The 144,179-nt window shown below is 44.7% G+C and overlaps 4 protein-coding genes across 4 annotated transcripts in view; all 4 read left to right on the top strand.

Annotated features, from left to right (window-relative positions):
- The window catches only part of LOC139405616 (very long chain fatty acid elongase 4-like), a 13,511-nt gene extending 6,979 nt beyond the window's left edge, over nucleotides 1–6,532 (top strand). The window contains exons 5-6 of the mRNA XM_071148025.1: nucleotides 2,905–3,032; nucleotides 6,069–6,532. Coding sequence (XP_071004126.1) covers nucleotides 2,905–3,032; nucleotides 6,069–6,407 — 467 coding nt within the window. The 3' untranslated portion in view covers nucleotides 6,408–6,532. The remainder of the gene's footprint in view (nucleotides 1–2,904; nucleotides 3,033–6,068) is intronic.
- A 19,702-nt stretch (nucleotides 6,533–26,234) lies between these two features.
- On the top strand, nucleotides 26,235–43,366 carry LOC139386432 (microtubule cross-linking factor 3-like). The gene is made up of 10 exons (XM_071132024.1): nucleotides 26,235–27,041; nucleotides 28,636–28,860; nucleotides 35,896–36,054; nucleotides 36,515–36,583; nucleotides 36,668–36,984; nucleotides 38,320–38,470; nucleotides 40,979–41,140; nucleotides 41,810–42,010; nucleotides 42,101–42,457; nucleotides 43,048–43,366. Exons 1-10 carry the CDS (start codon nucleotides 26,235–26,237, stop codon nucleotides 43,156–43,158), a joined length of 2,559 nt encoding a protein of 852 aa, XP_070988125.1. The 3' UTR covers nucleotides 43,159–43,366.
- A 4,916-nt stretch (nucleotides 43,367–48,282) lies between these two features.
- On the top strand, nucleotides 48,283–97,231 carry LOC139405572 (uncharacterized). Its single transcript, XM_071147983.1, has 7 exons — nucleotides 48,283–49,039; nucleotides 49,217–49,384; nucleotides 62,974–63,240; nucleotides 71,614–72,105; nucleotides 72,906–72,988; nucleotides 74,234–76,671; nucleotides 97,032–97,231. The coding sequence occupies exons 1-7, from the start codon at nucleotides 48,650–48,652 to the stop codon at nucleotides 97,229–97,231; spliced, it is 4,038 nt and encodes a 1,345-aa protein (XP_071004084.1). The 5' UTR covers nucleotides 48,283–48,649.
- Nucleotides 97,232–143,685: 46,454 nt separating this feature from the next.
- Nucleotides 143,686–144,179, top strand: part of LOC139405571 (ethylmalonyl-CoA decarboxylase-like) — an 8,044-nt gene continuing 7,550 nt past the window's right edge. Inside the window, exons 1-2 of the mRNA XM_071147982.1 lie at nucleotides 143,686–143,708; nucleotides 144,167–144,179. The exon at nucleotides 144,167–144,179 is cut by the window's right edge and continues 360 nt beyond it. The gene's annotated coding sequence lies outside the window, so the exon portion shown is untranslated. The remainder of the gene's footprint in view (nucleotides 143,709–144,166) is intronic.

Genomic DNA, 144,179 nt, shown 5'->3' with positions numbered 1-144,179 from the left:
TTCCTTTGGGTCGCTGGCGGACAGTGTGAGTATCCCCTCTACTTGTCTGTTTTTATATACTTAACCCAGCAACTTCCTTTGGGTCGCTGGCGGACAGTGTGAGTATCCCCTCTACTTGTCTGTTTTTATATACTTAACCAGCAACTTCCTTTGGGTCGCTGGCGGACAGTGTGAGTATCCCCTCTACTTGTCTGTTTTTATATACTTAACCCAGCAACTTCCTTTGGGTCGCTGGCGGACAGTGTGAGTATCCCCTCTACTTGTCTGTTTTTATATACTTAACCAGCAACTTCCTTTGGGTCGCTGGAGGACAGTGTGAGTATCCCCTCTACTTGTCTGTTTTTATATACTTAACCAGCAACTTCCTTTGGGTCGCTGGCGGACAGTGTGAGTATCCCCTCTACTTGTCTGTTTTTATATACTTAACCAGCAACTTCCTTTGGGTCGCTGGCGGACAGTGTGAGTATCCCCTCTACTTGTCTGTTTTTATATACTTAACCCAGCAACTTCCTTTGGGTCGCTGGCGGACAGTGTGAGTATCCCCTCTACTTGTCTGTTTTTATATACTTAACCCAGCAACTTCCTTTGGGTCGCTGGCGGACAGTGTGAGTATCCCCTCTACTTGTCTGTTTTTATATACTTAACCCAGCAACTTCCTCTGGGTCGCTGGCGGACAGTGTGAGTATCCCCTCTACTTGTCTGTTTTTATATACTTAACCCAGCAACTTCCTTTGGGTCGCTGGCGAACAGTGTGAGTATCCCCTCTACTTGTCTGTTTTACTTAACCCAGCAACTTCCTTTGGGTCGCTGGCGGACAGTGTGAGTATCCCCTCTACTTGTCTGTTTTTATATACTTAACCCAGCAACTTCCTTTGGGTCGCTGGCGGACAGTGTGAGTATCCCCTCTACTTGTCTGTTTTTATATACTTAACCCAGCAACTTCCTTTGGGTCGCTGGCGGACAGTGTGAGTATCCCCTCTACTTGTCTGTTTTTATATACTTAACCAGCAACTTCCTTTGGGTCGCTGGCGGACAGTGTGAGTATCCCCTCTACTTGTCTGTTTTTATATACTTAACCCAGCAACTTCCTTTGGGTCGCTGGCGGACAGTGTGAGTATCCCCTCTACTTGTCTGTTTTTATATACTTAACCAGCAACTTCCTTTGGGTCGCTGGCGGACAGTGTGAGTATCCCCTCTACTTGTCTGTTTTTATATACTTAACCAGCAACTTCCTTTGGGTCGCTGGAGGACAGTGTGAGTATCCCCTCTACTTGTCTGTTTTTATATACTTAACCCAGCAACTTCCTTCGGGTCGCTGGCGGACAGTGTGAGTATCCCCTCTACTTGTCTGTTTTTATATACTTAACCCAGCAACTTCCTTTGGGTCGCTGGCGGACAGTGTGAGTATCCCCTCTACTTGTCTGTTTTTATATACTTAACCCAGCAACTTCCTTCGGGTCGCTGGCGGACAGTGTGAGTATCCCCTCTACTTGTCTGTTTTTATATACTTAACCCAGCAACTTCCTTTGGGTCGCTGGCGGACAGTGTGAGTATCCCCTCTACTTGTCTGTTTTTATATACTTAACCCAGCAACTTCCTTTGGGTCGCTGGAGGACAGTGTGAGTATCCCCTCTACTTGTCTGTTTTTATATACTTAACCAGCAACTTCCTTTGGGTCGCTGGAGGACAGTGTGAGTATCCCCTCTACTTGTCTGTTTTTATATACTTAACCAGCAACTTCCTTTGGGTCGCTGGAGGACAGTGTGAGTATCCCCTCTACTTGTCTGTTTTTATATACTTAACCAGCAACTTCCTTTGGGTCGCTGGCGGACAGTGTGAGTATCCCCTCTACTTGTCTGTTTTTATATACTTAACCAGCAACTTCCTTTGGGTCGCTGGAGGACAGTGTGAGTATCCCCTCTACTTGTCTGTTTTTATATACTTAACCAGCAACTTCCTTTGGGTCGCTGGCGGACAGTGTGAGTATCCCCTCTACTTGTCTGTTTTTATATACTTAACCCAGCAACTTCCTTTGGGTCGCTGGCGGACAGTGTGAGTATCCCCTCTACTTGTCTGTTTTTATATACTTAACCCAGCAACTTCCTCTGGGTCGCTGGAGGACAGTGTGAGTATCCCCTCTACTTATCTGTTTTTATATACTTAACCCAGCAACTTCCTCTGGGTCGCTGGAGGACAGTGTGAGTATCCCCTCTACCTGTCTGTTTTTATATACTTAACCCAGCAACTTCCTTTGGGTCGCTGGAGGACAGTGTGAGTATCCCCTCTACCTGTCTGTTTTTATATACTTAACCAGCAACTTCCTTTGGGTCGCTGGAGGACAGTGTGAGTATCCCCTCTACTTATCTGTTTTTATATACTTAACCAGCAACTTCCTTTGGGTCGCTGGAGGACAGTGTGAGTATCCCCTCTACTTGTCTGTTTTTATATACTTAACCAGCAACTTCCTCTGGGTCGCTGGCGGACAGTGTGAGTATCCCCTCTACTTATCTGTTTTTATATACTTAACCAGCAACTTCCTTTGGGTCGCTGGAGGACAGTGTGAGTATCCCCTCTACTTGTCTGTTTTTATATACTTAACCAGCAACTTCCTTTGGGTCGCTGGAGGACAGTGTGAGTATCCCCTCTACTTATCTGTTTTTATATACTTAACCAGCAACTTCCTTTGGGTCGCTGGCGGACAGTGTGAGTATCCCCTCTACTTGTCTGTTTTTATATACTTAACCAGCAACTTCCTTTTTTAGAAAAAAGGAATCTCTTCTTCTGCGTTGAACTGTAGCCGATGCAGGAACGTTCCCTTATTAGAAATTCATGCGTTATTGGTAATTTGGTAATGGACCTCATCACATTATCTGATGGGTTCCCCCCCCCCTCCCTCCTTTGCAGCATTCTTTGGTGCACACATGAACGCAGCCATCCATGTCCTGATGTATCTGTACTATGGGCTGGCCTCCTTTGGACCCAAGATCCAGAAGTACCTGTGGTGGAAGAAGTACCTGACTGTCATCCAGATGGTAAGAGATCCGTTTACAGTAACTTGATTCAGATGGATTTACAGTAAAGTCAGCCTAACTTGATTCAGATGGATTTACAGTAAAGTCAGTCTAACTTGATTCAGATGGATTTACAGTAAGTCAGTCTTACTTGATTCAGATGGATTTACAGTAAGTCAGTCTAACTTGATTCAGATGGATTTACAGTAAGTCAGTCTAACTTGATTCTGATGGATTTACAGTAAGTCAGTCTAACTTGATTCAGATTGATTTACAGTTAAGTCTGTCTAACTTGATTCTGATGGATTTACAGTAAGTCTGTCTAACTTGATTCTGATGGATTTACAGTAAGTCAGTCTAACTTGATTCAGATGGATTTACAGTAAGTCAGTCATGGCATTATGTCATATCATAACTACTGGGTTGCTGGACTATTCAGTTAATGAACCTCGAAGGCAGAAGCTGTTCTTCTTCTCTACCTGGAGAGATCATGAAAACCAGCTGGTCATCTTCTCTACCTGGAGAGATCATGAAAACCAGCTGGTCATCTTCTCTACCCTGGAGAGATCATGAAAACCAGCTGGTCATCTTCTCTACCTGGAGAGATCATGAAAACCAGCTGGTCATCTTCTCTACCTGGAGAGATCATGAAAACCAGCTGGTCATCTTCTCTACCTGGAGAGATCATGAAAACCAGCTGGTCATCTTCTCTACCTGGAGAGATCATGAAAACCAGCTGGTCTTCTTCTCTACCTGGAGAGATCATGAAAACCAGCTGGTCTTCTTCTCTACCTGGAGAGATCATGAAAACCAGCTGGTCTTCTTCTCTACCTGGAGAGATCATGAAAACCAGCTGGTCATCTTCTCTACCCTGGAGAGATCATGAAAACCATCTGGTCTTCTTCTCTACCTGGAGAGATCATGAAAACCAGCTGGTCTTCTTCTCTACCCTGGAGAGATCATGAAAACCAGCTGGTCTTCTTCTCTACCCTGGAGAGATCATGAAAGCCAGAAAGGTTGTGTTTCATCTTCTTCCCTCAGATTGCCTTCTACATGTCCACAGTTGAATAGCCCTGTTGTACAGTACAGAGCCCCCCTTGACTTATTCAGCATTTTGTTACAATGTTTTTTTCCCCGACTCATCAATCTACTCACAATATCTCATGATGACAAAGCAAAAAGAGGTTTTTAGACATTTTTGAAAATGTATATATATATTTTAACGGAAATATGGCACACCTGTATTTGGGGAGTTTCTCCCATTCTTCTCTGCAGATCCTCTCCAGCTCTTGTCAGGTTGGATGGGGAGCGTCGCTGCACAGCTATTTTCAGGTCTCTCCATAGATGTTCGGTCGGGTTCAAGTCCGGGCTCTGGCTGGGCCACTCAAGGACATTCAGAGACTTGTCCCGAAGCCACTCCTGCATTGTCTTATCTGTGTGCTTAGGGACGTTGTCCTGTTGGAAGGTGAACCTTCTCCCCAGTCTGTGGTCTTGAGTGCTCTGGAGCAGGTTTTCATCAAGGATCTCTTTGTACTTTGCTCCGTTCATCTCGATCCTGACTAGTCTCCCAGTCCCTGCAGCTGAAAAACATCCCCACAGCATGATGCTGCCACCACCATGCTTCACCGTAGGGATGGTGCCAGGTTTCCTCCAGACGTGACGCTTGGCATTCAGGCCAAAGAGTTCAATCTTGGTTTCATCAGACCAGGGAATCTTGTTTCTCATGGTCTGAGAGTCCTTTAGGTGCCTTTTAGGAAACTCCAAGCGGGCTGTCATGTGCCTTTTTACTGAGGAGTGGCTTCCGTCTAGCCACTCTACCATAAAGGCCTGATTGGTGGAGTGCTGCAGAGATGGTTGTCCTTCTGGAAGGTTCTCCCATCTCCACAGAGGAACTCTGGAGCTCTGTCAGAGTGATCATCAGTTTCTTGGTCACTTCCCTGACCAAGGCCCTTCTCCCCCGATTGCTCAGTTTGGCCGGGTGGCCAGTTCTAAGAAGAGTCTTGGTGGTTCCAAACATCTTCCATTTAAGAATGATGGAGGCCACTGTGTTCTTGCAGACCTTCCAGACATTTTTTGTTACCCTTCCCCAGATCTGTTCCTCGACACAACCCTGTCTCTGAGCTCTACGGAAAATGCCAGCAGTTTAGACATTAATGTCTGTGTGTTGAGTTATTTTGAGAGGACAGCAAATTTACACTGTTATACAAGCTGTACACTCACTACTTTACATTGTAGCAAAGTGTCCTTTCTTCAGTGTTGTCACATGAAAAGATATACTCAAATATTTTTAAAAAAATGTGAGGGGTGTACTCACTTTTGTGATATACTGTATGTCACTATGGGGTATTGTGATGTCACTATGGGGTATTGTGATGTCATTATGGGGTATTGTGATGTCACTGTGGGGCATTGTGTATAGATTGATAAGGAACATGTTTTTTTTATTTAATCCATTTTAGAATAAGGCTGTAACGTAACAAAATGTGTTAAAAGTCAAGGGGTCTGAAGATAATAGGTTTCAACTGAACCCTCCCTCCATCTCTACCTCAGGTCCAGTTCCATGTTACTGTAATATAATAAGGTTTGAACTGATCCCTCCCTCCATCTCTACCTCAGGTCCAGTTCCATGTTTCTTTCCCAGAAGGCCCTGTAATATAATTTCAACTGATCCCTCCCTCCGTCTCTACCTCAGGTCCAGTTCCATGTTACTGTAATATAATAAGGTTTGAACTGATCCCTCCCTCCATCTCTACCTCAGGTCCAGTTCCATGTTTCTTTCCCAGAAGGCCCTGTAATATAATTTCAACTGATCCCTCCCTCCGTCTCTACCTCAGGTCCAGTTCCATGTTACTGTAATATAATAAGGTTTGAACTGATCCCTCCCTCCATCTCTACCTCAGGTCCAGTTCCATGTTTCTTTCCCAGAAGGCCCTGTAATATAATTTCAACTGATCCCTCCCTCCATCTCTACCTCAGGTCCAGTTCCATGTTACTTTCCCAGAAGGCCCTGTAATATAATAAGGTTTCAACTGATCCCTCCCTCCGTCTCTACCTCAGGTCCAGTTCCATGTTACCATTGGTCACACTGCTCTGTCCCTCTACATGGACTGTGAGTTTCCCCACTGGATGCACTATGCCCTTATCTGCTACGCCCTCACCTTCATCGCCCTGTTCGGTAACTTCTACTACCAGACGTACCGCCGCACGCCGCGCCAACCCAGGGAGCCCAAGGCCGCCAAGGCTCTGTCTAACAACGGGGTCTCCAACGGGCTGTCCAAGGGACTGGGGAACGGAGCGGTGGGGGTGGGGGGCAAGGTGGAGGCAAAGGAGAGGTCGTCGGGGGTGGACAACGGGAATGGAAGGAGAAAGAGGAAGGGGAGGGCCAAGAGGGATTAGACGGAGGGGAGGGGTGTAGGGCTGAAGGAGGCTGGCACTAACAAGCCTTGCTGTTTGATCTTATTATACCTCCCACATAGCACCCTATTCCCTATACAGCACATGACTTGTAGGTGAAGGTGTGGTAAGAGGCTGGAGTCAATTCCATTTCAATTCAGTCAATCTAATGACGTTCAAAATTTCAAATTTTCCTCATTGGCTTTGATTGGAATTAGAATTTCTGTTAACTTTCTGCGTTTGGCTGAATTGAAAGGGAAATAACCCCAACCCTGGCAAGAGGTCGCGACGTGTCCAAGGTGACCGTCGTTACAACTAATCCAACGTTCAGTAGTTTCTGGTCTGGAAAACAATAACCTCAACATGTTCTCTCTCTGTACTGCAGTGTTGAGGTTTGTAGCTAGCTAACCGACTGGTTTGTAGCTAGCTGACCGACTGGTTTGTAGCTAGCTGACCGACTGGTTTGTAGCTAGCTAACCGACTGGTTTGTAGCTAGCTAACAGACTGGTTTGTAGCTAGCTGACCGACTGGTTTGTAGCTAGCTGACCGACTGGCTTGTAGCTAGCTGACCGACTGGTTTGTAGCTAGCTGACCGACTGGTTTGTAGCTAGCTGACCGACTGGTTTGTAGCTAGCTGACCGACTGGTTTGTAGCTAGCTGACCGACTGGTTTGTAGCTAGCTAACAGACTGGTTTGTAGCTAGCTGACCGACTGGTTTGTAGCTAGCTGACCGACTGGCTTGTAGCTAGCTGACCGACTGGTTTGTAGCTAGCTGACCGACTGGGTTGTAGCTAGCTGACCGACTGGTTTGTAGCTAGCTGACCGACTGGCTTGTAGCTAGCTGACCGACTGGTTTGTAGCTAGCTGACCGACTGGTTTGTAGCTAGCTGACCGACTGGTTTGTAGCTAGCTGACCGACTGGTTTGTAGCTAGCTGACCGACTGGTTTGTAGCTAGCTGACCGACTGGTTTGTAGCTAGCTAACAGACTGGTTTGTAGCTAGCTGACCGACTGGTTTGTAGCTAGCTGACCGACTGGCTTGTAGCTAGCTGACCGACTGGTTTGTAGCTAGCTGACCGACTGGGTTGTAGCTAGCTGACCGACTGGTTTGTAGCTAGCTGACCGACTGGTTTGTAGCTAGCTAACCCACTGGTGTGTAGCTAGCTAACAGACTGGTTTGTAGCTAGCTAACCGACTGGTTTGTAGCTAGCTAACCCACTGGTGTGTAGCTAGCTAACCGACTGGTTTGTAGCTAGTTAACTCACTGGTTTGTAGCTAGCTAACCCCCTGGTTTGTAGCTAGCTGATTTACTGGTGTTTAGCTAGCTGATTCATTGGTTTGTAGCTAACTAACCCACTGGTTTGTAGCTAGCTAACTCGTTGATTCACTAGTTTGTAGCTAGCTGATTCATTGGTGTGTAGCTAGCCGATTCCCTGGTTTGTAGCTAGCTAACCCATTGGTTTGTATCTAGCTAACCCACTGGTTTGTAGCTAGCTAACCCACTGGTTTGTAGCTAGCTAACCCACTGGTTTGTAGCTAGCTGATTCACTGGGGTGTAGCTAGCTAACCCACTGGTTTGTAGCTAGCTAACCCACTGGTTTGTAGCTAGCTGATTCACTGGGGTGTAGCTAGCTAACCCACTGGTTTGTAGTTAGCTAACCCACTGGTTTGTAGCTAGCTGATTCACTGGTGTGTAGCTAGCTAACCCACTGGTAACAGTTACACTGCTATCTAGAGACAGGAACACACCACACACACACATAGTTCAAACATTGATTGTGTACGTATGCCTTTTAAAGAATATGACTTACTCATACTGTCATTTTTGTCCTTTGTCCAGATTTGTTGATTCATATTATGTGAGGTAGGCCATTGAATTCTTCAGCCCACCCACACTGTTGCCATAAGCAGAGAGAAAGAGATAGAGATCGGTCAGTTTACATGCCCCATACATGATGTAATGGTTCATTTTTCTCAATAAGACAGACTCAGCTGTTGGCAATCCTAGCCACATGTTGAGATTGCATTAAAAAAAAATGGAGCTCTTGAAATGCAAGCTAAGCTTTATCCAATTACAACTTGGCCAGTTAGACTTGTTTACTTACTGTACATGCTAATAAAAAGCATCACTCATTATTATTAGAAGTGACATTCAGTTAGAGACAGCGGAATCTAGAAGTGACATTCAGTTAGAGACCGTGGAATCTAGAAGTGACATTCGGTTAGAGACAGCGGAATCTAGAAGCGACATTCGGTTAGAGACAGTGGAATCTAGAAGTGACATTCGGTTAGAGACAGTGGAATCTAGAAGTGACATTCGGTTAGAGACAGCGGAATCTAGAAGCGACATTCGGTTAGAGACAGTGGAATCTAGAAGTGACATTCAGTTAGAGACAATGGAATCTAGAAGTGACATTCAGTTAGAGACAGTGGAATCTAGAAGTGACATTCGGTTAGAGACAGTGGAATCTAGAAGTGACATTCGGTTAGAGACAGTGGAATCTAGAAGTGACATTCGGTTAGAGACAGTGGAATCTAGAAGTGACATTCAGTTAGAGACAGTGGAATCTAGAAGAGACATTCGGTTAGAGACAGTGGAATCTAGAAGTGACATTCGGTTAGAGACAGTGGAATCTAGAAGTGACATTCGGTTAGAGAGTGGAATCTAGAAGTGACATTCAGTTAGAGACAGTGGAATCTAGAAGTGACATTCAGTTAGAGACAGTGGAATCTAGAAGTGACATTCGGTTAGAGACCGTGGAATCTAGAAGTGACATTCGGTTTGAGACAGTGGAATCTAGAAGTGACATTTGGTTTGAGACAGTGGAATCTAGAAGAGACATTCAGTTAGAGACAGTGGAATCTAGAAGACACATTCGGTTAGAGACCGTGGAATCTAGAAGTGACATTCGGTTAGAGACAGTGGAATCTAGAAGTGACATTCGGTTAGAGACCGTGGAATCTAGAAGTGACATTCGGTTAGAGAGTGGAATCTAGAAGTGACATTCAGTTAGAGACAGTGGAATCTAGAAGTGACATTCAGTTAGAGACAGTGGAATCTAGAAGTGACATTCAGTTAGAGACAGTGGAATCTAGAAGTGACATTCGGTTAGAGACCGTGGAATCTAGAAGTGACATTCAGTTAGAGACAGTGGAATCTAGAAGTGACATTCAGTTAGAGACAGTGGAATCTAGAAGTGACATTCGGTTAGAGACCGTGGAATCTAGAAATGACATTCGGTTTGAGACAGTGGAATCTAGAAGTGACATTCGGTTTGAGACAGTGGAATCTAGAAGAGACATTCAGTTAGAGACAGTGGAATCTAGAAGAGACATTCGGTTAGAGACCGTGGAATCTAGAAGTGACATTCGGTTAGAGACAGTGGAATCTAGAAGTGACATTTGGTTAGAGACCGTGGAATCTAGAAGTGACATTCGGTTAGAGTCCGTGGAATCTAGAAGCGACATTCAGTTAGAGACAGTGGAATCTAGAAGCGACATTCAGTTAGAGACTGGAATCTAGAAGCGACATTCAGTTAGAGACAGTGGAATCTAGAAGCGACATTCGGTTAGAGACTGTGGAATCTAGAAGTGACATTCAGAGACAGTGGAATCTAGAAGAGACAGTGGAATCTAGAAGTGACATTCGGTTAGAGACAGTGGAATTTTGTCCGAAATGTTTTCTTGTTTTTTTTATTTCACTGTTCTGTCCTGGTTGCCTCCACATACAATATCACTAGTTGTCTTACTCAGTGAACGTGGAGCTGTTGAGCAGAGCCAAGCAGACATACAGTAACTGTGAAGACGCTGCTATGGAATTTCAGGGCAAATCAAACAACTAGTCAACTGGGAGACGCTGTTTTATCAACCAATCACATCGAATGATCGATTGCTGGATTGATTTGATACGCTGTTTAGGCAATATCAGCTGGTCAATGTGTTTAGTTAGCGTACTGTATATACTGCTACTGAAGGACCGCGTGCTCTACCTAACCGTGACACGTGTAGAGTACAACGCGACGCAGTCTACTCTAAGAGCAGCAAATTCAACCATGGTATCACACGTCATGTAATAATAACGTTATTTCTTGTTTTTTTATTGATTTTTATTGTTCCTGTCTTAAATATAAATAGTTGTTTTCTTCGTCTGAATGGCAAAGTGCTTGTCTGTGTTCTTGAAGACTTTTTTTAATTTGTATATTATTGCGTGTTGTATATATTAAACGCTGTGTGATTTTGTACATTTTGTGCTTTTTGGGGGGGGGGGGGGGGGGCGGAAAAGTTCCCAACTGAATGATGAGCAGACATTTCTCTTGCACGTTCTTTCTTTTCAAAATGATCATGACTTATTTCAAAACTCACAGATACAAAATAAACAGAATGCCTGTACATACAGTATGTGTTGTCTCTCCTTCAGCCATTTAAAAATATATTGTAATGTATGTCTGCGAATTTATTACTGCTCGGGGGACAGGAATGGAGGGTGTAAATCGTCACTGCTCTCTGGACCAAGGTCATGTTGAGGCTTGGTCATTCTGAGGAGAATGCCTTGTCATTCTACCAAGTGAACACCAGAGGGCGTAGTGGTCATTCTGAGGAGAATGCCTTGTCATTCTTCCAAGTGAACACCAGAGGGCGTAGTGGTCATTCTGAGTAGAATGCCTTGACATTCTACCAAGTGAACACCAGAGGGCGCAGTGGTCATTAGAACAGAACAATGTTTTAAAGTCTCCAGCTCGAGAGAAGAATGGGGTTTACACTCCAGAGACTTGTCAATATCTAACCTGTATGTCCACCATGTTTCTGTCTCCAGTCCAGTCCAGTATCTAACCTGTATGTCCACCATGTTTCTGTCTCCTATCTAGTCCAGTCCAGTCCAGTATCTAACCTGTATGTCCACCATGTTTCTGTCTCCTATCTAGTCCAGTCCAGTATCTAACCTGTATGTCCACCATGTTTCTATCTCCTATCCAGTCCAGTCCAGTATCTAACCTGTATGTCCACCATGTTTCTATCTCCTATCTAGTCCAGTCCAGTATCTAACCTGTATGTCCACCATGTTTCTGTCTCCTATCTAGTCCAGTCCAGTATCTAACCTGTATGTCCACCATGTTTCTGTCTCCTATCTAGTCCAGTCCAGTCCAGTATCTAACCTGTATGTCCACCATGTTTCTATCTCCTATCTAGTCCAGTCCAGTCCAGTATCTAACCTGTATGTCCACCATGGTTCTTTCTCCTATCTAGTCCAGTCTAGTCCAGTATCTAACCTGTATGTCCACCATGTTTCTATCTCCTATCCAGTCCAGTCCAGTCCAGTCCAGTATCTAACCTGTATGTCCACCATGTTTCTATCTCCTATCTAGTCCAGTCCAGTATCTAACCTGTATGTCCACCATGTTTCTATCTCCTATCTAGTCCAGTCCAGTATCTAACCTGTATGTCCACCATGGTTCTTTCTCCTATCTAGTCCAGTCCAGTCCAGTATCTAACCTGTATGTCCACCATGTTTCTATCTCCTATCTAGTCCAGTCCAGTCCAGTATCTAACCTGTATGTCCACCATGTTTCTATCTCCTATCTAGTCCAGTCCAGTATCTAACCTGTATGTCCACCATGTTTCTATCTCCTATCTAGTCCAGTCCAGTCCAGTATCTAACCTGTATGTCCACCATGTTTCTGTCTCCTATCTAGTCCAGTCCAGTATCTAACCTGTATGTCCACCATGTTTCTATCTCCTATCTAGTCCAGTCCAGTCCAGTATCTAACCTGTATGTCCACCATGTTTCTATCTCCTATCTAGTCCAGTCCAGTATCTAACCTGTATGTCCACCATGTTTCTATCTCCTATCTAGTCCAGTCCAGTTCAGTATCTAACCTGTATGTCCACCATGTTTCTTTCTCCTATCTAGTCCAGTCCAGTCCAGTATCTAACCTGTATGTCCACCATGTTTCTATCTCCTATCTAGTCCAGTCCAGTATCTAACCTGTATGTCCACCATGTTTCTATCTCCTATCTAGTCCAGTCCAGTCCAGTATCTAACCTGTATGTCCACCATGTTTCTGTCTCCTATCTAGTCCAGTCCAGTATCTAACCTGTATGTCCACCATGTTTCTATCTCCTATCTAGTCCAGTCCAGTCCAGTATCTAACCTGTATGTCCACCATGTTTCTATCTCCTATCTAGTCCAGTCCAGTATCTAACCTGTATGTCCACCATGTTTCTATCTCCTATCTAGTCCAGTCCAGTTCAGTATCTAACCTGTATGTCCACCATGTTTCTATCTCCTATCTAGTCCAGTCCAGTATCTAACCTGTATGTCCACCATGTTTCTATCTCCTATCCAGTCCAGTCCAGTCCAGTCCAGTATCTAACCTGTATGTCCACCATGTTTCTATCTCCTATCTAGTCCAGTCCAGTATCTAACCTGTGTAGAGCAGTGACCAGTCAGGGGTTAGTCCTCACTGTCTAACAGTAGGGTAAATTGGTCACATACACATCTTTAGCAGATGTTATTGTGGGTTTAGTGAAAAATGCTTGTGCTTTCAGAGGAGATGTTGACACTGCAGTCAGTGAGGAAATAGAAGAGTGTTTTAAATGGCAGCCTATTCCCTACATAGTGCCCTACTTTTGACCAGAGCCCAATGGGTGCATCTAGTACCCTATAAAGGGAATAGGGTCCCATTTGGGGATGCAGCCTAGCTGTTTAATAGATGTGTGGTCCAGGAGGTCACCTACTCCTTCGTGTCACTGATCAGGAGCCCCAAGGACCAATCAGCATCCTTCTTCCTCAGCCCCACGCTTCCTTCACGGAGACAAAGGTTTCCATGGTAACCGTACACCGGCCCGTGGTTCTAAATTAAACTGAGCGTGCCTCTCACACCTTCCTACCACACACACACACACACACACACACGTACGCATACACACACAACCCTCTTCTGTAATCTGTGAGGGCCCCCCACACAGTTGGATGTGTGTGTGTGTGTGTGTGTGTGTGTGTGTGTGTGTGTGTGTGTGTGTGTGTGTGTGTGTGTGTGTGTGTGTGTGTGTGTGTGTGTATATATATATATATATATATGTATGTGTGTGTGTGTGTGTGTGTGGTCATGCACTACTAGACAAGAGAGGTGGGTGTTTGTATTGCCAGAGAAGGAGATGAAGGTTCTTTGTCATTCTGTTACCCAGTACAATAATACTTTATAACTCAATACATGACAGCTGTAATTTTAACAAGCTTCTCCCCTTCAGGCTCCTACATTTCCTCACTGACTGCAGTCTCAACATCTCCTCGGATACAGAGAGAAGATTCCCTGGCCTCACATTCATCTGTGCTTCTTCCTCAGACTATTTAGGCACGTAGAAACGTCTCTTTATAAAAAAAAAAGTCTCAAATATCTGTCCTAGTTCCTGTTATTGGATGGTCCAGAGGACTAATTAAGGAGAATTTCTATGCCTCCATTGTTCCCTCCGCCCCCTTTGTCTCCTCCCTCACACAAGGAGGAGGGGCCTCCTTCAGGGCCAGGCTAGAGCAGACAGGTGTTCATCTATATGCCTGCCTGAAATTATCAGGGAGAGGAGAACAGAGCAGTAGAGACCCAGTAATAAGTCAGATACATACAGTTGATTTATCTCTCAGAAAATCGGATTAAATTGGATCGATGTAAACGTAAGTATTCTTGTGGCGTTTTTCCTTAGCCTACAGGATGTCCTATTACGAAGCAGTAGCTCTAGAATCTGTAGCTCCTCCTACCCCACAGCTTCATTAATTGCTTCATTAATCGCGTAGCATTTTTTCATGATCCTCACCTATTGGTGTCTGGGCCCCAGACACGCTACACAAACCATGAATAAACATGAAGGATGCAGTCTCAGATGACTCTTCAGATTTACAACAATGCAAGCAGTCTGGATGAGTCTGGGCATGAGGTCATTGTGCTGGTGTTGGGGAAGGAGGAGGGGGAGGTTGACAGAGGGGGGAGGAGGGGGAGGTTGACAGAGGGGGGAGGAGGGGGAGGTTGACAGAGAGGGGAGGAGGGGGAGGTTGACAGAGGGGGGAGGAGGGGGAGGTTGACAGAGAGGGGAGGAGGAGGAGGTTGACACAGGGGGGAGGAGGGGGAGGTTGACAGAGGGGGGAGGAGGGGGAGGTTGACAGAGGGGGGAGGAGGAGGAGGTTGACAGAGGGGGGAGGAGGAGGAGGTTGACAGAGAGGGGAGGAGGGGGAGGTTGACAGAGAGGGGGAGGAGGAGGAGGTTGACACAGGGCAGGGTGAAACAAGGTGATAGTATTATTTTTGGGGATGTGAGTTAATCAAGGCCTCTCTGTCTCTCCCTCTCTCCCGTGGCGGACCTACGATCAGGCTGTCAAGGGCTGCTCAGCTCATCGCTGATAAGTGTGTGAATTGGACCATGTCCTGTCCTGCTAAGCATTCAAAACGTAACAAGTACTTTTGGGTGTCAGGGGAAAATGTACGGAGTAAAAAAGTATATTATTTTCTTTACGAATGTAGTAAAGTAAAAGATGTCAAAAAAATAAATAGTAAAGTACAGATACGCCAAAACACTACTTAAGTAGTACTTTATAGTACTTTATAGTATTTTTACTGAAGTACTTCACACTACTGGGAGGTTTTGCCTGGCCACTGTGCCCAGGTTAATGAGGCCACAGTATTTGGGGATGAACGTGCGAAGGTAACCTTCTTTTTGAAGTGATTTGTTTGACAATCAGATGAAAACATCACGTCTGGTTGTGTTTATGGCACATTTAAAGGTAATACATTTTTACAGTTCAATTACCGTAAAAGTTCAATTACCGTAAAACTTCAATTACCGTAAAACTTCAATTAAACACCGAATCTCAAAAGGCCGCCTGTCCCTTTTAACAGCCGGGCGGCCGTCACACATTTCAGCACATAACAGCCTGTTTCAAATATCCGCTGAGTCTAAATGAATTGTTTACGAGGTTACCATGTGTAACAGTTCAACTTCCGTCCCACTCGCCCCATACCCGGGCTCGAACCAGGGACCCTCTGCACACCTCTCAACAACAGTCACCCACGAAGCATCGTTACCCATCGCGCCACAAAAGCCATGGCCCTTGCAGAGCAAAGGGGGAACTACTACCTCAAGGTCTCAGAGCGGGTGATGTCACCGATTGAAACACTATTAGCGCGCACCACCGCTAACTAGTTAGCCGTTTCACAATGGTTACACATGCATTACCATGAATTGTTTACGAGGTTGCCATGCTTTACCTTGAATTGTTTATTAGGTTTAATGTTTGATTTGTTAGATTTAATAATTCAGTAACGACTCTAAAAATTATGGCAATCATCCATTTTATCAACAGTAAGAAACTGCTATCCATTGGCTGCTAAAAGCAGATAACTGCTAGCCATTGGCTGCTGACAGCAGATAACTACTAGCTATTGGCTGCTAACAGCAGATAACTGCTAGCCATTGGCTGCCAACGGCAGATAACTGCTAGCCATTGGCTGCTAATAGCTGAGAACTGCTAGCCATTGGATGCTAACAGCAGATAACTGCTAGCCATTGGATGCTAACAGCTGAGAACTGCTAGCTAACTGGCAAGCACAAAAACAGGGAGTACAGACCCCTAGAAATCGGCTGATCGCCCTCTAGTGGCGAAAGTAAGAACTGACGAAAATGCACAGTCAAAGAGGAGAATAGTTGTCATGTCAAGGAAAAGTTGAAAATAAATCTAAATAGAGGCATAACTAAGTCCAAAGATATGTGACACAGTGTGTAACCGATAACACTTTAGTGCAGGAAATGAAGAAATGTATTAATACTGGAAGTGAATGCTGGAATTTAAACAATTAACTACTTAAATTAGCAAACTTAATAGACGCCTGGCTCAGACAGAAGCCTGTCTCTAATAAGTGCCTGTTGTGTTCGGGGATTTAAAAATTCCTGCGCAATTAATTGAAGTTTTAATGTAAAACCCATTATAGGGGGGCCCTTAGACTGCCCTCTGTCTGGGGCCTCCAAATCAATCAAGTCTGCCCCTGTCTCTCTCTGTCTCTCTGTGTGTGTGTGTGTGTGTGTGTGTGTGTGTGTGTGTGTGTGTGTGTGTGTGTGTGTGTGTGTGTGTGTGTTTCTCCCTCTCTGTCTGTGATGTCCTCCCATGCTGATACAGCTGTCCTTCAGACTGCAGTTACACAATACCTCAGAATCAGACTAGAGATACACAATACCTCAGGATCAGACAAGTTACACAATACCTCAGGATCAGACTAGAGATACACAATACCTCAGGATCAGACTAGAGATACACAATACCTCAGGATCAGACTAGAGATACAGGATCAGACTAGAGTTACACAATACCTCAGGATCAGACTAGAGTTACACAATACCTCAGGATCAGACTAGAGATACACAATACCTCAGGATCAGACTAGAGTTATAGAATCAGACTAGAGTTACACAATACCTCAGGATCAGACTAGAGATACACAATACCTCAGGATCAGACTAGAGTTACACAATACCTCAGGATCAGACTAGAGTTACACAATACCTCAGGATCAGACTAGAGATACAGGATCAGACTAGAGATATACAATACCTCAGGATCAGACTAGAGTTACACAATACCTCAGGATCAGACTAGAGTTACACAATACCTCAGGATCAGACTAGAGATACACAATACCTCAGGATCAGACTAGAGATACACAATACCTCAGGATCAGACTAGAGATACACAATACCTCAGGATCAGACTAGAGTTATAGAATCAGACTAGAGATACACAATACCTCAGGATCAGACTAGAGTTACACAATACCTCAGGATCAGACTAGAGATACACAATACCTCAGGATCAGACTAGAGTTATAGAATCAGACTAGAGTTACACAATACCTCAGGATCAGACTAGAGATACACAATACCTCAGGATCAGACTAGAGTTACACAATACCTCAGGATCAGACTAGAGTTACACAATACCTCAGGATCAGACTAGAGATACAGGATCAGACTAGAGATATACAATACCTCAGGATCAGACTAGAGTTACACAATACCTCAGGATCAGACTAGAGTTACACAATACCTCAGGATCAGACTAGAGATACACAATACCTCAGGATCAGACTAGAGATACACAATACCTCAGGATCAGACTAGAGATACACAATACCTCAGGATCAGACTAGAGTTATAGAATCAGACTAGAGATACACAATACCTTAGGATCAGACTAGAGATACACAATACCTCAGGATCAGACTAGAGTTACACAATACCTCAGGATCAGACTAGAGTTACACAATACCTCAGGATCAGACTAGAGATACACAATACCTTAGGATCAGACTAGAGATACACAATACCTCAGGATCAGACTAGAGATACACAATACCTCAGGATCAGACTAGAGATACACAATACCTCAGGATCAGACTAGAGATACAGGATCAGACTAGAGATACACAATACCTCAGGATCAGACTAGAGATACACAATACCTCAGGATCAGACTAGAGATACACAATACCTCAGGATCAGACTAGAGGTACACAATACCTCAGGATCAGACTAGAGATACACAATACCTCAGGATCAGACTAGAGATACAGGATCAGACTAGAGTTACACAATACCTCAGGATCAGACTAGAGTTACACAATACCTCAGGATCAGACTAGAGTTACACAATACCTCAGGATCAGACTAGAGATACACAATACCTCAGGATCAGACTAGAGATACACAATACCTCAGGATCAGACTAGAGTTACACAATACCTCAGGATCAGACTAGAGTTACACAATACCTCAGGATCAGACTAGAGATACACAATACCTCAGGATCAGACTAGAGATACACAATACCTCAGGATCAGACTAGAGATACACAATACCTCAGGATCAGACTAGAGATACACAATACCTCAGGATCAGACTAGAGTTACACAATACCTCAGGATCAGACTAGAGTTACACAATACCTCAGGATCAGACTAGAGTTACACAATACCTCAGGATCAGACTAGAGTTACACAATACCTCAGGATCAGACTAGAGTTACACAATACCTCAGGATCAGACTAGAGTTATAGAATCAGACTAGAGATACACAATACCTCAGGATCAGACTAGAGTTACACAATAGTCTGATTCTATAACTCTAGTCTGATCCTGAGGTATTGTGTATCTCTAGTCTGATCCTGAGGTATTGTGTATCTCTAGTCTGATTCTATAACTCTAGTCTGATCCTGAGGTATTGTGTAACTCTAGTCCAGTCCAGTATCTAACCTGTGTAGAGCAGTGACCAGTCAGGGGTTAGTCCTCACTGTCTAACAGTAGGGTAAATTGGTAACATACACATATTTAGCAGATGTTATTGTGGGTTTAGTGAAAAATGCTTGTGATTTCAGAGGAGATGTTGACACTGCAGTCAGTGAGGAAATAGAAGAGTGTTTAAATGGCATCCTATTCCCTACATAGTGCCCTACTTTTGACCAGAGCCCAATGGGTGCTTCTAGTGCCCTATGAAGAGAATAGTGTCCCATTGGGGATGCAGCCTAGCTGTTTAATAGATGTGTGGTCCAGGAGGTCACCTACTCCTTCGTGTCACTGATCAGGGGCCCCAAGGACCAATCAGCATCCTTCTTCCTCAGCCCCACGCTTCCTTCACGGAGACAAAGGTTTCCATGGTAACCGTACACCGGCCCGTGGTTACACAATACCTCAGGATCAGACTAGAGTTATAGAATCAGACTAGAGTTACACAATACCTCAGGACCAGACTAGAGATACACAATACCTCAGGATCAGACTAGAGTTACACAATACCTCAGGATCAGACTAGAGTTACACAATACCTCAGGATCAGACTAGAGTTACACAATACCTCAGGATCAGACTAGAGATACACAATACCTCAGGATCAGACTAGAGTTACACAATACCTCAGGATCAGACTAGAGATACACAATACCTCAGGATCAGACTAGAGATACACAATACCTCAGGATCAGACTAGAGATACACAATACCTCAGGATCAGACTAGAGTTACACAATACCTCAGGATCAGACTAGAGTTATAGAATCAGACTAGAGTTACACAATACCTCAGGATCAGACTAGAGATACACAATACTTCAGGATCAGACTAGAGATACAGGATCAGACTAGAGATACACAATACCTCAGGATCAGACTAGAGTTACACAATACCTCAGGATCAGACTAGAGATACACAATACCTCAGGATCAGACTAGAGTTACACAATACCTCAGGATCAGACTAGAGTTACACAATACCTCAGGATCAGACTAGAGTTACACAATACCTCAGGATCAGACTAGAGATACACAATACTTCAGGATCAGACTAGAGATACAGGATCAGACTAGAGATACACAATACCTCAGGATCAGACTAGAGATACACAATACCTCAGGATCAGACTAGAGTTACACAATACCTCAGGATCAGACTAGAGATACACAATACCTCAGGATCAGACTAGAGATACACAATACCTCAGGATCAGACTAGAGTTACACAATACCTCAGGATCAGACTAGAGTTATAGAATCAGACTAGAGATACAGGATCAGACTAGAGATACACAATACCTCAGGATCAGACTAGAGATACACAATACCTCAGGATCAGACTAGAGTTACACAATACCTCAGGATCAGACTAGAGATACACAATACCTCAGGATCAGACTAGAGTTACACAATACCTCAGGATCAGACTAGAGTTACACAATACCTCAGGATCAGACTAGAGTTATAGAATCAGACTAGAGATACAGGATCAGACTAGAGATACACAATACCTCAGGATCAGACTAGAGATACACAATACCTCAGGATCAGACTAGAGTTACACAATACCTCAGAATCAGACTAGAGATACACAATACCTCACGATCAGACTATGTTTACAGGATCAGACTATATTTACAGGATCAGACTGGAGTTACAGGATCAGACTGGAGTTACAGGATCAGACTGGAGTTACAGGTTCAGACTATATTTACGGGATCAGACTATATTTACAGGATCAGACTGGAGTTACAGGATCAGACTATATTTACGGGATCAGACTATATTTACAGGATACCTCAGGATCAGACTGGAGTTACAGGATCAGACTATATTTACAGGATCAGACTGGAGTTAAAGGATCTACTACAGGAGTTTCTATTTCATCCGGCTAAATCTCATCTAATTTTTAGGCCTATACATTTTTCTACGTATTGCTTATAAGACATCAAAGTTGGAATAATAACTGGACAATGGATAACATGTAATCAACTTTTCACTATTTGAGGATGCAGAATATAGAGGCTGAACAGGGTTGATTGGATAACAGGAAGATACAGGAGACATGTTCAAGGGTTCATTTAATGTTGAGTGGATTTCATTTGAGGGGAGGATGGGCCCTGCAGGGATGTAGACATCTGTCATAGTTGACAGGGAGGGTATGGGAGCGGAGAGGTGGGGGAGGAGGTGGAGGAGGTTGGGGGGAGAGGAGAGGAAGAGGGGAAGATGGGTGGAGAGGAGGAGGGGGAGGATGGGGGGAGAGGAGAGGAAGAGGGGAAGATGGGAGGAGAGGAAAAGGGGGAGGAGGTTGGGGGGAGAGGAGAGGAAGAGGGGAGGATGGGCCCTGCAGGGATGTAGACATCTGTCATAGTAAGGTCCTCACAGTTGACAGGGAGGGTATGGGAGTGGAGAGGAGGGGGAGGAGGTTGGGGGGAGAGGAGAGGAAGAGTGGAAGATGGGTGGAGAGGAGGAGGGGGAGGTTGGGGGGAGAGGAGAGGAAGAGGGGAGGATGGGAGGAGAGGAAAAGGGGGAGGAGGTTGGGGGGAGAGGAGAGGAAGTGGGGAGGATGGGAGGAGAGGAAGAGGGGGAGGAGGTTGGGGGAGAGGAGAAGAAGAGGGGAAGATGGGTGGAGAGGAGGGGGGGAGGTTGGGGGAGAGGAGAGGAAGAGGGGGAGGATGGGAGGAGAGGAAGAGGGGGAGGAGGTTGGGGGAGAGGAGAGGAAGGGGGGAAGATGGGTGGAGAGGTGGGAGAGGTGGGGGAGGAAAAGTTGGGGGAGGAGGTTGGGGTGGAGAGGAGAGGAAGAGGGGAAGATGGGTGGAGAGGAGAGGAAGAGGGGAAGATGGGTGGAGAGGGGGGAGAGGTGGGGGAGGAGAGGAGAGGAGGAGGGGGAGGAGGTTGGGGGAGAGGAGAGGAAGATATAGAGACCTACTCTCTGGAGACTACACACCCTAGTTAGTGTGAGGGGGGTGAGAGATAACCCCAGTTAGTGTGAGGAGGGTGAGAGATAACCCCAGTGAGAGATAACCCCAGTTAGTGTGAGGGGGGTGAGAGATAACCCCAGTTAGTGTGAGGAGGGTGAGAGATAACCCCAGTTAGTGTGAGGAGGGTGAGAGATAACCCCAGTGAGAGAGAACCCCAGTTAGTGTGAGGAGGGTGAGAGATAACCCCAGTGAGAGATAACCCCAGTTAGTGTGAGGGGGGTGAGAGATAACCCCAGTTAGTGTGAGGAGGGTGAGAGATAACCCCAGTGAGAGAGAACCCCAGTTAGTGTGAGGAGGGTGAGAGATAACCCAGTGAGAGATAACCCGTTAGTGTGAGGAGGGTGAGAGATAACCCCAGTTAGTGTGAGGAGGGTGAGAGATAACCCCAGTTAGTGTGAGGAGGGTGAGAGATAACCCCAGTCAGTGTGAGGAGGGTGAGAGATAACCCCAGTCAGTGTGAGGAGGGTGAGAGATAACCCCAGTCAGTGTGAGGAGGGTGGGAGATAACTCCAGTCAGTGTGAGGAGGGTGGGAGATAACCCCAGTCAGTGTGAGGAGGGTGAGAGATAACCCCAGTTAGTGTGAGGAGGGTGAGAGCGTTTGACAGTCTCTGTCCCGTAGCTCTGTTCAAAAAGTACCCCCCCTCGTTCTCTTAACTCTGACGGTCTCCAGGCTCCTGTGAAACAGTTTCACAACACAGCTTGAGGCAGAGAGAGAGAGAGAGAGACAGAGAGACAGAGAAAGAGAGAGAGAGAGAGACAGAGAGAGAGAGAGAGAGCGAGAGACAGAGAGAGAGAGAGAGAGACAGAGAGACAGAGAAAGAGAGAGAGAGAGAGAGAGAGAGACAGAGACAGAGACAGAGAGAGACAGAGACAGAGACAGAGACAGAGACAGAGAGAGACAGAGACAGAGACAGAGACAGAGAGAGAGAGAGAGAGAGAGACAGAGACAGAGAGAGAGAGAGAGAGAGAGAGAGAGAGAGAGAGAGAGAGAGAGAGAGAGAGAGAGTCTCAGTGACAAGTCGGGAATAAATGGAAAGTGACAATGTTGGCTGGATGTCTTTGGTACTCAGCTTGTTTTGAAACACAGAGGTAGAGTGATAGACTATGCCTCCTTCCAACTGCATGGCAACAGAATGATGTTTAAATGTACACCAAACCAAAACCAATAGATTTCACATTTTAACAAACCATACAACTGGTTGTAGACAGGAACCACATGTTCAAGGAAGGATACCCCCTTGTTTATCCACCATCAAAAGCCTCTGATATGACTGCCTCTCTCTCTATCTCTCTATCTCTCTCTCTCTCTGACAATCTTTAAATCAACAAGGTAGTTTTGGTGGCATTATCACCAATTATGGTGCCATAAATCTTTCATTCAGTGAATGCATTATTTGTGTATATCATCATGAGTCCTGCCAGGTGCCAACTAAGCACTTCCAACTTCATCTTCCGGTTAGTCTCTTTGTGCGCCCCTCCCCGAGGTGACGTAATGTACTGTACATTGAAACAGTTTCATTGGTGGTTGGGACCGTGCGCTCAGAGATTCAGAGGAGGGGAAGTCTCCTCCTCCCCATCACTGTCGCCGGGATACTGCTGGTAAGATGCCCTTTAAATGATATTCATTGTTTTCATTGGTTAACAAGAACTCTACTTGTACGAATAACATCAATATATTTTTGTGCTTAGAGAGGACAAAGGGTTTTAATTGTGTCAATCAATTTGAATCTTGATGCTCGTTAGACCCAGTGTGTGTGGTTTCTGTCGGAAACTCACCTCTATTTAGACTACACACTAGGCTGACCATCGACTTCTACACGGTATTCAACTATTGAGTGTACAACAGCGCTCGCATCGTGTAGATTGACTCTTTTTTTCTGTCGCTCGCTCCTTTATATGCGGGTTTATCCATTCCATCCGGTTGAGTAATGTCTCATCGGACGTGTCGGACGGCAGGAGTGGAATGACTGCCACGAGCCGGACAGATATTCAAAACACTTTCCCTCGAGCCTCTCGACGATGTTTACTTCTAGAGGTCAGGGCTCCGAAGAATCCTGTCTTTAAAAGAGAGAGAGCGAGAGAGAGAGGGGGGGGGGGGGGGGAAGGGGAGAGGGAGGGAGAGAGAGAGAGAGAGAGAGAGAGAGAGAGAGAGAGAGAGAGAGCGAGAGAGAGAGAGAGAGAGCGAGAGAGAGAGAGAGAGAGAGAGAGAGCGAGAGAGAGAGAGAGAGAGCGAGAGAGAGAGAGAGAGAGAGAGAGAGAGAGAGAGAGAGAGAGAGAGAGAGAGAGAGAGAGAGAGAGAGAGAGAGAGAGAGAGATCTACAGTAGAATGGCTGGACACATGCTTCAGTCTAGTGCAATTTAATTGGCTGATGAGATTTCCAATTACTGCAGCCATTCCCTGCGCGCGTGCCGGCTAGTAGCCTAGTCTGATGGTGTTGGGAGATGCCGTGCCGGCTAGTAGCCTAGTCTGATGGTGTTGGGAGATGCCGTGCCGGCTAGTAGCCTAGTCTGATGGTGTTGGGAGATGCCGTGCCGGCTAGTAGCCTAGTCTGATGGTGTTGGGAGATGCCGTGCCGGCTAGTAGCCTAGTCTGATGGTGTTGGGAGATGCCGTGCCGGCTAGTAGCCTAGTCTGATGGTGTTGGGAGATGCCGTGCCGGCTAGTAGCCTAGTCTGATGGTGTTGGGAGATGCCGTGCCGGCTAGTAGCCTAGTCTGATGGTGTTGGGAGATGCCGTGCTGGCTAGTAGCCTAGTCTGATGGTGTTGGGAGATGCCGTGCCGGCTAGTAGCCTAGTCTGATGGTGTTGGGAGATGCCGTGCCGGCTAGTAGCCTAGTCTGATGGTGTTGGGAGATGCCGTGCCGGCTAGTAGCCTAGTCTGATGGTGTTGGGAGATGCCGTGCCGGCTAGTAGCCTAGTCTGATGGTGTTGGGAGATGCCGTGCCGGCTAGTAGCCTAGTCTGATGGTGTTGGGAGATGCCGTGCTGGCTAGTAGCCTAGTCTGATGGTGTTGGGAGATGCCGTGCCGGCTAGTAGCCTAGTCTGATGGTGTTGGGAGATGCCGTGCCGGCTAGTAGCCTAGTCTGATGGTGTTGGGAGATGCCGTGCCGGCTAGTAGCCTAGTCTGATGGTGTTGGGAGATGCCGTGCTGGCTAGTAGCCTAGTCTGATGGTGTTGGGAGATGCCGTGCCGGCTAGTAGCCTAGTCTGATGGTGTTGGGAGATGCCGTGCCGGCTAGTAGCCTAGTCTGATGGTGTTGGGAGATGCCGTGCCGGCTAGTAGCCTAGTCTGATGGTGTTGGGAGATGCCGTGCCGGCTAGTAGCCTAGTCTGATGGTGTTGGGAGATGCCGTGCCGGCTAGTAGCCTAGTCTGATGGTGTTGGGAGATGCCGTGCCGGCTAGTAGCCTAGTCTGATGGTGTTGGGAGATGCCGTGCCGGCTAGTAGCCTAGTCTGATGGTGTTGGGAGATGCCGTGCCGGCTAGTAGCCTAGTCTGATGGTGTTGGGAGATGCCGTGCCGGCTAGTAGCCTAGTCTGATGGTGTTGGGAGATGCCGTGCCGGCTAGTAGCCTAGTCTGATGGTGTTGGGAGATGCCGTGCTGGCTAGTAGCCTAGTCTGATGGTGTTGGGAGATGCCGTGCCGGCTAGTAGCCTAGTCTGATGGTGTTGGGAGATGCCGTGCCGGCTAGTAGCCTAGTCTGATGGTGTTGGGAGATGCCGTGCCGGCTAGTAGCCTAGTCTGATGGTGTTGGGAGATGCCGTGCCGGCTAGTAGCCTAGTCTGATGGTGTTGGGAGATGCCGTGCCGGCTAGTAGCCTAGTCTGATGGTGTTGGGAGATGCCGTGCCGGCTAGTAGCCTAGTCTGATGGTGTTGGGAGATGCCGTGCCGGCTAGTAGCCTAGTCTGATGGTGTTGGGAGATGCCGTGCCGGCTAGTAGCCTAGTCTGATGGTGTTGGGAGATGCCGTGCCGGCTAGTAGCCTAGTCTGATGGTGTTGGGAGATGCCGTGCCGGCTAGTAGCCTAGTCTGATGGTGTTGGGAGATGCCGTGCCGGCTAGTAGCCTAGTCTGATGGTGTTGGGAGATGCCGTGCCGGCTAGTAGCCTAGTCTGATGGTGTTGGGAGATGCCGTGCCGGCTAGTAGCCTAGTCTGATGGTGTTGGGAGATGCAAATGCTGGATTTAGATGGTTTACTTCTACTGCAACCTTATTGTGGGTGGATTGGGCCAGTGTTGTTATGAAGGTGCGCTTTACATAGAATATTAATTTCAAATATGCTCTATATTTAAACACCTCTCAAAATAGAGTGGCCTCTCGTTTAGCCTACTTGAGTCTACTTTCAAGAAACGCGTGAAAGCAAATCACCACCGGCTTCTCGGCTTCTTGTTCTTTGCATTCGTACTTAAAATAACGATGTGTTCACTGGATTATTTTTCAGACAGAAGAACACAGCGCAGGAAGGGACTGTCTGGGTGATGTGATGTGGATGTAGACTAGGCTATTGAACTGAACGTCCATCCTCTCTGTATGACACCATGAACCCTGCCTCGGGCGGCGCTGCCGACTCCCGCAGCCAGCTAGACAATAGCAACAGAAAGCAGCAGCAGCAACAGCGCGCTTCCTCCCCGGCTGGCGGCAAAGACATTGGATGTAAAGAGACACCGAAAAGCAGCACTCCGTCAAAGATCATCACGTCAAAGCAGTGCGGAGGAGGGAGAGGCAACCGTGGCAGCTCCCCGGTCTCCACGGCAACCAGCAAAGACAGACTGTCTTCTTCTTCCAAAGGCGCGGCAAGCGCGGCAGGCGCGGCCCCTGTCCAGTCCGATGGTGCTGAAATCCATACGTTGACCAGGGCGGCGGCGGCGGCTGGGAGCGGCAGAGGAGCGGCAGAGGAGTGCAGTAGTCCGTCTGAAGACTCGCGTTGTACTGATATATCGTGTTTGAAGGGGGATACGACACGGGTTGTTTCTGATCAGCCTTGTTCATCCAAATCTCCTAAATTGAAGAACAATAACCCGAGAGGAAGGGGAGGAGAAGGCGAGGCTAGCAGCACAGCGACCGGTAACAAAAAGAGCTCCGGCAAGAGCAGTGTGGGCTGCGGCCCTGGCTTCTGGAGAGAGGGATGTTTGCAGTCGGAGCTGATCCAGTTTCACCTGAATAAAAGCTTAAAGAAAGGAGGAGGAAAGATGAAGGCGAAGACACCGTCTCCCCCGGAGCCGGTCATGGAAACGGCGGATCTCTCTCCTGAGGCCATCGTTAACGAGCCCGAACCGGTACCTGAGCCCGACCAGCTATTTCAGGAGGAGATAGAGAAACTAGAGGATGAAAACGATGAACTAAAGGTATGTCTATATGTCTGCCACTGTCACATCTGTATGGGTTTAAATAGCAGCATGTTTTAGCAGCTTTAACCTGTTACCCAGGGGCGTCATGCACCCCCAAAATCTGAGGGGCAGAAAGTACATGAGGATGGCTGGGGGGGTTCCGGAGAGGGGCTATGCCCCTGTCCATAAATTGGAGAATTTTGCATTTTTCAAACATCTGAAACAGCTTTTTCCAGCAATCTAGAGCCATAATCATTATGCTTAATTCTATGTCCAAAATGTGTCTTTGTTCTGCATATCTATGTGTACCTCTTGTGTCTGTATCCTCCTGACTGGTGGTTCTTTTTTCAAAGAAACTAAATATGCTTTTCTGCATCTCTGCTCAAATCTTGGTAGAAGATTGAAAGGAATGTGAGTCTTATTCAGTACATTTAGTTATTGCTTGATTTTCTAAAGTCTACCAACCTTTACCAGCAGGCATGCCAGCTAAGATAGTTAGACAAGCTAGCTACTCTAACTTTATAGCCTGAAAATGGCTACATGGTAGTTATGAGGTTGGGAGATCTGGGCTAGCTAAATAAAATAGATAAATAATAATAATAAATAAATAAAATAGATAAATAAATAATAATAATAATAATAAATAAAATAGATAAATAAATAATAATAAATAAAATAGATAAATAAATAATAATAATAATAATAAATAAAATAGATAAATAAATAATAATAATAATAATAATAATAATAATAAATAAAATAGATAAATAAATAATAATAATAATAAATAAATAAAATAGATAAATAAATAATAATAATAATAATAATAATAATAATAAATAAAATAGATAAATAAATAATAATAATAATAATAATAATAAATAAAATAGATAAATAAATAATAATAATAATAATAATAATAAATAAAATAGATAAATAAATAATAATAATAATAAATAAATAAAATAGATAAATAAATAATAATAATAATAATAATAATAATAAATAAAATAGATAAATAAATAATAATAATAATAATAATAATAATAATAAATAAAATAGATAAATAAATAATAATAATAATAATAATAATAATAAATAAAATAGATAAATAAATAATAATAATAATAAATAAATAAAATAGATAAATAAATAATAATAATAATAATAAATAAAATAGATAAATAAATAATAATAATAATAATAAATAAAATAGATAAATAAATAATAATAATAATAATAAATAAATAAAATAGATAAATAAATAATAATAATAATAATCAATAAAATAGATAAATAAATAATAATAATAATAATAAATAAAATAGATAAATAAAATAGATAAATAAATAATAATAATAATAATAATAATAATAAATAAAATAGATAAATAAAATAGATAAATAAATAATAATAATAATAAATCATGTGTACACATTTTTATTAATTCTTTAAAAAATCCAATTTAAACAGCACAAATCTGAGGGGCACGTGCCCCTGTGCCCCTATAGGGCCTAACACTTTTGCTGTTGCCTATATAATGTTGAATTGATTCCTCTAATTGCTGTGTCCCTCTCCATCTTTCTCTCTCTCTCTCATTCGTTCCCATTAGACTGAGATAGAGGAGATGAGAGCGGAGATGGACGAGATGAGAGACACGTTCTACGAAGAGGACGCGTGCCAGCTGCAGGACATGCGTCGCGAGCTGGAGCGAGCCAATAAGAACTGCCGGATTCTCCAGTACCGTCTGAGGAAGGCGGAGAGGAAGAGGATGCGGTTCGCTCAGACCGGAGAGGTAGACGGAGAGCTACTGAGGGCCCTGGAGCAAGACTTGAAGGTAAGACGCTGTCTAGACTCTAGGATAACTAACTTCCTGTAGCTCAGGACCTAAAGCAAGGATATGGATATTATTGATACCATTTGAAAGGAAACACTTTGAAGTTTGTGGAAATGTGAAATGAATGTAGGAAAATATAACACATTAGATCTGGTAAAAGAAAAAAACAACAGTTTTTTGGTATTTTTTTGTACCATCATCTCTGAAATATAAGAGAAAGGCCCATAATGTATTATTCCAGCACAGGCGCAATTTAGATTTTGCCCACTAGATGGCAGCAGTGTATGTGCAAAGTTTTACACTGATCCAATGAACCATTGCATTTCAGTGAGGGGCCAAGCCTCGAGACACCCACAACCTGTTTATTCATCAAAACCAAGCCCTTTCGCGCCAAAGCCAGCAAGTGCGCCAATAATTGAGATCGTGAAAATAGCAAAAATATCTCTAACACACCAATGAACGTACTGCCTGCGCTTAGATTTACCAATGTGTTAGGCTTGTTAAAATACCTGAAGTTGTCTAGACTCTATATGTCACAAGGTAATGTTGTCTAGACTCTCTCTATATGTCACAAGGTAATGTTGTCTAGTCTCTATATGTCACAAGGTAATGTTGTCTAGACTCTATATGTCATAGGGTGTGACCTGAAGGTAATGTTGTCTAGACTCTATTTGTCATAAGGTAATGTTGTCTAGACTCTATATGTCATAGGGTTTGACCTGAAGGTAATGTTGTCTAGACTCTATATGTCATAGGGTTTGACCTGAAGGTAATGTTGTCTAGACTCGATATGTCATAGGGTGTGTCCTGAAGGTAATGTTGTCTAGACTCTATATGTCATAGGGTTTGACCTGAAGGTAATGTTGTCTAGACTCTATATGTTATAGGTTGTGTCCTGAAGGTAATGTTGTCTAGACTCTATTTGTCATAAGGTAATGTTGTCTAGACTCTATATGTCATAAGGTAATGTTGTCTAGACTCTATATGTCATAGGGTGTGTTATGAAGGTAATGTTGTCTAGACTCTATATGTCATAGGGTGTGTCCTGAAGGTAATGTTGTCTAGACTCTATATGTCATAGGGTTTGACCTGAAGGTAATGTTGTCTAGACTCTATATGTCATAGGGTGTGTCCTGAAGGTAATGTTGTCTAGACTCTATATGTCATAGGGTTTGACCTGAAGGTAATGTTGTCTAGACTCTATATGTCATAGGGTGTGACCTGAAGGTAATGTTGTCTAGACTCTATATGTCATAGGGTTTGACCTGAAGGTAATGTTGTCTAGACTCTATATGTTATAGTTTGTGTCCTGAAGGTAATGTTGTCTAGACTCTATATGTCATAAGGTGTGACCTGAAGGTAATGTTGTCTAGACTCTATATGTCATAAGGTAATGTTGTCTAGACTCTATATCTCATAGGTTGTCTAGACTGTGTCTGCTGTAAACTGTGGACTTTATGAATGCAATTTGATTTGATCCAAATGCCATTCTATTCCCAAAAGGCTTGTGTCTATACAGTTACATATGCATTGCATTCAGAAAGTATTCAGACCCCTTGACCTTTTCCACATTCTGTTACGTTACAACCTTATTCTAAAATTGATTAAATAAAAACAAATCCTCATCAATCTACACACAATACCCCATAATGACATCACAATACCCCATAATGACATCACAATACCCCGTAATGACATCACAATACCCCATAATGACATCACAATACCCCATAATGACATCACAATATCCCATAATGACAAAGCGAAAACAGGTTTTAAGAAATCCTGTCAAATTTATAAAAAATAAAAACAGAAATACCTTATTTACACAAGTATTCAGACCCTTTCCTGTAAGACTCGAAATTGAGCTCAGGTGCATCCTGTTTCCATTGATCATCCTTGAGATGTTTCTACAACTTGATTGGAGTCCACCTGTGGTAAATTCAATTGATTGGACATCATTTGGATAGGCACACACCTGTCTATATACTCTTCCTAGAGCTGGCCGCCCAGCCAAACTGAGCAATAGGGGGAGAAGGGCCTTGGTCAGGGAAGTGAACAAGAAACTGATGGTCAGTCTGACAGAGCTCCAGAGTTCCTCTGTGGAGATGGGAGGACCATCAAGAAGGACAATCATCTCTTCAGCACTCCACCAATCAGGCCTTTATGGTAGAGAGGCCAGACGGAAGCCACTCCTCAGTAAAAGGCACACGACAGCCACAAGTATTCAGATCTTGGGGAAGGGTACCTAAACATTTCTGCACCATTGAAGGTCTCCAAGAACACAGTGGCCTCCATCATTCTTAAATGGAAGAAATTTAGAGCCACAAAGACTCTTCCTAGAGCTGGCCGCCCAGCCAAACTGAGCAATAGGGGGAGAAGGGCCTTGGTCAGGGAAGTGAACAAGAAACTGATGGTCAGTCTGACAGAGCTCCAGAGTTCCTCTGTGGAGATGGGAGGACCATCAAGAAGGACAATCATCTCTTCAGCACTCCACCAATCAGGCCTTTATGGTAGAGAGGCCAGACGGAAGCCACTCCTCAGTAAAAGGCACACGACAGGCACAAGTATTCAGACCCTTTCCTGTAAGACTCGAAATTGAGCTCAGGTGCATCCTGTTTCCATTGATCATCCTTGAGATGTTTCTACAACTTGATTGGAGTCCACCTGTGGTAAATTCAATTGATTGGACATCATTTGGATAGGCACACACCTGTCTATATAAGGTCCCACAGTTGACAGTGCATGTCAGAGCAAAAACCAAGCTATGAGGTCGAAGGAATTGTCTATATAGCTCCGAGACAAGATTGGGTTGAGACACAGATCTTGGGGAAGGGTACCTAAACATTTCTGCACCATTGAAGGTCTCCAAGAACACAGTGGCCTCCATCATTCTTAAATGGAAGAAATTTAGAGCCACAAAGACTCTTCCTAGAGCTGGCCGCCCAGCCAAACTGAGCAATAGGGGGAGAAGGGCCTTGGTCAGGGAAGTGAACAAGAAACTGATGGTCAGTCTGACAGAGCTCCAGAGTTCCTCTGTGGAGATGGGAGGACCATCAAGAAGGACAATCATCTCTTCAGCACTCCACCAATCAGGCCTTTATGGTAGAGAGGCCAGACGGAAGCCACTCCTCAGTAAAAGGCACACGACAGCCCGCTTAGAGAAATTGCCAAAAGGTACCTAAAGGACTCTCAGACCATGAGAAAAAAGATTCTCTGGTCTGACGAAACTAAGATTGAACTCCTTGGCCTGAATGCCAAGTGTCACGTCTGGAGGAAACCTGGCACCATCCCTACGGAGAAGCATGGTGGTGGCAGCATCATGCTGTGGGGATGTTTTTCAGTCGCAGGAACTCGGAGACTAGTCAGGATCGAGGGAAAGAAGAACGGAGCAAAGTACAGAGAGATCCTTGATGAAAACCTGCTCCAGAGCACTCAGGACCTCAGACTGGGGTGAAGGTTCACCTTCCAACAGGACAACGACCCTAAGCATACAGCCAAGACAATGCAGGAGTGGCTTCGGGACAAGTCTCTGAATGTCCTTGAGTGGCCCAGCCAGAGCCCAGACTTGAACCCGATTGAATATCTCTGGAGAGACCTGAAAATAGCTGTGCAGCGACGCTCCCCATCCAACCCTATCGGCAGAGAAGAATGGGAGAAACTCCCCAAATACAGGTGTGCCAAGCTTGTAGCGTCATACCCAAGGTCTTCTTGGCACACCTGTATTTGGGGAGCAAGGCTGTAATCGTTGCCAAAGGTGCTTCAACAAAGAACTGAGTAAATGGTCTGAATACTTATGTAAATGTGATAATTCTGGGTTATTAAAAACTTGTTTTTGCTTTGTCATAATGGGGTATTGTGATGTCACTATGGGGTATTATGATGTCATTATGGGGTATTGTGTGTAGATTGGTGAGGGTAAAAAAAATGTTTTAATCAGTTTTAGAACAAGGCTGTAACGTAACAAAATGTGGAAAAAGTCAAGTGGTCAGAATACTTTCAGAATGGACTGTACACTAATAGTATACTAATAGACCATGTATACTAATAGACCATGTATACTAATAGACCATGTATACCAGGGGTGTCAAAGTCAAATGGACGGAGGGCCAAATAAAAAAATCAGCTACAAGACGAGGGCCGGACTGTTCGAATGTTCATTGAAAAATTTTTAAATGACGCATATAGTCTAGTGAACCTAATTGAACCTACTGAAAACCTAACAAATATATTACAATATGATCAGATAAATAAAGCAATATTTTCTTATGGCTCTGTCAGTAATCTTTAATTTTCAACAGACACAAAAGACAAATTTCCTTTATATAAATATCCCCATAACATGAACATTAAATGAAAGAAACCGGTATTCAAGGCACCATCAGTAGACTATATTTTCTATTTTAGCAAAAGTGGGCTAAATTTACTTCAAAGAAAAAACAATAATAGCAATTTTCTATCATCCACTCAACTGAAATATTTTTAAAATATAATTGGATTGAAATACAAAAAAATAAAGTGCAAAAATCTATTAATCAAAAACAACACTTTGTTTAAGGAGAAGTAACATGCAGTGAAAACAAATATTAAATTTTAACTTTTAAACTTGAACTGAGTAAAAACTCTAAATATGTGATTGCACAGTAATGTTCACTTGTTTGAGGTTGAGGGTGATACTTGGTGGTGTCCCATCTTTTCCACAAGTTCATCAATGTTCGGGGTAAGGCTCTGAGCTGAAGAAATCCTCAGAATTGAGTGGAGGTGTTCAGCAGTAAGTCGACTTCTGTGTGATGTTTTGTTCAGGTTCATCAAAGAAAACAGTTGTTCACACAGGTATGTGCTGCCAAACATAGACAACGTTTGAGCAGCCTGGATGCGCAGCTGGGGCATTGTGCCGGGGAGGAAACGGGCGAACTCCGCAGCACCCACTGCCGCATATTTTGCCCTCAGTGCATCATTGCATTGGAGGTCAATCAACTCCATTTGGAGGTTTGGTGGTGAGCTTTCCACGTCAACAGCAAATGGGTTACCGAGCAGTTCCAACCTGCTTTTTTGTGCTTCAAAGTCAGCAAATCGGCGTCGAAAGTCAGCGGCAAGCATACCTATTTTATCAGCCAACTGTGTGCTCGGGAACGCACTGGTAGAGAGCTTCTCTTTCATGGTCTGGCAGCTGGGAAAGTGGCTCAAATTTTCTTTCCGCATCTGCGTCTCCCACAGAGTCAGTTTGGTTTTAAATGCCTTCACTGTACTGTACATATCAGAGATGACACGATCCCGACCCTGCAGCTGCAAGTTTATTGCATTCAGATGACTCGTAATGTCACACAGAAAAGCCATTTCACACAGAAACATTTCGTCTCGGAGTTGTGTTGTGTCTTTCCCTTTGCTGTCCAAGAACAGACAAATCTCCTCACGAAGCTCGAAACATCTTTGAAGCACCTTTCCCTGGCTTAGCCATCGCACCTCTGTGTGATAAGGCAAATCACCATGCTCCGTTTCTAACTCCGTCAGAAATGCCTTGAACTGGCGGTGATTCAAACCTTTGGCTCTGATAAAGTTAACTGTGCGCGTGATGATGCTCATTACATGCTCCATTTTCAAGGCTTTACCGCACAACGCTTCCTGGTGTATGATACAATGATAAGCTGTCAGCTCACCTGTCGCGTTTTCCTCTTGCATCTTTTCCCGTATCTTCGCCACCAGTCCGCTCCTGTGTCCACACATCGCAGGTGCTCCGTCGGTTGTCAAACCCACGAGTTTTTCCCAAGGCAGCTCCATCTCATTTACACATCTTGACACCTCTTCATACAAATCATGCCCCGTAGTTGTGCCATGCATAGGACGTAAAGCCAAAAACTCCTCTGTCACGCTTAGGTTGGAGTCCACTCCGCGGATGAAAATTGACAACTGGGCAATGTCAGAAATGTCGGTGCTCTCATCCACAGCCAAGGAATATGCAATAAAATCTTTTCCCTTTTTCACAAGCTGCTCTTTTAGATTGATGGACAACTGGTCTACTCTCTCGGCAATGGTGTTTCTGCTCAGACTCACATTTAAAAAGAGTTGCCTTTTTTCTGGGCAAACTTCGTCACAAACTTTAATCATGCAGTTTTTGATGAAATCCCCCTCCGTAAATGGCCGGGCTGATTTAGCGATCTCTTCTGCCAAAATAAAACTGGCCTTGACAGCAGCCTGGCCTTGTGATTTGGCTTTTTTGAACAGAGCCTGTCGAGATTTGAGGCCTCGTTTTAATTCCTCTGCCTTTTGTAGCCTTTGTTCCATGTCCATATTCTTGTTTTTGTCCGCGTGTTTCGTTTCATAATGTCGTCTCAGATTATACTCTTTCAGTACCGCCACACTTTCTCCACACAGAAGACACACAGGTTTTCCAGCTACCTTCGTGAACATATACTCCGACTCCCACCTTGTTTGAAACCCCCGGTTCTCAGTATCCACCTTCCGTTTTGCCATTTTTGATGGGTATCTGAAAGTTAATTTTACTGTGATGCTGACGACTGCTGTGCCAATAAATATTGAAATGAAGCAGCCTACTGCTCGGTGCGTCACCTTTGCATTGTGGGAAATGTAGTATTGGTGCGTGTAAAAGATCTGCGGGCTGCCGGCTTGCTGCGGGCCGGTTCTAATAATAAATCAAGATCATCCCAGGGGCCGTAAAAAACCTTCTTGCGGGCCGGATGTGGCCCGCGGGCCTTGACTCTGACATATGTGATGTATACTAATAGACCATGTATACTAATAGACCATGGCCCATCTCTCTCCCTGTCTCTCTCCCTCTCCCTCTCCCTCCCTGTCTTTCTCCCTCTCCCCTTCCCTCTCCCTCCCTGTCTCTCTGCCCCTCCCTCCCTGTATCTCTGCCCCTCCCTCCCTGTCTCTCTCCCCCTCCCTCCCTGTGTCGCTTCCCCTCCCTCCCTGTCTCTCTCCCTCTCCCTCCCTGTCTCTCTGCCTCTACCTCCCTGTCTCTCTCCCTCTCCCTCCCTGTCTCTCTGCCCCTCCCTATCACCCCCCCCCCCCTAGGTAGCGAAGGATGTGTCAGTGCGTCTGCATCATGAGTTGGAGAATGTGGAGGAGAAAAGGACGAAGACGGAGGAGGAGAACGAGAAACTAAGGCAAAAGCTGATAGAGGTGGAGGTGACCAAACAGGCCCTGCAAAACCAACTGGAGAAGGCCAAGGAGGTGATGAGGGGGAGGGAAAGGGTGAGGTGGACGTGGGGGGGGGGGGGGGGGGGGGTTAGGGGTAGACAGGGGAGGGTTTGGGTGGTGGGTTAGGGTTAGGGTTAGGTGGAAGTGACCGAACAGGCCCTGCACAACCAGCTGGAGAAGGGGGTGATGCTGTCAAGAAGGGTAAGGTTCTGCAGTGTCATGTGACCGTCTGTGTTCAAACCCAGGTCTCCTGTGTGCCACAACACTGTGTTAGCCTGCCGAGCTAAAGCCGAAGACGTTATAGCTCAGGGAGTTAACACAGGGTCCTGGTTACTCATCACAAGCTTGTTAGTTAAGAGGTTCTGAGAGTTGTGTTTTAATGATCGACAGTAGGTCTGTAAAGCACATTGAACTGTCCACAACAGATTCCACCAGTCACGTACAACAGGTAACAGGTGGGCTGTTGGTGTGATGTAATCTTTATCCTCTGCAGCTGTCACTGAAGAGGAGAGGAGGCAGGGATGTTCAGAAGGAGAAAAGGATTCCACAGACTCCAATAGAGGTACGGCATCATCGTTATTCGTCAAACTATAATGATGAGAGACAAGACCAAAACATATCTTCTTCATTCTTCTTCTCTCCTCAGGAGGACAACGAAGATCTGAAATGCCAGCTAGCCTTCATCAAGGAGGAAGCCGTTTTAATGAGGAAAAAAATGGCTAAAATTGACAAGGAGAAGGACCGGCTGGAACACGAGCTGCAGAAGTACCGCTCTTTCTACGGGGATGTGGACAGCCCTGGGCCCAAGGGAGAGGCTGGAGGACCAGCCACCACCCGGGAGTCAGAGCTGAAACTGAGACTGAGACTGGTGGAGGAGGAAGCCAACATCCTGGGGAGGAAGATCGTAGAGCTGGAGGTGGAGAATAGAGGACTGAAGGCTGAACTGGAGGACATGAGAGACAGGTAGGCCCAATGGACCCCTAAACCCTAAACCCTATAGACTTGATGCACTGAGAGGATTTGACAGGTGTCAGCAATATGGTAGTAGCTCCACCCTGCTCTCTGATAGGCTAGATAGAAGTTTCACCATCTTGCTTATACCAATCAAATCCTCTCAGATCTCCATGTCTTTGTAAATAAACAAGATACATTTGATTGATTGATGCATAGATTTATGTATTGATTGATCAATGTATTTATTGATGTATTGAGTGATTGATGAATTGATTGATTTATTGGTTGATTGATGTATTGATTAATGTATTGATTGATGTGTTGATTGATTGATGTATTGATTGATGTATTGATTGATGTATTGATTGATGTGTTGATTGATGTATTGATTGATGTATTGATTGATATATTTATTGATTGATGTGTTGATTGATTGATGTATTGATTGATGTATTGATTGATGTGTTGATTGATCGATGTATTGATTGATGTGTTGATTGATTGATGTATTGATTGATGTGTTGATTGATTGATGTATTGATTGATGTGTTGATTGATTGATGTATTGATTGATGTATTGATTGATGTATTGATTGATGTGTTGATTGATTGATGTATTGATTGATGTGTTGATTGATGTATTGATTGATGTGTTGATTGATTGATGTGTTGATTGATTGATGTATTGATTGATGTGTTGATTGATGTGTTGATTGATTGATGTATTGATTGATGTGTTGATTGATGTGTTGATTGATTGATGTATTGATATATTTATTGATTGATGTGTTGATTGATGTATTGATTGATTGCTGTATTGATTTCTGTATTGATTGATGTATGTATTGATTTATGTATTGATTGATTGATGTATTGATTGATGTGTTGATTGATGTATTGATTGATGTATTGATTGATGTGTTGATTGATTGATGTGTTGATTGATGTATTGATTGATTGATGTGTTGATTGACGTGTTTATTGATGCATTGATTGATGTATTGATTTATGTATTGATTGATGTATTGATTGATGTGTTGATTGATGTGTTGATTGATGTATGTATTGATTGATGTGTTGATTGATTGATGTATTGATTGATGTGTTGATTGATGTGTTGATTGATTGATGTATTGATTGATGTGTTGATTGATTGATGTATTGATATATTTATTGATTGATGTGTTGATTGATGTATTGATTGATTGCTGTATTGATTTCTGTATTGATTGATGTATGTATTGATTTATGTATTGATTGATTGATGTATTGATTGATGTGTTGATTGATGTATTGATTGATTGATGTATTGATTGATTTACGTGTTGATTGATGCATTGCCAGGGATGAGGTGGCAGGAGGCTCGGCTGAGCATGGCTGCAGCAGGGAGCAGGGAGAGGAACTCAGGGAGCTGAGACAGCAGCTACAGCTGGTGGAGGACGAGGCAGAGCTACTTAGGAGGAACCTACAGGACGCAGAGGAGGACAACAACAAGGTGGCTCCCAAATGGCACCCTATTCCCTATATAGTGCACTACTTACTACTGCAGGATGTAGAGGAGAACAACAGTGTTAGTCCCAAATTGCACCCTATTCCCTATATAGTGCACTACTTTAGATCCGGGACCAAAGGGCTTTGGTTGAAACTAGTGTGCTATATAGGGAATTAGGGTGCCATTTGGAAAGCAGGTGTTTACATTCTACGTGTGAGTCATATAGTAGAGTATTTGTCGTTACTGATCACATTTAGCTCTCTCTCTCAACACCCCCTCGTAGCAACGTATCGTCAGGTCAAATGGCCACTCATAAGGTTTACCATGTATCTCCTGGGGGAAGGACACCTGGTCTCATAAGGTTTACCATGTATCTCCTGGGGGAAGGACACCTGGTCTCATAATGTTTACCATGTATCTCCTGGGGGAAGGACACCTGGTCTCATAATGTTTACCATGTATCTCCTGGGGGAAGGACACCTGGTCTCATAAGGTTTACCATGTACCTCCTGGGGGAAGGACACCTGGTCTCATAAGGTTTACCATGTACCTCCTGGGGGAAGGACACCTGGTCTCATAAGGTTTACCATGTACCTCCTGGGGGAAGGACACCTGGTCTCATAAGGTTTACCATGTATCTCCTGGGGGAAGGACACCTGGTCTCATAAGGTTTACCATGTACCTCCTGGGGGAAGGACACCTGGTCTCATAAGGTTTACCATGTACCTCCTAGAGGAAGGACACCTGGTCTCATAAGGTTTACCATGTACCTCTTGGGGGAAGGACACCTGGTCTCATAAGGTTTACCATGTACCTCTTGGGGGAAGGACACCTGGTCTCGTAAGGTTTACCATGTACCTCTTGGGGGAAGGACACCTGGTCTCATAAGGTTTACCATGTACCTCTTGGGGGAAGGACACCTGGTCTCATAAGGTTTACCATGTACCTCTTGGGGGAAGGACACCTGGTCTCATAAGGTTTACCATGTACCTCTTGGGGGAAGGACACCTGGTCTCATAAGGTTTACCATGTACCTCCTGGGGGAAGGACACCTGGTCTCATAAGGTTTACCATGTATCTCCTAGAGGAAGGACACCTGGTCTCATAAGGTTTACCATGTATCTCCTAGGGGAAGGACACCTGGTCTCATAAGGTTTACCATGTACCTCCTAGAGGAAGGACACCTGGTCTCATAATGTTTATCATGTATCTCCTGGGGGAAGGACCCCTGGTCTCATAAGGTTTACCATGTACCTCCTAGGGGAAGGACACCTGGTCTCATAAGGTTTACCATGTATCTCCTAGGGGAAGGACACCTGGTCTCGTAATGTTTATCATGTATCTCCTGGGGGAAGGACACCTGGTCTCATAAGGTTTACCATGTACCTCCTAGAGGAAGGACACCTGGTCTCATAAGGTTTACCATGCATCTCCTAGGGGAAGGACACCTGGTCTCATAAGGTTTACCATGTACCTCTTGGGGGAAGGACACCTGGTCTCATAAGGTTTACCATGTACCTCTTGGGGGAAGGACACCTGGTCTCATAAGGTTTACCATGTACCTCTTGGGGGAAGGACACCTGGTATCATAAGGTTTACCATGTACCTCTTGGGGGAAGGACACCTGGTCTCATAAGGTTTACCATGTATCTCCTGGGGGAAGGACACCTGGTCTCATAAGGTTTACCATGTATCTCCTAGAGGAAGGACACCTGGTCTCATAAGGTTTACCATGTATCTCCTAGGGGAAGGACACCTGGTCTCATAAGGTTTACCATGTACCTCCTAGAGGAAGGACACCTGGTCTCATAATGTTTATCATGTATCTCCTGGGGGAAGGACCCCTGGTCTCATAAGGTTTACCATGTACCTCCTAGGGGAAGGACACCTGGTCTCATAAGGTTTACCATGTATCTCCTAGGGGAAGGACACCTGGTCTCATAATGTTTATCATGTATCTCCTGGGGGAAGGACCCCTGGTCTCATAAGGTTTACCATGTACCTCCTAGGGGAAGGACACCTGGTCTCATAAGGTTTACCATGTATCTCCTAGGGGAAGGACACCTGGTCTCATAATGTTTACCATGTATCTCCTAGAGGAAGGACACCTGGTCTCATAAGGTTTACCATGTACCTCCTATGGGAAGGACACCTGGTCTCATAAGGTTTACCATGTATATCCTAGAGGAAGGACACCTGGTCTCATAATGTTTACCATGTATCTCCTGGGGGAAGGACACCTGGTCTCATAAGGTTTACCATGTACCTCCTAGAGGAAGGACACCTGGTCTCATAAGGTTTACCATGTATCTCCTAGGGGAAGGACACCTGGTCTCATAAGGTTTACCATGTATCTCCTATGGGAAGGACACCTGGTCTCATAAGGTTTACCATGTATCTCCTAGGAGAAGGCCTGATTTAAGCTAAGGTAGTTTTACTCAGCGTAGTTGAGGGCAGAACTCCCCCCCCCCCCCCCCCCCCCCCCCCCCCACTACTAAATCTGTCTTTTAGGTGACGGGGGAGCTGAACAAGCTGAAGTACAAGGAGGGCTCCAGGCACGGCGCCGGGGGTGGAGGAGGTGGCGCCGGGGCGGCTGCAGACCGGGCCAAGGTGGAGGTCCTGCAGGAGGAGCTAAAGGCTGCCAGGCTGCAGATCAACGAGCTGAGTGGCAAGGTGAGGCAGCGTGATGGACTACACTACCCACGATGCTCTGTGGGGGTTTCTAGCGGTCACTTCCATTTTAATTTCTTCCATTCATGTCATTACCTGGAATTCCAATTTCCCTCCATGCTTCTCTGTGAGAACACATTGGAAGTGGAATTTCAGTTGACTTTCCTGAATTGATTGACATGAAATGAAGCTGACAGTTGATGCTAACATAATGCTATCCATCTCTGACGCTAACATAATGCTATCCATCTCTGATGCTAACATAATGCTAATAATCTCTGACACTAACATAATGGTTTCCATCTCTGAAGCTAACATAATGCTATCCTGTCTCTGACGCTTACATAATGCTATCCATCTCTGACGCTAACATAATGCTATCCATCTCTGACGCTAACATAAAGCTATCCATCTCTGACGCTAACATAATGCTATCCATCTCTGACGCTAACATAATGCTATCCATCTCTGAAGCTAACATAAAGCTATCCATCTCTGAAGCTAACATAATGCTATCCATCTCTGACGCTAACATAATGCTAATCATCTCTGATGCTAACATAATGCTAATCATCTCTGATGCTAACATAATGCTAATCCTCTCTGTTGCTAACATAATTCTAATCATCTCTGACGCTAACATAATGCTATTCTGTCTCCTTACCTCTACAGGTGATGCAGATGCAGTACGAGAACCGGGTCCTGCTGTCCAACATGCAGCGCTACGACCTGGCGTCACACCTGGGCATCAGGGCCAGCCCCCGGGAAAGTGACGCAGAGAGTGACGGAGGAGATGACGCCTCCACCTCATCGCGCTTCCCACCCCACCGTAAACGAGAAGGCCCCATCGGAGGGGAGAGCGACTCGGACGAGGTGATACAGCGTCGTGTACCGCCACAGTGACCCATAATGCTTTGTGTATTAAATACACGCTAAGGTTATCCCGTCTCCCTACCAATCCAGGTGCGTAACATCCGGTGCCTGACCCCAACCCGCACCCTCTACTCCCCCGAGGGCCGTTTCCTCCCCCGCAGCCTGAAGGACCGGCAGCAGATGGTAGACATCCGTATAGAAGCAGAGCGGCTGGGCCGGACCGTCGACAGGCTGATAGCAGACACCGGCACCATCATGGCCGAGGCCCGGGTCTATATGGTCTCCAACGGGGAGCTTTACGAGGAGGAAGGGAGCACCGTCCGGGAGCACGAGTTGTTGTACAGGATCACCGCTCAGATGAAGGCCTTCAGGAAGGAGCTGCAGGGTTTTATAGACAGACTGGATGTTCCCAAGCCAGAGGACAAAGAGGAGGAGGAACCACTGTCTGTAAGTTGAACAGAGTTAGAAGCACACCAGGGTTTCCGTTGGCCGGTAATAGTTCCATTGTTTAGTATGCATTGTGGACATGTCAGTATCTACTGTAGGACAGGCCTCTATTTGGTCTGAATGTCAGTATTACATCTACTGTAGGACAGGCCTCTATTTGGTCTGAATGTCAGTATTACATCTACTGTAGGACAGGCCTCTATTTGGTGTGAATGTCAGTATTACATCTACTGTGGGACAGGCCTCTATTTGGTCGGAATGTCAGTATTACATCTACTGTAAGACAGGCCTCTATTTGGTCTGAATGTCAGTATTACATATACTGTAGGACAGGCCTCTATTTGGTCTGAATGTCAGTATTACATCTACTGTGGGACAGGCCTCTATTTGGTGTGAATGTCAGTATCTACTGTAGGACAGGCCTCTATTTGGTCTGAATGTCAGTATTACATCTACTGTAGGACAGGCCTCTATTTGGTGTGAATGTCAGTATTGTTTAACCTGCTTTTAATCTGTTCTCTCTTCCTGTCTTTCTACCATTCTGTTTTCCTGACTCGTCCTCCTTTGCCGTCCTTATTAATCCCACCTAGATGTTTCAACCCATCATTCTGCTCATCCTCATCCTCGTCCTGTTCTCTTCACTCTCCTACACCACCATCTTCAAACTCGTCTTCCTCTTCACTCTCTTCTTCGTCCTGTAACGTCCGTCTCACTTTGACATAGACACATATATTTGTTTAGTCATATTTTTATTTATTTATTTTATTTTTATTTTGGAATATTCCCATCTAAGGTCACAAGTGATACGGGACACTATTCCACGTTTCAGCAGTTACTATTTACAAGCTTTCAACACACACTGGAGGAGACCACACACCTCTGGGGCTGAGACACTGGAGAAGACCACACACCTCTGGGACTGAGACACTGTAGAAGACCACACACCTCTGGGGCTGAGACACTGGAGAAGACAACACACCTCTGGGGCTGAGACACTGGAGAAGACCACACACCTCTGGGGCTGAGACACTGGAGGAGACCACACACCTCTGGGGCTGAGACACTGGAGGAGACCACACACCTCTGGGGCTGAGACACTGGAGGAGACCACACACCTCTGGGGCTGAGACACTGGAGGAGACCACACACCTCTGGGGCTGAGACACTGGAGGAGACCACACACCTCTGGGGCTGAGACACTGGAGAAGACCACACACATCTGGGGCTGAGACACTGGAGGAGACCACACACTTCTGGGGCTGAGACACTGGAGAAGACAACACACCTCTGGGGCTGAGAGCCTGAAGAAGACAACACACCTCTGGGGCTGAGACACTGGAGAAGACAACACACCTCTGGGACTGACACACTGTAGAAGACAACACACCTCTGGGGCTGAGAGTCTGGAGGAGACCACACACCTCTGGGGCTGAGACACTGGAGAAGACCACACACCTCTGGGGCTGAGACACTGGAGGAGACCACACACCTCTGGGGCTGAGACACTGTAGAAGACAACACACCTCTGGGGCTGAGACACTGTAGAAGACCACACACCTCTGGGGCTGAGACACTGGAGGAGACCACACACCTCTGGGGCTGAGACACTGGAGGAGACCACACACCTCTGGGGCTGAGACACTGGAGGAGACCACACACCTCTGGGGCTGAGACACTGGAGGAGACCACACACCTCTGGGGCTGAGACACTGGAGAAGACCACACACCTCTGGGGCTGAGACACTGGAGGAGACCACACACCTCTGGGGCTGAGACACTGGAGGAGACCACACACCTCTGGGGCTGAGACACTGGAGGAGACCACACACCTCTGGGGCTGAGACACTGGAGGAGACCACACACCTCTGGGGCTGAGACACTGGAGGAGACCACACACCTCTGGGGCTGAGACACTGGAGAAGACCACACACATCTGGGGCTGAGACACTGGAGGAAACCACACACTTCTGGGGCTGAGACACTGGAGAAGACAACACACCTCTGGGGCTGAGAGCCTGAAGAAGACAACACACCTCTGGGGCTGAGACACTGGAGAAGACAACACACCTCTGGGACTGACACACTGTAGAAGACAACACACCTCTGGGGCTGAGAGTCTGGAGGAGACCACACACCTCTGGGGCTGAGACACTGGAGAAGACCACACACCTCTGGGGCTGAGACACTGGAGGAGACCACACACCTCTGGGGCTGAGACACTGTAGAAGACAACACACCTCTGGGGCTGAGACACTGTAGAAGACCACACACCTCTGGGGCTGAGACACTGGAGGAGACCACACACCTCTGGGGCTGAGACACTGGAGAAGACCACACACCTCTGGGGCTGAGACACTGGAGAAGACCACACACCTCTGGGGCTGAGACACTGGAGGAGACCACACACCTCTGGGGTTGAGAGCCTGAAGAAGACAACACGCCTCTGGGGCTGAGACACTGGAGAAGACCACACACCTCTGGGGCTGAGACACTGGAGAAGACACCACACCTCTGGGGCTGAGACACTGAAGACCACACACCTCTGGGGCTGAGACACTGGAGAAGACCACACACCTCTGGGGCTGAGACACTGGAGGAGACCACACACCTCTGGGGCTGAGACACTGGAGAAGACCACACACCTCTGGGGCTGAGACACTGGAAGAGACCACACACCTCTGGGGCTGAGACACTGGAGGAGACACCACACCTCTGGGGCTGAGACACTGGAGAAGACCACACACCTCTGGAGCTGAGAGTCTGGAGAAGACCACACACCTCTGGGGCTGAGACACTGGAGAAGACCACACACCTCTGGGGCTGAGACACTGTAGGAGACACCACACCTCTGGGGCTGAGACACTGGAGAAGACACCACACACCTCTGGGGCTGAGACACTGGAGAAGACCACACACCTCTGGGGCTGAGACACTGGAGAAGACCACACGCCTCTGGGGCTGAGACACTGGAGAAGATAACACACCTCTGGGGCTGAGACACTGGAGGAGACCACACACCTCTGGGGCTGAGACACTGGAGAAGACAACACGCCTCTGGGGCTGAGACACTGGAGAAGACCACACACCTCTGGGGCTGAGACACTGGAGAAGACCACACACCTCTGGGGCTGAGACACTGGAGGAGACCACACACCTCTGGGGCTGAGACACCGTATATTATTAGGTGAGTAGACAAGGTTAACAGTGAATGGTCTCTCATCTAACCTTATTTCAGAGGTCCCCCAGAACTCTGATGCAAAAGGCAGGAAGGAACAACCGTGTGCTGTGGGTGAATAGGAGTCCCAGTCTGTAAACCCACACAGTACCTACCTATGTATAGTGTCCATGCATGTACAGTATAGCAGTGTTAGGGACACCTAATCCATCAACAGAGCATTAACCTGGAGTAGAGCAGTGTTAGGGACACCTAATCCATCAACAGAGCCTGGAGTATAACAGTGTTAGGGACACCTAATCCATCAACAGAGCCTGGAGTAGAGCAGTGTTAGGGACACCTAATCCATCAACAGAGCATTAACCTGGAGTAGAGCAGTGTTAGGGACACCTAATCCATCAACAGAGCCTGGAGTATAACAGTGTTAGGGACACCTAATCCATCAACAGAGCCTGGAGTAGAGCAGTGTTAGGGACACCTAATCCATCAACAGAGCATTAACCTGGAGTATAACAGTGTTAGGGACACCTAATCCATCAACAGAGCCTGGAGTATAACAGTGTTAGGGACACCTAATCCATCAACAGAGCCTGGAGTATAACAGTGTTAGGGACACCTAATCCATCAACAGAGCCTGGAGTATAACAGTGTTAGGGACACCTAATCCATCAACAGAGCCTGGAGTAGAGCAGTGTTAGGGACACCTAATCCATCAACAGAGCATTAACCTGGAGTAGAGCAGTGTTAGGGACACCTAATCCATCGACAGAGCCTGGATTATATCAGTGTTAGGGACACCTAATCCATCAACAGAGCATTAACCTGGAGTAGAGCAGTGTTAGGGACACCTAATCCATCGACAGAGCCTGGAGTATAACAGTGTTAGGGACACCTAATCCATCAACAGAGCATTAACCTGGAGTAGAGCAGTGTTAGGGACACCTAATCCATCAACAGAGCCTGGAGTACTGTGAAATACTTACTTATGAGTCCTTAACCAACAATGCAGAGTTTTAAATAAGTAAGTAATAAACTTTTGCTAAATAAACTACATGAAAACCAGTAAATGCTGCTCAATGTACATAGTCATTGAACATTGGTCACTTTAATAATGTTTATATACTGTTTTACCCACTTCATACATATATATATATATATATACATGTATATATTATATACATGTATATAACGGATGTGAAACGGCTAGCTTAGTTAGCGGTGGTGCGCGCTAAATAGCGTTTCAATCGGTGACGTCACTTTTGTGGAGCGATGGGTACCATGCTTCGTGGGTGATTGTTGTTGATGTGTGCAGAGGGTCCCTGGTTTGCGCCAGGGTATGGGCGAGGGGACGGTCTAAAGTTATACTGCTACATATATATATATATATATTGTATTCTAGTCAAGGCTCCTCCTATATAACTACTGCTGAACACTCCTTTTCTATTCCTATACTGTCATAATGTGTATATACACACCATCATATACGGAACATACATGCCACTGCTCGTTCTGATATGTTTGGGGTGTATTGCTGTGTTTTTGTTAGGTGTTACCGCACTGTTGGACCTAGAAAACATACGCATTTCGCTACAACTGCGATAACATCTGATAAAATATGTGCGCATGACCAATAACATTTGATTTGTGCTGGATATGGAATTGTTTATCCCGTAAATTATACTGGCCACTGAGAGGGGGGGGGGGGGGGGGGGGGGGGGGGCGGGGCGGGAACACACGGCGATTCTCATCCGGCGGTGGGGATATGACGTCATAAACGGTATTAAGACCAGCTGTGAGGGAGAAGTACGCGGGGCTTTCGTGGCTCGTCTGGTCGAGTTGGCCAATGCAAAAAAGGCATCAGGAAAAGATATAGAGAGCTCTGACCAAGACGGTTATTTCCGTTGGATTTAGGGACCACTCTGATTTTCATTAACAATTGACCAGAAAGACCAGTTTTTCTGGATAGCTTATTTTGGTGTTTTTGGAGATCTTTAATAAGATATTACACAGCTGGACATTGCATAACAGGTAAGATGTTTTCAGATGTCCCGAATCTATTCAGAGATCTGAAGGCAATGAAGGGTCTTGTGAAATAACGGAGCACAGCCTTCTATTAAAATAGGATGCAAACTAACTGCGAATGCAGAAACGTGGTTCCAGTGTTTGGCTTGGCTACTGTGTGTGTGTGTGTGTGTGTGTGTCTGTGTGTGTGCGCGCGCGCATTGACAGGCTGTGCAACATTTGGCTTCTGATTCTGCGTGTGAAGCCAATAAACAACCGTTAGGTTATTAGGCTATAACCAGCGAGCTGAACACATTTATCGCTATGGTCCCGGTCACAACCCGTTTGGATAGCCTTAGTCTACCACTTGAGTCACATTCCGCAGTCACAACTTATTTAGAGCACGCGACACAGTGGTCCCGGTAGTAAACAGACGTGATTAATACCTCTTCAACCGGGTGGCTTCCCGCGCGACCTACTCCCGGTTCCGTTACTTAGTAGTCTACGGCACACAGTGGGGTTATTGAGTAAAAGGATATGCGTGGTTACAGGGTGTAAAAATAGTCCTCAGCTCTTACATCAGTGGGCTATGTGTATTATTGGGTACTCGTCCTGTCCACGTAACAACAACCTACTGGGTGTTCTTCACCCACACGGTGCACTGTACAGGGCGGTAGCCTAGGCGAAAGCCGTAGCCTTTTACTATACTTTTCAATGTAGGAATAATGAACAACCTACATAAGTTTGGATAATAAATCCAGATAGCATCAGTAGAGTTCCACAGCATAATGACCGATTGTTGACCTTGGCGCAGCGCGGTGACATGGAAGGGACAAATACGCACATCGCTGCATCGGCTGGAACTGCTGCTGGTTCAGCGTTGAGAGACACGGACACCGCCGGGGAAATCGCCGGCTTCGGATAATTATGCTGCTGCTGCTGCAACTACAACCGAAGGCACCGGTCAACCGAAGGCTGTCATCAGTTTGTGTTTGTTTGTCTCTGCACGTTGAGAAATGTGGAATGCTGCGTTCGGAAATGGGTCAGATTTGCGTAGTGGAGGAGGCGGCGGCTGCGGCGGCGGGTACGTGCCAGCGCAGGACTGGGAATTCGTTCCCTGCTCGCTTCTGGAAAGAGAAAGAGAGAGGGACAGAGGGAAGAGTCGCAGCCCGTTCAGGACGTTCTCGTCCCCGCCAACAGTCACTCAGTTCTACGAACAGTCTCATCCTGGAACGGTCGGAACATCACCGGAGCTTCCTCGGGGACAAGTTCGGGCGCAAGATCCAGGGACTCATCACTCCCGCCTGAAAAATAAGTTTGAACACTTTAAGAAACGCCACGGACAGGACAAGGAAGAATGGATACGAGAGAAGGAGATACTTTTAAGACAAGTTGCTGAGATACAAGTAGGCCTAATTGAAATAATTTCACACTTCAGCACAGGGAGATATTTTATTCTAAGTTTTAGATGATACATCTGGTTCACTACTTGTTGCACTACGATTTTGTTTTTTTTGTTTCTGAATGTATGTATTGTGGGTCACCAACTACAGCTAACTCTGTTTTGCTGTGTTGATTCTCAGGGCGGGGAGAACAGAAGGATTTTGTTGGATCTGAAGACTGTAGTGGAGGAGGTGCAGCTAGAGGTGAAGAGAGAGGAGTCGAAGAGGTGCGAGCTACAGCTGCAGTACACTAAGGACAGATGTGCCTGGGAACTGGAGAGAGCTGAGCTGAAATGCAGAATCGCACAGGTAAGACTACACTATACAACACTATACTATATGATACTATACTATACTATATGATACTATACTATATGATACTACACTATACTATACTATATGATGCTATACTATGTGATACAACACCATACTATGTGATGCAACACTATACTATATGATACTATACTATAAAATACTATACAATATGATACAACACTATATTATACTATATGGTACTATACTATACTATATGATACTATACTATATGATACTACACTATACTATATTATACTATACAATATGATACAACACTATACTATACTATATGATACTATACTATGTTATATGATACTACACTATACTATATAATACTACACTATACTATATTATACTATACAATATGATACTTTACTATACAATATGATACAACACTATACTATACTATACAATACAACATGATACTTTACTGTACAATATGATATGATGCTATACTATACTATATGATACTATACTATAAAATACTATACAATATGATACAACACTATATATACTATATACTATACTATAAAATACTATCCAATATGATATAACACTATACTATATGGTACTATACTATGTGATACAACACTATACTATACTATATGATACTATACTATACTATGTGATACTATACTATACTATATGATACAACACTTGACTCTACTATATGATACAACACTATACTATACTACACAATGTGACACAGTTCTATACTATACAATATGATACTATACTACACGATATGACACAGTTCTATACTATACAATATGATACAACACTATACTATACTATATGATACAACACTATGCTATACTATACAATATGATACTATACTACACAATATGACACAGTACTATACTATACAATATGATACAACACTATACTATACTATATGATACAACACTATGCTGTACAATATGATACAACACTATACTATACTATGTGATACAACACTATACAATACTACACGATACACCACTATACTATACTATATGATACTACACTATACTATATGATACCACACTATACTATACTATGTGATACAACACTATGCTATACTATACTATACAATATGATACTTTACTATACAATATGATACAACGCTATACTATACAATACAACATGATACTTTACTGTACAATATGATATGATGCTATGCTATACTATACTATGTGATACTATACTATAAAATACTATACAATATGATACACCACTATACTATACTATATGATACTACAATGTACTATACTATATGATACTACACTATACTATATGATACAACACTATACTATACTACATGATACACCACTGTACTATACTATACTATACTATATGATACAACACTATACTATACTACATGATACTACACTACACTATACTATATGATACAACACTATACTATACTACATGATACACCACTGTACTATACTATACTATACTATATGATACAACACTATACTATACTACATGATACTACACTACACTATATGATACAACACTATACTATACTACATGATACACCACTGTACTATACTATACTATACTATATGATACAACACTATAGAATGCAATAGAATGGAATGGAATGCCTACTTCATCAATTCAATCATATTGCGTAGCAACAGGCATGGATGGCATCAGTCTTTTCTCATCATGCATAGTCCTTATATATTATCACTATCCACTAGACAGTATTCCATTAGTCTCTGTAGGACACAGTCAGCCATCTCCCTCTATATCTCTCTCTGTGTCACTACTGTAGGACACAGTCAGCCATCTCCCTCTATATCTCTCTCTGTGTCACTACTGTAGGACACAGTCAGCCATCTCCCTCTATATCTCTCTCTGTGTCACTACTGTAGGACACAGTCAGCCATCTCCCTCTGTGTCACTACTGTAGGACACAGTCAGCCATCTCTCTCTATGATATCTCTCTGTGTCAGTACTGTAGGACACAGTCAGCCATCTCCCTCTATATCTCTCTCTGTGTCAGTACTGTAGGACACAGTCAGCCATCTCCCTCTATATCTCTCTCTGTGTCACTACTGTAGGACACAGTCAGCCATCTCTCTCTATATCAGTACTGTAGGACACAGCCAGCCATCTCCCTCTATAATATCTCTCTCTGTGTCACTACTGTAGGACACAGTCAGCCATCTCCCTCTATAATATCTCTGTGTCACTACTGTAGGACACAGTCAGCCATCTCCCTCTATATCTCTCTCTGTGTTACTACTGTAGGACACAGTCAGCCATCTCTCTCTATGTCACTACTGTAGGACACAGTCAGCCATCTTTCAGAGGCCTGTGATGTGGTTAGAAGAGTCATGCTGGCATCACATGATGCCAGAAAGAATCAGTGGCTACACAGACTGGGATCTGTGAATGTGTGACCAATCAATTGGATGAGGGGATTCAGGGTCTGAAGAAAGACAGACAGAGTCCTACAGACAGACAGACAGACAGAAACTGATACTAAACATGATATAGACTCATTTTATTTTACCTTTATTTAACCAGGCAAGTCAGTTAAGAACAAATTCTTATTTTCAATGACGGCCTAGGAACAGTGGGTTAACTGCCTGTTCAGGGGCAGAACGACAGATTTGTACCTTGTCAGATCGGGGATTCGAACTTGCAACCTTTCGGTTACTAGTCCAACGCTCTAATCACTAGGCTACCCTAGACTCATACTAAACATGATAACGACTCATACTAAACATGATAACGACTCATACTAAACATGATATGGACTCATACTAAACATGATAACGACTCATACTAAACATGATATGGACTCATACTAAACATGATAACGACTCATACTAAACATGATATGGACTCATACTAAACATGATATGGACTCATACTAAACATGATATGGACTCATACTAAACATGATAACGACTCATACTAAACATGATATGGACTCATACTAAACATGATAACGACTCGTACTAAACATGATATAGACTCATACTAAACATGATATAGACTCATACTAAACATGATAACGACTCATACTAAACATGATAACGACTCATACTAAACATGATATGGACTCATACTAAACATGATATGGACTCATACTAAACATGATAACGACTCATACTAAACATGATATGGACTTATACTAAACATGATATGGACTCATACTAAACATGATAACGACTCATACTAAACATGATAACGACTCATACTAAACATGATATGGACTCATACTAAACATGATAACGACTCATACTAAACATGATATGGACTCATACTAAACATGATAACGACTCATACTAAACATGATAACGACTCATACTAAACATGATAACGACTCATACTAAACATGATATAGACTCATACTAAACATGATACAGACTCATACTAAACATGATAACGACTCATACTAAACATGATATAGACTCATACTAAACATGATATAGACTCATACTAAACATGATATAGACTCATACTAAACATGATATAGACTCATACTAAACATGATACAGACTCATACTAAACATGATAACGACTCATACTAAACATGATATAGACTCATACTAAACATGATATAGACTCATACTAAACATGATATAGACTCATACTAAACATGATACAGACTCATACTAAACATGATAACGACTCATACTAAACATGATATAGACTCATACTAAACATGATATAGACTCATACTAAACATGATATAGACTCATACTAAACATGATACAGACTCATACTAAACATGATATAGACTCATACTAAACATGATATAGACTCATACTAAACATGATACAGACTCATACTAAACATGATAACGACTCATACTAAACATGATAACGACTCATACTAAACATGATATGGACTCATACTAAACATGATATGGACTCATACTAAACATGATAACGACTCATACTAAACATGATAACGACTCATACTAAACATGATAACGACTCATACTAAACATGATATAGACTCATACTAAACATGATATAGACTCATACTAAACATGATACAGACTCATACTAAACATGATATAGACTCATACTAAACATGATACAGACTCATACTAAACATGATATAGACTCATATTAAACATGATATAGACTCATACTAAACATGATATAGACTCATACTAAACATGATACAGACTCATACTAAACATGATACAGACTCATACTAAACATGATATAGACTCCTACTAAACATGTAAACAGGGGATAGATACAGACTCATACTAAACATGATATAGACTCATACTAAACATGTAAACAGGGGATAGATACAGACTCATACTAAACATGATACAGACTCATACTAAACATGTAAACAGGGGATAGATACAGACTCATACTAAACATGATACAGACTCATACTAAACATGTAAACAGGGGATAGATACAGACTCATACTAAACATGATATAGACTCATACTAAACAGACCTTTCACTTAACAGAGTAACACAACATCTCCTCACATAGGTCTGGAATTATACCATGACTGAAGCATAGAAACTGAATGTGTGTGTGTACATGCAGAGGGTGTGTGTGTGTGTGTGTGTGTGTGAGACAGTGATTGTGGGTGAAGCATGTACTGTAGGCCCCTGTACTGTAGGCCCCTGTACCTACCACCAAGCATCCTGGGTCTTCGAGCTACCAGGGCCTACCACTAAGCATCCTGTGTCTTCGAGCTACCAGGGTTTGCCACCAAGCATCCTGTGTCTTCGGGCTACCAGGGCCTACCACCAAGCATCCTGTGTCTTCGAGCTACCAGGGTCTACCACCAAGCATCCTGTGTCTTCGAGCTACCAGGGCCTACCACCAAGCATCCTGTGTCTTCGAGCTACCAGGGCCTACCACCAAGCATCCTGTGTCTTCAGGCTACCAGGGCCTACCACCAAGCATCCTGTGTCTTCAGGCTACCAGGGTTTACCACCAAGCATCCTGTGTCTTCAGGCTACCAGGGTTTACCACCAAGCATCATGTGTCTTCGAGCTACCAGGGCCTACCACCAAGCATCCTGTGTCTTTGAGCTACCAGGGTTTGCCACCAAGCATCCTGTGTCTTCGGCTAAAGCATGACTGAAGCATAGAAACTGAATGTGTGTGTGTACATGCAGAGGGTGTGTGTGTGTGTGTGTGTGTGTGTACATGCAGAGGGTGTGTGTGTGTGTGTGTGTGTGTGTGTGTGTACATGCAGAGGGTGTGTGTGTGTGTGTGTACATGCAGAGGGTGTGTGTGTGTGTGTGTACATGCAGAGTGTGTGTGTGTGTGTGTGTGTGTGTGTGTGTGTGTGTGTGTGTGTGTGTGTGTGTGTGTGTGTGTGTGTGTGTGTGTGTGTGTGTGTGTGTGTGTGTGTGTGTGTGTGTGTGAGACAGTGATTGTGGGTGAAGCATGTAGGCCCCTGTACTGTATGACCTAGTCATCTGTCAGGATTCCATGTTGGACCAGTACTATGAATATAAACAGTACAGTCTGTTCACTAACTATTTATGAAGAAGAACTATGTTCAATGTTAAAACTATTCCATGTTCAAAACCCTCCCAGCTTCTAGAATTCACTTGTTGTTCCCCAGGGTTCTGATGGTTCTGTGTGAGTCCACAGTGTTCTATATTAATGATAGTCAGACAACATCAGCTTCTAGAATTCACTTGTTGTTCCCCAGGGTTCTGATGGTTCTGTGTGAGTCCACATTGTTCTATATTAATGATAGTCAGACAACATCAGCTTCTAGAATTCACTTGTTGTTGTTCCCCAGGGTTCTGATGGTTATGTGTGAGTCCACAGTGTTCTATATGAATGATAGTCAGACCACATCAGCTTCTAGAATTCACTTGTTGTTCCCCAGGGTTCTGATGGTTCTGTGTGAGTCCACAGTGTTCTATATGAATGAATGATAGTCAGACCACATCAGCTTCTAGAATTCATTTGTTGTTCCACCAGTGTTCTGATGGTTCTGTGTGAGTCCACAGTGTTCTATATTAATGATAGTCAGACAACATCAGCTTCTAGAATTCACTTGTTGTTCCCCAGAGTTCTGATGGTTCTGTGTGAGTCCACAGTGTTCTATATTAATGATTGTCAGACCACATCAGCTTCTAGAATTCACTTGTTGTTCCCCAGGGTTCTGATGGTTCTGTGTGAGTCCACAGTGTTCTATATGAATGAATGATAGTCAGACCACATCAGCTTCTAGAATTCACTTGTTGTTCCCCAGGGTTCTGATGGTTCTGTGTGAGTCCACAGTGTTCGATATTAATGATAGTCAGACCACATCAGCTTCTAGAATTCACTTGTTGTTCCACCAGGGTTCTGATGGTTCTGTGTGAGTCCACAGTGTTCTATATTAATGAATGATAGTCAGACAACATCAGCTTCTAGAATTCACTTGTTGTTCCCCAGGGTTCTGATGGTTCTGTGTGAGTCCACAGTGTTCTATATGAATGAATGATAGTCAGACCACATCAGCTTCTAGAATTCACTTGTTGTTCCCCAGGGTTCTGATGGTTCTGTGTGAGTCCACAGTGTTCGATATTAATGATAGTCAGACCACATCAGCTTCTAGAATTCACTTGTTGTTCCCCAGAGTTCTGATGGTTCTGTGTGAGTCCACAGTGTTCTATATTAATGATTGTCAGACCACATCAGCTTCTAGAATTCACTTGTTGTTCCCCAGGGTTCTGATGGTTCTGTGTGAGTCCACAGTGTTCTATATGAATGAATGATAGTCAGACCACATCAGCTTCTAGAATTCACTTGTTGTTCCCCAGGGTTCTGATGGTTCTGTGTGAGTCCACAGTGTTCGATATTAATGATAGTCAGACCACATCAGCTTCTAGAATTCACTTGTTGTTCCACCAGGGTTCTGATGGTTCTGTGTGAGTCCACAGTGTTCTATATTAATGAATGATAGTCAGACAACATCAGCTTCTAGAATTCACTTGTTGTTCCCCAGGGTTCTGATGGTTCTGTGTGAGTCCACAGTGTTCTATATGAATGAATGATAGTCAGACCACATCAGCTTCTAGAATTCACTTGTTGTTCCCCAGGGTTCTGATGGTTCTGTGTGAGTCCACAGTGTTCTATATGAATGATAGTCAGACCACATCAGCTTCTAGAATTCACTTGTTGTTCCACCAGGGTTCTGATGGTTCTGTGTGAGTTCACAGTGTTCTATATGAATGACTGGAATGTTGGTCTGGCATAGCCTGGCGATGTGCAGGGAGGGGTTAGCTCCATTGTAAAAGCTGTTTTCTCCTCTCAGCCACATCCTGCTGCCACAGTTTAGTTTATAGACAGTTATACAAAGCCTGTGGTTGTCTCAAAGAGCTCCCTATTTCCTATGGGCCCTGGTCAAAAGTAGTGCACTAGTCAAAAGTAGTGCACTGCTGTATGTAGGGAATAGGGTGCCATGCATCCTGTGTCTTCAGGCTACCAGGAGTTACCACCAAGCATCCTGTGTCTTCGGGCTACCAGGAGTTACCACCAAGCATCCTGTGTCTTCAGTCTACCAGGAGTTACCACTAAGCATCCTGTGTCTTCGGGCTACCAGGAGTTGCCACCAAGCATCCTGTGTCTTCGGGCTACCAGGGGTTACCACTAAGCATCCTGTGTCTTCGGGCTACCAGGAGTTACCACTAAGCATCCTGTGTCTTCGGGCTACCAGGAGTTACCACCAAGCATCATGTGTCTTCAGGCTACCAGGAGTTACCACCAAGCATCCTGTGTCTTCGGGCTACCAGGAGTTACCACTAAGCATCCTGTGTCTTCGGGCTGCCAAGAGTTACCACTAAGCATCCTGTGTCTTCGGGCTACCAGGAGTTACCACCAAGCATCCTGTGTCTTCAGGCTACCAGGAGTTACCACCAAGCATCCTGTGTCTTCAGGCTACCAGGGTTTGCCACCAAGCATCTTGTGTCTTCAAGCTACCAGGGCCTACCACCAAGCATCTTGTGTCTTCGAGCTACCAGGAGTTACCACCAAGCATCCTGTGTCTTCGGGCTACCAGGAGTTACCACCAAGCATCCTGTGTCTTCGGGCTACCAGGAGTTACCACCAAGCATCCTGTGTCTTCGGGCTACCAGGGTTTGCCACCAAGCATCCTGTGTCTTCGAGCTACCAGGGCCTACCACCAAGCATCTTGTGTCTTCGGGCTACCAGGAGTTACCACCAAGCATCTTGTGTCTTCGAGCTACCAGGGCCTACCACCAAGCATCTTGTGTCTTCGAGCTACCAGGGCCTACCACCAAGCATCCTGTGTCTTCGGGGCTACCAGGGCCTACCACCAAGCATCCTGTGTCTTCGGGGCTACCAGGGCCTACCACCAAGCATCCTGTGTCTTCGAGCTACCAGGGTTTGCCACTAAGCATCCTGTGTCTTCAGGCTACCAGGGTTTGCCACTAAGCATCCTGTGTCTTCGGGCTACCAGGGCCTACCACTAAGCATCCTGTGTCTTCGGACTACCAGGGTTTGCCACTAAGCATCCTGGGTCTTCGGACTACCAGGGCCTACCACTAAGCATCCTGGGTCTTCGGACTACCAGGGCCTACCACTAAGCATCCTGGGTCTTCGGACTACCAGGGTTTGCCACTAAGCATCCTGGGTCTTCGGACTACCAGGGTTTGCCACTAAGCATCCTGGGTCTTCGGACTACCAGGGTTTGCCACTAAGCATCCTGGGTCTTCGGACTACCAGGGTTTGCCACTAAGCATCCTGGGTCTTCGGACTACCAGGGTTTGCCACTAAGCATCCTGGGTCTTCGGACTACCAGGGTTTGCCACTAAGCATCCTGGGTCTTCGGACTACCAGGGTTTGCCACTAAGCATCCTGGGTCTTCGGACTACCAGGGTTTGCCACTAAGCATCCTGGGTCTTCGGACTACCAGGGTTTGCCACTAAGCATCCTGGGTCTTCGGACTACCAGGGTTTGCCACTAAGCATCCTGGGTCTTCGGACTACCAGGGTTTGCCACTAAGCATCCTGGGTCTTCGGACTACCAGGGTTTGCCACTAAGCATCCTGGGTCTTCGGACTACCAGGGTTTGCCACTAAGCATCCTGGGTCTTCGGACTACCAGGGTTTGCCACTAAGCATCCTGGGTCTTCGGACTACCAGGGTTTGCCACTAAGCATCCTGGGTCTTCGGACTACCAGGGTTTGCCACTAAGCATCCTGGGTCTTCGGACTACCAGGGTTTGCCACTAAGCATCCTGGGTCTTCGGACTACCAGGGTTTGCCACTAAGCATCCTGGGTCTTCGGACTACCAGGGTTTGCCACTAAGCATCCTGGGTCTTCGGACTACCAGGGTTTGCCACTAAGCATCCTGGGTCTTCGGACTACCAGGGTTTGCCACTAAGCATCCTGGGTCTTCGGACTACCAGGGTTTGCCACTAAGCATCCTGGGTCTTCGGACTACCAGGGTTTGCCACTAAGCATCCTGGGTCTTCGGACTACCAGGGTTTGCCACTAAGCATCCTGGGTCTTCGGACTACCAGGGTTTGCCACTAAGCATCCTGGGTCTTCGGACTACCAGGGTTTGCCACTAAGCATCCTGGGTCTTCGGACTACCAGGGTTTGCCACTAAGCATCCTGGGTCTTCGGACTACCAGGGTTTGCCACTAAGCATCCTGGGTCTTCGGACTACCAGGGTTTGCCACTAAGCATCCTGGGTCTTCGGACTACCAGGGTTTGCCACTAAGCATCCTGGGGCTCAGCCGGATATTTGCAGGCATATTTGTCCACATACTTTAGATGTTTGTCGAGCAGAAACATCTCCGTCGTCCTTCCAGCCCCACCCTGAGGAATGTACGTGACGTTGTAACTCTGTACAGCGTACACATACACACACACACACACACACACACACACACACACACAGAAACATCTCCGTCGTCCTTCCAGCCCCACCCTGAGGAATGTACGTGACGTTGTAACTCTGTACAGCGTACACACACACACACACACACACACACACACACACAGAAACATCTCCGTCGTCCTTCCAGCCCCACCCTGAGGAATGTACGTGACGTTGTAACTCTGTACAGCGTTGGCTGGTTGGTTGAGTCTCCTATTAATAGAGAGAGACCACCATGACACGGTCACTTTTACACACACTCACACTAACAGAGAGAGAGAGACACACACACACACACACACACACAGAGACACACACACACACTGTCCAGTCCTACAGTAGCAGGAGATGGCTGCTCCTGTGTATTTATTATATGTCTACCAGCCTGCCTCTGTCTTTTACTGTCTGTCTGTCTACCAGCCTGTCTCCTCTGTGTTTTACTGTCTGTCTGTCTACCAGCCTGTCTCCTCTGTGTTTTCCTGTCTGTCTACCAGCCTGTCTCCTCTGTGTCTTACTGTCTGTCTACCAGCCTGTCTCCTCTGTGTCTTACTGTCTGTCTACCAGCCTGTCTCCTCTGTGTCTTACTGTCTGTCTGCCAGCCTGTCTCCTCTGTGTCTTACTGTCTGTCTACCAGCCTGTCTCCTCTGTGTCTTACTGTCTGTCTACCAGCCTGTCTCCTCTGTGTCTTACTGTCTGTCTGCCAGCCTGTCTGGAGAACTGTAAGCCTTAAGTCTCTTGTTGATACAGGTCCTTCTGGAATATTCATCCCTCACTGCCAAGAAGAGCATCAGCCTCCGTCTCAGTTTAACCTCTGAGTTACAGGGGTAGCAGCTCTCTCTCTCTCTCTCTCTCTCTCTCTCTCTCTCTCTGTCTCTCTCTCTCTCTCTGTCTCTCTCTCTGTCTCTCTCTCTGTCTCTCTCTCTGTCTCTCTGTGTGTTCCTGTTCATGTTTGGGTCAGGAATAAACTGGACAGCGCCAGTCCCATCCTGCCACTGCAATTACACAGAGCGTTCAAAGACCACAGACAGACAGAGGACGCTTCCCAAATGGGACACTAGTCCCTATATGGTGCACTATCGGCCCTGGTCAAAAGTAGTTCACTATATATTGAATAGGATGCCATTTTGGATGGTAGTCTATGTCTACTTACTACAGAGAGAGGCATTGTCCTGGTCTCATTCCAGCTCCACAGACAGAGTAGTTTCTCTAAGGGGTATATTGACCAGACAGAGTAGTTTCTCTAAGGGATATATTGACCAGACAGAGTAGTTTCTCTAAGGGATATATTGACCAGAGTAGTTTCTCTAAGGGATATATTGACCAGACAGAGTCGTTTCTCTAAGGGGTATATTGACCAGACAGAGTAGTTTCTCTAAGGGATATATTGACCAGAGTAGTTTCTCTAAGGGATATATTGACCAGAGTAGTTTCTCTAAGGGATATATTGACCAGAGTAGTTTCTCTAAGGGGTATATTGACCAGACAGAGTAGTTTCTATAAGGGATATATTGACCAGAGTAGTTTCTCTAAGGGATATATTGACCAGAGTAGTTTCTCTAAGGGATATATTGACCAGACAGTGGTTAGAGGGGGGTGACAGGTAGCCTAGTGATTAGAGCGTTGGACTAGTAACCAAAAGGTTTCTAGTTCAAATCCCAGAGCTGACAAGGTACAAATCTGTCGTTCTGCCCCTGAACAGGCAGTTAACCCACTGTTCCCCTGAACAAGACAGTTAACCCACTGTTCCCCTGAACAGGCAGTTAACCCACTGTTCCCCTGAACAAGGCAGTTAACCCACTGTTCCCCTGAACAAGGCAGTTAACCCACTGTTCCCCTGAACAAGACAGTTAACCCACTGTTCCCCTGAACAGGCAGTTAACCCACTGTTCCCCTGAACAAGGCAGTTAACCCACTGTTCCCCTGAACAAGGCAGTTAGCCCACTGTTCCCCTGAACAAGGCAGTTAACCCACTGTTCCCCTGAACAGGCAGTTAACCCACTGTTCCCCTGAACAAGACAGTTAACCCACTGTTCCTCTGAACAGGCAGTTAACCCACTGTTCCCCTGAACAAGGCAGTTAACCCACTGTTCCCCTGAACAAGGCAGTTAACCCACTGTTCCCCTGAACAAGGCAGTTAGCCCACTGTTCCCCTGAACAAGGCAGTTAACCCACTGTTCCCCTGAACAGGCAGTTAACCCACTGTTCCCCTGAACAAGACAGTTAACCCACTGTTCCCCTGAACAGGCAGTTAACCCACTGTTCCCCTGAACAAGGCAGTTAACCCACTGTTCCCCTGAACAAGGCAGTTAGCCCACTGTTCCCCTGAACAAGGCAGTTAACCCACTGTTCCCCTGAACAAGGCAGTTAACCCACTGTTCCCCTGAACAAGGCAGTTAGCCCACTGTTCCCCTGAACAAGGCAGTTAGCCCACTGTTCCCCTGAACAAGGCAGTTAACCCACTGTTCCCCTGAACAAGGCAGTTAACCCACTGTTCCCCTGAACAAGGCAGTTAACCCACTGTTCCCCTGAACAAGGCAGTTAACCCTCTGTTCCCCTGAACAAGGCAGTTAACCCACTGTTCCCCTGAACAAGGCAGTTAACCCACTGTTCCCCTGAACAAGGCAGTTAACCCACTGTTCCCCTGAACAAGGCAGTTAACCCACTGTTCCCCGGTAGGCTGTCATTGTAAATAAGAATTTGTTCTTAACTGACTTGCCTAGTTTTTAAAAAATGTACTCCCCTTTTCAACAACTACTCTGTAGATGGGTCCAGAGACAGGGAGATAGCTGTATCTGTCCAGAGACAGACAGGGAGACAGCTGTAGATGGGTCCAGAGACAGACAGGGAGATAGCTGTAGATGGGTCCAGAGACAGACAGGGATAGAGCTGTAGATGGGTCCAGAGACAGACAGGGAGAGAGCTGTAGATGGGTCCAGAGACAGACAGGGATAGAGCTGTAGATGGGTCCAGAGACAGACAGGGAGAGAGCTGTAGATGGGTCCAGAGACAGACAGGGAGAGAGCTGTAGATGGGTCCAGAGACAGACAGGGAGAGAGCTGTAGATGGGTCCAGAGACAGACAGGGAAAGAGCTGTAGATGGGTCCAGAGACAGACAGGGAGACAGGACCACAGACAGGAAAGGAACTGTGTAGAGGCAGCTGTGATATCCTGTCAGATGATGAGAGAGGGAGACAGAGGGAGGAGAGGTTGACCATGAACTCCTCTGAGTTATGATCTTTTAATCCCTTCCATCCGTTCTCTGAATTCTCCCTTTTCCTCTCCTCCCTCTGGTCCTTCTCTCCCTCCGCCCCTCTTCCTGACACTCCCTGACATTCTCTCCCACCTAATTCTCTTGCCTGCCATCTCTCCCTGCCTGCCTCTCTCTCTACTCCCCCTTCTCCATCTCCCTCCCTCTCTCTCTCTACTCTTCCTTCTCCATCTCCCTCTCTCTCTCCCTGCCTGCCTCTCTCTCTACTCCCCCTTCTCCATCTCCCTGTCTCTCTCCCTACCTGCCTCTTTCTCTCTACTCCCCTTTCTCCATCTCCCTCTCTCCTTGCTTCTCTCCATCTCCTTCTCTACCTGCCTCTCTCTCTACTCCCCTTTCTCCATCTCCCTCTCTCCTTGCTTCTCTCCATCTCCTTCTCTACCTGCCTCTCTCTCTACTCCCCTTTCTCCATCTCCCTCTCTCCCTGCCTGCCTGCCTCTCTCTCTACTCCTCCATCTCTCTCTTCCTGTCCAGTTGGAGGCTAGAGGAGGTCCTGTCGTTGAGCTGGGGCTGAGAACTCAGAGTCCAGAGCCCAGGGAGAGTCCTCTACAGCGGGGGGACAGAGAGCAGCAGAGGAGGCTGCTGGTCGACACCCACACGGCCGCCATGGACCTGCGCTGTCGGCTGGAGCTCAGCGAGAAGGGCTGGGTCCGAGAGAAGTCTGAACTGATGGAGAGATTCAACTCTGAGAGGAAGGAGTGGGAGAGCCATCTGGGAGACATGCAGAGGAAAATAGAGGAGGTGAGAGGAGGGGGGAGAGGAGGGGAGAGGAGGGAGGAGGGGAGGGGAGGAGAGGAGGGGAGGAGGGGAGAGGAGGGAGGGGTGAGGAGGAGAGGTGAGAGGAGGGGAGGGGAGGGGAGAGGAAGGAGTGGGAGAGCCAGCTGGGAGACATGCAGAGGAAAATAGAGGAGGTGAGAGGAGAGGAGAGGAGAGGAGGGGAGGGGGAGAGGGGAGGAGGGGAGGAGAGGAGGGGAGGGAGGAGGGGAGGGGAGGGGAGGAGGGGAGAGGAGGGAGGGGTGAGGAGGAGAGGTGAGAGGAGGGGAGGGGAGAGGAGAGGAAGGAATGGGAGAGCCAGCTGGGAGACATGCAGAGGAAAATAGAGGAGGTGAGAGGAGGGGAGGTGAGGGGAGGTGAGAGGAGGGGAGGGCAGAGGAGGGGAGGAGCGAAGAGGAGGGGAGGAGTGGGAGAGCCAGCTGGGAGACATGCAGAGGAAAATAGAGGAGGTGAGGGGAGGTGAGAGGAGGGGAGGAGAGGGGAGGGGAGGAGGGGAGAGGAGGGAGGGGAGGAGAGGTGAGAGGAGAGGAGAGGAAGGAATGGGAGAGCCAGCTGGGAGACATGCAGAGGAAAATTGAGGAGGTGAGAGGAGGGGAGGGGAGAGGAGGGGAGGGGAGGGGAGAGGAAGGAGTGGGAGAGCCAGCTGGGAGACATGCAGAGGAGGTGAGAGGAGGGAGGAGGTGAGAAGAGGTGAGAGGAGGGGAGGAGGAGGTGAGAGGTGGGGAGGAGGGGAGGAGGAAGGAGTGGGAGGAGAGTGAGAGGTGGGAGGAGAGTGAGAGGGGGGAGGAGAGTGAGAGGTGGGAGGAGAGTGAGAGGGGGGAGGAGAAAGGTGGGAGGAGAGTGAGAGGGGGGAGGAGAGAGGTGGGAGGAGAGAGGTGGGAGGAGAGTGAGAGGTGGGAGGTGAGAGGGGGAGGAGAGGTGGAGGGGAGGAGAGTGAGAGGGAGGAGAGTGAGAGGGGGAGGAGAGTGAGAGGGGGGAGGAGAGAGGTGGGAGGAGAGTGGTGGGAGGAGAGTGGGGGGAGGAGAGTGAGAGGGGGGAGGAGAGGTGGAGGGGAGGAGAGAGGTGACAAAAGGCTTTAAATCTGACACACTCAGGCTAGGAGAGGCTAGGGGAGGCTAGGAGAGGCTAGGAGAGGCTAGGGGAGGCTAGGGGAGTCTAGGAGAGGCTAGGAGAGGCTAGGGGAGGCTAAGGGAGGCTAGGAGAGGCTAGGGGGGCCTAGGGGAGGCTAAGGGAGGCTAGGAGAGGCTAGGAGAGGCTAGGGGAGGCTAGGGGAGGCTAGGGGAGGCTGGGAGAGGCTAGGGGAGGCTGGGAGAGGCTAGGGGAGGCTAGGAGAGGCTAGGGGAGGCTAAGGGAGGCTAGGAGAGGCTAGGAGAGGCTAGGGGAGGCTAGGGGAGTCTAGGAGAGGCTGGGAGAGGCTAGGGGAGGCTAAGGGAGTCTAGGAGAGGCTGGGGGAGGCTGGGAGAGGCTAGGGGAGGCTAGGAGAGGCTAGGGGAAGCTAGGAGAGGCTAGGGGAGGCTGGGAGAGGCTAGGGGAGGCTAGGGGAGGCTAAGGGAGTCTAGGAGAGGCTGGGAGAGGCTAGGGGAGGCTAGGGGAGGCTAAGGGAGGCTAGGAGAGGCTAGGGGAGTCTAGGAGAGGCTGGGAGAGGCTAGGGGAGGCTAAGGGAGTCTGGGAGAGGCTAGGGGAGGCTGGGAGAGGCTAGGGGAGGCTAGGAGAGGCTAGGGGAGGCTAGGAGAGGCTAGGAGAGGCTAGGGGAGGCTAGGAGAGGCTATGGGGAGGCTAGGAGAGGCTAGGGGAGGCTAGGGGAGGCTAAGGGAGTCTAGGAGAGGCTGGGAGAGGCTAGGGGAGGCTGGGAAGCTAGGAGAGGCTAGGAGAGGCTAGGAGAGGCTAGGAGAGGCTAGGGGAGACTAGGAGAGGCTAGGAGAGGCTAGGTGAGGCTAGGAGAGGCTAGGGGAGGCTATGAGAGGCTATGGGGAGGCTAGAAGAGGCTAGGGGAGGCTAGGAGACAGGAGGGGAGGCTAGGAGAGGCTAGGGGAGGCTAGGAGAGGGGAAGGGGGACTAGGCTAGGGGAGGCTAGGAGATTAGCTTCCTAATGAGAAGAGAAATACAAAAGGAACAATCTGCTTTGAACCAACATGTGGCTCTCATTTGGCCTCCCGAGAAAAGCACAGAGGAAAAATAGAGAGACAGAGAGACATGTTTACCACAGCATAGTCCTCACCTCACTACAGAGAGACATGTTTACCACAGCATAGTCCTCACCTCACTACAGAGAGACATGTTTACCACAGCATAGTCCTCACCTCACTACAGAGAGACATGTTTACCACAGCATAGTCCTCACCTCACTACAGAGAGACATGTTTACCACAGCATAGTCCTCACCTCACTACAGAGAGACATGTTTACCACAGCATAGTCCTCACCTCACTACAGAGAGACATGTTTACCACAGCATAGTCCTCACCTCACTACAGAGAGACATGTTTACCACAGCATAGTCCTCACCTCACTACAGAGAGACATGTTTACCACAGCATAGTCTTCACCTCACTACAGAGAGACATGTTTACCACAGCATAGTCCTCACCTCACTACAGAGAGACATGTTTACCACAGCATAGTCCTCACCTCACTACAGAGAGACATGTTTACCACAGCATAGTCCTCACCTCACTACAGAGAGGCATGTTTACCACAGCATAGTCCTCACCTCACTACAGAGAGACATGTTTACCACAGCATAGTCCTGACCTCACTACAGAGAGACAGAGAGACATGTTTACCACAGCATAGTCCTGACCTCACTACAGAGAGACATGGAGACATGTTTACCACAGCATAGTCCTCACCTCACTACAGAGAGACATGTTTACCACAGCAGAGTCCTCACCTCACTACAGAGAGACAGAGAGACATGTTTACCACAGCATAGTCCTCACCTCACTACAGAGAAACATGTTTACCACAGCATAGTCCTCACCTCACTACAGAGAGACAGAGAGGCATGTTTACCACAGCATAGTCCTCACCTCACTACAGAGAGACAGAGAGACATGTTTACCACAGCATAGTCCTGACCTCACTACAGAGAGACATGGAGACATGTTTACCACAGCATAGTCCTCACCTCACTACAGAGAGACATGTTTACCACAGCATAGTCCTCACCTCACTACAGAGAGACATGTTTACCACAGCATAGTCCTCACCTCACTACAGAGAGATAGAGAGACATGTTTACCACAGCATAGTCCTGACCTCACTACAGAGAGACATGTTTACCACAGCATAGTCCTCACCTCACCACAGAGAGACATGTTTACCACAGCATAGTCCTCACCTCACTACAGAGAGACAGAGAGGCATGTTTACCACAGCATAGTCCTCACCTCACTACAGAGAGACATGTTTACCACAGCATAGTCCTCACCTCACTACAGAGAGGCAGAGAGGCATGTTTACCATAGCATAGTCCTCACCTCACTACAGAGAGACAGAGAGGCATGTTTACCACAGCATAGTCCTCACCTCACTACAGAGAGGCAGAGAGGCATGTTTACCACAGCATAGTCCTCACCACACTACAGAGAGACAGAGAGGCATGTTTACCACAGCATAGTCCTCACCTCACTACAGAGAGGCAGAGAGGCATGTTTACCACAGCATAGTCCTCACCTCACTACAGAGAGACATGTTTACCACAGCATAGTCCTCACCTCACTACAGAGAGATAGAGAGACATGTTTACCACAGCATAGTCCTGACCTCACTACAGAGAGACATGTTTACCACAGCATAGTCCTCACCTCACCACAGAGAGACATGTTTACCACAGCATAGTCCTCACCTCACTACAGAGAGACAGAGAGGCATGTTTACCACAGCATAGTCCTCACCTCACTACAGAGAGACAGAGAGGCATGTTTACCACAGCATAGTCCTCACCACACTACAGAGAGGCAGAGAGGCATGTTTACCACAGCATAGTCCTCACCTCACTACAGAGAGGCAGAGAGGCATGTTTACCACAGCATAGTCCTCACCTCACTACAGAGAGACATGTTTACCACAGCATAGTCCTCACCTCACTACAGAGAGATAGAGAGACATGTTTACCACAGCATAGTCCTGACCTCACTACAGAGAGACATGTTTACCACAGCATAGTCCTCACCTCACCACAGAGAGACATGTTTACCACAGCATAGTCCTCACCTCACTACAGAGAGACAGAGAGGCATGTTTACCACAGCATAGTCCTCACCTCACTACAGAGAGACATGTTTACCACAGCATAGTCCTCACCTCACTACAGAGAGACATGTTTACCACAGCATAGTCCTGACCTCACTACAGAGAGACATGGAGACATGTTTACCACAGCATAGTCCTCACCTCACTACAGAGAGACATGTTTACCACAGCATAGTCCTCACCTCACTACAGAGAGACATGTTTACCACAGCATAGTCCTCACCTCACTACAGAGAGATAGAGAGACATGTTTACCACAGCATAGTCCTGACCTCACTACAGAGAGACATGTTTACCACAGCATAGTCCTCACCTCACCACAGAGAGACATGTTTACCACAGCATAGTCCTCACCTCACTACAGAGAGACAGAGAGGCATGTTTACCACAGCATAGTCCTCACCTCACTACAGAGAGACATGTTTACCACAGCAAAGTCCTCACCTCACTACAGAGAGGCAGAGAGGCATGTTTACCATAGCATAGTCCTCACCTCACTACAGAGAGACAGAGAGGCATGTTTACCACAGCATAGTCCTCACCTCACTACAGAGAGGCAGAGAGGCATGTTTACCACAGCATAGTCCTCACCTCACTACAGAGAGACAGAGAGGCATGTTTACCACAGCATAGTCCTCACCACACTACAGAGAGACAGAGAGGCATGTTTACCACAGCATAGTCCTCACCTCACTACAGAGAGGCAGAGAGGCATGTTTACCACAGCATAGTCCTCACCTCACTACAGAGAGACATGTTTACCACAGCATAGTCCTCACCTCACTACAGAGAGATAGAGAGACATGTTTACCACAGCATAGTCCTGACCTCACTACAGAGAGACATGTTTACCACAGCATAGTCCTCACCTCACCACAGAGAGACATGTTTACCACAGCATAGTCCTCACCTCACTACAGAGAGACAGAGAGGCATGTTTACCACAGCATAGTCCTCACCTCACTACAGAGAGACATGTTTACCACAGCATAGTCCTCACCTCACTACAGAGAGACATGTTTACCACAGCATAGTCTTTACCTCACTACAGAGAGACATGTTTACCACAGCATAGTCCTCACCTCACTACAGAGAGGCAGAGAGGCATGTTTACCATAGCATAGTCCTCACCTCACTACAGAGAGACAGAGAGGCATGTTTACCACAGCATAGTCCTCACCTCACTACAGAGAGGCAGAGAGGCATGTTTACCACAGCATAGTCCTCACCTCACTACAGAGAGACAGAGAGGCATGTTTACCACAGCATAGTCCTCACCACACTACAGAGAGACAGAGAGGCATGTTTACCACAGCATAGTCCTCACCTCACTACAGAGAGGCATGTTTACCACAGCATAGTCCTCACCTCACTACAGAGAGACAGAGAGGCATGTTTACCACAGCATAGTCCTCACCTCACTACAGAGAGACATGTTTACCACAGCATAGTCCTCACCTCACTACAGAGAGACATGTTTACCACAGCATAGTCCTCACCTCACTACAGAGAGACATGTTTACCACAGCATAGTCCTCACCTCACTACAGAGAGACATGTTTACCACAGCATAGTCCTCACCTCACTACAGAGAGACATGTTTACCACAGCATAGTCCTCACCTCACTACAGAGAGACATGTTTACCACAGCATAGTCCTCACCTCACTACAGAGAGACATGTTTACCACAGCATAGTCCTCACCTCACTACAGAGAGACATGTTTACCACAGCATAGTCCTCACCTCACTACAGAGAGGCAGAAAGACACAGAGAGGCAGAGACACAGAGAGACAGAGAGACCTATATAGGGAACAGAGTGCCATTTGGGAGGCATCCATTATGAAATAGTTCTCCAGATTGGGGGGTGGTAGGAGGGGAAAGGTCATTTGTTCAGTTTAGCACTCTGAGTCTGTGGTCAGTTGTATTTTTCTGTGGGTGCGTGGCCTAAGGAGTGAGTTGTGTGTTTCTCTGGGTGTGTATCCTAAGGAGTGAGATGTGTTTCTCTCTGGGTGCGTGGCCTAAGGAGTGAGTTGTGTGTTTCTCTCTGGGTGCGTGGCCTAAGGAGTGAGTTGTGTGTTTCTCTCTGGGTGCGTATCCTAAGGAGTGAGTTGTGTGTTTCTCTGGGTGTGTGGCCTAAGGAGTGAGTTGTGTGTTTCTCTGGGTGTGTATCCTAAGGAGTGAGATGTGTTTCTCTCTGGGTGCGTATCCTAAGGAGTGAGTTGTGTGTTTCTCTGGGTGCGTGGCCTAAGGAGTGAGTTGTGTGTTTCTCTGGGTGTGTATCCTAAGGAGTGAGTTGTGTGTTTCTCTGGGTGTGTATCCTAAGGAGTGAGTTGTGTGTTTCTCTGGGTGTGTATCCTAAGGAGTGAGATGTGTTTCTCTCTGGGTGCGTATCCTAAGGAGTGAGTTGTGTGTTTCTCTGGGTGCGTGGCCTAAGGAGTGAGTTGTGTGTTTCTCTGGGTGTGTATCCTAAGGAGTGAGTTGTGTGTTTCTCTGGGTGTGTATCCTAAGGAGTGAGTTGTGTGTTTCTCTGGGTGTGTATCCTAAGGAGTGAGTTGTATTGGAGTGGTTTCTGTCGTGGTTTCCATATGTGTTTTTATGTATGGGATCAATGCCTTTATTTCTATGGCTGTGTACTCCATACTTTTTTAACTTAAATGTCATCCAAAATGTAATCTACGTCAGCACCAAAAGTCGTTATATCACGAGAGGGCCATAAACAATGGCTAGTAATGCCACGTACTCCATGGAAGGTAAAAGTCGATATATCACGAGAGGGCCATAAACAATGGCTAGTAATGCTGCGTACTCCATGAAAGGTAAAAGTCGATATATCACGAGAGGGCCATAAACAATGGCTAGTAATGCCACGTACTCCATGGAAGGTAAAAGTCGATATATCACGAGAGGGCCATAAACAATGGCTAGTAATGCCACGTACTCCATGAAAGGTAAAAGTCGATATGCATCGTCATTTTTCAGGACACAAACTCAAGTACACAGTACAAATATGATCCAATATTTTCAGTATTTTATACAGCGTATTTCCTATTCAACAAATCTGTATATGAATAAGGCTTGAAATGACTTATATTGTTTTCAAAATATACTAGAATGGATTTTATAAAATGACTTTAACCTGTAGAGTATGCCTTGTTAGTGGCTCAACCAGTAAGGTTTCAGCCAGGACTTGATGGACAGTCGGAAGACCGAATGAAATGGTAGGAGGGAGGGACATGCAGGCGGTTAGAGACGTACTCCTGTGTCCGTGGTAACCAGGGCTAGTCTTTTCCATCTACGGTGTCCACAGACCGATTTATAACGTGAAAATGTCTGTCGGAAAAAACCCGGTACCAGAACTACGCAGGACTTTTACATCGAAGAGTTTAAAGCTTAAACATAATAATAACACCCACAGACCTGGAATGAGATTCTGTTTCTGTGGTAACACCTTACTTCACGCCTTACAGATGTGAAACGTTGTGATTCTGCCCTAATGCATCGTGGGCAAGACCTGTGAAAGCATTTCCCAATGGCCACACACTGGTTGAATCCACGTTGTTTCTAGTCGTCATTTCCCACTGTCCACACACTGGTTGAATCCACGTTGTTTCTAGTCGTCATTTCCCACTGGGCACACACTGGTTGAATCCACGTTGTTTCTAGTCGTCATTTCCCACTGTCCACACACTGGTTGAATCCACGTTGTTTCTAGTCGTCATTTCCCACTGTCCACACACTGGTTGAATCCACGTTGTTTCTACATCATTTCCCACTGTCCACACACTGGTTGAATCCACGTTGTTTCTAGTCGTCATTTCCCACTGTCCACACACTGGTTGAATCCATGTTGTTTCTAGTCGTCATTTCCCACTGTCCACACACTGGTTGAATCCACGTTGTTTCTAGTCGTCATTTCCCACTGTCCACACACTGGTTGAATCCATGTTGTTTCTAGTCGTCATTTCCCACTGTCCACATACTGGTTGAATCCACGTTGTTTCTACATAATTTCCCACTGTCCACACACTGGTTGAATCCACGTTGTTTCCACATCATTTAAATGATATGACTCTCTCTTCCTAGATGTACAACGAGGTGAAGGTGAGGCGCGAGGTATCTGGGGAGATGAGAGAACCTGTCGGAGAGATTACAGAGGAAGTCACCCTGAATGTCAGCGTACATACCACCAGCACAGGATCCAGCATGCTTAGCGACAACTCGACTTCCGACCCCCAGAGCAGCAGCAGCAGCCAATCAGAGCCCACCAACCAACGCGGCTCCTACCCCCGTCGTCACCGCAACGATGACTTTGCCGCCCACAGAAACCGGGCGGATCACCGTGGCGACAGAGGAAACCCCCGTAACTATGACGACTGTGTCGGTAACCAGGAAGTGGACATGGCGGAACTGGAGGCCATCCTGCGAGGGGTTGACAGACACTCTCCCTCTAAAGGGGGTATGGTTAATGTCCGTCGCTCCTCCCACGGTGGATCTAGTGTAGGAGTGACCCACAACACAGAGATGATCTCCGGGACATGGAGTGACAAGATGGAGAATACTACAGCCCTCAATGCCGTGAGTCACCACAACGTTCTGTCGTCTATGGCTCCACCCTCTGAAGTCTATTTTGGTCTTTAGTAATGTACATCTCTCCCTCTCTCCTTCTCTACTCTCTCTCTCCTTCTCTCTCCCTCTCTCATTCTCTACTCTCTCTCCTTCTCTCTCCCTCTCTCATTCTCTACTCTCTCCTTCTCTCTCCCTTTCTCCTTCTCTACTCTCTCTCCTTCTCTCTCCCTCCCTCCCTCCTCTACTCTCTCTCCTTCTCTCTCCCTCCCTCCCTCCTCTACTCTCTCCCTCCCTCCTCTCTCCCTCCCTCCTCTACTCTCTCCCTCTCCCTACCTCTCTCTCCGTCTCTCTCTCTCCCTCCTTCTGTCTCTCTCTCTCCTCTCTCTCTCCCTCCTCTCTCTCCTTCTATCTCCCTCTCTCCTCTCTCTCTCTCTCCTTCTCTCTCTCTCTCTCCTTCTCTATCTCTCTCTCCTTCTCTCTCTCTCCCTCCTCTCTCTCCTTCTGTCTCCCTCTCTCCTCTCTCTCTCTCTCTCCTTCTCTCTCTCTCTCCTGTCTCCCTCTCTCCTCTCTCTCTCTCCTTCTCTCTCTCTCCCTCCTTCTCTCTCTCTCTCTCCTTCTCTCTCTCTCTCTCCCTCCTCTCTCTCCTTCTGTCTCCCTCTCTCCTCTCCCTCTCTCTCCTTCTCTCTCTCTCTCTCCTTCTGTCTCCCTCTCTCCTCTCTCTCTCTCTCCTTCTCTCTCTCTCTCTCCTCTCTCTCTCTCTCCTTCTCTCTCCTTCTCTCTCCTTCTGTCTCCCTCTCTCCTCTCTCTAGGCCCTGAAGGAGATAGCCCGTGTGAGTGAAGAGCTGTGTAGCTACCAGGATGAGATCAGCAGGAAGTCCGGAGGGGACAAGAGGTAAAACTATATCAACAAACTGTTCCCTGTATAGTGCACTACTTTTGACCATGGCCCATAGAGCCGAGTACTGGTTAGATCCAGCCAAGTGCCATAGGGCTCTGTATAGGGAATAGGGTTCCGTTTGGGATACAGTGACTGTCTACCGATGGCTGGATCTAACCAGTACTCGGTTGGGAACACCTTGGCACTTGGCTGGATCTAACCAGTACTCGGCTGGGAGCATCCTGGCACATGGCTGGATCTAACCAGTCTTCGGCTGGGAGCATCCTGGCACATGGCTGGATCTAACCAGTCCTCGGCTGGGAGCATCCTGGCACATGGCTTGATCTAACCAGTCCTCAGCTGGGAACACCCTGGCACATGGCTGGATCTAACCAGTCCTCGGCTGGGAACACCTTGGCACTTGGCTGGATCTAACCAGTCCTCGGCTGGGAACACCTTGGCACTTGGCTGGATCTAACCAGTCCTCGGCTGGGAACACCTTGGCACTTGGCTGGATCTAACCAGTACTCGGCTGGGAGCATCCTGGCACATGGCTGGATCTAACCAGTCCTCGGCTGGGAGCACGCTGGCACTTGGCTGGATCTAACCAGTACTCGGCTGGGAACACCTTGGCACTTGGCTGGATCTAACCAGTACTCGGCTGGGAGCATCCTGGCACACGGCTGGATCTAACCAGTCCTCGGCTGGGAGCATCCTGGCACACGGCTGGATCTAACCAGTCCTCGGCTGGGAACACCATGACACTTGGCTGGATCTAACCAGTACTCGGCTGGGAGCATCCTGGCACACGGCTGGATCTAACCAGTCCTCGGCTGGGAACACCATGGCACTTGACTGGATCTAACCCCTTCTCTGTGTTAAATACCTGGGATACACGCTGTGCTTTTTAAACTCTGCATCCAGAACTAAATGTTGCATTACGAACCACTGGTTCAAATACCAGGCATGCTTGGTCTGCTCCATTTGCCTTAGCAGCCACCAGTCATTATATGAAATACCTGAGAATCCTGGGATGCTGGCTGTGCTTTGTAACAGTATGGACTTCCTCTCTCTCTGTTCCGTCCTCTGCTCTAGGAGTCACTGTTTCAAATACCTGGGCTGTTTGCTGGGCTTTGTGAGCCCATTCTGCTTGATCTCTCCTAGAGTTGAATTGTTTGAAATAGCTTAGATGCTCGCTGTATTTTAGTAATGTAATGACCTTTTGCTTTCTCTCTGTGTTTTGATTCCCTCTGCCTTAAGGGGTCGAACCGAGTCCTCGTATTTCCCCGAGGTGGATCATGTTACGACCAGAGAGAGAATGGAGGACCCTGCCTTCAACCTGACGCAGCTGGTAGCTGACCTCAGGGCCCTGGAAGAGGAGAACTGGCTGTCCATCAGGAAGGACCCCACCAGGGGCCCCAGTCACCGCAAGGACCCCGACAGGGGCCCCAGTTACCTCAAGGAGCCCGACAGGGGCCCCAGTCACCTCAAGGAGCCCGCCAGGGGCCCCAGTCACCTCAAGGAGCCCACCAGGGGCCCCAGTCACCTCAAGGAGCCCACCAGGGGCCCCAGTCACCTCAAGGACCCCGCCAGGGGCCCCAGTCACCTCAAGGAGCCCGACAGGGGCCCCAGTCACCTCAAGGACCCCGCCAGGGGCCCCAGTCACCTCAAGGACCCCGACAGGGTCCCCAGTCACCTCAAGGACCCCACATCCAAGCCCTCTGAGAGGGAGAGAGAAGCACCTCCGCTCCCCCATCTGCTGGTTCCTCCTCCTATCCCTCCTCGGACAACATCATGGTACCTCGCCAGCCCCTCCCCTGAACTACAACTACACGTCCCAGAATCCCTCAGTGGCTCAGGCAGGAAGTGCCACAGCCCCTGTCTCCCGTTAGACAGGAAGTGCAGCAGCAGCCCATCGATAGTGAGGAAGTTCGAGGCGATGCTGCAGGAGAACGAGGGGAAAGTTCTGACAGAGGCGGGGTTTACCACCTGTGCTGTTCCCGTTAACTCCCGTTGCAACGTGGGCTGTTGCCACAACCGCTGGTCCTGCGACGGGAGCCCCTTCGGCAGCAGCAAGTCGTCCACCTACGTGCCTGTCCAGAAGAGCCTGTCTGAAGTCAACATAGTGAGTGCTGCTGGGAAGGACTTGATCCACGACTACAGGCCCGTTGAGAAACCTAGAAGTCCTAGAAGCCCTGAGAGAGAGAGTCATATACAACCTGGAAACAAAGACCTAGCAGTTTCACACATCTGTCTTGACCTTACCTTAGAGTTACCCCCTCCAGGCTCCAACCCTCCAGACTCCAAACCTCCAGACTCCAACCCTCCAGGCTCCAACCCTCCAGGCTCCAACCCTCCAGGCTCCAACCCTCCAGACTCCAACCCTCCAGACTCCAACCCTCCAGGCTCCAACCCTCCTGGCTCCAACCCTCCAGGCTCCAACCCTCCACACTCCAACCCTCCAGGCTCCAATCCTCCAGGCCACAGTAGGAATATGATGCTGGAACAGGCCACTGCTGAGTTTAACAGGACTCTCTTCCAGGCTGAGATGGGTCGAGGGATGGAGGACGATGAGGTAGAGGACAGTTTTACATCAGCGGGTGTCTCTAAAAGGGGCATACCAGACGGTACGACGGTATGTGGCGAGGTCACACACGGGGTCAACAGGGAGACGAACTTTGACCTCCCGCCACAGCACGCCACAGAGGTCAGACAGAAGGAGGTGATCTGTGACATCACAGCTCAGAAGCTGAGTTCAGGGATCAAACTGAGCCAGGCCCTGCCCCCATCTGACACTCATCCAGGGGTCACTGTCAGGACCTTTGACCCCCCTGCCACCTCTGACCTTTCACCCCAACGCCCAGAAGTTACGTTTAGGAACATGCCTTCTAACCCGGCAACACGCTGCCCTGAGGTCAAACACAAAGCTGGACCCCCCAACAGCCTGTCTAAGCCCACACTGCACAGGTCCATCTCTAGTGAATACAAGCAGCCTGCCCAGACTACACACACGGCTCCAGGACCAGAGGTGAGTGCCAGTCCTAAGAGGGACATCAAGGCCCAAGGAACAAGGCCTCATTCCGTTAAGTCATGCCCAGCGCCCCAGCCTCCTACAAACCTCAGGCCGAGGCAGGTTGGGCAACCTGGGTGTCGCTCAACCACAACGCAGGACATCCTTAAAGCTGGATCTGTGGGGTCAGGACTCCGTGTGCCTGGGGGGTCAGGACTCCGTGTGTCTGGGGGGTCAGGACTCAGTGTGCCTGGGGGGTCAGGACTCCGTGTGCCTGGGGGGTCAGGACTCCGTGTGCCTGGGGGGTCAGGATTCTGTGTGCCTGGGGGGTCAGGACTCCGTGTGCCTGTGGGGTCAGGACTCAGTGTGCCTGGGGGGTCAGGACTCCGTGGTGTAATGAGCGACCAGCCCTGGAAGCCCCTGACTCTGGCTGCGTTACGTCCATCTGACTCCAGGTCTAATTACGGAGCTGTGGAGAGGATCCTGAAGAGCTATGAGAACACTGCCTGGAGCCAGCGGTACCAGAACCATACCCAACCCACTGAGTCCAGCCCTAACCCTGGACCCAGCCTCAGCTCTAACCCTGGACCCAGCCTCAGCCCTAACCCTGGTCTCAGCCCCAGTCCTAACCCTGGTCTCAGTCCTAACCCTGGTCTCAACCCCAGTCCTAACCCTGGACCCAGCCTCAGCCCTAACCCTGGTCTCAGCCCCAGTCCTAACCCTGGACCCAGCCTCAGCCCTAACCCTGGTCTCAGCTCCAGTCCTAACCCTGGTCTCAGTCCTAACCCTGGTCTCAACCACAGTCCTAACCCTGGTCTCAGCCCCAGCCCTAACCCTGGTCTCAGCCCCAGCCCTAACCCTGGCTTCAACCCCAGTCCCAACCCTGGACCCAGCCCCAGCCCTAACCCTGGTCTCAACCCCAGTCCTAACCCTGGACCCAGCCCCAGTCCTAACCCTGGTCTCAGCCCCAGTCCTAACCCTGGTCTCAGCCCTAACCCTGGACCCAGCCCCAGCCCTAACCCTGGCTTCAACCCCAGCCCTAACCCTGGACCCAGCCTCAGTCCTAACCCTGGTTTCAGCCCCAGCCCTAACCCTGGTCTCAGCCCCAGCCCTAACCCTGGCTTCAACCCCAGCCCTAACCCTGGACCCAGCCTCAGTCCTAACCCTGGTCTCAGCCCCAGTCCTAACCCTGGTCTCAGACCCAGTCCTAACCCTGGTCTCAGTCCTAACCCTGGTCTCAACCACAGCCCTAACCCTGGTCTCAGCCTCAGTCCTAACCCTGGTCTCAGCCCCAGCCCTAACCCTGGTCTCAGCCCCCGTCTCAGCCCCAGCCCTAACCCTGGTCCCAGCCCCAGACAGGAAGAGGAACTCATGGATCTTCTGGAGGAGATGATGGATAAGGATTACTGGGATCAGTCAGGCCCTGCCTCTGGACACTCCTCCCACACACACTCTCACCACAGCCAGCTGACCAGCTCCCACAGAGAGACGAGGCTAACCATGCAGGTGGGTACAGCGTTAAAACGCAAACGCATGAATACACACACACACACACACACACACACACACACACACACACACACACACACACACCATTGTGTTTATTCTGTGGAATAGTTTGACTTGTTGATCAAAACTCTTCAGGCTCTCTAACACATTTAAGTGGCAAAATCTGCATCCCAGAATGGTCCCTATGTGTCCTGGTTAATGGTCCCTATGTGTCCTGGTTAATGGTCCCTATGGGTCCTGGTTAATGGTCCCTATGTGTCCTGGTTAATGGTCCCTATGGGTCCTGGTTAATGGTCCCTATGTGTCCTGGTTAATGGTCCCTATGGGTCCTGGTTAATGGTCCCTATGTGTCCTGGTTAATGGTCCCTATGTGTCCTGGTTAATGGTCCCTATGTGTCCTGGTTAATGGTCCCTATGGGTCCTGGTTAATGGTCCCTATGTGTCCTGGTTAATGGTCCCTATGTGTCCTGGTTAATGGTCCCTATGTGTCCTGGTTAATGGTCCCTATGTGTCCTGGTTAATGGTCCCTATGGGTCCTGGTTAATGGTCCCTATGGGTCCTGGTTAATGGTCCCTATGTGTCCTGGTTAATGGTCCCTATGGGTCCTGGTTAATGGTCCCTATGGGTCCTGGTTAATGGTCCCTATGTGTCCTGGTTAATGGTCCCTATGTGTCCTGGTTAATGGTCCCTATGGGTCCTGGTTAATGGTCCCTATGGGTCCTGGTTAATGGTCCCTATGTGTCCTGGTTAATGGTCCCTATGGGTCCTGGTTAATGGTCCCTATGGGTCCTGGTTAATGGTCCCTATGGGTCCTGGTTAATGGTCCCTATGGGTCCTGGTTAATGGTCCCTATGTGTCCTGGTTAATGGTCCCTATGGGTCCTGGTTAATGGTCCCTATGTGTCCTGGTTAATGGTCCCTATGGGTCCTGGTTAATGGTCCCTATGTGTCCTGGTTAATGGTCCCTATGGGTCCTGGTTAATGGTCCCTATGTGTCCTGGTTAATGGTCCCTATGGGTCCTGGTTAATGGTCCCTATGTGTCCTGGTTAATGGTCCCTATGGGTCCTGGTTAATGGTCCCTATGTGTCCTGGTTAATGGTCCCTATGGGTCCTGGTTAATGGTCCCTATGTGTCCTGGTTAATGGTCCCTATGTGTCCTGGTTAATGGTCCCTATGGGTCCTGGTTAATGGTCCCTATGGGTCCTGGTTAATGGTCCCTATGTGTCCTGGTTAATGGTCCGTATGGGTCCTGGTTAATGGTCCCTATGGGTCCTGGTTAATGGTCCCTATGGGTCCTGGTTAATGGTCCCTATGGGTCCTGGTTAATGGTCCCTATGTGTCCTGGTTAATGGTCCCTATGGGTCCTGGTTAATGGTCCCTATGGGTCCTGGTTAATGGTCCCTATGTGTCCTGGTTAATGGTCCCTATGGGTCCTGGTTAATGGTCCCTATGGGTCCTGGTTAATGGTCCCTATGTGTCCTGGTTGACAGTAATACCATCCAGGGTTCCATTAATGGTCCCTATGTGTCCTGGTTAATGGTCCCTATGTGTCCTGGTTAATGGTCCCTATGGGTCCTGGTTAATGGTCCCTATGGGTCCTGGTTAATGGTCCCTATGTGTCCTGGTTAATGGTCCCTATGGGTCCTGGTTAATGGTCCCTATGGGTCCTGGTTAATGGTCCCTATGTGTCCTGGTTGACAGTAATACCATCCAGGGTTCCATTAATGGTCCCTATGTGTCCTGGTTAATGGTCCCTATGTGTCCTGGTTGACAGTAATACCATCCCGGGTTCCATTAATGGTCCCCTAGTTCCTATATGTCCTGGTTGACAGTAATACCATCCAGGGTTCCGTTAATGGTCCCTATGGGTCCTGGTTAATGGTCCCTATATGTCCTGGTTGACAGTAATACCATCCCGGGTTCCATTAATGGTCCCCTAGTTCCTATATGTCCTGGTTGACAGTAATACCATCCCGGGTTCCGTTAATGGTCCCTATGGGTCCTGGTTAATGGTCCCCTAGTCCCTATGTGTCCTGGTTGACAGTAATACCATCCAGGGTTCTATTAATGGTCCCCTAGTTCCTATGGGTCCTGGTTAATGGTCCCCTAGTCCCTATGTGTCCTGGTTGACAGTAATACCATCCAGGGTTCCATTAATGGTCCCCTAGTTCCTATGGGTCCTGGTTAATGGTCCCTATGGGTCCTGGTTAATGGTCCCTATGTGTCCTGGTTGACAGTAATACCATCCCGGGTTCCATTAATGGTCCCCTAATTCCTATGGGTCCTGGTTAATGGTCCCCTAGTTCCTATGGGTCCTGGTTAATGGTCCCCTAGTTCCTATGGGTCCTGGTTAATGGTCCCCTAGTTCCTATGGGTCCTGGTTAATGGTCCCCTAGTTCCTATGGGTCCTGGTTAATGGTCCCCTAGTTCCTATGGGTCCTGGTTAATGGTCCCCTAGTTCCTATGTGTCCTGGTTAATGGTCCCCTAGTTCCTATGGGTCCTGGTTAATGGTCCCTATGGGTCCTGGTTAATGGTCCCTATGGGTCCTGGTTAATGGTCCCCTAGTTCCTATGGGTCCTGGTTAATGGTCCCCTAGTTCCTATGGGTCCTGGTTGATGGTCCCCTAGTTCCTATGGGTCCTGGTTAATGGTCCCCTAGTTCCTATGGGTCCTGGTTAATGGTCCCCTAGTTCCTATGGGTCCTGGTTAATGGTCCCCTAGTTCCTATGGGTCCTGGTTAATGGTCCCCTAGTTCCTATGGGTCCTGGTTAATGGTCCCCTAGTTCCTATGTGTCCTGGTTAATGGTCCCCTAGTTCCTATGGTTCCTGGTTATTGGTCCCTATGGGTCCTGGTTAATGGTCCCTATGGGTCCTGGTTAATGGTCCCCTAGTTCCTATGGGTCCTGGTTAATGGTCCCCTAGTTCCTATGGGTCCTGGTTAATGGTCCCCTAGTTCCTATGGGTCCTGATTAATGGTCCCCTAGTTCCTATGGGTCCTGGTTAATGGTCCCCTAGTTCCTATGTGTCCTGGTTTATGGTCCCCTAGTTCCTATGGGTCCTGGTTAATGGTCCCCTAGTTCCTATGGGTCCTGGTTAATGGTCCCCTAGTTCCTATTGGTCCTGGTTAATGGTCCCCTAGTTCCTATGGGTCCTGGTTAATGGTCCCCTAGTTCCTATGGGTCCTGGTTGATGGTCCCCTAGTTCCTATGGGTCCTGGTTTATGGTCCCCTAGTTCCTATGTGTCCTGGTTAATGGTCCCCTAGTTCCTATGGGTCCTGGTTGACGGTAGTACACTCCAGGTAAAAGGGGACCTCACACACATTCCGTTGTGAAATCCTCCCTGATTGTCCTAGTCTGAGGACAACAGCGCTGGGAATGGTGTTTATTTCGACTATGTGCAGAAGGACAGAGGCCAAAGCCTCCTGGTTGGCTGCAATGTGGCCCATTTCACTTTTAACAGCCTTGTAACAAAGGAACCAAGAAGTTAACTTGGCAGGAAGACACTCTAACCTCTAAATCCAACCGTTTCATCTTAAGTCTCTCACTCTCTCACTCTCACCCCCTCACTCTCACTCTCACTCTCACCCCCCCTCTCTCTCTCACCCCCCCTCTCTCTCTCTCACTCTCACCCCCCCCCTCTCTCTCTCTCTTGCTCCCCCTCTCTCTCTCTTTCTCTCTCTCTCACCCTAACTCTCAGTTGGAAGCGAGAGGTTTCTGGTCCTGTGTTGTGTAATTACAGAAATATCTCCAGCCAGCCAGCTGCCTCTGAGCCCACCCCCCCCACCCCCCCCCCCCCCCCCCAGACCACAGGAATGAAACCTCCCTTTAGATGAAACTGCTGTAATGTAATGCAAATGTTTCTGAGAGCATGAGAGTCAGTCAGTGATTAGCAGACCTATTAGATTGGTCATCAGAGAGAGAGAGAGAATGCAGTGGAACTAGAAGCTCAGAATGAGATGGTCATCAGAGAGAGAGAGAGAATGTAGTGGAACTAGAAGCTCAGAATGAGATGGCCATCAGAGAGAGAGAGAGAGAATGTAGTGGAACTAGAAGCTCAGAATGAGATGGTCATCAGAGAGAGAGAGAGAGAGAGAGAGAGAATGCAGTGGAACTAGAAGCTCAGAATGAGATGGCCATCAGAGAGAGAGAGAGAATGTAGTGGAACTAGAAGCTCAGAATGAGATGGTCATCAGAGAGAGAGAGAGAATGCAGTGGAACTAGAAGCTCAGAATGAGATGGTCATCAGAGAGAGAGAGAGAATGCAGTGGAACTAGAATCTCAGAATGAGATGGCCATCAGAGAGAGAGAGAGAATGTAGTGGAACTAGAAGCTCAGAATGAGATGGCCATCAGAGAGAGAGAGAGAAGAGAGAGAGAGAGATGGCCATCAGAGAGAGAGAGAGAGAGCGAGAGAGAGAGAGAGAGAGAATGCAGTGGAACTAGAAGCTCAGAATGAGATGGCCATCAGAGAGAGAGAGAGAATGTAGTGGAACTAGAAGCTCAGAATGAGATGGTCATCAGAGAGAGAGAGAGAATGCAGTGGAACTAGAAGCTCAGAATGAGATGGTCATCAGAGAGAGAGAGAGAATGCAGTGGAACTAGAATCTCAGAATGAGATGGCCATCAGAGAGAGAGAGAGAATGTAGTGGAACTAGAAGCTCAGAATGAGATGGCCATCAGAGAGAGAGAGAGAGAATGCAGTGGAACTAGAAGCTCAGAATGAGATGGCCATCAGAGAGAGAGAGAGAATGTAGTGGAACTAGAAGCTCAGAATGAGATGGCCATCAGAGAGAGAGAGAGAATGTAGTGGAACTAGAAGCTCAGAATGAGATGGCCATCAGAGAGAGAGAGAGAATGCAGTGGAACTAGAAGCTCAGAATGAGATGGTCATCAGAGAGAGAGAGAGAGAGAGAGAGAGAATGCAGTGGAACTATAAGCTCAGAATGAGATGGTCATCAGAGAGAGAGAGAGAATGTAGTGGAACTAGAAGCTCAGAATGAGATGGCCATCAGAGAGAGAGAGAGAGAGAATGCAGTGGAACTAGAAGCTCAGAATGAGATGGCCATCAGAGAGAGAGAGAGAATGTAGTGGAACTAGAAGCTCAGAATGAGATGGTCATCAGAGAGAGAGAGAGAATGCAGTGGAACTAGAAGCTCAGAATGAGATGGTCATCAGAGAGAGAGAGAGAGAATGCAGTGGAACTAGAAGCTCAGAATGAGATGGTCATCAGAGAGAGAGAGAGAGAGAATGCAGTGGAACTAGAAGCTCAGAATGAGATGGTCATCAGAGAGAGAGAGAGAATGTAGTGGAACTAGAAGCTCAGAATGAGATGGTCATCAGAGAGAGAGAGAGAGAATGTAGTGGAACTAGAAGCTCAGAATGAGATGGTCATCAGAGAGAGAGGGAGAATGTAGTGGAACTAGAAGCTCAGAATGAGATGGTCATCAGAGAGAGAGGGAGAATGTAGTGGAACTAGAAGCTCAGAATGAGATGGTCATCAGAGAGAGAGAGAGAATGTAGTGGAACTAGAAGCTCAGAATGAGATGGTCATCAGAGAGCGAGAGAGAGAGAATGTAGTGGAACTAGAAGCTCAGAATGAGATGGTCATCAGAGAGAGAGAGAGAGAGAGAGAATGTAGTGGAACTAGAAGCTCAGAATGAGATGGTCATCGCTCTGACTGGAATATTTGCTCATGTCATCTTGATCGAGGACAGTTTAGCGTTGGGTCTGTATGAGGCGCTGTCCTGCAGACCAAAAGCCTCATGGGTGGAATGTTATTCATATCTTTCATCATTTCATAAACATTTATTTATTTTTTTTAACTTTATGAAAAAATGTTGTTTCTATGTCAGTTGTTTGTTATATTTCAGTCTTCTGTAATGTATAAACGACATTGCTGCCTGCCATACGATGAGGGAGATGAGAGAGCTGTGGGTTGGCAGACCACTACATTGCTGCCTGCTATAGGATGAGGGAGATGAGAGAGCTGTGGGTTGGCAGACCACTACATTGCTGCCTGCTATATGATGAGGGAGCTGTGGGTTGGCAGACCACTACATTGCTGCCTGCCATACGATGAGGGAGATGAGAGAGCTGTGGGTTGGCAGACCACTACATTGCTGCCTGCTATATGATGAGGGAGATGAGAGAGCTGTGGGTTGGCAGACCACTACATTGCTGCCTGCTATATGATGAGAGAGCTGTGGGTTGGCAGACCACTACATTGCTGCCTGCTATATGATGAGGGAGATGTGGGTTGGCAGACCACTACATTGCTGCCTGCTATATGATGAGGGAGATGAGGGAGCTGTGGGTTGGCAGACCACTACATTGCTGCCTGCTATATGATGAGAGAGCTGTGGGTTGGCAGACCACTACATTGCTGCCTGCTATATGATGAGAGAGCTGTGGGTTGGCAGACCACTACATTGCTGCCTGCTATATGATGAGAGAGCTGTGGGTTGGCAGACCACTACATTGCTGCCTGCTATATGATGAGGGAGCTGTGGGTTGGCAGACCACTACATTGCTGCCTGCTATATGATGAGGGAGCTGTGGGTTGGCAGACCACTACATTGCTGCCTGCTATATGATGAGGGAGATGAGAGAGCTGTGGGTTGGCAGACCACTACATTGCTGCCTGCTATATGATGAGGGAGCTGTGGGTTGGCAGACCACTACATTGCTGCCTGCTATATGATGAGGGAGCTGTGGGTTGGCAGACCACTACATTGCTGCCTGCTATATGATGAGGGAGCTGTGGGTTGGCAGACCACTACATTGCTGCCTGCTATATGATGAGGGAGCTGTGGGTTGGCAGACCACTACATTGCTGCCTGCTATATGATGAGGGAGATGAGAGAGCTGTGGGTTGGCAGACCACTACATTGCTGCCTGCTATATGATGAGGGAGATGAGAGAACTGTGGGTTGGCAGACCACTACATTGCTGCCTGCTATATGATGAGGGAGATGAGGGAGCTGTGTGTTGGCAGACCACTACATTGCTGCCTGCTATATGATGAGGGAGATGAGAGAGCTGTGGGTTGGCAGACCACTACATTGCTGCCTGCTATATGATGAGGGAGCTGTGGGTTGGCAGACCACTACATTGCTGCCTGCTATATGATGAGAGAGATGAGAGAGCTGTGGGTTGGCAGACCACTACATTACTGCCTGCTATATGATGAGAGAGATGAGAGAGCTGTGGGTTGGCAGACCACTACATTGCTGCCTGCTATATGATGAGGGAGATGAGAGAGCTGTGGGTTGGCAGACCACTACATTGCTGCCTGCTATATGATGAGGGAGCTGTGGGTTGGCAGACCACTACATTGCTGCCTGCTATATGATGAGAGAGATGAGAGAGCTGTGGGTTGGCAGACCACTACATTGCTGCCTGCTATATGATGAGGGAGCTGTGGGTTGGCAGACCACTACATTGCTGCCTGCTATATGATGAGGGAGCTGTGGGTTGGCAGACCACTACATTGCTGCCTGCTATATGATGAGAGAGATGAGAGAGCTGTGGGTTGGCAGACCACTACATTACTGCCTGCTATATGATGAGGGAGCTGTGGGTTGGCAGACCACTACATTGCTGCCTGCTATATGATGAGGGAGATGAGGGAGCTGTGGGTTGGCAGACCACTACATTACTGCCTGGTATATGATGAGAGAGCTGTGGGTTGGCAGACCACTACATTGCTGCCTGCTATATGATGAGGGAGATGAGAGAGCTGTGGGTTGGCAGACCACTACATTGCTGCCTGCTATATGATGAGGGAGATGAGAGAGCTGTGGGTTGGCAGACCACTACATTACTGCCTGGTATATGATGAGAGAGCTGTGGGTTGGCAGACCACTACATTACTGCCTGGTATACAATGAGGGAGATGAGAGAGCTGTGGGTTGGCAGACCACTACATTGCTGCCTGCTATATGATGAGAGAGCTGTGGGTTGGCAGACCACTACATTGCTGCCTGCTATATGATGAGGGAGATGAGAGAGCTGTGGGTTGGCAGACCACTACACTGCTGCCTGCTATATGATGAGGGAGATGAGAGAGCTGTGGGTTGGCAGACCACTACATTACTGCCTGCTATATGATGAGAGAGCTGTGGGTTGGCAGACCACTACATTGCTGCCTGCTATATGATGAGGGAGCTGTGGGTTGGCAGACCACTACATTGCTGCCTGCTATATGATGAGGGAGCTGTGGGTTGGCAGACCACTACATTGCTGCCTGCTATATGATGAGGGAGCTGTGGGTTGGCAGACCACTACATTGCTGCCTGCTATATGATGAGGGAGCTGTGGGTTGGCAGACCACTACATTACTGCCTGCTATATGATGAGAGAGCTGTGGGTTGGCAGACCACTACATTGCTGCCTGCTATATGATGAGGGAGATGAGAGAGCTGTGGGTTGGCAGACCACTACATTGCTGCCTGCTATATGATGAGGGAGATGAGAGAGCTGTGGGTTGGCAGACCACTACATTGCTGCCTGCTATACGATGAGAGAGCTGTGGGTTGACAGACCACTACATTGCTGCCTGCTATATGATGAGGGAGATGAGAGAGCTGTGGGTTGGCAGACCACTACATTACTGCCTGCTATATGATGAGGGAGCTGTGGGTTGGCAGACCACTACATTGCTGCCTGCTATATGATGAGGGAGATGAGAGAGCTGTGTGTTGGCAGACCACTACATTGCTGCCTGCTATATGATGAGGGAGATGAGAGAGCTGTGGGTTGGCAGACCACTACATTGCTGCCTGCTATATGATGAGGGAGATGAGAGAGCTGTGGGTTGGCAGACCACTACATTGCTGCCTGCTATATGATGAGGGAGATGAGAGAGCTGTGGGTTGGCAGACCACTACATTGCTGCCTGCTATATGATGAGAGAGATGAGAGAGCTGTGGGTTGGCAGACCACTACATTGCTGCCTGCTATATGATGAGAGAGCTGTGGGTTGGCAGACCACTACATTGCTGCCTGCTATATGATGAGAGATAGAGAGAGCTGTGGGTTGGCAGACCACTACATTGCTGCCTGCTATATGATGAGGGAGATGAGAGAGCTGTGGGTTGGCAGACCACTACATTGCTGCCTGCTATATGATGAGAGAGAGCTGTGGGTTGGCAGACCACTACATTGCTGCCTGCTATATGATGAGGAGAGCTGTGGGTTGGCAGACCACTACATTGCTGCCTGCTATATGATGATGAGAGAGCTGTGGGTTGGCAGACCACTACATTGCTGCCTGCTATATGATGAGGGAGCTGTGGGTTGGCAGACCACTACATTGCTGCCTGCTATATGATGAGGGAGATGAGAGAGCTGTGGGTTGGCAGACCACTACATTACTGCCTGCTATATGATGAGAGAGCTGTGGGTTGGCAGACCACTACATTGCTGCCTGCTATATGATGAGGGAGATGAGAGAGCTGTGGGTTGGCAGACCACTACATTGCTGCCTGCTATATGATGAGGGAGATGAGAGAGCTGTGGGTTGGCAGACCACTACATTGCTGCCTGCTATATGATGATGAGAGAGCTGTGGGTTGGCAGACCACTACATTGCTGCCTGCTATATGATGAGGGAGATGAGAGAGCTGTGGGTTGGCAGACCACTACATTGCTGCCTGCTATATGATGAGAGAGCTGTGGGTTGGCAGACCACTACATTGCTGCCTGCTATATGATGAGGGAGATGAGAGAGCTGTGGGTTGGCAGACCACTACATTGCTGCCTGCTATATGATGAGGGAGATGAGAGAGCTGTGGGTTGGCAGACCACTACATTACTGCCTGCTATATGATGAGAGAGCTGTGGGTTGGCAGACCACTACATTGCTGCCTGCTATATGATGAGGGAGCTGTGGGTTGGCAGACCACTACATTGCTGCCTGCTATATGATGAGGGAGCTGTGGGTTGGCAGACCACTACATTGCTGCCTGCTATATGATGAGCTGTGGGTTGGCAGACCACTACATTGCTGCCTGCTATATGATGAGGGAGCTGTGGGTTGGCAGACCACTACATTGCTGCCTGCTATATGATGAGAGAGCTGTGGGTTGGCAGACCACTACATTGCTGCCTGCTATATGATGCAGACCACTACATTGCTGCCTGAGATGAGAGAGCTGTGGGTTGGCAGACCACTACATTGCTGCCTGCTATATGATGAGGGAGATGAGAGAGCTGTGGGTTGGCAGACCACTACATTGCTGCCTGCTATATGATGAGGGAGATGAGAGAGCTGTGGGTTGGCAGACCACTACATTGCTGCCTGCTATACGATGAGAGAGCTGTGGGTTGACAGACCACTACATTGCTGCCTGCTATATGATGAGGGAGATGAGAGAGCTGTGGGTTGGCAGACCACTACATTACTGCCTGCTATATGATGAGGGAGCTGTGGGTTGGCAGACCACTACATTGCTGCCTGCTATATGATGAGGGAGATGAGAGAGCTGTGTGTTGGCAGACCACTACATTGCTGCCTGCTATATGATGAGGGAGATGAGAGAGCTGTGGGTTGGCAGACCACTACATTGCTGCCTGCTATATGATGAGGGAGATGAGAGAGCTGTGGGTTGGCAGACCACTACATTGCTGCCTGCTATATGATAAGGGAGATGAGAGAGCTGTGGGTTGGCAGACCACTACATTGCTGCCTGCTATATGATGAGGGAGATGAGAGAGCTGTGGGATGGCAGACCACTACATTGCTCCCTGCTATATGATGAGAGAGCTGTGGGTTGGCAGACCACTACATTGCTGCCTGCTATATGATGAGAGAGATGAGAGAGCTGTGGGTTGGCAGACCACTACATTGCTGCCTGCTATATGATGAGGGAGATGAGAGAGCTGTGGGTTGGCAGACCACTACATTGCTGCCTGCTATATGATGAGGGAGATGAGAGAGCTGTGGGTTGGCAGACCACTACATTGCTGCCTGCTATATGATGAGGGAGAGAGAGCTGTGGGTTGGCAGACCACTACATTGCTGCCTGCTATATGATGAGGGAGATGAGAGAGCTGTGGGTTGGCAGACCACTACATTGCTGCCTGCTATATGATGAGAGAGCTGTGGGTTGGCAGACCACTACATTGCTGCCTGCTATATGATGAGAGAGCTGTGGGTTGGCAGACCACTACATTGCTGCCTGCTATATGATGAGGGAGATGAGAGAGCTGTGGGTTGGCAGACCACTACATTACTGCCTGCTATATGATGATGGAGATGAGAGAGCTGTGGGTTGGCAGACCACTACATTACTGCCTGGTATATGATGAGAGAGCTGTGGGTTGGCAGACCACTACATTACTGCCTGGTATACGATGAGGGAGATGAGAGAGCTGTGGGTTGGCAGACCACTACATTGCTGCCTGCTATATGATGAGAGAGCTGTGGGTTGGCAGACCACTACACTGCTGCCTGCTATATGATGAGGGAGATGAGAGAGCTGTGGGTTGGCAGACCACTACATTACTGCCTGCTATATGATGAGAGAGCTGTGGGTTGGCAGACCACTACATTGCTGCCTGCTATATGATGAGGGAGCTGTGGGTTGGCAGACCACTACATTGCTGCCTGCTATATGATGAGGGAGCTGTGGGTTGGCAGACCACTACATTGCTGCCTGCTATATGATGAGAGAGCTGTGGGTTGGCAGACCACTACATTGCTGCCTGCTATATGATGAGGGAGATGAGAGAGCTGTGGGTTGGCAGACCACTACATTGCTGCCTGCTATATGATGAGGGAGATGAGAGAGCTGTGGGTTGGCAGACCACTACATTGCTGCCTGCTATACGATGAGAGAGCTGTGGGTTGACAGACCACTACATTGCTGCCTGCTATATGATGAGGGAGATGAGAGAGCTGTGGGTTGGCAGACCACTACATTACTGCCTGCTATATGATGAGGGAGCTGTGGGTTGGCAGACCACTACATTGCTGCCTGCTATATGATGAGGGAGATGAGAGAGCTGTGTGTTGGCAGACCACTACATTGCTGCCTGCTATATGATGAGGGAGATGAGAGAGCTGTGGGTTGGCAGACCACTACATTGCTGCCTGCTATATGATGAGGGAGATGAGAGAGCTGTGGGTTGGCAGACCACTACATTGCTGCCTGCTATATGATGAGGGAGATGAGAGAGCTGTGGGTTGGCAGACCACTACATTGCTGCCTGCTATATGATGAGAGAGATGAGAGAGCTGTGGGTTGGCAGACCACTACATTGCTGCCTGCTATATGATGAGAGAGCTGTGGGTTGGCAGACCACTACATTGCTGCCTGCTATATGATGAGAGATAGACAGAGAGCTGTGGGTTGGCAGACCACTACATTGCTGCCTGCTAAATAATGAGAGAGATGAGAGAGCTGTGGGTTGGCAGACCACTACATTGCTGCCTGCTATATGATGAGGGAGCTGTGGGTTGGCAGACCACTACATTGCTGCCTGCTATATGATGAGGGAGCTGTGGGTTGGCAGACCACTACATTGCTGCCTGCTATAGGATGAGGGAGATGAGGGATCTGTGGGTTGGCAGACCACTACATTGCTGCCTGCTATATGATGAGAGAGCTGTGGGTTGGCAGACCACTACATTGCTGCCTGCTATATGATGAGGGAGATGAGAGAGCTGTGGGTTGGCAGACCACTACATTGCTGCCTGCTATATGATGAGGGAGCTGTGGGTTGGCAGACCACTACATTGCTGCCTGCTATATGATGAGGGAGATGAGGGAGCTGTGGGTTGGCAGACCACTACATTGCTGCCTGCTATATGATGAGGGAGATGAGGGAGCTGTGGGTTGGCAGACCACTACATTGCTGCCTGCTATATGATGAGGGAGATGAGAGAGCTGTGGGTTGGCAGACCACTACATTACTGCCTGCTATATGATGAGGGAGATGAGGGAGCTGTGGGTTGGCAGACCACTACATTGCTGCCTGCTATATGATGAGAGAGCTGTGGGTTGACAGACCACTACATTGCTGCCTGCTATATGATGAGGGAGATGAGAGAGCTGTGGGTTGGCAGACCACTACATTACTGCCTGCTATATGATGAGGGAGCTGTGGGTTGGCAGACCACTACATTGCTGCCTGCTATATGATGAGGGAGATGAGAGAGCTGTGGGTTGGCAGACCACTACATTGCTGCCTGCTATATGATGAGAGAGCTGTGGGTTGGCAGACCACTACATTGCTGCCTGCTATATGATGAGGGAGATGAGAGAGCTGTGGGTTGGCAGACCACTACATTGCTGCCTGCTATATGATGAGGGAGATGAGGGAGCTGTGGGTTGGCAGACCACTACATTGCTGCCTGCTATAGGATGAGGGACAGTGTCTGACAGACCACTACATTGCTGCCTGCTATAGGATGAGGGACAGTGTCTGACAGACCACTACATTGCTGCTTGCTATAGGATGAGGGACAGTGTCTGACAGACCACTACATTGCTGCCTGCTATAGGATGAGGGACAGTGTCTGACAGACCACTACATTGCTGCCTGCTATAGGATGAGGGACAGTGTCTGACAGACCACTACATTGCTGCCTGCTATATGATGAGGGAGCTGTGGGTTGGCAGACCACTACACTGCTGCCTGCTATATGATGAGGGAGCTGTGGGTTGGCAGACCACTACATTGCTGCCTGCTATAGGATGAGGGAGATGAGGGATCTGTGGGTTGGCAGACCACTACATTGCTGCCTGCTATATGATGAGAGAGCTGTGGGTTGGCAGACCACTACATTGCTGCCTGCTATATGATGAGAGAGCTGTGGGTTGGCAGACCACTACATTGCTGCCTGCTATATGATGAGGGAGATGAGAGAGCTGTGGGTTGGCAGACCACTACATTGCTGCCTGCTATATGATGAGGGAGCTGTGGGTTGGCAGACCACTACATTGCTGCCTGCTATAGGATGAGGGAGATGAGGGAGCTGTGGGTTGGCAGACCACTACATTGCTGCCTGCTATATGATGAGGGAGATGAGGGAGCTGTGGGTTGGCAGACCACTACATTGCTGCCTGCTATATGATGAGGGAGCTGTGGGTTGGCAGACCACTACATTGCTGCCTGCTATAGGATGAGGGAGATGAGGGATCTGTGGGTTGGCAGACCACTACATTGCTGCCTGCTATATGATGAGAGAGCTGTGGGTTGGCAGACCACTACATTGCTGCCTGCTATATGATGAGGGAGATGAGAGAGCTGTGGGTTGGCAGACCACTACATTGCTGCCTGCTATATGATGAGGGAGATGAGGGAGCTGTGGGTTGGCAGACCACTACATTGCTGCCTGCTATAGGATGAGGGACAGTGTCTGACAGACCACTACATTGCTGCCTGCTATAGGATGAGGGACAGTGTCTGACAGACCACTACATTGCTGCTTGCTATAGGATGAGGGACAGTGTCTGACAGACCACTACATTGCTGCCTGCTATATGATGAGGGAGCTGTGGGTTGGCAGACCACTACACTGCTGCCTGCTATATGATGAGGGAGCTGTGGGTTGGCAGACCACTACAGTGCTGCCTGCTATAGGATGAGGGAGATGAGGGATCTGTGGGTTGGCAGACCACTACATTGCTGCCTGCTATATGATGAGAGAGCTGTGGGTTGGCAGACCACTACATTGCTGCCTGCTATATGATGAGAGAGCTGTGGGTTGGCAGACCACTACATTGCTGCCTGCTATATGATGAGGGAGATGAGAGAGCTGTGGGTTGGCAGACCACTACATTGCTGCCTGCTATATGATGAGAGAGCTGTGGGTTGACAGACCACTACATTGCTGCCTGCTATATGATGAGGGAGATGAGAGAGCTGTGGGTTGGCAGACCACTACATTACTGCCTGCTATATGATGAGGGAGCTGTGGGTTGGCAGACCACTACATTGCTGCCTGCTATATGATGAGGGAGATGAGAGAGCTGTGGGTTGGCAGACCACTACATTGCTGCCTGCTATATGATGAGAGAGCTGTGGGTTGGCAGACCACTACATTGCTGCCTGCTATATGATGAGGGAGATGAGAGAGCTGTGGGTTGGCAGACCACTACATTGCTGCCTGCTATATGATGAGGGAGATGAGGGAGCTGTGGGTTGGCAGACCACTACATTGCTGCCTGCTATAGGATGAGGGACAGTGTCTGACAGACCACTACATTGCTGCCTGCTATAGGATGAGGGACAGTGTCTGACAGACCACTACATTGCTGCCTGCTATAGGATGAGGGACAGTGTCTGACAGACCACTACATTGCTGCTTGCTATAGGATGAGGGACAGTGTCTGACAGACCACTACATTGCTGCCTGCTATAGGATGAGGGACAGTGTCTGACAGACCACTACATTGCTGCCTGCTATAGGATGAGGGACAGTGTCTGACAGACCACTACATTGCTGCCTGCTATATGATGAGGGAGCTGTGGGTTGGCAGACCACTACACTGCTGCCTGCTATATGATGAGGGAGCTGTGGGTTGGCAGACCACTACATTGCTGCCTGCTATAGGATGAGGGAGATGAGGGATCTGTGGGTTGGCAGACCACTACATTGCTGCCTGCTATATGATGAGAGAGCTGTGGGTTGGCAGACCACTACATTGCTGCCTGCTATATGATGAGAGAGCTGTGGGTTGGCAGACCACTACATTGCTGCCTGCTATATGATGAGGGAGATGAGAGAGCTGTGGGTTGGCAGACCACTACATTGCTGCCTGCTATATGATGAGGGAGCTGTGGGTTGGCAGACCACTACATTGCTGCCTGCTATAGGATGAGGGAGATGAGGGAGCTGTGGGTTGGCAGACCACTACATTGCTGCCTGCTATATGATGAGGGAGATGAGGGAGCTGTGGGTTGGCAGACCACTACATTGCTGCCTGCTATATGATGAGGGAGATGAGAGAGCTGTGGGTTGGCAGACCACTACATTACTGCCTGCTATATGATGAGGGAGATGAGGGAGCTGTGGGTTGGCAGACCACTACATTGCTGCCTGCTATATGATGAGAGAGCTGTGGGTTGACAGACCACTACATTGCTGCCTGCTATATGATGAGGGAGATGAGAGAGCTGTGGGTTGGCAGACCACTACATTACTGCCTGCTATATGATGAGGGAGCCGTGGGTTGGCAGACCACTACATTGCTGCCTGCTATATGATGAGGGAGATGAGAGAGCTGTGGGTTGGCAGACCACTACATTGCTGCCTGCTATATGATGAGAGAGCTGTGGGTTGGCAGACCACTACATTGCTGCCTGCTATATGATGAGGGAGATGAGGGAGCTGTGGGTTGGCAGACCACTACATTGCTGCCTGCTATATGATGAGGGAGATGAGGGAGCTGTGGGTTGGCAGACCACTACATTGCTGCCTGCTATATGATGAGGGAGATGAGGGAGCTGTGGGTTGGCAGACCACTACATTGCTGCCTGCTATAGGATGAGGGACAGTGTCTGACAGACCACTACATTGCTGCCTGCTATAGGATGAGGGACAGTGTCTGACAGACCACTACATTGCTGCTTGCTATAGGATGAGGGACAGTGTCTGACAGACCACTACATTGCTGCCTGCTATAGGATGAGGGACAGTGTCTGACAGACCACTACATTGCTGCCTGCTATAGGATGAGGGACAGTGTCTGACAGACCACTACATTGCTGCCTGCTATATGATGAGGGACAGTGTCTGACAGACCACTACATTGCTGCCTGCTATACGATGAGGGACAGTGTCTGACAGACCACTACATTGCTGCCTGCTATAGGATGAGAGACAGTGTCTGACAGACCACTACATTGCTGCCTGCTATAGGATGAGGGACAGTGTCTGACAGACCACTACATTGCTGCCTGCTATAGGATGAGAGACAGTGTCTGACAGACCACTACATTGCTGCCTGCTATATGATGAGGGAGATGAGAGAGCTGTGGGTTGGCAGACCACTACATTGCTGCCTGCTATACGATGAGGGAGATGAGAGAGCTGTGGGTTGGCAGACCACTACATTGCTGCCTGCTATAGGATGAGAGAGCTGTGGGTTGGCAGACCACTACATTACTGCCTGCTATATGATGAGAGAGCTGTGGGTTGGCAGACCACTACATTGCTGCCTGCTATAGGATGAGAGAGCTGTGGGTTGGCAGACCACTACATTACTGCCTGCTATATGATGAGAGAGCTGTGGGTTGGCAGACCACTACATTGCTGCCTGCTATATGATGAGGGAGATGAGAGAGCTGTGGGTTGGCAGACCACTACATTGCTGCCTGCTATAGGATGAGAGAGCTGTGGGTTGACAGACCACTACATTGCTGCCTGCTATAGGATGAGAGAGCTGTGGGTTGGCAGACCACTACATTGCTGCCTGCTATAGGATGAGAGAGCTGTGGGTTGACAGACCACTACATTGCTGCCTGCTATAGGATGAGGGAGATGAGAGAGCTGTGGGTTGGCAGACCACTACATTGCTGCCTGCTATAGGATGAGAGAGCTGTGGGTTGACAGACCACTACATTGCTGCCTGCTATAGGATGAGGGACAGTGTCTGACAGACCACTACATTGCTGCCTGCTATAGGATGAGAGACAGTGTCTGACAGACCACTACATTGCTGCCTGCTATATGATGAGGGACAGTGTCTGACAGACCACTACATTGCTGCCTGCTATAGGATGAGGGACAGTGTCTGACAGACCACTACATTGCTGCCTGCTATAGGATGAGAGACAGTGTCTGACAGACCACTACATTGCTGCCTGCTATATGATGAGGGACAGTGTCTGACAGACCACTACATTGCTGCCTGCTATATGATGAGGGACAGTGTCTGACAGACCACTACATTGCTGCCTGCTATAGGATGAGAGACAGTGTCTGACAGACCACTACATTGCTGCCTGCTATAGGATGAGAGACAGTGTCTGACAGACCACTACATTGCTGCCTGCTATAGGATGAGGGACAGTGTCTGACAGACCAATCAACCTGCACATGTCCTCTACTGTATACTTGTTGTTGTTGTTGAATGTCTGGTTGTTTTGACCCTTGGTTGTTGTTGTTATTGTTGTCCCGGTGACCATTTGATTCTTATTATCTTAATAATGTAAATATCCAAAGTTAAGCTTTGACAACATGTACATTGTTACATCATGTCAATAAAAGCTCAATTTAAATATAATGATTATATAAAGTGTAATATTGGGATGCAAACGGACACAGTAGTGGTGTCTTCTTCCTTTAAACCCAGAACCATGTGTATGAGGGGGATCCTTCTGTTTCAAAGTAGGTTATTGTTTTAAGACAACCGAGAACCTCTCTCTCTCTCTGTGTGACCCTGATTTAGCTCAACCTTGCACTAAAAGGTTGACTATCTTAGGGCCCGGGAATCAATCGGTCTGAGACACTGCATCTCAGTGCTAGAAGGGGTCACTACAGACCCTGGTTCAGTGGTCTAATGCACTGTATCTCAGTGCTAGAAGGGGTCACTACAGACCCTGGTTCAGTGGTCTGAGACACTGCATCTCAGTGCTAGAGGGGTCACTACAGACCCTGGTTCAGTGGTCTGAGACACTGTATCTCAGTGCTAGAGGGGTCACTACAGACCCTGGTTCGAATCCCAGGCTGTATCACAACCGGCCGTGATTGGGAGTCCCGTAGGGCGGAGCACAATTGGCCCAGCGTCGTCCGGGTTTTGGCCCCGGTGTAGGCCGTCATTGTAAATAAAGATTTAATTCTTAAACTGACTTGCCCTAGATATATAAGGTTACATCATTATTATTATTTTTCAGTATCGCTTTCTCAGTATCCCGTCTCTATGCAACAGACTGACAGTAGCCAAGAAGTAGAGTTAGGTGCTCAAGGGGGCTACAGAGGACGAAGGTAGGAGGTCATATGGAAAGTATTCCAACTCAAATGTTGTTCTGAAGTGAAATAGAGTCGATGGCCGAGGACTGCAGATGACCTGGCGAAATGTAGCCTACTGTTCCTGCTCAAAATAATGTTTTTATGGCTGATTGGAGTGAGGAATGTTTGTTAATTCTCTTTCTCTCTCATGCTCTCCCCCTCTCTCTCTGTCTCTCCCTCTCTCGTTCTCTCTCCCCCTTCTTGTCTCTCCCCTTCTGTCTCTCTCTCCCCCTCTCTCTCGCTCTCTCTTTGTCGTTCCCCCTCTCTCTCTCTCTCTCCCCCTCTCTCTCTCTCTCCCTCTCTCTCTCCCCCTCTCTCTCTCTCCCTCTCTCTCTCTCCCCCTCTCTCTCTCTCCCTCTCTCTCTCTCCCCCTCTCTCTCTCTCTCTCCCTCTCTCTTTCTGTCTTTCCCCCTCTCTCGTTTTCTCTCCCCCATCTCTCTCTCTCTTTTTGTCTCTCCCCTTCTGTCTCTCTCTCCCCCGCTCTCGCGCTCTCTCTCGCTCTGTCTCTCCCTCTCTCTCTCTGTCTCTCTCTTTCTCTCTTCCCTCAGGAGTGTAAAGTATCTTCCAGCTCCTCATCAGTCCAGAAGAATTTCTCTCGTCCGGCCTGTCCAGCCAACCGCCGCCCCCCGTCACGCTGGGCTAGTTGTTCCCCCTCCACCTCTTCCTCCTCCTCCACCTCCTCCTCCTCCACCCCTATAAACCAGCCCTCTTCCGGCTCCGCCCACAAACACACCTCATTCTCCTACTCAGCCTATCACACGGAGACAGTCATCATCTGACCCCCCAGCTGACCCTGTGTCTGAACCAATAAGATGCCTTTCGTTACTGTACATACTCTGACATTTCTTTTTTTTCACATCGAAGGTCCGAGTCGGGTGGGGGGGGGACGGGGGGGGGGGACCTTCTCCTCCAATATGGTTGTGAAGAACGTGATGATGAACTGAGATAGAACCCGACTCAAACCTGCCTTTTCCTCCATCGCCTCTATACGTACCGAGACTGTTATTTCTACAACCAATCGGACGATCCAAGAGCTTCAGCTGTGGATCACCGATCATCTTCAGAATGTAATCTGACTAGCGGAGGAGACGTTTCATGTATTCTACTATAGCAACTCCAGGATCCCCAATGCTGACTGTACCTCTGTGGCTTAATCTGCATCCCAAATGGCACCCTATTCCCTATATAGTGCGCACTATTTTAGACCAGAGCCCAAAGTGCCATAGGGTGTTTTTTGGTCAAAAGTAGTGCACTAAATAGGGAATAGGGTGCCATTTAGGAGGCTAATATATTCAACGCCATTCATTTCACATACTCTCTTTAACTTGACATGTTGCATAATAATTACAGTATTACAGAATAAATGTTATTCTTTACCTTTCTGATATCAGATGGATTACATAAAACGGGCCTGTTTCTTCATATTTACCAAAGGTGTCGTCTACAGCTTCTCTTCCCTCTCTCTAAAAAAAAAAAGGACTGATGAGTTTCTATGCTTTTATTTGATTGGACATCGGCGGCTGTTGTTGGGCAGGATAGCCGACTAGCTCCTTGTGTGTTAGCGCTTCCTGTTTGTTGGGGGCCCATGCTTAAAGGGGCAATCTGCAGTTCATACAAAAAAAACACTTTATTAATAGCAGAATGACCCCTTTTTTAAAATATATTTTTAAATTTTATTTTTAACTTGATGAAATGGACAACAAACCCTTTCTACTGGTGGTCTCTGTAACCGATGGTTACCTACCCGGCCCTATTGACTAATACCACAGTCTGTTGAATCGACGTGGTGGTGACCTCGTGGTCTCTGTAACCGATGGTTACCTACCCGGCCCTATTGACTAATACTACAGTCTGTTGAATCGATGTGGTGGTGACCTCGTGGTCTCTGTAACCGATGGTTACCTACCCGGCCCTATTGACTAATACTACAGTCTGTTGAGTCGATGTGGTGGTGACCTCGTGGTCTCTGTAACCGATGGTTACCTACCCGGCCCTATTGACTAATACTACAGTCTGTTGAGTCGATGTGGTGGTGACCTCGTGGTCTCTGTAACCGATGGTTACCTACCCGGCCCTATTGACTACAGTCTGTTGAGTCGATGTGGTGGTGACCTCGTGACCTCGTGTCTATATCATGAACGTGATGCCTTTGCTGTTTTTAATTTGTGTAATAAATGTAGCTACATATTTACCGTCTACTTCTTAATACGTCTGGATTACAATTTATAGTATAATAATAATAATGTTTATTCTTCTCATATTCAAAAATCCTGTTTTTTAAACGTTTTTTTGGGGGGGGGATGGTTTGTATTGTCAGGTATTTAGACTACTGAGTTGTTGGAGCTGAGAACATAAACATTTCTCTCCACCCACCATAACATCTGATAAATATGTTTTGTATTGTCAGGTATTTAGACTACTGAGTTGTTGGAGCTGAGAACATAAACATTTCTCTCCACCCACCATAACATCTGATAAATATGTTTTGTATTGTCAGGTATTTAGACTACTGAGTTGTTGGAGCTGAGAACATAAACATTTCTCTACACCCACCATAACATCTGATAAATATGTTTTGTATTGTCAGGTATTTAGACTACTGAGTTGTTGGAGCTGAGAACATAAACATTTCTCTACACCCACCATAACATCTGATACATATGTTTTGTATTGTCAGGTATTTAGACTACTGAGTTGTTGGAGCTGAGAACATAAACATTTCTCTCCACCCACCATAACATCTGATACATATGTTTTGTATTGTCAGGTATTTAGACTACTGAGTTGTTGGAGCTGAGAACATAAACATTTCTCTACACCCACCATAACATCTGATAAATATGTTTTGTATTGTCAGGTATTTAGACTACTGAGTTGTTGGAGCTGAGAACATAAACATTTCTCTACACCCACCATAACATCTGATAAATATGTTTTGTATTGTCAGGTATTTAGACTACTGAGTTGTTGGAGCTGAGAACATAAACATTTCTCTACACCATAACATCTGATACATATGTTTTGTATTGTCAGGTATTTAGACTACTGAGTTGTTGGAGCTGAGAACATAAACATTTCTCTACACCATAACATCTGATAAATATGTTTTGTATTGTCAGGTATTTAGACTACTGAGTTGTTGGAGCTGAGAACATAAACATTTCTCTACACCATAACATCTGATAAATATGTTTTGTATTGTCAGGTATTTAGACTACTGAGTTGTTGGAGCTGAGAACATAAACATTTCTCTACACCATAACATCTGATAAATATGTTTTGTATTGTCAGGTATTTAGACTACTGAGTTGTTGGAGCTGAGAACATAAACATTTCTCTACACCATAACATCTGATAAATATGTTTTGTATTGTCAGGTATTTAGACTACTGAGTTGTTGGAGCTGAGAACATAAACATTTCTCTACACCATAACATCTGATAAATATGTTTTGTATTGTCAGGTATTTAGACTACTGAGTTGTTGGAGCTGAGAACATAAACATTTCTCTCCACCCACCATAACATCTGATAAATATGTTTTGTATTGTCAGGTATTTAGACTACTGAGTTGTTGGAGCTGAGAACATAAACATTTCTCTACACCCACCATAACATCTGATAAATATGTTTTGTATTGTCAGGTATTTAGACTACTGAGTTGTTGGAGCTGAGAACATAAACATTTCTCTCCACCCACCATAACATCTGATAAATATGTTTTGTATTGTCAGGTATTTAGACTACTGAGTTGTTGGAGCTGAGAACATAAACATTTCTCTCCACCCACCATAACATCTGATAAATATGTTTTGTATTGTCAGGTATTTAGACTACTGAGTTGTTGGAGCTGAGAACATAAACATTTCTCTACACCCACCATAACATCTGATAAATATGTTTTGTATTGTCAGGTATTTAGACTACTGAGTTGTTGGAGCTGAGAACATAAACATTTCTCTCCACCCACCATAACATCTGATACATATGTTTTGTATTGTCAGGTATTTAGACTACTGAGTTGTTGGAGCTGAGAACATAAACATTTCTCTACACCCACCATAACATCTGATAAATATGTTTTGTATTGTCAGGTATTTAGACTACTGAGTTGTTGGAGCTGAGAACATAAACATTTCTCTCCACCCACCATAACATCTGATAAATATGTTTTGTATTGTCAGGTATTTAGACTACTGAGTTGTTGGAGCTGAGAACATAAACATTTCTCTCCACCCACCATAACATCTGATAAATATGTTTTGTATTGTCAGGTATTTAGACTACTGAGTTGTTGGAGCTGAGAACATAAACATTTCTCTCCACCCACCATAACATCTGATAAATATGTTTTGTATTGTCAGGTATTTAGACTACTGAGTTGTTGGAGCTGAGAACATAAACATGTCTCTACACCCACCATAACATCTGATACATATGTTTTGTATTGTCAGGTATTTAGACTACTGAGTTGTTGGAGCTGAGAACATAAACATTTCTCTCCACCCACCATAACATCTGATAAATATGTTTTGTATTGTCAGGTATTTAGACTACTGAGTTGTTGGAGCTGAGAACATAAACATTTCTCTACACCCACCATAACATCTGATACATATGTTTTGTATTGTCAGGTATTTAGACTACTGAGTTGTTGGAGCTGAGAACATAAACATTTCTCTACACCCACCATAACATCTGATAAATATGTTTTGTATTGTCAGGTATTTAGACTACTGAGTTGTTGGAGCTGAGAACATAAACATTTCTCTCCACCCACCATAACATCTGATAAATATGTTTTGTATTGTCAGGTATTTAGACTACTGAGTTGTTGGAGCTGAGAACATAAACATTTCTCTCCACCCACCATAACATCTGATACATATGTTTTGTATTGTCAGGTATTTAGACTACTGAGTTGTTGGAGCTGAGAACATAAACATTTCTCTACACCCACCATAACATCTGATAAATATGTTTTGTATTGTCAGGTATTTAGACTACTGAGTTGTTGGAGCTGAGAACATAAACATTTCTCTACACCCACCATAACATCTGATAAATATGTTTTGTATTGTCAGGTATTTAGACTACTGAGTTGTTGGAGCTGAGAACATAAACATTTCTCTCCACCCACCATAACATCTGATAAATATGTTTTGTATTGTCAGGTATTTAGACTACTGAGTTGTTGGAGCTGAGAACATAAACATTTCTCTACACCCACCATAACATCTGATAAATATGTTTTGTATTGTCAGGTATTTAGACTACTGAGTTGTTGGAGCTGAGAACATAAACATTTCTCTCCACCCACCATAACATCTGATAAATATGTTTTGTATTGTCAGGTATTTAGACTACTGAGTTGTTGGAGCTGAGAACATAAACATTTCTCTCCACCCACCATAACATCTGATACATATGTTTTGTATTGTCAGGTATTTAGACTACTGAGTTGTTGGAGCTGAGAACATAAACATTTCTCTACACCCACCATAACATCTGATAAATATGTTTTGTATTGTCAGGTATTTAGACTACTGAGTTGTTGGAGCTGAGAACATAAACATGTCTCTACACCCACCATAACATCTGATAAATATGTTTTGTATTGTCAGGTATTTAGACTACTGAGTTGTTGGAGCTGAGAACATAAACATTTCTCTACACCATAACATCTGATAAATATGTTTTGTATTGTCAGGTATTTAGACTACTGAGTTGTTGGAGCTGAGAACATAAACATTTCTCTACACCATAACATCTGATAAATATGTTTTGTATTGTCAGGTATTTAGACTACTGAGTTGTTGGAGCTGAGAACATAAACATTTCTCTCCACCCACCATAATATCTGATAAATATGTTTTGTATTGTCAGGTATTTAGACTACTGAGTTGTTGGAGCTGAGAACATAAACATTTCTCTACACCCACCATAACATCTGATAAATATGTTTTGTATTGTCAGGTATTTAGACTACTGAGTTGTTGGAGCTGAGAACATAAACATTTCTCTCCACCCACCATAACATCTGATAAATATGTTTTGTATTGTCAGGTATTTAGACAACTGAGTTGTTGGAGCTGAGAACATAAACATTTCTCTCCACCCACCATAACATCTGATAAATATGTTTTGTATTGTCAGGTATTTAGACTACTGAGTTGTTGGAGCTGAGAACATAAACATTTCTCTACACCCACCATAACATCTGATAAATATGTTTTGTATTGTCAGGTATTTAGACTACTGAGTTGTTGGAGCTGAGAACATAAACATTTCTCTCCACCCACCATAACATCTGATACATATGTTTTGTATTGTCAGGTATTTAGACTACTGAGTTGTTGGAGCTGAGAACATAAACATTTCTCTACACCCACCATAACATCTGATAAATATGTTTTGTATTGTCAGGTATTTAGACTACTGAGTTGTTGGAGCTGAGAACATAAACATTTCTCTCCACCCACCATAACATCTGATAAATATGTTTTGTATTGTCAGGTATTTAGACTACTGAGTTGTTGGAGCTGAGAACATAAACATTTCTCTCCACCCACCATAACATCTGATAAATATGTTTTGTATTGTCAGGTATTTAGACTACTGAGTTGTTGGAGCTGAGAACATAAACATTTCTCTCCACCCACCATAACATCTGATAAATATGTTTTGTATTGTCAGGTATTTAGACTACTGAGTTGTTGGAGCTGAGAACATAAACATTTCTCTACACCCACCATAACATCTGATAAATATGTTTTGTATTGTCAGGTATTTAGACTACTGAGTTGTTGGAGCTGAGAACATAAACATTTCTCTCTACCCACCATAACATCTGATAAATATGTTTTGTATTGTCAGGTATTTAGACTACTGAGTTGTTGGAGCTGAGAACATAAACATTTCTCTCCACCCACCATAACATCTGATAAATATGTTTTGTATTGTCAGGTATTTAGACTACTGAGTTGTTGGAGCTGAGAACATAAACATTTCTCTCCACCCACCATAACATCTGATAAATATGTTTTGTATTGTCAGGTATTTAGACTACTGAGTTGTTGGAGCTGAGAACATAAACATTTCTCTCCACCCACCATAACATCTGATAAATATGTTTTGTATTGTCAGGTATTTAGACTACTGAGTTGTTGGAGCTGAGAACATAAACATTTCTCTCCACCCACCATAACATCTGATAAATATGTTTTGTATTGTCAGGTATTTAGACTACTGAGTTGTTGGAGCTGAGAACATAAACATTTCTCTACCCACCATAACATCTGATAAATATGTTTTGTATTGTCAGGTATTTAGACTACTGAGTTGTTGGAGCTGAGAACATAAACATTTCTCTACACCATAACATCTGATAAATATGTTTTGTATTGTCAGGTATTTAGACTACTGAGTTGTTGGAGCTGAGAACATAAACATTTCTCTCCACCCACCATAACATCTGATAAATATGTTTTGTATTGTCAGGTATTTAGACTACTGAGTTGTTGGAGCTGAGAACATAAACATTTCTCTACACCCACCATAACATCTGATAAATATGTTTTGTATTGTCAGGTATTTAGACTACTGAGTTGTTGGAGCTGAGAACATAAACATTTCTCTCCACCCACCATAACATCTGATAAATATGTTTTGTATTGTCAGGTATTTAGACTACTGAGTTGTTGGAGCTGAGAACATAAACATTTCTCTCCACCCACCATAACATCTGATAAATATGTTTTGTATTGTCAGGTATTTAGACTACTGAGTTGTTGGAGCTGAGAACATAAACATTTCTCTACACCCACCATAACATCTGATAAATATGTTTTGTATTGTCAGGTATTTAGACTACTGAGTTGTTGGAGCTGAGAACATAAACATTTCTCTCCACCCACCATAACATCTGATACATATGTTTTGTATTGTCAGGTATTTAGACTACTGAGTTGTTGGAGCTGAGAACATAAACATTTCTCTACACCCACCATAACATCTGATAAATATGTTTTGTATTGTCAGGTATTTAGACTACTGAGTTGTTGGAGCTGAGAACATAAACATTTCTCTCCACCCACCATAACATCTGATAAATATGTTTTGTATTGTCAGGTATTTAGACTACTGAGTTGTTGGAGCTGAGAACATAAACATTTCTCTCCACCCACCATAACATCTGATAAATATGTTTTGTATTGTCAGGTATTTAGACTACTGAGTTGTTGGAGCTGAGAACATAAACATTTCTCTCCACCCACCATAACATCTGATAAATATGTTTTGTATTGTCAGGTATTTAGACTACTGAGTTGTTGGAGCTGAGAACATAAACATTTCTCTACACCCACCATAACATCTGATACATATGTTTTGTATTGTCAGGTATTTAGACTACTGAGTTGTTGGAGCTGAGAACATAAACATTTCTCTCCACCCACCATAACATCTGATAAATATGTTTTGTATTGTCAGGTATTTAGACTACTGAGTTGTTGGAGCTGAGAACATAAACATTTCTCTCCACCCACCATAACATCTGATAAATATGTTTTGTATTGTCAGGTATTTAGACTACTGAGTTGTTGGAGCTGAGAACATAAACATTTCTCTACACCCACCATAACATCTGATACATATGTTTTGTATTGTCAGGTATTTAGACTACTGAGTTGTTGGAGCTGAGAACATAAACATTTCTCTACACCCACCATAACATCTGATAAATATGTTTTGTATTGTCAGGTATTTAGACTACTGAGTTGTTGGAGCTGAGAACATAAACATTTCTCTCCACCCACCATAACATCTGATAAATATGTTTTGTATTGTCAGGTATTTAGACTACTGAGTTGTTGGAACTGAGAACATAAACATTTCTCTACACCCACCATAACATCTGATAAATATGTTTTGTATTGTCAGGTATTTAGACTACTGAGTTGTTGGAGCTGAGAACATAAACATTTCTCTCCACCCACCATAACATCTGATAAATATGTTTTGTATTGTCAGGTATTTAGACTACTGAGTTGTTGGAGCTGAGAACATAAACATTTCTCTCCACCCACCATAACATCTGATAAATATGTTTTGTATTGTCAGGTATTTAGACTACTGAGTTGTTGGAGCTGAGAACATAAACATTTCTCTCCACCCACCATAACATCTGATAAATATGTTTTGTATTGTCAGGTATTTAGACTACTGAGTTGTTGGAGCTGAGAACATAAACATTTCTCTCCACCCACCATAACATCTGATAAATATGTTTTGTATTGTCAGGTATTTAGACTACTGAGTTGTTGGAGCTGAGAACATAAACATTTCTCTCCACCCACCATAACATCTGATAAATATGTTTTGTATTGTCAGGTATTTAGACTACTGAGTTGTTGGAGCTGAGAACATAAACATTTCTCTACACCCACCATAACATCTGATAAATATGTTTTGTATTGTCAGGTATTTAGACTACTGAGTTGTTGGAGCTGAGAACATAAACATTTCTCTACACCCACCATAACATCTGATAAATATGTTTTGTATTGTCAGGTATTTAGACTACTGAGTTGTTGGAGCTGAGAACATAAACATTTCTCTACACCCACCATAACATCTGATAAATATGTTTTGTATTGTCAGGTATTTAGACTACTGAGTTGTTGGAGCTGAGAACATAAACATTTCTCTACACCCACCATAACATCTGATAAATATGTTTTGTATTGTCAGGTATTTAGACTACTGAGTTGTTGGAGCTGAGAACATAAACATTTCTCTACACCCACCATAACATCTGATAAATATGTTTTGTATTGTCAGGTATTTAGACTACTGAGTTGTTGGAGCTGAGAACATAAACATTTCTCTCCACCCACCATAACATCTGATAAATATGTTTTGTATTGTCAGGTATTTAGACTACTGAGTTGTTGGAGCTGAGAACATAAACATTTCTCTACACCCACCATAACATCTGATAAATATGTTTTGTATTGTCAGGTATTTAGACTACTGAGTTGTTGGAGCTGAGAACATAAACATTTCTCTACACCCACCATAACATCTGATAAATATGTTTTGTATTGTCAGGTATTTAGACTACTGAGTTGTTGGAGCTGAGAACATAAACATTTCTCTACACCATAACATCTGATAAATATGTTTTGTATTGTCAGGTATTTAGACTACTGAGTTGTTGGAGCTGAGAACATAAACATTTCTCTACACCATAACATCTGATAAATATGTTTTGTATTGTCAGGTATTTAGACTACTGAGTTGTTGGAGCTGAGAACATAAACATTTCTCTACACCATAACATCTGATAAATATGTTTTGTATTGTCAGGTATTTAGACTACTGAGTTGTTGGAGCTGAGAACATAAACATTTCTCTCCACCCACCATAACATCTGATAAATATGTTTTGTATTGTCAGGTATTTAGACTACTGAGTTGTTGGAGCTGAGAACATAAACATTTCTCTACACCCACCATAACATCTGATAAATATGTTTTGTATTGTCAGGTATTTAGACTACTGAGTTGTTGGAGCTGAGAACATAAACATTTCTCTCCACCCACCATAACATCTGATAAATATGTTTTGTATTGTCAGGTATTTAGACTACTGAGTTGTTGGAGCTGAGAACATAAACATTTCTCTCCACCCACCATAACATCTGATAAATATGTTTTGTATTGTCAGGTATTTAGACTACTGAGTTGTTGGAGCTGAGAACATAAACATTTCTCTACACCCACCATAACATCTGATAAATATGTTTTGTATTGTCAGGTATTTAGACTACTGAGTTGTTGGAGCTGAGAACATAAACATTTCTCTCCACCCACCATAACATCTGATAAATATGTTTTGTATTGTCAGGTATTTAGACTACTGAGTTGTTGGAGCTGAGAACATAAACATTTCTCTACACCCACCATAACATCTGATAAATATGTTTTGTATTGTCAGGTATTTAGACTACTGAGTTGTTGGAGCTGAGAACATAAACATTTCTCTCCACCCACCATAACATCTGATAAATATGTTTTGTATTGTCAGGTATTTAGACTACTGAGTTGTTGGAGCTGAGAACATAAACATTTCTCTCCACCCACCATAACATCTGATAAATATGTTTTGTATTGTCAGGTATTTAGACTACTGAGTTGTTGGAGCTGAGAACATAAACATTTCTCTCCACCCACCATAACATCTGATAAATATGTTTTGTATTGTCAGGTATTTAGACTACTGAGTTGTTGGAGCTGAGAACATAAACATTTCTCTACACCCACCATAACATCTGATAAATATGTTTTGTATTGTCAGGTATTTAGACTACTGAGTTGTTGGAGCTGAGAACATAAACATTTCTCTCCACCCACCATAACATCTGATAAATATGTTTTGTATTGTCAGGTATTTAGACTACTGAGTTGTTGGAGCTGAGAACATAAACATTTCTCTCCACCCACCATAACATCTGATAAATATGTTTTGTATTGTCAGGTATTTAGACTACTGAGTTGTTGGAGCTGAGAACATAAACATTTCTCTCCACCCACCATAACATCTGATAAATATGTTTTGTATTGTCAGGTATTTAGACTACTGAGTTGTTGGAGCTGAGAACATAAACATTTCTCTCCACCCACCATAACATCTGATAAATATGTTTTGTATTGTCAGGTATTTAGACTACTGAGTTGTTGGAGCTGAGAACATAAACATTTCTCTCCACCCACCATAACATCTGATAAATATGTTTTGTATTGTCAGGTATTTAGACTACTGAGTTGTTGGAGCTGAGAACATAAACATTTCTCTACACCATAACATCTGATAAATATGTTTTGTATTGTCAGGTATTTAGACTACTGAGTTGTTGGAGCTGAGAACATAAACATTTCTCTACACCATAACATCTGATAAATATGTTTTGTATTGTCAGGTATTTAGACTACTGAGTTGTTGGAGCTGAGAACATAAACATTTCTCTACACCCACCATAACATCTGATAAATATGTTTTGTATTGTCAGGTATTTAGACTACTGAGTTGTTGGAGCTGAGAACATAAACATTTCTCTACACCCACCATAACATCTGATAAATATGTTTTGTATTGTCAGGTATTTAGACTACTGAGTTGTTGGAGCTGAGAACATAAACATTTCTCTACACCCACCATAACATCTGATACATATGTTTTGTATTGTCAGGTATTTAGACTACTGAGTTGTTGGAGCTGAGAACATAAACATTTCTCTACACCCACCATAACATCTGATAAATATGTTTTGTATTGTCAGGTATTTAGACTACTGAGTTGTTGGAGCTGAGAACATAAACATTTCTCTACACCCACCATAACATCTGATAAATATGTTTTGTATTGTCAGGTATTTAGACTACTGAGTTGTTGGAGCTGAGAACATAAACATTTCTCACACCATAACATCTGATAAATATGTTTTGTATTGTCAGGTATTTAGACTACTGAGTTGTTGGAGCTGAGAACATAAACATTTCTCTACACCATAACATCTGATAAATATGTTTTGTATTGTCAGGTATTTAGACTACTGAGTTGTTGGAGCTGAGAACATAAACATTTCTCTACACCATAACATCTGATAAATATGTTTTGTATTGTCAGGTATTTAGACTACTGAGTTGTTGGAGCTGAGAACATAAACATTTCTCTCCACCCACCATAATATCTGATAAATATGTTTTGTATTGTCAGGTATTTAGACTACTGAGTTGTTGGAGCTGAGAACATAAACATTTCTCTACACCCACCATAACATCTGATAAATATGTTTTGTATTGTCAGGTATTTAGACTACTGAGTTGTTGGAGCTGAGAACATAAACATTTCTCTCCACCCACCATAACATCTGATAAATATGTTTTGTATTGTCAGGTATTTAGACTACTGAGTTGTTGGAGCTGAGAACATAAACATTTCTCTCCACCCACCATAACATCTGATAAATATGTTTTGTATTGTCAGGTATTTAGACTACTGAGTTGTTGGAGCTGAGAACATAAACATTTCTCTACACCCACCATAACATCTGATAAATATGTTTTGTATTGTCAGGTATTTAGACTACTGAGTTGTTGGAGCTGAGAACATAAACATTTCTCTCCACCCACCATAACATCTGATAAATATGTTTTGTATTGTCAGGTATTTAGACTACTGAGTTGTTGGAGCTGAGAACATAAACATTTCTCTCCACCCACCATAACATCTGATAAATATGTTTTGTATTGTCAGGTATTTAGACTACTGAGTTGTTGGAGCTGAGAACATAAACATTTCTCTCCACCCACCATAACATCTGATAAATATGTTTTGTATTGTCAGGTATTTAGACTACTGAGTTGTTGGAGCTGAGAACATAAACATTTCTCTCCACCCACCATAACATCTGATAAATATGTTTTGTATTGTCAGGTATTTAGACTACTGAGTTGTTGGAGCTGAGAACATAAACATTTCTCTCCACCCACCATAACATCTGATAAATATGTTTTGTATTGTCAGGTATTTAGACTACTGAGTTGTTGGAGCTGAGAACATAAACATTTCTCTACACCATAACATCTGATAAATATGTTTTGTATTGTCAGGTATTTAGACTACTGAGTTGTTGGAGCTGAGAACATAAACATTTCTCTCCACCCACCATAACATCTGATAAATATGTTTTGTATTGTCAGGTATTTAGACTACTGAGTTGTTGGAGCTGAGAACATAAACATTTCTCTACACCCACCATAACATCTGATAAATATGTTTTGTATTGTCAGGTATTTAGACTACTGAGTTGTTGGAGCTGAGAACATAAACATTTCTCTCCACCCACCATAACATCTGATAAATATGTTTTGTATTGTCAGGTATTTAGACTACTGAGTTGTTGGAGCTGAGAACATAAACATTTCTCTCCACCCACCATAACATCTGATAAATATGTTTTGTATTGTCAGGTATTTAGACTACTGAGTTGTTGGAGCTGAGAACATAAACATTTCTCTACACCCACCATAACATCTGATAAATATGTTTTGTATTGTCAGGTATTTAGACTACTGAGTTGTTGGAGCTGAGAACATAAACATTTCTCTCCACCCACCATAACATCTGATAAATATGTTTTGTATTGTCAGGTATTTAGACTACTGAGTTGTTGGAGCTGAGAACATAAACATTTCTCTCCACCCACCATAACATCTGATACATATGTTTTGTATTGTCAGGTATTTAGACTACTGAGTTGTTGGAGCTGAGAACATAAACATTTCTCTACACCCACCATAACATCTGATAAATATGTTTTGTATTGTCAGGTATTTAGACTACTGAGTTGTTGGAGCTGAGAACATAAACATTTCTCTCCACCCACCATAACATCTGATAAATATGTTTTGTATTGTCAGGTATTTAGACTACTGAGTTGTTGGAGCTGAGAACATAAACATTTCTCTCCACCCACCATAACATCTGATAAATATGTTTTGTATTGTCAGGTATTTAGACTACTGAGTTGTTGGAGCTGAGAACATAAACATTTCTCTCCACCCACCATAACATCTGATAAATATGTTTTGTATTGTCAGGTATTTAGACTACTGAGTTGTTGGAGCTGAGAACATAAACATGTCTCTACACCCACCATAACATCTGATAAATATGTTTTGTATTGTCAGGTATTTAGACTACTGAGTTGTTGGAGCTGAGAACATAAACATTTCTCTCCACCCACCATAACATCTGATAAATATGTTTTGTATTGTCAGGTATTTAGACTACTGAGTTGTTGGAGCTGAGAACATAAACATTTCTCTCCACCCACCATAACATCTGATACATATGTTTTGTATTGTCAGGTATTTAGACTACTGAGTTGTTGGAGCTGAGAACATAAACATTTCTCTCCACCCACCATAACATCTGATAAATATGTTTTGTATTGTCAGGTATTTAGACTACTGAGTTGTTGGAGCTGAGAACATAAACATTTCTCTCCACCCACCATAACATCTGATAAATATGTTTTGTATTGTCAGGTATTTAGACTACTGAGTTGTTGGAGCTGAGAACATAAACATTTCTCTCCACCCACCATAACATCTGATAAATATGTTTTGTATTGTCAGGTATTTAGACTACTGAGTTGTTGGAGCTGAGAACATAAACATTTCTCTCCACCCACCATAACATCTGATAAATATGTTTTTTATTGTCAGGTATTTAGACTACTGAGTTGTTGGAGCTGAGAACATAAACATTTCTCTCCACCCACCATAACATCTGATAAATATGTTTTGTATTGTCAGGTATTTAGACTACTGAGTTGTTGGAGCTGAGAACATAAACATTTCTCTCCACCCACCATAACATCTGATAAATATGTTTTGTATTGTCAGGTATTTAGACTACTGAGTTGTTGGAGCTGAGAACATAAACATTTCTCTCCACCCACCATAACATCTGATAAATATGTTTTGTATTGTCAGGTATTTAGACTACTGAGTTGTTGGAGCTGAGAACATAAACATTTCTCTCCACCCACCATAACATCTGATAAATATGTTTTGTATTGTCAGGTATTTAGACTACTGAGTTGTTGGAGCTGAGAACATAAACATTTCTCTACACCATAACATCTGATACATATGTTTTGTATTGTCAGGTATTTAGACTACTGAGTTGTTGGAGCTGAGAACATAAACATTTCTCTACACCATAACATCTGATAAATATGTTTTGTATTGTCAGGTATTTAGACTACTGAGTTGTTGGAGCTGAGAACATAAACATTTCTCTACACCATAACATCTGATAAATATGTTTTGTATTGTCAGGTATTTAGACTACTGAGTTGTTGGAGCTGAGAACATAAACATTTCTCTACACCCACCATAACATCTGATACATATGTTTTGTATTGTCAGGTATTTAGACTACTGAGTTGTTGGAGCTGAGAACATAAACATTTCTCTCCACCCACCATAACATCTGATAAATACGTTTTGTATTGTCAGGTATTTAGACTACTGAGTTGTTGGAGCTGAGAACATAAACATTTCTCTCCACCCACCATAACATCTGATAAATATGTTTTGTATTGTCAGGTATTTAGACTACTGAGTTGTTGGAGCTGAGAACATAAACATTTCTCTCCACCCACCATAACATCTGATAAATATGTTTTGTATTGTCAGGTATTTAGACTACTGAGTTGTTGGAGCTGAGAACATAAACATTTCTCTCCACCCACCATAACATCTGATAAATATGTTTTGTATTGTCAGGTATTTAGACTACTGAGTTGTTGGAGCTGAGAACATAAACATGTCTCTCCACCCACCATAACATCTGATAAATATGTTTTGTATTGTCAGGTATTTAGACTACTGAGTTGTTGGAGCTGAGAACATAAACATTTCTCTCCACCCACCATAACATCTGATACATATGTTTTGTATTGTCAGGTATTTAGACTACTGAGTTGTTGGAGCTGAGAACATAAACATTTCTCTACACCCACCATAACATCTGATACATATGTTTTGTATTGTCAGGTATTTAGACTACTGAGTTGTCGGAGCTGAGAACATAAACATTTCTCTCCACCCACCATAATATCTGATAAATATGTTTTGTATTGTCAGGTATTTAGACTACTGAGTTGTCGGAGCTGAGAACATAAACATTTCTCTCCACCCACCATAATATCTGATAAATATGTTTTGTATTGTCAGGTATTTAGACTACTGAGTTGTTGGAGCTGAGAACATAAACATTTCTCTACACCCACCATAACATCTGATAAATATGTTTTGTATTGTCAGGTATTTAGACTACTGAGTTGTTGGAGCTGAGAACATAAACATTTCTCTCCACCCACCATAACATCTGATAAATATGTTTTGTATTGTCAGGTATTTAGACTACTGAGTTGTTGGAGCTGAGAACATAAACATTTCTCTACACCCACCATAACATCTGATAAATATGTTTTGTATTGTCAGGTATTTAGACTACTGAGTTGTTGGAGCTGAGAACATAAACATTTCTCTCCACCCACCATAACATCTGATAAATATGTTTTGTATTGTCAGGTATTTAGACTACTGAGTTGTTGGAGCTGAGAACATAAACATTTCTCTACACCCACCATAACATCTGATAAATATGTTTTGTATTGTCAGGTATTTAGACTACTGAGTTGTTGGAGCTGAGAACATAAACATTTCTCTACACCCACCATAACATCTGATAAATATGTTTTGTATTGTCAGGTATTTAGACTACTGAGTTGTTGGAGCTGAGAACATAAACATTTCTCTACACCCACCATAACATCGGATAAATATGTTTTGTATTGTCAGGTATTTAGACTACTGAGTTGTTGGAGCTGAGAACATAAACATTTCTCTCCACCCACCATAACATCTGATAAATATGTTTTGTATTGTCAGGTATTTAGACTACTGAGTTGTCGGAGCTGAGAACATAAACATTTCTCTCCACCCACCATAATATCTGATAAATATGTTTTGTATTGTCAGGTATTTAGACTACTGAGTTGTCGGAGCTGAGAACATAAACATTTCTCTCCACCCACCATAACATCTGATAAATATGTTTTGTATTGTCAGGTATTTAGACTACTGAGTTGTTGGAGCTGAGAACATAAACATTTCTCTCCACCCACCATAACATCTGATAAATATGTTTTGTATTGTCAGGTATTTAGACTACTGAGTTGTTGGAGCTGAGAACATAAACATTTCTCTACACCCACCATAACATCTGATAAATATGTTTTGTATTGTCAGGTATTTAGACTACTGAGTTGTTGGAGCTGAGAACATAAACATTTCTCTACACCCACCATAACATCTGATAAATATGTTTTGTATTTTCAGGTATTTAGACTACTGAGTTGTTGGAGCTGAGAACATAAACATTTCTCTCCACCCACCATAACATCTGATAAATATGTTTTGTATTGTCAGGTATTTAGACTACTGAGTTGTTGGAGCTGAGAACATAAACATTTCTCTCCACCCACCATAACATCTGATAAATATGTTTTGTATTGTCAGGTATTTAGACTACTGAGTTGTTGGAGCTGAGAACATAAACATTTCTCTCCACCCACCATAACATCTGATAAATATGTTTTGTATTGTCAGGTATTTAGACTACTGAGTTGTTGGAGCTGAGAACATAAACATTTCTCTCCACCCACCATAACATCTGATAAATATGTTTTGTATTGTCAGGTATTTAGACTACTGAGTTGTTGGAGCTGAGAACATAAACATTTCTCTACACCCACCATAACATCTGATAAATATGTTTTGTATTGTCAGGTATTTAGACTACTGAGTTGTTGGAACTGAGAACATAAACATTTCTCTCCACCCACCATAACATCTGATAAATATGTTTTGTATTGTCAGGTATTTAGACTACTGAGTTGTTGGAGCTGAGAACATAAACATTTCTCTCCACCCACCATAACATCTGATACATATGTTTTGTATTGTCAGGTATTTAGACTACTGAGTTGTTGGAGCTGAGAACATAAACATTTCTCTACACCATAACATCTGATAAATATGTTTTGTATTGTCAGGTATTTAGGGGGGGGGGGGGGGGGCAGACCCAGCTCCCTGGGGGGGGGCCCAGACCCGGCTCCCTGCGAGGGGGGGGGGGGGGGACACCAGACCTAGGTTCTAATACTACTTAAAATCTTTCAAATACCTTTTGAGTGTTTTCTCTAGCTTTCCTAGAGAGCCAGCTGTGTGGGGTTCATCGTTTTGGCACCTTTTCCTATCGGTCCGTTAAGCCAGGCAAGCTGAATGAAATGATTTCAAATAGTATTTGAACCCAGGTGGTGGACAGACACCTGAGCCCAGGCTGTCTAAACTTGGCACCCTGTGCTGATAGAAATAGCATGCGTTTAGCCACGATGTCTCGGTGCCTGAAATCCTACCCCTCCACTGGGTCTGGTGATAGAAGCCCAGCCCTGACCTCTCCTTCCCTGAGATGGGTTCCTGTTTCTGGGTCTGGGTCTGGTGATAGAAGCCCAGCCCTGACCTCTCCTTCCCTGGGATGGGTTCCTGTTTCTGGGTCTGGTGATAGAAGCCCAGCCCTGACCTCTCCTTCCCTGGGATGGGTTCCTGTTTCTAAGTCTGGGTCTGGTGATAGAAGCCCAGTCCTGAGCTCTCCTTCCCTGGGATGGGTTCCTGTTTCTAAGTCTGGGTCTGGTGATAGAAGCCCAGTCCTGACCTCTCCTTCCCTGGGATGGGTTCCTGTTTCTAAGTCTGGGTCTGGTGATAGAAGCCCAGTCCTGACCTCTCCTTCCCTGGGATGGGTTCCTGTTTCTAAGTCTGGGTGGAACGTGGGAGGGGGGGGCTCACGTGTTCGCCTAAGCACCCAGTCAGTCTGTAAAAACAGTAAACAAACCTGGACTTCATTCTGCATAGCGACAGACAGACATGGGCCCAGGGGAGAGCTCCACCAGGCAGACAGACATGGGCCCAGGGGAGAGCTCCACCAGGCAGACAGACATGGGCCCAGGGGAGAGCTCCACCAGGCAGACAGACATGGGCCCAGGGGAGAGCTCCACCAGGCAGACAGACATGGGCCCAGGGGAGAGCTCCACCAGGCAGACAGACATGGGCTGTCTATCTTCATTCTACATAGTGACAGTCACATATAGATAGACATGGTAAAGAGATGGTAGGGTAGGTACATTTAGCTCCATACACTACCTGTCAAACAACAGTCAGTCTCCTAAACACACAGAGCGGACACACACACACACACACACGAAGAACAGACACACACCTTGTACTATAGCAGCTGTGACAGCATCTTTATGGTGTTTAGTGCACTCCCTCTCAAACAGCTGTTCTCTGGTCCACAGGTCCTCTCCACAAGTTCCCGAGCGTGTGTGTGTGTGTGTCCCACCGCCATCCGACCCCTGACATCCGAACCCTGACCTCCGACCCTTCTCTCTAGGAGTCCTAGGGCCCCAGCGGTTTGGGTTCCACTGAGGGCTGTGGCATCTGCCAACCTGCCATCCATCCTGCCCTGAAATAGACATTCTACTGAACAGACACGTTGACATTCAACTCAACTGCAAGAGAGAGAGAGAGAGTGTGTGTGTGTGTGTGTGTGTGTGTGTGTGTGTGTGTGTGTGTGTGTGTGTGTGTGTGTGTGTGTGTGTGTGTGTGTGTGTCTCTGTCTGTCTGTCTGTCTGTCTGTCTGTCTGTCTGTCTGTCTGTCTGTCTGTCTCTCTCTCTCTCTCTCTCTCTCTCTCCTGGGTCTTATCTCAGGAAGGTTTTAGTACCATGCTGACTCCAGCACATTCCCAGACTTCCTGTGTTGCAGCAGACAGCCGTGTATCAACCTGGTGATGCATCACTTAGTGGCCTGTCCTCTTCCGTCTCCCTCACTCCTTCCCTCTGTTTCTCTCTCTCAGCCTCTGAGCCACGCGCTTCCCCCTCCCTCCCTCCATCCCCCCCACTCCCTCCCTCCCTCCCTCCATCCCCCCCCTCCCTCCCTCCCTCTCTCTCTGTGTTTCTCTCTCTCTCTCAGAGCCACACGCTCCTCTCTCCATTAGCCTGACTGTAATTTCAGACGGACTCCATTCTCTAACAGAAACTGCATGGTAACATCCTCCTCAGCGGGATAGATGATCAAGCCTAAACCCATTCAACCTGTCCCTCTTTGATCAAAAGGCTTGGTTCATTATTCACGTCCATATATGGAGATGTGCTGTATATACAATATGTATAGAACTGACCTATCAGACAAGCAGACGACATAGTGTCATCACTCACTCCATGCCAATTGGTTTAACTAAATTGCCACTGCCTGCCTGAGGAGACCACAAGGCTGTCCTGTCACTCAGTATCCAGGTGGTTGTTGACCCTGGTGACTTCTTGTTCCGTACAGTAGGAGGTAGAGCAGAGTCCTAGAGTCTGGAACGACTGGGGTAGGGCAGAGTCTCAGAGTCTGGAACGACTGGGATAGAGCAGAGTCCTAGAGTCTGGAACGACTGGGATAGGGCAGAGTCCTAGAGTCTGGAACGACTGGGATAGGGCAGAGTCCCAGAGTCTGGAACGACTGGGATAGGGCAGAGTCCTAGACTCTGGAATGACTGGGATAGGGCAAAGTCCCATAGTCTGGAATGACTGGGATAGGGCAGAGTCCCAGAGTCTGGAACGACTGGGATAGGGCAGAGTCCTAGACTCTGGAATGACTGGGATAGGGCAGAGTCTGGAATGACTGGGGTAGGGCAGAGTCCTAGAGTCTGGAATGACTGGGGTAGGGCAGAGTCCCAGAGTCTGGAATGACTGGGATTGGGCAGAGTCCCAGAGTCTGGAACGACTGGGATAGGGCAGAGTCCCAGAGTCTGGAACGACTGGGATAGGGCAGAGTCCCAGAGTCTGGAACGACTGGGATAGGGCAGAGTCCCAGAGTCTGGAACGACTGGGATAGGGCAGAGTCCCAGAGTCTGGAACGACTGGGATAGGGCAGAGTCCCAGAGTCTGGAACGACTGGGATAGGGCAGAGTCCCAGAGTCTGGAACGACTGGGATAGGGCAGAGTCCCAGAGTCTGGAACGACTGGGATAGGGCAGAGTCCCAGAGTCTGGAACGACTGGGATAGGGCAGAGTCCCAGAGTCTGGAACGACTGGGATAGGGCAGAGTCCCAGAGTCTGGAAGGACTGGGATAGGGCAGAGTCCCAGAGTCTGGAATGACTGGGATAGGGCAAAGTCCTAGAGTCTGGGACGACTGGGGTTGGGCAGAGTCCTAGAGTCTGGAACGACTGGGATAGGGCAGAGTCCCAGAGTCTGGAATGAAACATGAGGTGATGGTGGCGGATGAATGGCACGACAATGGGGCCTCAGGATCTCGTCACGGTATCTCTGTGCATTCAAATTGCCATTGATAAAGTGCAATTGTGTTCATTGTCCGTAGCTTATGCCTGCCCCATACCATAACCCCACCACAGGGCACACGATGACATCAGCTAATTGCTAGCCCACACAACGCAATGCATGTCTCAGGGAAGCTCATCTGCAGGCTCGTTGTCCTCACCAGGGTCTTGACCTGACTGCAGCTTGGTGTCGTAACCGACTTCAGTGGGCAAATGCTCAACTTCTATGGCCACTGGTATGGAGGAGAAGTGTGCTCTTCACAGATGAATCCCAGTTTCAACTGTACCAGACAGATGTCAGACACTGAGATGTACTGATATACGTTGTCTGCCATCTGCCCGGCACAGTTGAAACCGTATTCACAGGTCTGGTATTCACAGGTCTGGTATTCACAGGTCTGCTATTCACAGGTCTGCTATTCACAGGTCTGCTATTCACAGGTCTGCTATTCACAGGTCTGCTATTCACAGGTCTGGTATTCACTGGTCTGGTATTCACAGGTCTGGTATTCACAGGTCTGGTATTCACAGGACTGCTATTCACAGGTCTGCTATTCACAGGTCTGCTATTCACAGGTCTGCTATTCACAAGTCTGGTATTCACAGGACTGCTATTCACAGGACTGGTATTCACAGGTCTGGTATTCACAGGTCTGGTATTCACAGGTCTGCTATTCACAGGTCTGGTATTCACAGGTCTGCTATTCACAGGTCTGCTATTCACAGGTCTGCTATTCACAAGTCTGGTATTCACAGGACTGCTATTCACAGGTGGGGTGAGCATGCACCCTTGTGCATGCACCCTTGTGGGGCCCCCGGTGTTGAGGATCAGCGTAGTGGAGGTGTTGTTGCCTACCTTCACCACCTGGGGGCGTCCTGTCTCCCTCTCTCCCCATCAGTCTATGGAATAACTTGCTGTCTCCATGACGATACTATCCTACCAGTAGAGACAGTCCTCCCTTATGTGACCAGAGTCATACATCTACAATATGTCTGTATGTTTGTCTTGCTATTCTTACCTTATTACCGTTACAGGGCTGCTATTGGCTATCAGGTTGTTCAGCTCAGTAGCTCCTTACCGTTACAGGGCTGCAATTGGCTATCAGGTTGTTCAGCTCAGTGGCTCCTTACCGTTACAGGGCTGCTATTGGCTATCAGGTTGTTCAGCTCAGTGGCTCCTTACCGTTACAGGGCTGCTATTGGCTATCAGGTTGTTCAGCTCAGTGGCTCCTTACCGTTACAGGGCTGCTATTGGCTATCAGGTTGTTCAGCTCAGTGGCTCCTTACCGTTACAGGGCTGCTATTGGCTATCAGGTTGTTCAGCTCAGTGGCTCCTTACCGTTACAGGGCTGCTATTGGCTATCAGGTTGTTCAGCTCAGTGGCTCCTTACCGTTACAGAGCTGCTATTGGCTATCAGGTTGTTCAGCTCAGTGGCTCCTTACCGTTACAGGGCTGCTATTGGCTATCAGGTTGTTCAGCTCAGTGGCTCCTTACCGTTACAGGGCTGCTATTGGCTATCAGGTTGTTCAGCTCAGTGGCTCCTTACCGTTACAGGGCTGCTATTGGCTATCAGGTTGTTCAGCTCAGTGGCTCCTTACCGTTACAGGGCTGCTATTGGCTATCAGGTTGTTCAGCTCAGTGGCTCCTTACCGTTACAGGGCTGCTATTGGCTATCAGGTTGTTCAGCTCAGTGGCTCCTTACCGTTACAGGGCTGCTATTGGCTATCAGGTCGTTCAGCTCAGTGGCTCCTTACCGTTACAGGGCGGCTATTGGCTATCAGTTTGTTCAGCTCAGTGGCTCCTCGTCTCCCTCTCTTTATGTCTTATTGTGTTTTCGCAGAATAAACATCACCTGAGTTAGACACAGTATAAACATCACCTGTTAGATACAGTATAAACATCACCTGAGTTAGATACAGTATAAACATCACCTGTTAGACACCGTATAAACATCACTTGAGTTAGATACAGTATAAACATCATCTGAGTTAGATACAGTATAAACATCACCTGTTAGACACAGTATAAACATCACCTGAGTTAGATACAGTATAAACATCACCTGTTAGATACAGTATAAACATCACCTGCGTTAGATACAGTATAAACATCACCTGTTAGATACAGTATAAACATCACCTGAGTTAGATACAGTATAAACATCACCTGAGTTAGACACAGTATAAACATCACCTGAGTTAGACACAGTATAAACATCACCTGTTAGACACAGTATAAACATCACATTTTAGACACAGTATAAACATCACCTGAGTTAGACACAGTATAAACATCACCTGTTAGACACAGTATAAACATCACCTGTTAGACACAGTATAAACATCACCTGTTAGACACAGTATAAACATCACCTGTTAGATACAGTATAAACATCACCTGAGTTAGATACAGTATAACCATCACCTGAGTTAGACACAGTATAAACATCACCTGAGTTAGACACAGTATAAACATCACCTGAGTTAGATACAGTATAAACATCACCTGTTAGACACAGTATAAACATCACCTGAGTTAGACACAGTATAAACATCACCTGTTAGATACAGTATAAACATCACCTGTTAGACACAGTATAACCATCACCTGAGTTAGATACAGTATAAACATGACCTGTTAGATACAGTATAAACATCACCTGAGTTAGATACAGTATATAAACATCACCTGAGTTAGATACAGTATAAACATCACCTGAGTTAGACACAGTATAAACATCACCTGAGTTAGACACAGTATAAACATCACCTGTTAGACACAGTATAAACATCACCTGTTAGACACAGTATAAACATCACCTGTTAGACACAGTATAAACATCACATTTTAGACACAGTATAAACATCACCTGAGTTAGACACAGTATAAACATCACCTGTTAGACACAGTATAAACATCACCTGTTAGACACAGTATAAACATCACCTGTTATACACAGTATAAACATCACCTGTTAGACACAGTATAAACATCACCTGTTAGACACAGTATAAACATCACCTGTTAGACACAGTATAAACATCACCTGTTAGACACAGTATAAACATCACCTGTTAGACACAGTATAAACATCACCTGAGTTAGACACAGTATAAACATCACCTGTTAGACACAGTATAAACATCACCTGTTAGACACAGTATAAACATCACCTGTTAGACACAGTATAAACATCACCCGTTAGAAACAGTATAAACATCACCTGAGTTAGATACAGTATAACCATCACCTGTTAGATACAGTATAAACATCACCTGTTAGATACAGTATAAACATCACCTGAGTTAGATACAGTATAAACATCACCTGTTAGATACAGTATAAACATCACCTGTTAGATACAGTATAAACATCACCTGAGTTAGATACAGTATAAACATCACCTGTTAGATACAGTATAAACATAACCTGTTAGATACAGTATAAACATCACCTGAGTTAGACACAGTATAAACATCACCTGTTAGACACAGTATAAACATCACCTGAGTTAGATACAGTATAAACATCACCTGTTAGACACAGTATAAACATCACCTGTTAGACACAGTATAAACATCACCTGTTAGATACAGTATAACCATCACCTGTTAGATACAGTATAAACATCACCTGTTAGACACAGTATAAACATCACCTGTTAGACACAGTATAAACACCACCTGTTAGACACAGTATAAACACCACCTGTTAGACACAGTATAAACATCACCTGTTAGACACAGTATAAACATCACCTGTTAGACACAGTATAAACATGACCTGAGTTAGACACAGTATAAACATCACCTGTTAGACACAGTATAAACATCACCTGTTAGACACAGTATAAACATCACCTGAGTTAGACACAGTATAAACATCACCTGAGTTAGATACAGTATAAACATCACCTGTTAGACACAGTATAAGCATCACCTGAGTTAGATACAGTATAAACATCACCTGTTAGACACAGTATAAACATCACCTGAGTTAGACACATTATAAACATCACCTGTTAGACACAGTATAAACATCACCTGAGTTAGACACAGTATAAACATCACCTGAGTTAGATACAGTATAAACATCACCTGTTAGACACAGTATAAACATCACCTGTTAGACACAGTATAAACATCACCTGAGTTAGACACAGTATAAACACCACCTGTTATATACAGTATAACCATCACCTGTTAGACACAGTATAAACATCACCTGTTAGACACAGTATAAACATCACCTGAGTTAGATACAGTATAAACATCACCTGAGTTAGACACAGTATAAACATCACCTGTTAGACACAGTATAAACATCACCTGTTAGACACAGTATAAACATCACCTGTTAGACACAGTCTAAACATCAACTGTTAGATACAGTATAAACATCACCTGAGTTAGATACAGTATAAACATCACCTGAGTTAGACACAGTATAAACATCACCTGTTAGACACAGTATAAACATCACCTGTTAGACACAGTATAAACATCACCTGTTAGACACAGTCTAAACATCAACTGTTAGATACAGTATAAACATCACCTGAGTTAGATACAGTATAAACATCACCTGTTAGACACAGTATAAACATCACCTGTTAGACACAGTATAAACATCACCTGAGTTAGATACAGTATAAACATCACCTGTTAGATACAGTATAACCATCACCTGTTAGATACAGTATAAACATCACCTGTTAGACACAGTATAAACATCACCTGTTAGATACAGTATAAACATCACCTGAGTTAGATACAGTATAAACATCACCTGAGTTAGATACAGTATAACCATCACCTGTTAGATACAGTATAAACATCACCTGTTAGACACAGTATAAACATCACCTGAGTTAGACACAGTATAAACATCACCTGTTAGATACAGTATAAACATCACCTGAGTTAGATACAGTATAACCATCACCTGAGTTAGACACAGTATAAACATCACCTGAGTTAGACACAGTATAAACATCACCTGTTAGACACAGTATAAACATCACATTTTAGACACAGTATAAACATCACCTGAGTTAGACACAGTATAAACATCACCTGTTAGACACAGTATAAACATCACCTGTTAGACACAGTATAAACATCACCTGTTAGACACAGTATAAACATCACCTGTTAGATACAGTATAAACATCACCTGAGTTAGATACAGTATAACCATCACCTGAGTTAGACACAGTATAAACATCACCTGAGTTAGACACAGTATAAACATCACCTGAGTTAGATACAGTATAAACATCACCTGTTAGACACAGTATAAACATCACCTGAGTTAGACACAGTATAAACATCACCTGTTAGATACAGTATAAACATCACCTGTTAGACACAGTATAACCATCACCTGAGTTAGATACAGTATAAACATGACCTGTTAGATACAGTATAAACATCACCTGAGTTAGATACAGTATATAAACATCACCTGAGTTAGATACAGTATAAACATCACCTGAGTTAGACACAGTATAAACATCACCTGAGTTAGACACAGTATAAACATCACCTGTTAGACACAGTATAAACATCACCTGTTAGACACAGTATAAACATCACCTGTTAGACACAGTATAAACATCACATTTTAGACACAGTATAAACATCACCTGAGTTAGACACAGTATAAACATCACCTGTTAGACACAGTATAAACATCACCTGTTAGACACAGTATAAACATCACCTGTTATACACAGTATAAACATCACCTGTTAGACACAGTATAAACATCACCTGTTAGACACAGTATAAACATCACCTGTTAGACACAGTATAAACATCACCTGTTAGACACAGTATAAACATCACCTGTTAGACACAGTATAAACATCACCTGAGTTAGACACAGTATAAACATCACCTGTTAGACACAGTATAAACATCACCTGTTAGACACAGTATAAACATCACCTGTTAGACACAGTATAAACATCACCCGTTAGAAACAGTATAAACATCACCTGAGTTAGATACAGTATAACCATCACCTGTTAGATACAGTATAAACATCACCTGTTAGATACAGTATAAACATCACCTGAGTTAGATACAGTATAAACATCACCTGTTAGATACAGTATAAAAATCACCTGTTAGATACAGTATAAACATCACCTGAGTTAGATACAGTATAAACATCACCTGTTAGATACAGTATAAACATAACCTGTTAGATACAGTATAAACATCACCTGAGTTAGACACAGTATAAACATCACCTGTTAGACACAGTATAAACATCACCTGAGTTAGATACAGTATAAACATCACCTGTTAGACACAGTATAAACATCACCTGTTAGACACAGTATAAACATCACCTGTTAGATACAGTATAACCATCACCTGTTAGATACAGTATAAACATCACCTGTTAGACACAGTATAAACATCACCTGTTAGACACAGTATAAACACCACCTGTTAGACACAGTATAAACACCACCTGTTAGACACAGTATAAACATCACCTGTTAGACACAGTATAAACATCACCTGTTAGACACAGTATAAACATGACCTGAGTTAGACACAGTATAAACATCACCTGTTAGACACAGTATAAACATCACCTGTTAGACACAGTATAAACATCACCTGAGTTAGACACAGTATAAACATCACCTGAGTTAGATACAGTATAAACATCACCTGTTAGACACAGTATAAGCATCACCTGAGTTAGATACAGTATAAACATCACCTGTTAGACACAGTATAAACATCACCTGAGTTAGACACATTATAAACATCACCTGTTAGACACAGTATAAACATCACCTGAGTTAGACACAGTATAAACATCACCTGAGTTAGATACAGTATAAACATCACCTGTTAGACACAGTATAAACATCACCTGTTAGACACAGTATAAACATCACCTGAGTTAGACACAGTATAAACACCACCTGTTAGATACAGTATAACCATCACCTGTTAGACACAGTATAAACATCACCTGTTAGACACAGTATAAACATCACCTGAGTTAGATACAGTATAAACATCACCTGAGTTAGACACAGTATAAACATCACCTGTTAGACACAGTATAAACATCACCTGTTAGACACAGTATAAACATCACCTGTTAGACACAGTCTAAACATCAACTGTTAGATACAGTATAAACATCACCTGAGTTAGATACAGTATAAACATCACCTGAGTTAGACACAGTATAAACATCACCTGTTAGACACAGTATAAACATCACCTGTTAGACACAGTATAAACATCACCTGTTAGACACAGTCTAAACATCAACTGTTAGATACAGTATAAACATCACCTGAGTTAGATACAGTATAAACATCACCTGTTAGACACAGTATAAACATCACCTGTTAGACACAGTATAAACATCACCTGAGTTAGATACAGTATAAACATCACCTGTTAGATACAGTATAACCATCACCTGTTAGATACAGTATAAACATCACCTGTTAGACACAGTATAAACATCACCTGTTAGATACAGTATAAACATCACCTGAGTTAGATACAGTATAAACATCACCTGAGTTAGATACAGTATAACCATCACCTGTTAGATACAGTATAAACATCACCTGTTAGACACAGTATAAACATCACCTGAGTTAGACACAGTATAAACATCACCTGAGTTAGACACAGTATAAACATCACCTGTTAGACACAGTATAAACATCACCTGAGTTAGACACAGTATAAACATCACCTGAGTTAGACACAGTATAAACATCACCTGAGTTAGAAACAGTATAAACATCACCTGTTAGACACAGTATAAACATCACCTGAGTTAGACACAGTATAAACATCACCTGTTAGATACAGTATAAACATCACCTGTTAGACACAGTATAAACATCACCTGTTAGATACAGTATAACCATCACCTGTTAGATACAGTATAACCATCACCTGTTAGATACAGTATAACCATCACCTGAGTTAGATACAGTATAAACATCACCTGTTAGACACAGTATAAACATCACCTGTTAGATACAGTATAAACATCACCTGTTAGTCACAGTATAAACATCACCTGTTAGACACAGTATAAACATCACCTGTTAGACACAGTATAAACATCACCTGAGTTAGATACAGTATAAACATCACCTGAGTTAGATACAGTATAAACATCACCTGTTAGATACAGTATAAACATCACCTGTTAGATACAGTATAAACATCACCTGTTAGATACAGTATAACCATCACCTGTTAGATACAGTATAAACATCACCTGTTAGACACAGTATAAACATCACCTGTTAGACACAGTATAAACACCACCTGTTAGACACAGTATAAACACCACCTGTTAGACACAGTATAAACAGGACCTGTTAGACACAGTATAAACATCACCTGTTAGACACAGTATAAACATCACCTGTTAGACACAGTATAAACATCACCTGTTAGACACAGTATAAACATCACCTGTTAGATACAGTATAAACATCACCTGAGTTAGATACAGTATAACCATCACCTGAGTTAGACACAGTATAAACATCACCTGAGTTAGACACAGTATAAACATCACCTGAGTTAGATACAGTATAAACATCACCTGTTAGACACAGTATAAACATCACCTGAGTTAGACACAGTATAAACATCACCTGTTAGATACAGTATAAACATCACCTGTTAGACACAGTATAACCATCACCTGAGTTAGATACAGTATAAACATGACCTGTTAGATACAGTATAAACATCACCTGAGTTAGATACAGTATATAAACATCACCTGAGTTAGATACAGTATAAACATCACCTGAGTTAGACACAGTATAAACATCACCTGAGTTAGACACAGTATAAACATCACCTGTTAGACACAGTATAAACATCACCTGTTAGACACAGTATAAACATCACCTGTTAGACACAGTATAAACATCACATTTTAGACACAGTATAAACATCACCTGAGTTAGACACAGTATAAACATCACCTGTTAGACACAGTATAAACATCACCTGTTAGACACAGTATAAACATCACCTGTTAGACACAGTATAAACATCACCTGTTAGACACAGTATAAACATCACCTGTTAGACACAGTATAAACATCACCTGTTAGACACAGTATAAACATCACCTGTTAGACACAGTATAAACATCACCTGTTAGACACAGTATAAACATCACCTGAGTTAGACACAGTATAAACATCACCTGTTAGACACAGTATAAACATCACCTGTTAGACACAGTATAAACATCACCTGTTAGACACAGTATAAACATCACCCGTTAGAAACAGTATAAACATCACCTGAGTTAGATACAGTATAACCATCACCTGTTAGATACAGTATAAACATCACCTGTTAGATACAGTATAAACATCACCTGAGTTAGATACAGTATAAACATCACCTGTTAGATACAGTATAAACATCACCTGTTAGATACAGTATAAACATCACCTGAGTTAGATACAGTATAAACATCACCTGTTAGATACAGTATAAACATCACCTGTTAGATACAGTATAAACATCACCTGAGTTAGACACAGTATAAACATCACCTGTTAGACACAGTATAAACATCACCTGAGTTAGATACAGTATAAACATCACCTGTTAGACACAGTATAAACATCACCTGTTAGACACAGTATAAACATCACCTGTTAGATACAGTATAACCATCACCTGTTAGATACAGTATAAACATCACCTGTTAGACACAGTATAAACATCACCTGTTAGACACAGTATAAACACCACCTGTTAGACACAGTATAAACACCACCTGTTAGACACAGTATAAACATCACCTGTTAGACACAGTATAAACATCACCTGTTAGACACAGTATAAACATGACCTGAGTTAGACACAGTATAAACATCACCTGTTAGACACAGTATAAACATCACCTGTTAGACACAGTATAAACATCACCTGAGTTAGACACAGTATAAACATCACCTGAGTTAGATACAGTATAAACATCACCTGTTAGACACAGTATAAGCATCACCTGAGTTAGATACAGTATAAACATCACCTGTTAGACACAGTATAAACATCACCTGAGTTAGACACATTATAAACATCACCTGTTAGACACAGTATAAACATCACCTGAGTTAGACACAGTATAAACATCACCTGAGTTAGATACAGTATAAACATCACCTGTTAGACACAGTATAAACATCACCTGTTAGACACAGTATAAACATCACCTGAGTTAGACACAGTATAAACACCACCTGTTAGATACAGTATAACCATCACCTGTTAGACACAGTATAAACATCACCTGTTAGACACAGTATAAACATCACCTGAGTTAGATACAGTATAAACATCACCTGAGTTAGACACAGTATAAACATCACCTGTTAGACACAGTATAAACATCACCTGTTAGACACAGTATAAACATCACCTGTTAGACACAGTCTAAACATCAACTGTTAGATACAGTATAAACATCACCTGAGTTAGATACAGTATAAACATCACCTGAGTTAGACACAGTATAAACATCACCTGTTAGACACAGTATAAACATCACCTGTTAGACACAGTATAAACATCACCTGTTAGACACAGTCTAAACATCAACTGTTAGATACAGTATAAACATCACCTGAGTTAGATACAGTATAAACATCACCTGTTAGACACAGTATAAACATCACCTGTTAGACACAGTATAAACATCACCTGAGTTAGATACAGTATAAACATCACCTGTTAGATACAGTATAACCATCACCTGTTAGATACAGTATAAACATCACCTGTTAGACACAGTATAAACATCACCTGTTAGATACAGTATAAACATCACCTGAGTTAGATACAGTATAAACATCACCTGAGTTAGATACAGTATAACCATCACCTGTTAGATACAGTATAAACATCACCTGTTAGACACAGTATAAACATCACCTGAGTTAGACACAGTATAAACATCACCTGAGTTAGACACAGTATAAACATCACCTGTTAGACACAGTATAAACATCACCTGAGTTAGACACAGTATAAACATCACCTGAGTTAGACACAGTATAAACATCACCTGAGTTAGAAACAGTATAAACATCACCTGTTAGACACAGTATAAACATCACCTGAGTTAGACACAGTATAAACATCACCTGTTAGATACAGTATAAACATCACCTGTTAGACACAGTATAAACATCACCTGTTAGATACAGTATAACCATCACCTGTTAGATACAGTATAACCATCACCTGTTAGATACAGTATAACCATCACCTGAGTTAGATACAGTATAAACATCACCTGTTAGACACAGTATAAACATCACCTGTTAGATACAGTATAAACATCACCTGTTAGTCACAGTATAAACATCACCTGTTAGACACAGTATAAACATCACCTGTTAGACACAGTATAAACATCACCTGAGTTAGATACAGTATAAACATCACCTGAGTTAGATACAGTATAAACATCACCTGTTAGATACAGTATAAACATCACCTGTTAGATACAGTATAAACATCACCTGTTAGATACAGTATAACCATCACCTGTTAGATACAGTATAAACATCACCTGTTAGACACAGTATAAACATCACCTGTTAGACACAGTATAAACACCACCTGTTAGACACAGTATAAACACCACCTGTTAGACACAGTATAAACAGCACCTGTTAGACACAGTATAAACATCACCTGAGTTAGACACAGTATAAACATGACCTGAGTTAGACACAGTATAAACATCACCTGTTAGACACAGTATAAACATCACCTGTTAGACACAGTATAAACATCACCTGAGTTAGACACAGTATAAACATCACCTGAGTTAGATACAGTATAAACATCACCTGTTAGACACAGTATAAGCATCACCTGAGTTAGATACAGTATAAACATCACCTGAGTTAGACACAGTATAAACATGACCTGAGTTAGACACAGTATAAGCATCACCTGAGTTAGATACAGTATAAACATCACCTGAGTTAGACACAGTATAAACATCACCTGTTAGACACAGTATAAACATCACCTGAGTTAGACACAGTATAAACATCACCTGAATTAGATACAGTATAAACATCACCTGAGTTAGATACAGTATAAACATCACCTGAGTTAGACACAGTATAAACATCACCTGAGTTAGACACAGTATAAACATCACCTGAGTTAGACACAGTATAAACATCACCTGTTAGACACAGTATAAACATCACCTGAGTTAGACACAGTATAAACATCACCTGAGTTAGACACAGTATAAACATCACCTGAGTTAGAAACAGTATAAACATCACCTGTTAGACACAGTATAAACATCACCTGAGTTAGACACAGTATAAACATCACCTGTTAGATACAGTATAAACATCACCTGTTAGACACAGTATAAACATCACCTGTTAGATACAGTATAACCATCACCTGTTAGATACAGTATAACCATCACCTGTTAGATACAGTATAACCATCACCTGAGTTAGATACAGTATAAACATCACCTGTTAGACACAGTATAAACATCACCTGTTAGATACAGTATAAACATCACCTGTTAGTCACAGTATAAACATCACCTGTTAGACACAGTATAAACATCACCTGTTAGACACAGTATAAACATCACCTGAGTTAGATACAGTATAAACATCACCTGAGTTAGATACAGTATAAACATCACCTGTTAGATACAGTATAAACATCACCTGTTAGATACAGTATAAACATCACCTGTTAGATACAGTATAACCATCACCTGTTAGATACAGTATAAACATCACCTGTTAGACACAGTATAAACATCACCTGTTAGACACAGTATAAACACCACCTGTTAGACACAGTATAAACACCACCTGTTAGACACAGTATAAACAGCACCTGTTAGACACAGTATAAACATCACCTGAGTTAGACACAGTATAAACATGACCTGAGTTAGACACAGTATAAACATCACCTGTTAGACACAGTATAAACATCACCTGTTAGACACAGTATAAACATCACCTGAGTTAGACACAGTATAAACATCACCTGAGTTAGATACAGTATAAACATCACCTGTTAGACACAGTATAAGCATCACCTGAGTTAGATACAGTATAAACATCACCTGAGTTAGACACAGTATAAACATGACCTGAGTTAGACACAGTATAAGCATCACCTGAGTTAGATACAGTATAAACATCACCTGAGTTAGACACAGTATAAACATCACCTGTTAGACACAGTATAAACATCACCTGAGTTAGACACAGTATAAACATCACCTGAATTAGATACAGTATAAACATCACCTGAGTTAGATACAGTATAAACATCACCTGAGTTAGACACAGTATAAACACCACCTGTTAGACACAGTATAAACATCACCTGTTAGACACAGTATAAACATCACCTGTTAGACACAGTATAAACATCACCTGAGTTAGACACAGTATAAACATCACCTGTTAGACACAGTATAAACATCACCTGTTAGACACAGTATAAACATCACCTGTTAGACACAGTATAAACATCACCTGAGTTAGATACAGTATAAACATCACCTGAGTTAGATACAGTATAAACATCACCTGAGTTAGACACAGTATAAACATCACCTGAGTTAGATACAGTATAACCATCACCTGTTAGATACAGTATAAACATCACCTGAGTTAGACGCAGTATAAACATCACCTGAGTTAGACACAGTATAAACATCACCTGTTAGACACAGTATAAACATCACCTGAGTTAGATACAGTATAAACATCACCTGAGTTAGACACAGTATAAACATCACCTGAGTTAGACACAGTATAAACATCACCTGTTAGACACAGTATAAACATCACCTGAGTTAGACACAGTATAAACATCACCTGAGTTAGACACAGTATAAACATCACCTGAGTTAGATACAGTATAAACATCACCTGTTAGACACAGTATAAACATCACCTGAGTTAGACACAGTATAAACATCACCTGTTAGATACAGTATAAACATCACCTGTTAGACACAGTATAAACATCACCTGTTAGATACAGTATAACCATCACCTGTTAGATACAGTATAAACATCACCTGTTAGATACAGTATAACCATCACCTGTTAGACACAGTATAAACATCACCTGTTAGACACAGTATAAACATCACCTGTTAGACACAGTATAAACATCACCTGTTAGATACAGTATAACCATCACCTGAGTTAGATACAGTATAAACATCACCTGTTAGACACAGTATAAACATCACCTGTTAGATACAGTATAAACATCACCTGTTAGTCACAGTATAAACATCACCTGTTAGACACAGTATAAACATCACCTGTTAGACACAGTATAAACATCACCTGTTAGACACAGTATAAACATGACCTGAGTTAGACACAGTATAAACATCACCTGTTAGACACAGTATAAACATCACCTGTTAGACACAGTATAAACATCACCTGAGTTAGACACAGTATAAACATCACCTGAGTTAGATACAGTATAAACATCACCTGTTAGACACAGTATAAGCATCACCTGAGTTAGATACAGTATAAACATCACCTGTTAGACACAGTATAAACATCACCTGAGTTAGACACAGTATAAACATCACCTGTTAGACACAGTATAAACATCACCTGAGTTAGACACAGTATAAACATCACCTGAGTTAGATACAGTATAAACATCACCTGAGTTAGATACAGTATAAACATCACCTGAGTTAGATACAGTATAACCATCACCTGTTAGATACAGTATAAACATCACCTGAGTTAGATACAGTATAAACATCACCTGAGTTAGACACAGTATAAACACCACCTGTTAGACACAGTATAAACATCACCTGAGTTAGATACAGTATAAACATCACCTGAGTTAGATACAGTATAAACATCACCTGAGTTAGACACAGTATAAACACCACCTGTTAGACACAGTATAAACATCACCTGTTAGACACAGTATAAACATCACCTGAGTTAGATACAGTATAAACATCACCTGAGTTAGACACAGTATAAACATCACCTGTTAGACACAGTATAAACATCACCTGTTAGACACAGTATAAACATCACCTGTTAGACACAGTCTAAACATCAACTGTTAGATACAGTATAAACATCACCTGAGTTAGATACAGTATAACCATCACCTGTTAGATACAGTATAAACATCACCTGTTAGACACAGTATAAACATCACCTGTTAGACACAGTATAAACATCACCTGTTAGAAACAGTATAAACATCACCTGAGTTAGATACAGTATAACCATCACCTGTTAGATACAGTTTAAACATCACCTGAGTTAGATACAGTATAAACATCACCTGAGTTAGACACAGTATAAACACCACCTGTTAGACACAGTATAAACATCACCTGAGTTAGATACAGTATAAACATCACCTGAGTTAGATACAGTATAAACATCACCTGAGTTAGACACAGTATAAACACCACCTGTTAGACACAGTATAAACATCACCTGAGTTAGATACAGTATAACCATCACCTGTTAGATACAGTATAAACATCACCTGTTAGACACAGTATAAGCATCACCTGAGTTAGATACAGTATAAACATCACCTGAGTTAGATACAGTATAACCATCACCTGTTAGATACAGTATAAACATCACCTGTTAGACACAGTATAAACATCACCTGAGTTAGACACAGTATAAACATCACCTGAGTTAGACACAGTATAAACATCACCTGTTAGACACAGTATAAACATCACCTGAGTTAGACACAGTATAAACATCACCTGAGTTAGACACAGTATAAACATCACCTGAGTTAGAAACAGTATAAACATCACCTGTTAGACACAGTATAAACATCACCTGAGTTAGACACAGTATAAACATCACCTGTTAGATACAGTATAAACATCACCTGTTAGACACAGTATAAACATCACCTGTTAGATACAGTATAACCATCACCTGTTAGATACAGTATAACCATCACCTGTTAGATACAGTATAACCATCACCTGAGTTAGATACAGTATAAACATCACCTGTTAGACACAGTATAAACATCACCTGTTAGATACAGTATAAACATCACCTGTTAGTCACAGTATAAACATCACCTGTTAGACACAGTATAAACATCACCTGTTAGACACAGTATAAACATCACCTGAGTTAGATACAGTATAAACATCACCTGAGTTAGATACAGTATAAACATCACCTGTTAGATACAGTATAAACATCACCTGTTAGATACAGTATAAACATCACCTGAGTTAGATACAGTATAAACATCACCTGTTAGATACAGTATAAACATCACCTGTTAGATACAGTATAACCATCACCTGTTAGATACAGTATAAACATCACCTGTTAGACACAGTATAAACATCACCTGTTAGACACAGTATAAACACCACCTGTTAGACACAGTATAAACACCACCTGTTAGACACAGTATAAACATCACCTGTTAGACACAGTATAAACATCACCTGTTAGACACAGTATAAACATCACCTGAGTTAGACACAGTATAAACATGACCTGAGTTAGACACAGTATAAACATCACCTGTTAGACACAGTATAAACATCACCTGTTAGACACAGTATAAACATCACCTGAGTTAGACACAGTATAAACATGACCTGAGTTAGATACAGTATAAACATCACCTGTTAGACACAGTATAAGCATCACCTGAGTTAGATACAGTATAAACATCACCTGTTAGACACAGTATAAACATCACCTGAGTTAGACACAGTATAAACATCACCTGTTAGACACAGTATAAGCATCACCTGAGTTAGACACAGTATAAACATCACCTGAATTAGATACAGTATAAACATCACCTGAGTTAGATACAGTATAAACATCACCTGTTAGACACAGTATAAACATCACCTGAGTTAGATACAGTATAAACATCACCTGTTAGACACAGTATAAGCATCACCTGAGTTAGATACAGTATAAACATCACCTGAGTTAGACACAGTATAAACATCACCTGTTAGACACAGTATAAACATCACCTGAGTTAGACACAGTATAAACATCACCTGAATTAGATACAGTATAAACATCACCTGAGTTAGACACAGTATAAACATCACCTGAGTTAGATACAGTATAAACATCACCTGAGTTAGACACAGTATAAACACCACCTGTTAGACACAGTATAAACATCACCTGTTAGACACAGTATAAACATCACCTGTTAGACACAGTATAAACATCACCTGAGTTAGACACAGTATAAACATCACCTGTTAGACACAGTATAAACATCACCTGTTAGACACAGTATAAACATCACATGTTAGACACAGTATAAACATCACCTGTTAGACACAGTATAAACATCACCTGTTAGACACAGTATAAACATCACCTGTTAGACACAGTATAAACATCACCTGTTAGACACAGTATAAACATCACCTGAGTTGGATACAGTATAAACATCACCTGAGTTAGATACAGTATAACCATCACCTGTTAGATACAGTATAAACATCACCTGAGTTAGATACAGTATAAACATCACCTGAGTTAGATACAGTATAAACATCACCTGAGTTAGATACAGTATATAAACATCACCTGTTAGACACAGTATAAACATCACCTGAGTTAGACGCAGTATAAACATCACCTGAGTTAGATACAGTATAAACATCACCTGAGTTAGACACAGTATAAACATCACCTGAGTTAGACACAGTATAAACATCACCTGTTAGACACAGTATAAACATCACCTGAGTTAGACACAGTATAAACATCACCTGAGTTAGACACAGTATAAACATCACCTGAGTTAGATACAGTATAAACATCACCTGTTAGACACAGTATAAACATCACCTGAGTTAGACACAGTATAACCATCACCTGTTAGATACAGTATAACCATCACCTGAGTTAGATACAGTATAAACATCACCTGTTAGACACAGTATAAACATCACCTGTTAGATACAGTATAAACATCACCTGTTAGTCACAGTATAAACATCACCTGTTAGACACAGTATAAACATCACCTGTTAGACACAGTATAAACATCACCTGAGTTAGATACAGTATAAACATCACCTGAGTTAGATACAGTATAAACATCACCTGTTAGATACAGTATAAACATCACCTGTTAGATACAGTATAAACATCACCTGAGTTAGATACAGTATAAACATCACCTGTTAGATACAGTATAAACATCACCTGTTAGATACAGTATAACCATCACCTGTTAGATACAGTATAAACATCACCTGAGTTAGACACAGTATAAACACCACCTGTTAGACACAGTATAAACATCACCTGAGTTAGACACAGTATAAACATCACCTGAGTTAGACACAGTATAAACATCACCTGAGTTAGATACAGTATAAACATCACCTGAGTTAGACACAGTATAAACATCACCTGAGTTAGACACAGTATAAACATCACCTGAGTTAGACACAGTATAAACATCACCTGTTAGACACAGTATAAACACCACCTGTTAGACACAGTATAAACACCACCTGTTAGACACAGTATAAACATCACCTGTTAGACACAGTATAAACATGACCTGAGTTAGACACAGTATAAACATCACCTGTTAGACACAGTATAAACATCACCTGTTAGACACAGTATAAACATCACCTGAGTTAGACACAGTATAAACATCACCTGAGTTAGATACAGTATAAACATCACCTGTTAGACACAGTATAAACATCACCTGAGTTAGATACAGTATAAACATCACCTGTTAGACACAGTATAAACATCACCTGAGTTAGACACAGTATAAACATCACCTGAGTTAGATACAGTATAAACATCACCTGAGTTAGATACAGTATAAACATCACCTGTTAGACACAGTATAAACATCACCTGAGTTAGACACAGTATAAACATCACCTGAGTTAGATACAGTATAAACATCACCTGAGTTAGACACAGTATAAACACCACCTGTTAGACACAGTATAAACATCACCTGTTAGATACAGTATAAACATCACCTGAGTTAGACACAGTATAAACATCACCTGAGTTAGACACAGTATAAACATCACCTGAGTTAGATACAGTATAAACATCACCTGAGTTAGACACAGTATAAACATCACCTGAGTTAGACACAGTATAAACATCACCTGTTAGACACAGTATAAACATCACCTGAGTTAGACACAGTATAAACATCACCTGAGTTAGACACAGTATAAACATCACCTGAGTTAGATACAGTATAAACATCACCTGTTAGACACAGTATAAACATCACCTGAGTTAGACACAGTATAAACATCACCTGTTAGATACAGTATAAACATCACCTGTTAGACACAGTATAAACATCACCTGTTAGATACAGTATAACCATCACCTGTTAGATACAGTATAACCATCACCTGAGTTAGATACAGTATAAACATCACCTGTTAGACACAGTATAAACATCACCTGTTAGATACAGTATAAACATCACCTGTTAGTCACAGTATAAACATTACCTGTTAGACACAGTATAAACATCACCTGTTAGACACAGTATAAACATCACCTGAGTTAGATACAGTATAAACATCACCTGAGTTAGATACAGTATAAACATCACCTGTTAGATACAGTATAAACATCACCTGAGTTAGACACAGTATAAACATCACCTGAGTTAGACACAGTATAAACATCACCTGAGTTAGATACAGTATAAACATCACCTGTTAGACACAGTATAAACATCACCTGAGTTAGACACAGTATTAACATCACCTGAGTTAGATACAGTATAAACATCACCTGAGTTAGACACAGTATAAACACCACCTGTTAGACACAGTATAAACATCACCTGTTAGACACAGTATAAACATCACCTGTTAGACACAGTATAAACATCACCTGAGTTAGATACAGTATAAACATCACCTGAGTTAGACACAGTATAAACATCACCTGTTAGACACAGTATAAACATCACCTGAGTTAGATACAGTATAAACATCACCTGAGTTAGACACAGTATAAACACCACCTGTTAGACACAGTATAAACATCACCTGTTAGACACAGTATAAACATCACCTGTTAGACACAGTATAAACATCACCTGAGTTAGATACAGTATAAACATCACCTGAGTTAGACACAGTATAAACATCACCTGTTAGACACAGTATAAACATCACCTGTTAGACACAGTATAAACATCACCTGTTAGACACAGTATAAACATCACCTGTTAGACACAGTATAAACATCACCTGTTAGACACAGTATAAACATCACCTGTTAGATACAGTATAACCATCACCTGAGTTAGACACATGTAACTACCCTGGAGAGATGACATCACACATTTAACTACCCTGGAGAGGTGACATCACACATTTAACTACCCTGGAGAGGTGACATCACACATATAACTACCCTGGAGAGGTGACATCACACATTTAACTACCCTGGAGAGGTGACATCACATATGTAACTACCCTAAAGAGATGACATCACAGGGCCCATTGGAATGCAGTATGTCCTATTTAAAGCACCACCTTTGACCAGAGCCCATTGGGACACAGTTTGACCAGGGTCCATTGGGACACAGTTTGACCAGGGTCCATTGGGACACAGTTTGACCAGGGCCCATTGGGACACAGTTTGACCAGTGTCCATTGGGACACAGTTTGACCAGGGCCCATTGGGACACAGTTTGACCAGTGTCCATTGGGACACAGTTTGACCAGGGCCCATTGGGACACAGTTTGACCAGGGCCCATTAGGACACTGTTTGACCAGGGCCCATTGGGACACAGTTTGACCAGGGCCCATTGGGACACAGTTTGACCAGGGCCCATTGGGACACAGTTTGACCAGGGCCCATTGGGACACAGGGCCCATTAGGACACTGTTTGACCAGGGCCCATTGGGACACAGTTTGACCAGGGCCCATTGGGACACAGTTTGAACAGGGCCCATTGGGACACAGTTTGACCAGGGCCCATTAGGACACTGTTTGACCAGGGCCCATTGGGACACAGTTTGACCAGGGCCCATTGGGACACAGTTTGACCAGGGCCCATTGGGACACAGTTTGAACAGGGCCCATTGGGACACAGTTTGACCAGGGCCCATTGGGACACAGTTTGAACAGGGCCCATTAGGACACTGTTTGACCAGGGCCCATTGGGACACAGTTTGACCAGGGCCCATTGGGACACAGTTTGACCAGAGCCCAGAGTGACGAAACAACAAACAGGGCATTCTACAGATATAGGCCGACCCATAGATGAGAGCTGTACTTCAGAAGCACTATCAGTATGTGTGATTGTAGAATAAGCCTGGCCTTCTCTCGGGATCAGTCAGATTGGGTTAGTGTTGATATGGGACCAATCCCATATCAATTGAGAGAAGTTGATTTACTGTAATCTGAGTTCTGAATCCAACCTCTCTGCTGGGGTGGGGGGGTGGGGGGTAACCAACTATGTGTTATTACAAAAGCCTCCTCTCCTGACTGAATAAGGACCTGCAAGCTGAATGTGTTCCTCAGACAAGAGTGCTTTGTTTATAACAGGGGAATGAATGGAGGCAGGCAGAAGGAAGCTCTGTTCCTACTGCCATGTGATCTTACACACTGTGTGGAGACGCTATAGCAGAATTATGGTTGGTGTGTGTTTTATATCAAACATCCAATCTGCTAAACTAAGGAGACAACCCTTACATGAATATAAAGTGAACTGCAAAGATTTTTTTTCCCCACAAATAAAGGAAAATCAGGAGGAGGGAGAGAGGAAAGGTGGGGATATCAGGAGGAGGGAGAGAGGTGGGGATATCAGGAGGAGGTAGAGAGGAAAGGAGATGATATCAGGAGGAGGGAGATAGGTGGGGATATCAGGAGGAGGGAGAGAGGAAAGGAGGTGATATCAGGAGGAGGGAGAGAGGAGGTGGGGATATCAGGAGGAGGGAGAGAGGAAAGGTGGGGATATCAGGAGGGAGAGAGGAAAGGTGGGGATTTCAGGAGGAGGTAGAGAGGAAAGGTGGGGATATCAGAAGGAGGTAGAGAGGAAAGGTGGGGATATCAGGAGGAGGTAGAGGAAAGGTGGGGATATCAGGAGGAGGTAGAGAGGAAAGGTGGGGATATCAGGAGGAGGGAGAAAGGAAAGGTGGTGATATCAGGAGGGAGAGAGGAAAGGTGGGGATATCAGGAGGAGGGAGAGAGGAAAGGTGGGGATATCAGGAGGAGGGAGAGAGGAAAGGTGGTGATATCAGGAGTAGGTAGAGAGGAAAGGTGGGGATATCAGGAGGAGGGAGAGAGGAAAGGTTGGGATATCAGGAGGAGGTAGAGAGGAAAGGTGGGGATATCAGGAGGAGGGAGAGAAGAAAGGTGGGGATATCAGGAGGAGGTAGAGAGGAAAGGTGGTGATATCAGGAGTAGGTAGAGAGGAAAGGTGGGGATATCAGGAGGAGGGAGAGAGGAAAGGTTGGGATATCAGGAGGAGGTAGAGAGGAAAGGTGGGGATATCAGGAGGAGGGAGAGAGGAACGGTGGGGATATCAGGAGGAGGTAGAGATGAAAGGAGGTGATATCAGAAGGAGGTAGAGAAGAAAGGTGGTGATATCAGGAGGAGGTAGAGGAAAGGTGGGGATATCAGGAGGAGGGAGAGAGGAAAGGTGGGGATATCAGGAGGAGGGAGAGGGGAAAGGTGGGGATATCAGAAGGAGGGAGAGCGGAAAGGTGGGGATATCAGGAGGAGGTAGAGCGGAAAGGTGGGGATATCAGGAGGAGGTAGAGAGGAAAGGTGGGGATATCAGAAGGAGGGAGAGAGGAAAGGTAGGGATATCAGGAGGAGGGAGAGAGGAAAGGTTGGGATATCAGGAGGAGGGAGAGAGGAAAGGTGGGGATATCAGGAGGAGGGAGAGAAGAAAGGTGGGGATATCAGGAGGAGGTAGAGAGGAAAGGTGGTGATATCAGGAGTAGGTAGAGAGGAAAGGTGGGGATATCAGGAGGAGGTAGAGGAAAGGTGGGGATATCAGGAGGAGGGAGAGAGGAAAGGTGGGGATATCAGGAGGAGGGAGAGAGGAAAGGTGGGGATATCAGGAGGAGGTAGAGAGGAAAGGTGGGGATATCAGGAGGAGGGAGAGAGGAAAGGTGGTGATATCAGGAGGAGGGAGAGAGGAAAGGTGGGGATATCAGGAGGAGGGAGAGAGGAAAGGTGGGGATATCAGGAGGAGGGAGAGAGGAAAGGTGGGGATATCAGGAGGAGGTAGAGAGGAAAGGTGGGGATATCAAGAGGAGGTAGAGAGGAAAGGTGGGGATATCAGGAGGAGGTAGAGAAGAAAGGTGGGGATATCAGGAGGAGGTAGAGAGGAAAGGTGGGGATATCAGGAGTAGGTAGAGAGGAAAGGTGGGGATATCAAGAGGAGGTAGAGAGGAAAGGTGGGGATATCAGGAGGAGGTAGAGAGGAAAGGTGGGGATATCAGGAGGAGGGAGAGAGGAAAGGTGGGGATATCAGGAGGAGGTAGAGAGGAAAGGTGGGGATATCAAGAGGAGGTAGAGAGGAAAGGTGGGGATATCAGGAGGAGGTAGAGAGGAAAGGTGGGGATATCAGGAGGAGGTAGAGAGGAAAGGTGGGGATATCAGGAGTAGGTAGAGAGGAAAGGTGGGGATATCAAGAGGAGGGAGAGAGGAAAGGTGGTGATATCAGGAGGAGGGAGAGAGGAAAGGTGGTGATATCAGGAGGAGGGAGAGAAGAAAGGTGGGGATATCAGGAGGAGGGAGAGAGGAAAGGTGGTGATATCAGGAGGAGGGAGAGAAGAAAGGTGGGGATATCAGGAGGAGGTAGAGAGGAAAGGTGGGGATATCAGAAAGAGGTAGAGAGGAAAGGTGGGGATATCAGGAGGAGGTAGAGAGGAAAGGTGGGGATATCAGGAGGAGGGAGAGAGGTAGGGATATCAGGAGGAGGTAGAGAGGAAAGGTGGGGATATCAGGAGGAGGTAGAGAGGAAAGGTGGGGATATCAGGAGGAGGGAGAGAGGAAAGGTGGGGATATCAGGAGGAGGGAGAGAGGTGGGGATATCAGGAGGAGGGAGAGAGGAAAGGTGGGGATATCAGGAGGAGGGAGAGAGGAAAGGTGGGGATATCAGGAGGAGGGAGAGAGGAAAGGTGGTGATATCAGGAGGAGGGAGAGAAGAAAAGTGGGGATATCAGGAGGAGGTAGAGAGGAAAGGTGGGGATATCAGGAGGAGGGAGAGAGGAAAGGTGGGGATATCAGGAGGAGGGAGAGAGGAAAGGTGGGGATATCAGGAGGAGGGAAAGAGGAAAGGTGGTGATATCAGGAGGAGGGAGAGAGGAAAGGTGGTGATATCAGGAGGAGGGAGAGAGGAAAGGCAGGGATATCAGGAGGAGGTAGAGAAGAAAGGCAGGGATATCAGGAGGAGGTAGAGAGGAAAGGCAGGGATATCAGGAGGAGGTAGAGAGGAAAGGTGGGGATATCAGGAGGAGGGAGAGAGGAAAGGTGGGGATATCAGGAGGAGGGAAAGAGGAAAGGTGGTGATATCAGGAGGAGGGAGAGAGGAAAGGTGGTGATATCAGGAGGAGGGAGAGAAGAAAGGTGGGGATATCAGGAGGAGGGAGAGAGGAAAGGCAGGGATATCAGGAGGAGGTAGAGAAGAAAGGCAGGGATATCAGGAGCATTTATTTACTTTTTTCTAAATGTATTTTTTATTTATTTATTTTTTTCAGCCCCTGTCCCCGCAAAGGCCTTTTGCCTTCTGGTAGGCTGTCATTGTAAATAAAGATGTGTTCTTAACTGACTTGCCTAATTAAATAAAGGTTAAATAAAAATAAATGTCGAGTAACAAAGGGGGTGAACTGATATCACGGCATGTTTGAATCATTTTTGAACGACATATATAATTACTCGACGGTACGGTGAACCGAAAAATGAGTGTACACCACAATTCTCTTTAGTAAAACTACATAGAATCAATCATTCTGAATGATGGGAGTGTTCGCTTGCCCTCGTGTGTCGGTTCCAGCGAAGTGCAGCTGGCCAAGTTCCTTGTTCACTGGTTCATGTTTCCGGGGGGAGAGGTTTCAATGTAACACCACAACATTGAGCTATCAAACAGCACAGGTTTGTGAAATATTTTAAGATGTCGCTTCTTATGTTATATCACCTAATTATCAGGTTGTTAGGGACGTTTTTTCCACAGTACTTTTGGGGATGTTAAAGTCTACGCTTTTAGAAATCCACATTTTTATAAAGAGGATATAACTGAAGGACATGGTTAGTCAGCTAGCTCTTGCCCATCGCTCGAAGGCAACAACAATAAGGTGCCTCTGCACGGGTCAGATGCGCATGCGTAGATCTCTTAGTTGGGACCGGACGCATGCCCTTGGACCTGAGCTACTGTCTATCTGCCTCAGTTAGCACAGACAGAGGACTATTATGGACTGGTAGCTGCACACATACGACCTAGCAACCAACTCTGGCCAACTGTTTTACAGTTCAATAACAGTGCTGATTCCTCTCTGTTTCCCTCCCTTGCTCTTCCTCTCCTTTTTGTTTCTCTCTCTCCTCCTCTTCCTCAGTCCCTCTCCTGTC

Source organism: Oncorhynchus clarkii, chromosome 3 (genome assembly GCF_045791955.1).
Source record: "Oncorhynchus clarkii lewisi isolate Uvic-CL-2024 chromosome 3, UVic_Ocla_1.0, whole genome shotgun sequence".
In the NCBI taxonomy this organism is placed as follows: Eukaryota; Metazoa; Chordata; class Actinopteri; order Salmoniformes; family Salmonidae; genus Oncorhynchus; species Oncorhynchus clarkii.
Note: the sequence above shows the minus strand (reverse complement) of the source record. Positions and strands in the feature narration are given on the sequence as shown.

Bases quoted from the DNA above. Each gene is read 5' to 3' on its own strand.
- LOC139386432 (XM_071132024.1), top strand. From the start codon at position 26,235: ATGAACCCTGCCTCGGGCGGCGCTGCCGACTCCCGCAGCCAGCTAGAC. The intron at 36,584-36,667 runs GTACGGCATCAT...TTCTCTCCTCAG, and splicing joins TTCCACAGACTCCAATAGAG to GAGGACAACGAAGATCTGAA. The intron at 36,985-38,319 runs GTAGGCCCAATG...ATGCATTGCCAG, and splicing joins CTGGAGGACATGAGAGACAG to GGATGAGGTGGCAGGAGGCT.
- LOC139405572 (XM_071147983.1), top strand. From the start codon at position 48,650: ATGTGGAATGCTGCGTTCGGAAATGGGTCAGATTTGCGTAGTGGAGGA. The intron at 72,106-72,905 runs GTGAGTCACCAC...TCCTCTCTCTAG, and splicing joins ATACTACAGCCCTCAATGCC to GCCCTGAAGGAGATAGCCCG. The intron at 76,672-97,031 runs GCCCTAACCCTG...GCTCCTCATCAG, and splicing joins TAACCCTGGACCCAGCCTCA to TCCAGAAGAATTTCTCTCGT.